General features: G+C 33.2%; 11 protein-coding genes across 11 annotated transcripts; 4 read left to right on the forward strand and 7 right to left on the reverse strand.

Moving 5' to 3' along the window:
* Window positions 1-27,097: 27,097 nt before the first annotated feature.
* Window positions 27,098-28,004, reverse strand: LOTGIDRAFT_154505 (hypothetical protein; the record flags this gene model as incomplete). Its single annotated transcript, XM_009063730.1, has 2 exons — window positions 27,098-27,300; window positions 27,485-28,004. The coding sequence occupies 2 exons, from the start codon at window positions 28,002-28,004 to the stop codon at window positions 27,098-27,100; spliced, it is 723 nt and encodes a 240-aa protein (XP_009061978.1).
* Window positions 28,005-35,152: 7,148 nt separating this feature from the next.
* Window positions 35,153-39,552, forward strand: LOTGIDRAFT_97780 (hypothetical protein; the record flags this gene model as incomplete). Its single annotated transcript, XM_009063731.1, has 2 exons — window positions 35,153-35,476; window positions 39,433-39,552. Coding segments are annotated over 2 exons (444 nt in total), but the record flags the coding sequence as incomplete, so codon positions are not given.
* A 414-nt stretch (window positions 39,553-39,966) lies between these two features.
* LOTGIDRAFT_229230 (hypothetical protein) lies at window positions 39,967-46,292 on the reverse strand. Its single transcript, XM_009063732.1, has 4 exons — window positions 46,147-46,292; window positions 42,346-42,503; window positions 41,551-41,785; window positions 39,967-41,172 (listed from the first exon to the last, which is right to left on the reverse strand). Exons 1-4 carry the CDS (start codon window positions 46,198-46,200, stop codon window positions 41,026-41,028), a joined length of 594 nt encoding a protein of 197 aa, XP_009061980.1. The 5' UTR covers window positions 46,201-46,292; the 3' UTR covers window positions 39,967-41,025.
* Window positions 46,293-55,965: 9,673 nt separating this feature from the next.
* Window positions 55,966-60,787, forward strand: LOTGIDRAFT_210431 (hypothetical protein; the record flags this gene model as incomplete). Its single annotated transcript, XM_009063733.1, has 3 exons — window positions 55,966-56,168; window positions 58,520-58,724; window positions 58,997-60,787. The coding sequence occupies 3 exons, from the start codon at window positions 55,966-55,968 to the stop codon at window positions 59,180-59,182; spliced, it is 594 nt and encodes a 197-aa protein (XP_009061981.1). The 3' UTR covers window positions 59,183-60,787.
* A 487-nt stretch (window positions 60,788-61,274) lies between these two features.
* LOTGIDRAFT_183454 (hypothetical protein) lies at window positions 61,275-69,314 on the reverse strand. The gene is made up of 13 exons (XM_009063734.1): window positions 69,135-69,314; window positions 67,630-67,693; window positions 67,027-67,313; window positions 66,655-66,786; window positions 66,320-66,434; window positions 65,893-66,051; window positions 65,446-65,601; window positions 64,869-65,152; window positions 64,447-64,632; window positions 63,476-63,656; window positions 62,925-63,119; window positions 62,513-62,677; window positions 61,275-62,294 (listed from the first exon to the last, which is right to left on the reverse strand). Exons 1-13 carry the CDS (start codon window positions 69,276-69,278, stop codon window positions 62,095-62,097), a joined length of 2,268 nt encoding a protein of 755 aa, XP_009061982.1. The 5' UTR covers window positions 69,279-69,314; the 3' UTR covers window positions 61,275-62,094.
* An 8,437-nt stretch (window positions 69,315-77,751) lies between these two features.
* On the reverse strand, window positions 77,752-80,988 carry LOTGIDRAFT_183459 (hypothetical protein). The gene is made up of 3 exons (XM_009063735.1): window positions 78,814-80,988; window positions 78,545-78,648; window positions 77,752-78,412 (listed from the first exon to the last, which is right to left on the reverse strand). The coding sequence occupies exons 1-3, from the start codon at window positions 80,816-80,818 to the stop codon at window positions 77,897-77,899; spliced, it is 2,625 nt and encodes an 874-aa protein (XP_009061983.1). The 5' UTR covers window positions 80,819-80,988; the 3' UTR covers window positions 77,752-77,896.
* Window positions 80,989-96,800: 15,812 nt separating this feature from the next.
* Window positions 96,801-115,141, reverse strand: LOTGIDRAFT_107431 (hypothetical protein; the record flags this gene model as incomplete). Its single annotated transcript, XM_009063736.1, has 14 exons — window positions 96,801-96,969; window positions 97,362-97,537; window positions 97,817-97,903; window positions 98,053-98,120; window positions 98,481-98,596; window positions 99,012-99,100; window positions 99,250-99,379; window positions 101,615-101,755; window positions 101,931-102,085; window positions 102,317-102,384; window positions 103,161-103,212; window positions 103,513-103,578; window positions 108,846-108,957; window positions 114,888-115,141. The coding sequence occupies 14 exons, from the start codon at window positions 115,139-115,141 to the stop codon at window positions 96,801-96,803; spliced, it is 1,683 nt and encodes a 560-aa protein (XP_009061984.1).
* A 9,833-nt stretch (window positions 115,142-124,974) lies between these two features.
* Window positions 124,975-128,843, forward strand: LOTGIDRAFT_229235 (hypothetical protein; the record flags this gene model as incomplete). The annotated part of the gene is made up of 4 exons (XM_009063737.1): window positions 124,975-125,036; window positions 125,871-125,959; window positions 127,871-127,992; window positions 128,242-128,843. 4 exons carry the CDS (start codon window positions 124,975-124,977, stop codon window positions 128,473-128,475), a joined length of 507 nt encoding a protein of 168 aa, XP_009061985.1. The 3' UTR covers window positions 128,476-128,843.
* A 6,220-nt stretch (window positions 128,844-135,063) lies between these two features.
* On the forward strand, window positions 135,064-135,873 carry LOTGIDRAFT_154515 (hypothetical protein; the record flags this gene model as incomplete). Its single annotated transcript, XM_009063738.1, has 1 exon — window positions 135,064-135,873. One exon carries the CDS (start codon window positions 135,064-135,066, stop codon window positions 135,871-135,873), a length of 810 nt encoding a protein of 269 aa, XP_009061986.1.
* A 932-nt stretch (window positions 135,874-136,805) lies between these two features.
* Window positions 136,806-137,741, reverse strand: LOTGIDRAFT_229236 (hypothetical protein). Its single transcript, XM_009063739.1, has one exon. It carries the CDS (start codon window positions 137,724-137,726, stop codon window positions 136,905-136,907), a length of 822 nt encoding a protein of 273 aa, XP_009061987.1. The 5' UTR covers window positions 137,727-137,741; the 3' UTR covers window positions 136,806-136,904.
* A 3,277-nt stretch (window positions 137,742-141,018) lies between these two features.
* Window positions 141,019-142,002, reverse strand: LOTGIDRAFT_229237 (hypothetical protein). Its single transcript, XM_009063740.1, has one exon. The coding sequence runs from the start codon at window positions 141,971-141,973 to the stop codon at window positions 141,116-141,118; it is 858 nt and encodes a 285-aa protein (XP_009061988.1). The 5' UTR covers window positions 141,974-142,002; the 3' UTR covers window positions 141,019-141,115.
* Between the last annotated feature and the right edge of the window lie 2,177 nt (window positions 142,003-144,179).

The following is a 144,179-nucleotide window of genomic DNA, read 5'->3' on the forward strand; positions in this document are numbered from 1 at the left end:
GGCATGAAATGAGAATAGTATAATTCAATCGTTCACAAACCTGATTTTAGTGGTTGATCGACAATTTCTTGGAATCTTAAATTGTTAACGTTGTAAAATATGAAATTTTATTTTATTATATATTTTGACTTGTGAGTGAGTCCATATCCAGCATTCCCTAGCTCGACACCATAAACAACGTTCCTCTATCGACCTGACAGTTTCAATCAGATTGTTTATTCACCGATTTCTCCCAACCCAGTGATTAACTAATTCACTTGATTTAGTCACATTCAATTTTCATCCTTCATTCCACATATTTACTCGGAATAAATCGCTTCAAATTGTTTTCTTGGGGAAATTTAAAACCTTCCAGTCATTTATAACAAGCTGGGAAAATGAGAAAATCGAAATGTCGACGTAATTTATGTTTTAGGAAAATTACAGTTTTTGATAAACCTATAATAAATCGTAGTGGAATTTCTAGTAATAATATTTGATAGAATGTTTGAGTGATATAAAGCTTATTATTTGTGGAAAAATTGTATCATAAAGCCTAAACATCACTTTTCTGATACAATAATAATCAATGCACTTAGATCTGTCAGAATTATCTTTTTATTCTGCGAAACTGTCCATGTATCTAAAATAATCTTCAATCTGTGGGGACACAACAAATGACAATATACAGACTCTTTATATCAATTTGCAAGCTGTAGAATGTGGTAACTGAATATATGTTAATTTGTGACTTCTTGAAAGAAAACGCCATTTTGTTTCCAGTAATAAACGACGGTGTTATACATAGCTTCTGTAACTGGACGGATTTAACAATAAATATGAGAAATGCTTGAGATATTATTCTTAATATCATCTGAGCAATAATCATTCTATCAAAATGAATGGTGATAGAAAACGGAAGTAAAATGGCGCCAACAAGTTTTATTTTCATCACGTACAGTTCTGCTCACTGATTTCATGACAAATAATGGAAGTATTTTGGCGGGATTTCTACTATAACAGACGATATTGATAAGCAGGGATTTTCCGATGAAAATTCTTTGTTAAAATCAGAAATATAAGATTTGTGATAATCTACAAGATTGAAGGTCATGTGATTCATATGATATCTCTAGTTTGGTCTGTTTAGTCATCAAATCGTCTTATTTAACTATCTTATGTATCTATCGCGTGGTTTACACTTGTACATATTTTGGTGATTACGGAATCGTTGGGAATGAAAATGATTGTACTAATTTAGTAGTTTTAACTAGTAAGCATTTGAGGCTACTCTCGTTTCGGAACTTTTCACATATAAGGCTACTGATATCTATAAGCTTCACTTTAAAAAAAAAGCTGATGAAAAATACTTGTGGCATATAGAAAGTTAGGGCATGGTAAAATATAACAATCCACCAACAGGCCGACCACAAGTTCAATATGGCGCATAATATTATGGATTACTAATTTTTATATTATTTAAAGTTTATGAAGTCGGAGACAGTGATGGCTCATCTTTTTACAAAATGGAACTTTGATTTAGTCTTCATGATATTTACAGCATATACCTCAAGCTTCGTTCTGGGTGAATTTTAGTAATCCATAGTAATTGCAATTTACATTTCGCGCGATATTTACCTCCGCTTGCTCGGTTGATTAGGATTTTATACGTTTATAGTCGTGTGGATAGATCTATCGCTCGCTGTCAGGGAAATGTACTTTAACATACAAATTTAAAGATAGGTTTTCCAATTCTGAAGGCTTTTTGATATTGTATTATGTATTATCATGTTATTATTTTCCTTTGACTTTTATCTTTGACAATGTTTTATTATCCAGTTTTATTTCAATACAATGTTTATTTCCTAGTAATCTCATAACGAGAGGTAAATTGAATATAAATTGAATCTTATAATAAAAAGATGGTAATAAAGAAATTATTAAGAGAATATTTAAATTTTCATTTTCTAGTCATGACATTAATTATGTAAAGATTATTACTTCATCTTGAAACACAATAAAAAAAATCCGTGGTGATAAAAAAGACAAGAAATATTGAGTTATTTTAGTGTTGCAACTTTATAGGCGTTACATAAAGTACTTGATGTTTCGGGTCAGAAATTTGCCATTCGATGTTATAATTGCTTTCATAATATATCAAAGGGAAAGATTCGCCATCCGTTTGACCATTATACCTTAGTCTCAGAAATTGGAATTTTTTACCTTAGATATAGTGCAGCCCACTGTCTAAACTTGAACCTTCAAATGCTTGTGTGTCCAGAATTATCTGCGATAATATAGAAAAACACATATAGAAATAGAATGTGAAATTCCTAGTTTGGAGTATTTTTGAAGGAATTTTGCGATTTCTCGTACAGCTGTAGTACTTCTGAAGACTACATAATTATTAGATTCAAGACCCGGAATCTATGCCCGGAAATGGCGATTCTGTCTCTTTAATGAGACAATTGACATATACCTTAAAATACGCAAAATTACTAACAATGGCCCAACTGAACAAGAGGTAACAAGTCGGGGACAATTCGTTGTTTTGACTAGATTACAGTAAGAGAGACAAGAGAATAAAGAAGTGTAATAATAAACAATTGAAAAGAAGTGTAATAAACAATTGAACTAACTATCTAACTATGTTTTATCGTATTCAAGGGAATTGCAATCTAATAAACCTAATACAACTATCAAGGGACTGGTTATCAACGCCTATTGTAATCTGTGACTTGATTATACCAGTTTATTACTTGTCAAATCATTTCGATTGTGATCAAGAAGTTTATCAGTTATTCTGTAAAACTCCAGAAAGAAGTTACAGTTGACCATTGTACTAAATCTACTATTTTTTCCATTTTATTATGATGTGTGACATACGTGTGCATGACTGCATAAAGGCGAATATTGCAATATATACACAACTTGTTCAACACTCTGAAGGTATGTTGGAAGGCAATTAGAACTCTTCGAAACGAAGTACAGCTCTGCAAATTTTGCATTTTGAATTACGCACGTCGTAAATAACGTCTGAATCGGACAAGAACGTTGTGGTTGTGACACCGAACTTTTTTCCAGTACTGTCCTCATTTAATGCTGAAATGATGACTACAGAACTTAATTGAATCTAGATTTTACATCATACTTTTCTGCACCTGATTAGGCTAATGAATTGGAAAACGTACAACAAGGGAAATTTTGTCAAGAGAGGGCATTGACAATCATTGATTTTCAAACAGGAACTTAAACGTACTCCGTCTGAAGCATGGTGGCCCTTGCTTTATTTTCCCATCCGAACGACAAGGTGCTCCTATACATAACTGAGAAGGGGAAAGCGGGTTGAAAAAAAACCCTTAGAGACATGTTTTTTGAAACGATGCTTTTATATAATCACATAAAATCCATGAATTGAAATTGAGTGAATCTTTGAAAAAGAAATTGATTGGACACGATAGCCCGCGGTAAATGGATCTTAAGAATCAAACTGGAAACCAAAATACCATTAATGATTGTGTTGTCTAGACAACATAGTTCTTCATTACAGGTCACATGTCTACTTGCCATGTAAAATGTTGTAATTTAAGATTTGAAACCAGACTATTTCCTTAAGACATGCCTATATAATTACAATTAATAATATCGTCCGTTTCGAGACGTAGCGCATCAATTGAAAGCAAATTGTCAAATACAATTTCAAAAGCGATTATTATTAAAGGGCAATACTATGGTATTTGAAGCTCACGAAGTTTTCAGAGCGAGCCGAAACTACGTTCAAGTCAGTCATTTACAAGAATGGTACAGTTACGCGCAAATATCAGTCTAATTAAAATTAGACCAAACTTTCGTTTCGTTTTATTTCCAGTATAGGCATTTCAGAGTAGGGTCTAACCCTCTTATACATTCGTTTAAATAATAACCTCTTAAACTAAAATCTGATGACATCTACTTCAGCCAATCAAATTCCTTCAATCTCTCACAAAACGCCAATACTGGAGAAAGCGTTAATTTGATTGGCTAAAACAGGTTAGGTCAAAAGGTTTTTTTGACGAATGTTCAAGAGGGTGGTTGTTAGACCCTTGTCTGATGTGGCTACATTAAATATAAAAGCTAATACAAAAAATCGGAACGAAAGTTGGGTCTTTTTTTAAATTAGACTGGAGCATCGTTTTCCTTTCTGAAGAAAACCTGTAAGACAGCAGTTGATGTTGCATAGACAATTAGGTCTGTCTATAAAATATTGCTGGTGAACATTATTACGCAAATATGTTTAACTGTTCAATTCTGATTTGATTGATATGAGAACTTGAGAACGCGAGATCGAGGCCATAATGGAATAATAACATCTAGAGGCTGAAGTCCATACGTCATATTTTCAATAATAACTTTTGATTTAATGAAACACAAATGTTGATTTTCCTTCGGATGTGATTTTCCAGTTCCACATATTGATATTCATAGTCGTACTATTTATTTCCTTTATTTTCTATGCGAGGGTCAAAGCCGAAGCCCACATGCATTTAATAAAGAAACCTCGAATTCTATCAAAACTGATGCTTTCTGAGAATTTTTCACAAATAAATTCAAATCTTGCTAGAATTTCCATATTATTGTAATGATATGAATTCCAATCGAGGTAGAAATACCATTAAATTATAGTAATCTGAACATCGAGGAATTAATAACATCCAATACGGTGACCTTTAGTAACCTTGACTAGATATGGCTTTGGTAGAATGACCTGGATGACCTTGACATCCCGAGATTTATCTCTGAAACATTATTTAGCTCTTAACGACTCCGATTATTACCAACTGCCTATTCATTAAGGAATGATTGTTCGGGAATTAGTCAAATTTATAGTAATTCATTAGTATGTTGAATCTAGGAGACGATTGGCAGTAATATGACTGTAACTGAATTTAAAAGGGTTACCAAGGTGAGTTTGGCCAAGTTTCTTTCATATTTTCCTACCAACCTTTGTCCTGATATATGACTATAACCGCCATAGGGTAACAGTTTATTGCTTAAATAAAAGTACATCCATAAAAAACAACTCTATAGAAAATATGTAAAGTGCCAAATAGCTCCTGATCACTGAAAGCAATCAATTCGCATGGCCGTAAAGGTTTTATTGTTGATTTATAAAGATATGCATTGCTTACACAGGAATGAGACAGAATGCTTCGGACTCATTTGTAGCGTGACGTATGAGATATATCATTAAGTATTTAGACCTATTATTTGTGTTTTTCTTAATTAAGATAAGATACAATCCAGTCATTGATTGGTATTTATAGTTAATAGAAACTTTGATTCAGTCACGAAACACTGCCATATTATCTAGTCAACTGTAATTATGCTTTCAAGGTATTGAACAAACTGTCCATGCTGGATTTGCATTTTGTGGCAATAAGTTGTCAATGATAGGTACAGGACAAGAAAACGTTGTTTTTTGTGCAAATGAAATAAATATCGGCTTTGAACCGGCTTTGTCTTGGTTACCTATTGGCATCAGAAAAAGAGGGCCATTGATCTGTAAAGGTATAACAGGACGAGTGTAACCGCTCTGTAAATGTAAATGTAAGTGATTGTTACGGCTCTGTAAAGCTAACAGGACGAGTGTCACCGCTCTGTAAAAAAAATGGGGTGAGTGTCACTGCCCTGTAAAGTAAACGTTCTGTTAATAAACAGTATGAGTTTTTAGTCTGTAAAATAAATGTAATGTCGAGTGTAACTACTCAGTAAAGTAAACGGGATCGGTCCTACCAATGCTCTGTAAAGTTAACCGGATGAGTGTCACTGCTCTGTAAAGTAAACGAGAGAGGCCCAATTAGTCTTCTTTAAAGAAAACGGAATGGGTGTAAACGAAATAAAAATGAAACATTCAAGGGATAAACATTATTTGTATTCGGTTGATAATATCAAGTATCAATTATCTTGATTAATTATTTATATTTCTATTAATCATCAAACATTTATTTCTACAAATCGAGTTTTCATCTCTCGATAATCAGGTGGTTGAAGGCTGAATTCAAATATCATTCTTTTAAAGGCAATCTTAAGCCTAATTCTGTCATTTTTGTTAACTTTTTAAGATTAGCGCAGATATATCATTAATTGATATGGATTGTTGTTGTGCTTCTAAAAGATATTTTTACAGAACAAAACCATGATTGCTTTTTATTTGATGGTTATAAAGCCACCGATTTTGTGATCTAAAATGTTTTTTGTTTTATGGAAGTTGAGAGCAAGGTTCAATAACGTCTTGTTAAAACATTAAAAAAACCAAATCACTAATGATTGATAAGAAATCTCATAACCAATTAAAATAGAAAAATGTGCCATAATCAATAAAGGCGAAATATAACATTGTTATTCTACATTCATTAGTTTCTAAAAACAAAGATATATTGATATTTATTTTTACCGATTTCTTAAATTATTAATAACATGTCCCCCTTTATTTAGGTTAAGTAAATTTAATTAAAAGTTTCAAAGTATCTAAACAATTGAAAGTGATAAGAACGGTTATATCTTTGAAAAATCAAAAAAATCCTTATCAGCCCTATCGAATATGAGTATAACCGTGCTTTGCTCAGATTAAAGTAACGACATATACGACTTAACTTATTGATTTCATATTTCTACATTTGAGTGAAAAGATTTGTAAGTCAGGGTAAGACGGTTTTAGACATTTACATCAACTATGTTTGGCTTTAACTTAGGAATTATTGCCGCCTTTGGCCTCTGTAATCAGTGTATTTAATTGGGGTAACGCCTAGATTTCAAACATCTAGATAATTTATATACCAAAAAAGTTAAGTTATGACATGATATCACACCCTACTTGTTACTCAACAAATTGTGATCGTCTTAGTCATTTTTCGGCAATTAAGAATGAAAAAAACTGCTGTTGTAAGTCGATCAAATCATAAAAGACATGACAGAAACCCATGATGTTAACATATCACAATGTCACATTATAAATGCTGAATGCCGAAACATATCATTTGACTGGGGAAAGGTCTTTGACAACTCGCTATTCTTATCATGTAATGTAATACAGATTAAAGTTTATTTGTTTATTTTGTATATTAATTTTTATCTATTGTAAACATTCAAGACGTAAATTATCGTGTAAATGACATCCACAAGATTATTATTTCATAATTCAGTATTATTACTATCTTATCTTTGCCGTCTGTTTTCAGTAGAGAATCAAGCTAATTAATACAGAAATTCAACCTGCGAATTATTCAGATCTGGTTTTGGGTGCATGGCAGTTTACCATAAAATAATAAATGATTAAAGATGATATCTGATAGATGTAATTAATACTTTTAGTGACGTTGATATCTGGAAGGTATTATTCTCGTTACATGATTTTATGAAAACGCCAAATGTAAATGTAACTACTAGGAACTACCATTATTTCAGGGTTTGTTTGACGATAGAGGTGTACCGAACTTTGGCTATTATGAATCAATGGACTCAAAAGTCAGTGAAATGTGATGAGTAAGAGTTCATTCCCGACATGGGTAAAGATGAAGCCTTCGAAAATTTTAAAATGGTTTCACAGTGTCGGTGGCACAGGTCTGACACAAAAAAGCGTTGAGTCTTTTGAATGGACCAAGATACCGAGGCCTGTGTTAAGGTGAAATGAACATTGAAGATAAGAAAGCTTGGGTCTAGGTCCGAAACAAGGACTATTTAGGCTGGTTTATATTTGTCGAAGCTTGGAAATCGATTAAGACTGGACTAATTCTGCTGTCCTGAAAAAAGAGTTTTACAACTTACTTTTCTGTACTTGATTTAACTAATTGTCTAAGAGCTAGCCACGGGTGATTTTACCCCAAAAAACCCAGAAGGTTTGATGGTTTCAATGAATTAGGACTATGACAGACATTGAAAAAATGTACGTCAGGTGGTACAGATCCGGTGGGTGTGGCCCCTAGGTTATGTCAAAAAACCCTTGAAAGAGGTTTATTTTAACATTCAAGCTACATAGTTAATACATTGGTTATGTTACTACACATATATTCAAACAATATGAACTGACAAAATATTTTGGGGGGTTTGTGGGGTCAGCTGCCCTAAAAAGTCACCCAACATGGGCCAATTTTACCCCAAAAGCTGCACATGCCAAATTAATACAGTATAAGAAACATTTCATGAGAAGATAAAAAACACAAAAACTGACAAAATATCTTAGTAGAAAAAGGGGTCAGCTGGCCCCAAAATCACTCCATTTTGTGACAAAGGAGTAAAATATTTTTACCCTAAAAGCTACATATTTCAAATATCTGTGATATGAGGCTCAACCAACCTGAATCATAATGGAATAAAAACTGACAAAAAATTCTAGTGGAATGATGGGGTCAGTTGCCCACCAAAATTTGTCCCTTTTTCCCACAAGGGGTAAAAAAAAAAAACTGACCATGACCTACACTGTTTATAATTATAGTGAACATAGATTATGTCAAATGTATTACAGAAAAACAAAAACTGACAATATCTAGTGGTGGGAAGAGGGGGTCAGCTGCCCCCAAAATCTGACCTTCTTTGACTCTTATGGGTAAAAAAAAAACAATTAAATTTGGAGTACAGTCCTGAAATTTTGAGGATAGATAGATGATTTACCATAAATCATGGGAACATAAAAACTGACAATATCTAGTGGTGGGAAGAGGGGATCAGCTGCTCATCTTTGCCCCTTATAATAAAAATATCTTTAGTAGCAATATAGTTGTATTCTGTTAATTCTGTATTTTGAAATGTTCACGAGGTTCCACTGTATATTGGGCACAATAAGAGTATAGCAGGGGAAATTCTGTAAACAGAGTAATATATTTTGGAAATATTTCAAACGCCTCCTTTAACAGCTATCAGAGTTGATCTTGATCACAATTTGATACAAATATAAAATGCAATTTTATTAGTTGACAGTTACTGGAACGGGAAGGTGAAAAATCGCGTGTGTGATATGACATTATGAAAACAGATTGTAGAAAGATTGAAACAGAAATAGAACGGCAGACTGTTTGACTTCACTTCGGCGTTCGTGTTCGCGCTCTATTTGAATGACTGAACTGATGAAAAGTCGCGTTCGCGGTCGCGTTCGCGCCGGTCGCGTTCGCGCTCTGTATAAACCCACCTTCACTGTCTTTGAAAGCTTCACATTTAAAAACAATTCACTTGGACGCAAACAAAAAGTTATCCTTAAAATAGAATTTAAATGCAACTTTGCCAAAATGCTATATTGTAACATCTTCAACTTTAATTCTATCTTACAAATATTAATATAAATGACTTTAATTTTAATATTTGTAAGAACTGAATGGTTGTGAGAGTGCGATGGATGATGAATTGAGATATATCCCATGATTAAAGTACATCATTGTTAAAGCCAGCATTCTCGTCCAGTAATATCATTATTTCCTAGTAAAATGTCATTCGATACTCTTTCTACGTTATACCAAATTATCAGCATAACAACGACGAATGTAAGTTTTTTTTTTATAATACTAGCCAACAGGACTTTTTCTTTTTAAAAATAACTTTTTACAACTGAATAGTTTCTAAACCATTCTTTTGCCTTCTTTAAAAGCACCAGAAAAGCAAATGGATGACATTTAGACCAACTATTTGTCCACAGAAATGTTAAAGAGATACGAATGCGTGCTTCTTTTCAATTCTTTGAATGAATACAAATTCAAGTTCACTATATCTGAAGATTCAAAGAGTCAAAATCAGAGATTTGTAAACGAACTGACTGGAATTGGAGCAAATCGTTAAATCCGTCAGCTTAAAAGCTTCTCGTCTGATTTCCAATGTCGGCAGACAGTTAAAGCCAAACTCAATATTTGGTCTGAAGAGTGGAAGTCGAAAAGTAGAATAACAGGAATAAAGAGGGGTGAAAGAGTAAAACGAGGCCAATATTAAGCTGTAAAATGGGATTATGTTTGTTTGGTTATTTGATGGCGCGGAATCAATGTTACAGCATTAATTTGGTGAAATAATCTGAACATTTTCTCTTGCAATAACCCTAACATCGGTTACGCCTACATGCCTGTGCTGTCACAACCTAAAATTCCTAACATCTCAACTTAGTGACTTGATACTGCAACGCCATTACTTCATTCTAGACTATATAACACATCTGATGTTCTTGTCAGCAGAACATGGTAATCTAACGTCCTAGTTCATCAGACGCGCAATTTTTTACCTTCCCGTTCTAGAAACTGTCAACTGATTAAATTCTGATCAACTCTGATAGCTGTTAAAGGCGGCTTTTGAAATAAAATTTAATAAATACCTATACTCTATAACTATATCCCAATCGCAACTGGAGGTCTTTTCATCAGTCGAATCAAGTGCAGAACTATTACCATGCAGTTTTACTACCTATTTTCTGCGCCTAATTAAGCCTTTACAATATGAAAACTCTGAACGTTCATGACAAAGTCAATGAAAAAGACATGCATGTTATAATATCAATATCTGACTTATACCGAACAGGGTTTGACTTTTTTGTATATTGTATTTTGTATTTTTATCAATGTTAATTTAATTTATTTTGTGTATTCATGTCCTTATACTTGATATTTTTTTTTGACCAGAAATGGTGTAAAATGTCGTAGACAGGGTGTACCGAAGTTTGACTATTATGAATCAATGGCCTCAAAAGTTAGGGAATTGGGATGAGTAAGATAAGATGCTCAAGCCTGGTTCGGAGTTCAATCCCGATATTGGTCAAGATTAAACCTTCCAATATTTCCACCTGGTTTCACCCTGTCAGTGACGCAGGTCGGAGGGTTGAAACGAAAAAAGCATCTAGTCTTTCGAATTAAACATGATACCGAGACTTGTGTGATTCGGCATGTGGATGTCGATATAGGAAATCGATAAAGGTTGGACTGATTGTCCTGATAGACAGTAGTTTTCAAAAATCCATGCGCAGAAAGTAGGACGTTAAAATGAATGGAATAAAACTGTGTGTCTTTTCTGCACCTGATTGGACTAATGAAGACATGCCAAGGCGATTGTGATTGTGATTGTGAAAATGAAAAAACAAAACAATGCAGCGACTGTCGGTTCCTATCATCTGAATTTTTGTATACGAAGTTTATGGGTTTTTTTTGTGTAACCCTGCATTGCTATCAAAAAGTTCCGTACATGATTCAGTACTAAAAAAAATCCCACTGAGATATAAAAAAAACATGTCACCAGTTGTTAATGGATAATTGTCAATGAAATTTAATGCATGTGAACAAATGTCTGTAACAGGCTGTAATTGGCCTCACTATATCATAAAATATCGATTTATCGACTGAACCCTGGGATATTACTGTCCCAGACAAACTGACGCGTATGGCAGTGATTCCGTGAGTAGGGTTATATTCTCGCCTGGAGATCTGGGAATTAAAAATGCTGACATGTTGCTGCAAAAAGTATGTTATTTTTAAAGATGTTTTTTTTTTTTTTTTGGAAATGGCAAAGCTCTTCATTTGATCTTAACACCTTTCAGTATCAATCGTCAACATTGATGGTTAGGTTGATCAAGGATGTGAGGACAGGAAAATGCATTCTTTTCCCAACCATTGGTATATCTAAATAGGAATAAGTACAATGAAATAAGACTATAGGTTGCACCACGATCTGCCTGGGACTTGCAATATATAGCCTATATCGGTTTATTGGCAACTTTTGGGCTGTTCTAACATATTGTACAATCAGCATCATGATTAGTTAATTGTGATGATCAGTTGGGATATGTAGGTACCTATTGGTGTGAATCCATCCACATCGTGAGTGAAACCTCAATTCTATGCCATTGTAACAAGGAATTGGTCACATCGAAACATATTATCTACATGTTCCAGATCGTCACAGTCTCAATGCGCTATATCTCGTGTTAACGAACAAATCATTAATCTGATGATTAATTATATTTATGAATGATAAAATATAAATTTCTTGGCAATTCTAATGATTATATGATCTGACAAGTAAGGGTGTGCTCAGAGATCATTGCTGGATTGAATTTGAATGAAGTAGCGAAAAGGTTTTTTTCCTCACACGTATAAATGAAACTATAAAAATAGTTTTACTTGTTCTACTTTATACAATCACCCCTTAAACATCACCAGCCCCTCCTCTACATCAACTTCGATTAAACCAACATACAAGTTCTACAGACAACATACAACATATCGGATTCCTATTCACCTTACCACATAATAAATATCGAAAATCTATGCTAATTATTCGATTGGTATCTTTTCTAGTTTTCTCCACAACAATAGAACCTTGAACGTCAAGATTCTACTGAAGTAGTCTTGTCACATCGCCATTTTATTTATTAATTTTTTTTCTTCAAATTAATTATTGCATTTTATGATTTTTAACTGTTAGTAATAAGTGACTAGGTATTATTCTGAAGGCGTTTTTTAATTTTTAAAAAGTGTCACCTTTTGAGATTCTGTGTCTTGAAACAGTACATTTCATGTTCGTCTTTTCGAACATGCAACTTCTTAAGGTATGAAATGTTATTAAAACAATTTTATATTTGACAGTATGATGCATTCTTCTATGTTGATTAGATGAGAGATGCAACGCGAACAAATAAAGTGATTGTTTAATTGTGTTATTTTAAGGAGGGTACAACCACTGTGTTACCATTATAACTACTATATTCGAAAACCACAAAAGCGAGTTTACGATGCTAAATACTTTCTACAAAACAAATGTACATAAAATTTTGGTTTGACTCGATACGAAATATCATATGTTAATCCTACAAAAATATTCAGAGACTATTTCAGGAAATCTTGGTCGTTATTTAATTTAAATAGAAAAATACCGGTTTTAAGCACAAGATAGAATATAATATCAGAGTAAGAAATAACTTTTAAAACTCTCCAGACACTCTGATTATAGTTTTTGATTTCTCCATTTTCTTTGCATGAAATATCAAAAAGTACAAAATAACAATTCATATGCTTAAATTCCCTTTCGAAGGTTTGCTTCTTGGATTAACGATGAATCTGGTATGTTCATAAACTGGGAATGCTATGCAAGCTCGGAATGCTTTGATACTTAGTTCCGGTTATTTATTTTTTATGTACAAGGATTGTCATTCACGATATAAACAAACCCTATCTCTAATATTTTTAGTGTAGTGAAACTAAGTCAATCGCAAGACGAAAATCCAGCGAAAAGGACAAAGAATATTATGAACAGAAAACATGATGAAAATAGTACCAATTCGGAAATCGGATGGGGAGGGGTTGGAATAAAGCATCGCAAGTGGATGATACAATATCAATGAAAGACATACTTTGTTTACGTACAAGCGAAAGCCAGGCCCTCTGCAATAATGAGACACAGCATATATAATTGGCCCTTCAGAATACATACTGCTATTTTAAGTGTCTCTGAACTCTCTGAGATGACAACTCAATCTCCAAACCTTGGTCAATTTTAAATCCTCTTGGTATTAATTTTTTCAAAATTATCTGCACCTATTCACATATTAGAATTATAACTTAAATCTAGATCATCATAACTTTCATGCCTTAGAACGATCATTATCTTGTCGTAACCAAGCATCTGACGCCAAACGATAGTAAACACTCGCAGTCCTCCTTGAAGATTTAAAACCCATAGACTGTAATCAGGAAACAAAAGCCGATTGTTTTTTTGTGATACTTATTCACTGGCGTTAAATTCGATTAAATCTGGCTTACATATGTCATTTGATATTACAATATTTAGTCTGTATTCTTTTTATAAAATTTAAAGAGAAAAACGCATGACTCTGAGAATACAATATACAATGTCAAGATTCATTGCATACGTCGGCACGCGATTCTTATTAAAACAAAATATTCTTTTGATATTTTTGAAGACATTTATCATTCTTAAACTACAGATAACATATTGAAACTTATAATTAAAGTACAATTGTATACGTTCAGAGGTTGAACTTGTTATCTGAAGTAGAAAAAGGATTTGGATACAGGATTTCTGGTTTTTTTTAGCATATGTATTTGTAGCGGTGACACATTTATCATCCATTTTCATTGTTCCAATTTCCCGTCAAATATTAATTCAACAAAAGTTTGATCGTTTAGCATGAATGATATATGTAACAGCGTTGTCAAAATTTGGTCAAGTAAATATTTATAAATAAGTTGACGTTGGTTTGTAGATTTGGATAGTGCAAATGTAACTTACAGTGTCATCGATTCACATACATAACATCAATTGAATCATTTTGAAATTAATTTTTTAAATAAACCTATCAACTTGTATTTCATCCTGTTCCTAATATAAAGGTCGCAAATCCTTGATATTAATATAAACCAAATATGCTTTCATTGTCAAGTCACCCTTTTTTGTTTTAAAATGTACCTCCAGTAGCTTTTTAAGAAGAAAATGACAAACATATAACATTAACATAATACTATCAAATCTTGTATACAGGCAGTTTAATACCTGTCTTAAGAATGAGTTTATCTGCAGGCTGAAACTCTGATGTTTGCAGCATGTTCTTCTCATCATACATCTACAACCTGTTGACTGAATAATCTCCTTCATAAAATAAATAAAATACCGTTGAAAATTTTGATAAATAAATATAAATTATACTTTTGATAAAAAGAACATTTTTGTTTCTACAGCTAATAAAATGTAACATTTTGTCTATATATTTTCGGTATTTTTTTTTTATCAAAAATAAAGGTTCAAGGGTCTTAACTCCTATTTTATTTTGTTGGTGGTTTGAAATGTGCGTTTAAAACCACCAACAGTCCAAGAGCATTGGAAACCAGCCACAGGTAGATATTTGAAGCTAATTTTAGAGATGTGTATAAGGACTATGTAAAAACAATTTTTTTGTTATTTGACCTTCAGAGACAAACTGTTAGTCTTATATATATTAGGAGTATAGGAGGTGAAATAGTAAGATTTCAAATAGTATCAAGACAATAAGTTAAACTACATGAATATTATTATACAGATATCATCACTTTAATTCTAATTTACCTAATGATGGCAATGTACATTGTTGAATCGTCGTTTACCATAAAACAAGGGAGTAGAATAGCATGAAATTATTGCGCTCCTTTATTTAATTACAACAGAAATTAGATTCTTGATAATTCAATATAATCATGATAATGTATCTATTGATATTCCATTCATAAGATATGCATTTAGACACCGACTGTGACAGAAGGATGGATCAGTAATTTAATTAATAATTTACACTCAAAATCGTGCGCAACAATATTAATCATTAAAGAATATAATCGCTGTTATAAAGTAGATAATAAAAATTATTGTAAAATTCAAAGCACAATAACCATAATCTTGTAGTCAAATGCCTTGCTATTGACATGGCAAATTCAACGGAGAAAATATGACATACAAAGCCTACTTATTGGTCTACTAATTACACATTGTAATAACATGATCATTATAGAGAATGAAAACGCCTTCAATATGTTCCTCTGTGAACTTAATTGGTTAGTATTGTCTTAAACCGGAACACTTCTTATTGATAATCGAAGCTACCTGATATAACTCATCTGCAATTGAAGTCTTATTAATTGCTCTATTTATATCTTGTCACTTTTCTTGCAAATAATCTCATTTTTCCAAACTACAGAAAGTATTCAACATTCGGAACCTAAACAACGCTGAAACCGCATGTCTATTATATTTCGGCTTGCAAGTTCATTTCATATAATCAGACACTTTCAGAACATTTATTGTGACGAATTGGATGGTAATTTCAAATAAAACACGGTAAAACTGAAAACTCTTACTGTGGAATGAAAACGTTCGATAAGTTATACACTCGTTGCATTCAATTAGACCGAATTATAAGATATTTTACTATATTGTATAATAAATAATCATTGGTATCCCAGTACCTCAATAATAAAAGTACATCAAAACTTTTATCAATGATATTTTGAACTTAAACAACTTCTATAAATCAATATTTATGACAAATATCACCAATTCTAATCTCATGTAAATTAACAAAAAATTTAATAAACAACTCTTACCTGGAATTCACCAAGGAAAAGTTTTAATTTTTCCAAAAAGTTTTTCCACGGAAGTAATCTACCGATTCTGTTAATATAGTGGTTTAAAATCAAACCCCTCTTTGTATGCTTATCTTCGAGTACTTAAAACTTATTTCTTGCAACCACCCGACAAGCGATAAAACCAAAAGATGGTTTAAAACTTCCAAATGCTAGTCACTTAAACAGTAACAAGTGTTTAGGGCATAATGATATCACGTGTTGCAATGTATGTAGAGAATATCTCCAGGAATCGATTCCATCAAGCCTTATAAGGAATAAAGAACGAGAATGGGTGTATATTAGCATACTAAGCCAGGCCTACATCCTGTCAATATGCCCCATGTATATTGATGTTCTTGTGAAAAGCTGTGGTATATCGGACCGGGCAAAATCCAACTGGGGTATATGGAGGTAGTGGAATTGAATAGATTGCTATAACGACAGTATTGGAGATTCTGTGTTGATTAATGTCCCTTCCAAGATAATGTATAGAAATGAAGGTAGTTAAGGAATTTAGTCAATATCTGTGTACAATTCTACTCGATTTATTGGTACTGAATCAAATATCATTTCATCTAAAACCAATATTACTCCCACATATTCAAATGTTTAAATTACTCAAATGAGGCGTGTATATAGTCTCGTCTAAATCTACTACTTCTTTCAACAAAAACACTATTACCTCTGATACAGATATTTGTCAAGTCTACACGTTTGCCACAGCTTGCACGTTTTCGCAAAATTTATTTCTTAATATTTGAAAATGGATGTAAATCTCACAACATTGATCTGATTTGATGGGCGAACATTACTTATAATACGGAAATTTCTTAAACTGTGATAAGTGGAACCAACAGATATGTTGGAATTTGAATCAACGGATCGCATAAAGTATCGCAAGAAAAAGAAACATTTATGCATGTACAAATTAATACCACTTACAGCGACTCAAAATCGAACTTAAGAACGCGGAATATTGATGACTTGGCTTAAATTAGGACGGTAGTACTTGGTCACACTTTATTCATTTTTTAATTTGAATTATCATGTTGAGACGACGATCTGAAAAGGTCAAAATCTCCTGGACCAGTTTTTTAAACAATTTGTTATAAAGTGTTATAAAGTTGCACAGTTGCTGCTACTAGCTTAAAGGTTCTTCCTTCTATAAAAATCTGAAAGTAGACCTTAGAATTAATGCTCGCAGTTGTCTTTATAATCTGTCAGTGTTATAGTCTCGGGCGCTTAATATTGAATCGACCATAGCCTCCTTTATCAAATTCAGTATGGCCACGACCCAATAATACACCAGGGTTTGTATGTCTTTACTTCCACATGAAATCACAGGAAATAAATCGAATCAGTATCAGTGAGCCTATTTATTGTAGTCTGTATTTCATCTTATTGGGATTATGTCCCGTCAGTTATTATAACGATCTATCAAAAACTTTTTATCTGAATAATCGTTACTTTATAAAGTAATTGTCCTCGTACATCACTAGAGGCATTGGATGTGTTTTAGGTGATATGAGAGTCAGGCAGATTTCTAGATTGTAACTACATACGATCGTCCTAAAGAATTATAAAGCTTTACGTTGTTTTCGAAAAGTCACTTTTTAAGTCTGCCAAACAACACTGTAGGGCTTGTTTTATTATTTTATTTTTGTTACATACTCCATGGATTTTATTTAATGAATATAAAATAGTTTTAGGTAAGATTATTCCATTTCTTTCATTTAAGGAATCGCATGGTATCACAAACATATTGTTTTTCTTCAAGGCAACAAAAAGCGTTGAACGTGTTACGTCATCAAGTAATGACGAGTCCAGACGAAAGTCTCTAGAGAACTGCTGTTAGATTAAGAAGTTTGAAAAACGAATAACTAATTACCCTTTAATTCAATCTGATTAATGAATCGCATACAAATATCGACTTTGTCTTCATCCATGAGCGGCATTTTAATTTAGGACATAAAGGCCCAAGGCTTAGTAAGGTTAGTTGACGGTCGTATTTATATATTTAAATGAAATGAAATGAATGGAGTTTTACGTCCTACTTTTCTGCACCATTATATATTTAAAGGACAGAGAGAATTAAAATACTTCTAAAAAATCGAATATTTATCCGAGATTCAGCCTAAAAAACCTCAAAACGTTTGTTCAACATTTGCGTTTTGTTCAATGGCTTAATATTTCAAACCATACATAGTTATCTTAAAAACTTACCTTTAAAAAGATGATAGGGCAGAAACATCAATATCATGACAATATAAATTTCTGAACACAACATAAATCAGTTATCAATGAATATCAAATATCACAGATCACATCATTTGCTTGAGTTTACCAAATCCATCCAGTTAGAATTGCTCCGATCTGATTAAACACATCAGGGATTGAAATCATGAAATATCGAGAAAATGTACTGGGGCGAAGGCGTTTTAGGGCGGCCGGATCCCACTGATGTCCCGATGCCTATTATTTTTTAGGCTGCTGGGTTTTGCACCTCTTATGTTGTTGCCCATACATTTGAAAGATCATTGTGCATCCCAAGTTCTTCAGATTTTCCCCAAAATTACAAAACAGCGTATACATTCCAATGCTACAGATAGAATGAAGAAGCCATATTTGCCAAAAGGATAACAACGACAGTGCCCGGTGATTCTGACTTCCGGCTGATACTTGTGTCATGCCATTTACTATTTCTGGAATATCAGTACCAATTTACGGTTGTTTTTTGTGAAATTAAACAGGTAATCAAGCAAATAACGTCAAGTTTTGTATAAATTAATAGTAGTTATCGGCTACGCTATATATACGCAAACAAAAAACACATTGATATTTTGCTGTATGCTTACATTTTTTAAATCTTTGATACGTCATTCGCTTGTTATATCGTGTGACAGGGCCATAAACATGGTAACTGTCACCGGGGCCAGTGGGATTACATGGGACATTTGCTCCTTTAAAAATGGCACCCCAAATGTAACCCAACATCCTTTCTAACAAATCTCTAAATATGATTTTTATACATGTACGATTTTATCGAAAAGTATATGCCAGAATGCACCACATCAATTATAATTTTCAGAAAGATCCTCAGGCGTGAGTCCATCTCGGCTGTTCCATCCCAAAGAGATGCAGCATTTAAATCTGAACCTCAAAAATTCTTCTCCCTGTATGTACCCACAATCAAAAGTTGAGTCCAGTATCTACTATAGTTCATTTCACGAAATGGCCTAATGATCAGTGTGTAAAATCAATACGAACACTGTAAAATAAACAAGTTCCTTGTTTAGCACACTAATTGATGTGTTTCAGCAATTTACTATCCTAACTTTAAAACTCTTACACAATTTTATTGCCTTAAGCGGCTCAAAGTTAACTAAGGGGCAGATAATTTGGACTGGATAATGGAGTTTTATTGTGAATTAAAAAGACGCCATCTTTGTTAGGTTAACGTGTTGGGTAAAACATCAAATACCAGTCACGCAATCTCAACATTATAGTTTTTAAAACGAGTCGATCAATCACAGTCTTACGACTGTATTTTACCATTTATAGACATAATATACAGTAATGTTAAAGTGGGCTCAGACACATTTTTATAAATTCCATAAATAATTATCAGTTTTTTTGAATTTGCTCTCAATAGTTATCAGAAAACGATAAAACTAGAATCTTGTAAAAAGAAACCAAAAACCCATCTTTTAATACTTGCTTTTATCATTTCTGTCATAATGTACATTGGACATCGGCAAAAAAAAATTCTTGATATCAGGTGATGACCCCACTCACCCTTTCAATTTTTTTTTTTCAAAAGTCAAATCGCCTCAGTAATGCTGTCGCTTTTGATATCTTTTCGACCAAACGCGTGGATTTCAATATATGAGCATTTCAATAAGACGTAAATAATACGTACGAAAAGTCCGACCCTCTTGTAATAGAGGCATCGGTTTGAGGTGAGATGATTTTGACAGGCTTAGTGTGATGTTGTAAATTTCGTTATTTGTTCTTGGACCAGGCTCTTCACTTTAGAGATAGTAATATTGCGACCTAAATAAAACCCCAAACTTTAGTGTTATTTAGGGATAATTCTCTAAATGGCTGCCATTTATTACCGTGATATGTTGCAGAGCGCTATCAAAACATTCTCAGCAAGCAGAGGCCTGTGACTTTCTCCATTCCTAACCTTGTACTAAGAAGTTTTTAGGGTTTTTTTGCTTATATCCCTTTATTGTATTTTTGAATATTATAGAAGCACCATCAAGTGATTCGAAAAGAGTAAGCATGGTTTGCTTCTTCCCCGACACCCAACACCTGACCAATCAAATCAGCAAAAATGAAAGAAGCAGATGTATTGTATTTATCAAGGAGCTCTCCATATCGACCATAAATTTCCTAGTTTGTGTGTCAAGTAACCCTGTTTCAGCAATGTCAAAGTTAATACTCGACATCTAGCTAAAAAGTCTTCATAAATAGAACAAGCTCTAGCATAGCGGATGAGTTGTGAAATAATATACTCTATAACCTGAATATTTTGTATCAAGCGCAATTGATCACATGTTTAACTCGTGTTTAGCCGTGTACTATATTTGCACAGTATTATTATCATTATTACTTCATACTCATTACCAAAGAAGGCTACGTTTACACACGGAATGCAACACAGTCACTCACCATAGTTCAAATATATTCAATCAAACTATTGTAACTTTGATGCCCAATCTACCAACCATAGTAGGACAAGTCTATCAGGAATTCAATCGGGTAGTCGTTTTCTAAGAATATCGACGAATTTACATTAATAAAAATAAATAACAGTGATGATGACTATTTGATTCTGATCGAACACAACTCGTTATCCAATCAACGTCAATCAAACGATTGAAAAGCGGAAGATAAATTCAATTCGAGGCTATAATGGCCGATTGGAATTATCTGTATTATATCTAATGGCCTCATTATGGCATTATTCCATGTAGCTATTGGACTTTCATATCGAATTTTGTCTTCCATCCATGAGAAATAAGATTATTATTATATACGTCTGTATAAGATAGTACAGTTTTTATTTGGACTTGCGTAATTCATTTTGTAGCACAATTGAACTATTCCATTCTGATTGAAATTGCGATAATTTATTTAACGGCTTTATCGAAAAAAAAAGTACAATCTAGTAGAATGTTTCATTTAAATTCCTAATGCTATCTCGTATCAACTCAGATGATTATGTACATCGGAGTTTGCAAAGAAAGAGAGAGAGTGTGGCCAAGACTGAGGCAATCGCCTACCCTTGTTCTACCCACAAAAGAGTGAAAAGTTTGTGTCAGTTATGATGTTATCGGTAAATTGTTCGTTTACATTAAAAGTTATTGTCGATAAACACGTTGCCGTTGTAGTCAAAAACAAGTCGACAAGTTATGTGCAGCATTTCACAATAACCTTAAATGATCCCGATACTTGGTTAGCAGATATTGAAAGATGGGAAATGATATCGAGAAGAGTGGTAAAGGACGGGGTCGTCGGTAAAACCAACTGGTTAAACGAAACCATGAAAACCTTGTACCTTGCGTAGGTTCGTCTACATTAAAAGTAAAACTGCTTTAGTTGTACCAAACAACAAGCCGAAAGGTTGAGTGCACAATTTCCGATGAAGGACTAAAAAGATTTCACTTAAGCTGTCGGTAAAACGCGGAATTGTTTGGTTAAAGACAGTAATTGCCAAAGTCGTTGGTAAAACCGATTGGATAACCTAAAGGGCTAAAACCTGACAACAATGCATCGAGATCATTCAAGTAATTGGAAAATGTTGCTTGGTACAACTGAAACATTTTTACCGACAATTATTTTAAATGAAGACGAACTGTTTACCGGTAACATTACCTACACAAGGTTTTCCCCAGCCAATACCATTTTATGCCAACCGATTCCGCGTTTTACCTACAAGTTTAGCAATTTTAGTAACCATTCCTCCTAACACACCCCACCCCCTCTCCCCTGTCTGTAGTCGAAGTGAATGTCTTATAGATGTGAATTTATCTGCCTTCTGCAGTGAAACTCTCTTTCAGAAAGGAAGAAATGTTATATTTAGTTCATTTCCGGTTGTATCCATTTCCACCAGACTAATTAATTCCCCTGATTCTCATCCTAAAATCGATCAACGCTTGACCTTCAGCATGAATAATCTTCACATCTAAGAAATGGTTAAGCAGAAAGTCCAGATTGAAATTAATGCCAGAAAAGGAGATTGTATAAAGTAATGTAACTTATGGCTTGATATCAATTTGAAAGAAGTACGCATTTGCCCTACTAGAAAAATGGTTTGCATCCCCAATTATACCCCTGCGTTATTTCTGACAAATTTATAAATATGATTTTTATACGTTTTTGCACCAAACTATATGTCAGAAAGCACCAAATAAATTCAATTTTTCAAACATTTTATTGGGAGAACTCTCTCAGACGAGTTACTGCATTTTGAATTCAGCCTCGACAGTTGTCTCCGAAATGAGTTAGTTTGCCCTCAAATAAGGACAAGTTCGGTGTGAGGCCTTACTTTGTCAACAATATCAATTGACATAAAAAATAAAGAATACAGGCATTCAGAAAATAATATCACGTGCATATTATCACTTTGGTACGGTGAAAGAGGGGGAATGTGTCGAAATGGGCATGTAAGAAGATGAGAAAAATGTAAGGGAAGCAACTCTTTATTCGTAGTATAAATATGTGGCACAGACTAAAATGGTCTTCTTTTCTATTTACATCTGTGAAAGTGTTGCAGGTAAGATGGTTAAAAATGGGTTCCCTTATTTTCATTTATGAAAATGAAAATGCTAATACTTATATGAATAGAAAGTAGATGTGTTCTAATGACTTTGAAAAATTCCAGTTTGTCTCACATATCCATAATTAATTCATAATTAGCTAAATTAGAAGAGAATTACCAACGAGTGACCGATCAAGAAAGGTCATAAAGTCTTTTTTGTTTATCCAGACTGTACATACATGGACATTTATGGTTAGAATTCTTAAATAACTGCCATAAGAACATAATGATATGATGACGAATACATGATATGTCATTAGAAATACAAATTAATCAAATAGTTTGCTTAATTTGACACTAATAAATACAGAAACACATCTTTAAGAAAGGAATAAAGTGGAAAATGATCTATTCTATAATCTATTCAAAAACAATCAATTAATAGGGAAGAAGAAAGACAGATTAAAATCAAATAGGTAGGATGTGACTCTTTATATCCACATACAACTTAATATGTATTTTAGAAGGATACTGCCTCTTAGAAAGGAAATACAGTTTAAAGCCTCAAACTTGGTCAATAAGTGTATATATTCATCAGTTGGATTAACCAGGTGCCATTACCTGGCAAAAGAATCTCTGTATTATATACGACACAATATCCATTCAACTAAATAATTATCGATTATGTAAGCAGCTTTAAATGGCCATATAGTCCGTTGGCTTCTAAGGGGTCTCTTGGCAGCCCCTAGACCCCCAGCCATGAGGGTTTTGGCCCTTGCCTCGGAGATACGCCTCTCATCCCCCCCCCCCCCCCCCGCACCTTCATGATACGCCACTGTGTTAGTTATATTTATCCCTGTGTACGTTATAATTTTAAGGCTTATTTTGTTATTTGGTCTTACGTTAACAATGAACAGTTCGTTAAATTAATACACATGTACTTTTAAATATATTCTTCATCCAACCATTCATATACAAAAAGACTGAATATTATTTGACTGAATATAAGTAATTGTGATATCATGATAACAATAAGGTCGACAATTATGAACTGAATGTCACTTTCACCCGTCGGGAAGATATCTCTTTAATGTAAATTGTTTAAGTAACATATTTATAACTATACTGTAACCGGTCAAAGGTATTAAAAAAATGCCACCATCATATAGGACAGACTTCAGATCCGACATGAGAAAGAAGGTCCAAGCAATGAAACCTATAATATTTTGCAATGACAATTTCAATTAACTCATAATGATAACTATAGCCCATTCTTATAAGGTGTATACTTTTTAGTATGCAGTGATAAGTGATAAAAGCAAAGAGAACTTACGTAAAAGTAAAGCATCAATATAGATCCGACCGAAAAATTCTACCAGTGTTGCTATACAAGTAAACTTAAATCTGAAATATGATGTCGAATTCTACTCTTCTCATCTTAGTGTATATCTTGAAAAATCATTGGAGTAAAAGTTAAAAATACAATGTTATTTCGGAGTTATTGGCCTATGAATGAATATAATAAAGACAAAATTCCCCAAAGAGACCCCTTATCATTAGCTGTGTAATATAATAAAACCTTATCTCTTGCGTCTTCTGTGTGGTTTTAGCCTAAGAGATATCTTTCTTGCGGAAAGTGAAAGTCAACACGAAATCGATTGAACTTTGCAACATTTTATATCTTTGCCAAAAAATGTTGTCAGTGATTTTATAAAAACATCATTATAACAGTTAAATATTTTGTTAAATGTTTTCAGCTGTTCTTTGTTCATCTTCAATCTTTATTCCTACTTTTATGTACGCTGATTTATAAACCACGTCACACCGGACTGCGACCATTTCCGATCTTCCGGAGATTACTAGGTCGCTGTCAAACGTGAGGAAACTTAGAGAAAATTATAAACTTAAAAACAGTCGAACCTATTCCGCGATTTTTCAACTATATTACATCCTGACGTTGTTGTAGCGTCATTGCCACGCTTGTACAGCGCTTTTTTACATGGAGAAGCTATAACGCTTGTCTGTTGAACTTCTGGATCTGATAGCGCTTTCCAGAACAGATCGCCGAATCTTGACGCTTGTTTTAACATTTCTCAAATAAACGCCATGCCTTGGCGAATAGTGGTGACAATTATTAATGTCAGGCAAAGCGATTTATCGCCAAACAATCTGCATCATTGACAATGGGAACCGGGCATTTGATTGTTAATGTGTACGTGTACGAATGAAAGATTACCACTAAATATTAGAAATAATGTTCTTTTCTTGTAAAAGTTCAAATAAAGTTTGATAACAACTATTTAGTTGTCTATTACATAGTATTCATTCAACAGAACTAATAACATTCCATACAACCACAAATTTACAGCAAAGGTATACGTACGACCTACGACGTACGATTAAATGAAATGATAAATTAAATATATTCAAGTGAACGAATGAAATGACCACCTTATGACGAATATTATAAAGCTCTAGGCTTACATATCGAAAGAACGAAGCGAAACGAAACGAAAAGAAGTAGGACTCCGTGCACTGAGCCTAAATCTTGTATTATATTATTATGCTTTACTAACTCTGGGCAGACAGCGAAACGAAATCCCGTGCAATGGGTAGCAAGACAATAAATCCACATTATGACATAATATCCACAAAACGAAGAACCGAAATGGCCTCAAATGGGCTTACCTACGAAGCATAAAATATCAACAATGAACGAGTAGGCCTATTATAACAAATATGCATGACAATCACATATAAAGGTTCAAAAATGAATAAATACCAAATTTGTTGTCCACCACGGTTCATAAAACTAAATTCTTGTTATATAACAAGGCGAAATCGAGCGAAGAATTGAAAATAAATATTCAGGAAAGCATGTTAACCATAAAACGGAAGTAAGTTCGTTATGACCAGAAGACAAGTTGGGCAATGTCCGTTTGCGCTCTACAACAATTACACGATATCTGACGTGTCCTACACACTTATATTTTGTGGCGACCACGTTTTGGACCAATTTTTCGTCGCAGTAGCAGCGCAGTGAGAACGCTTTTCTGGTATATTGGCGCCATAATGCCCCTGTCACACCGGAAAGGCGTCCTCTCTGTACTGCTACGGCGACGAAAATACTGCTAAAGTTTTAAGGCGTGGTATGAGCATGTAGGAAACGCCAGAAATGATGTGGTGGTCTCCAATGTCGCCAATGATCGCCCTGTCGCGGTCTTTGCTTTGGAAATGTCCAGTACAAACTCCAAGTTCCGGAGATCTGTTCCTGAACGCGTTGGCATTGCATGAACGCATTATGAACGCAGTACACACTGAGAGGTTAAATGGACCGACTCCGGAAATTCATTTGCCATCTGTTCCTATGTTAAATCTTGAAATGCAACCTTCTATAAAAATCCAATATATCTTGAGCTTGCCAAACTTCGATATTTAACCAACATCTGCTCGACTGTCACTGCACACAAAAGAATTTTAATTGAGATTTATCCTGCGTGTTAATCTCAATCATATTATACAATCGCTTGCATTTATTTAAGTGGAATGGTTCCAGAAAAGTAAATTATTTCATTCCATGTATTTTGGTTACCTCCCTTTCAACACATAATTTTAGTTAATATAGTCGAGCAAAAGTTTCTGTGTTGGCTACACCCAAGCGATTCAAAAGATACACAAGAGCAGTTCTCTATTATTAAGGATAAGAAATAATATAATATATTTTGTAATAATAGTAATATATATGTACAGAATACGGACATATAGCAAAACACATCAATTCAGTAATTAGTACCCAGGTAAAAATAATAGTTCTTAATTTAAAATAAAAAGTGAAATATGTCGTATGTGAGCCACCGTACATAACAGCAGCTAATTTTTTTGCACGCGATAGTAGAATGTCAGTGGTATGCTCATTAATGTCGTTTGTTAGGTATATTTATTGGAACGATAGTTTTGATTAATACTGGTTTTAAATCAATACATTGAGTTTTCTGCTTGTGGGACGTTTAGACTTTAAGTCGCCATTCGTTTCTGTAAAGTTCATAAAGCCTTAAAGGCGTTAACTTTAGTTTAGACCATAACTCCTTTGACCTTAGACGTGATATAACCAACTAAAATGTTGATTAGACCACGGGGACAGGACTACTTTTTTTCAACATTTTATTTACTCACAAACACAAATTAAGAATAATGTTAACATTTCTTCGTTTTGAATTGTCAGCTTCGGGTTCTTCATATTCGACTAATTGGCGTTTAGATATGTAGATGGCATATTCGTCTGAATTACTTTACTAACTATTGCATCTTGTATCGTATCTGCTCGTTTATACTGACGAATGGCGTTACTTCTGTGACCTGTGGTTTTTGCGATCAATTGTTCATCAACACCACATCGAAATAACCGTGTTGCATATGTAGCTCGAAGAGAATGGTTGGTATACAAACCTAAAAATAGAAAATTGCAACAAGAGTATTTATTTATAATTAAGCAGTCCTTTTTTTGTGAGAACGGTAAATTAAAATAAAATTATGTGCATTGATATTGAATCACACACCTGACATCATAGCTATATTAGCCAAAATCTCTCCCATATCAAAGGTTATTCCTACGATCATAGAACGAAATTACCAGTTAAACCTGATGCTTTATACAATCTCTGCACGGTCTTAGCCAATGTTTTCTGTCCAACAGGGACCACCGAGTACCAGGCCGATTCTGTTGGCTTTGTTAATGGTCTTAAATATACAACTGTTGCAGCATTCTCCGGTCTCAGTTGAAGATATCGTTCGTACAGTTTAACGATACATCTTGTTGGGTCTTCATGGACATACGCAGTTACATATTTTGGCACCACTTTAAAATCTTTAAGACCACGTTGATTATTTTTACTGATTTTTTCGCTGTATTTGATATATGACTCCTGCTCATTAACACCTACTGACAATTGGTCTAATGTCAAATCTCTGTGCTCACCACCATATCTCAGTGCAAAGTTAAGTTCAAACAGGTACACACTTGTATCCAACAATGTTTTAGGATTGCAATCGCCTAGAATACCACGCATCCACATACTATTTTCAACTTGATTGGAAATAATGTCTGCCTGTTTAGTAATCATGTCATTACCCTTGCTTGCACTTATCTTCATAGCATTGTCCAACGTGTTTCTCAACTCGGCGAATATGGAATCCGATAAGAAATGCTATTCATGTGCACCTGTATGAGAAGTATAAGCTGTCTCAAAATCTTGGGTGGGTATTCAGAGCCATCTTCACTTCGGGCTTCAACTATGAATCGACTTAAACAATAACAGAGTTCGTCGTCATTCAGAAAGTCTAATTTACGGGTCACAAAACTAAGCTGGTAATCAGTTTTGCCAGCTCGTATTTTAGAGTTTCTACTTTTCCGCCAACACTCTAAACGTCTGCAAGCCCATTTAACACTTTTCTCTGTCGCTGGAGGTACGTGTTTTTTACTTATCTGTTTCTTCATCGTCCAATGGCTCAGAGAAGCGATTACTGTGCTGTTCGTCTGTTTCAACGTCACCAATATAAATATATAAATGCAGACTGATTTCACTTTTCACGAATCCATCCCGCACTGTCTCCAGAACTTTGATTGTCATCAAAATACAATTCAAAATTTGATCCATCATTTTCTTCGTAAGCAGGGTTACAAACACTTTGAGAAGATAAAGGCAAGTCGTCATCATTATCCATACTTGATATAATCTATGAATCCAAAAGGAAAGAAACGATAATCGTCGTCCGAAGCACAGTAACTACAACAAACTTTTGGCGAACGTCCGTGCAAAATTGAACTGATTTGTACCACGTGACTAAGTAAATGCATGCACTGTCCACACTAGAAAATGAGACAACAACGTCAACATGTGTAGAATATTAGGCTGCGTTTCCACCAAGTTTCACGTGACACGTGACATGTCATGTGTCACGTGACAAGAAATAGAAACATATGATGTTGGTAGGAACCGTTTCCATCAATGTCACTTTTCACGTTTCAAGTGTCACGCGTGAAATGGAACGTTTTTGAAGAATCAACATGTTCATTCTTTTTACCCGTGTCATGTTTCAAGTCTGACCGATCTGGGGTTTTCCTTGGGTTTTCCCCTGCTTTTACTTTCCCTTTTGTTAACTCCGAGTGTTCGTATCGAATTCAAAAAGAGCTTGTGTTTTGATCGTCTAAAATTAGTTATTTACGCTTGTCCTAAACATGAATGACTATAAGCACAATCTGATATGCCTTGTGCAGAAGACCCCACTTCTGTGGGACCCCAGAAATAAAGATTATAAAAACCAAGACGGAAGAAGACACCTGCACCATATTGAGCGCCTGCTGCAGTTTCTCTTCCTAGCTCGCCGGTACAACAGACATAGAGCAAGAATTTCCTCGTCAGACGAGTCGGACCGTCACCCATGGCGAACACAGGACGAATGCCATGACATGTGACATGTTCGATGTGAAATCCAGTGGAAACCCCTATTGTCACGTATCACGTGTCATGCATGACACATGACACGTGATACGTGTCACGTGAAACTTGGTGGAAACGCAGCCTAAATCACCGAAATACTTATCTGGTGAGTGAATAAAATGTTAAAAAGTAGTCCCGTCCCCGTGGAAACTTGGTGGAAACGCAGCCTAAATCACCGAAATACTTATCTGGTGTGAACATAACTATTTACATTAATGTCCACGTGACGTGAGTACAATTAGCACGTGTAATACTATTGTTGCAATTTTCTATTTTTAGGTTTGTATACCAACCATTCTCTTCGAGCTACATATGCAACACGGTTATTTCGATGTGGTGTTGATGAACAATTGATCGCAAAAGTGAGTGAGTGAATAAAATGTTAAAAAGTAGTCCCGTCCCCGTGAAACTTGGTGGAAACGCAGCCTAAATCACCGAAATACTTATCTGGTGTGAACATAACTATTTACATTAATGTCCACGTGACGTGAGTACAATTAGCACGTGTAATACTATTGTTGCAATTTTCTATTTTTAGGTTTGTATACCAACCATTCTCTTCGAGCTACATATGCAACACGGTAATTTCGATGTGGTGTTGATGAACAATTGATCGCAAAAACCACAGGTCACAGAAGTAACGCCATTCGTCAGTATAAACGAACAGATACGATACAAGATGCAATAGTTAGTAAAGTAATTCAGATGAATATGCCATCTGCATCTAAACGCCAATTAGTCGAATGTGAAGAACCCGAAGCTGACAATTCAAAACGAAGAAATGTTAACATTACTCTTAATTTTTTTATATGTAAAAAAAATTATTGTTATGTGTTTGTTGTGAGTGAATAAAATGTTAAAAAGTAGTCCCGTCCCCGTGGTCTTATCAACATTTTGGTTGGTTATACCACGTCTAAGGTCTAAAGCTTTATAAACCTTACAGAAACGAAGGGTGACTAAACGTCCCACAAGAAAACTCAATGTATTGATTTAAATCAGTATTAATCAAATCTATCGTTCCAATAAATATACAAACAAAAAATTAGCTGCTGTTATGTACGGTGGCTCACATACGACATATTTCACTTTTTATTTCAAATTAAGAACTATTATTTTTACCTGGGTACTAATTACTGAATTGGTGTGTTTTGCTATATGTCCGTATTCTGTACATGTATATTGCTATTATAATACATATATATAATATATTATATTATTTCTTATCCTTAATAATAGAATAATAATAATAATAATAATTTATATTAATCAGTGTCACCATCTTAACAAAAAAAAGTTTCATTAGGTCGAAAAAAATTCATGTCAGACAGCTTCGGTGTTTTTGATGAATGTCATCGCTGAAAAGGCCGCTTCGCCTCTTTAAAACAAGTACGATGGTGTAACCTATATTCGTGCATATAAGGTTTCAACAACGAATTTCGTCAAAATTAAAAAATGCAATTTTTTCATATCTTAGAAGTTATATATAAGATATTCTACAAAATAATCAATATTGGTTTGTTTCGATTTTCTTTATGAATCCCTCACTTTGACCCATTTTTCATGAGTAACCCAACTCGATGATGGCTGCAAAATGCGTCACCTAATGTACAATGTTTGATCTGTAAATAAGTCGCGAAAAACAGGTTGTATGGATACCCAGTGGTATAATTAACTTCTCTCAGTTTTTTTTTTATCAATTCATTATAACTAGTGACAATTCTTTCAAAGAATTGATTTAAAAAAAAAATAGCGACTGACAAAATAAGATACCCAACGTGATTTATTGCTATAAGTCATTGAAACAACATAAGAATATGGCCCATATTGTCTTCCATAGAATTTTTCTGCTGACACGAAATCCGCTAGTTGATCACGTGACTTCATTCGTTGGACAACATTCTAGCAGACGACATTTGAATTTCCACAGCTTGGGATTTTAAGGAAATTCGGCCGATAAAAAATGACGTTTGGTAATAACTGAAATCCGCCATTTTGTATTTGTCAAAGTATACATTAATACATTTTACCTTGCTTGAAACTACTGGATTCATTCTACTCGCTGAATTTGTAGAGTAACCCATGTTTATCAAAATAAGCTAATGCGAAGGTCACGCAAGGTCGGACATGTAAATTATTAATCATTCCCTGAGATGCATAAATAGGTTAGCACGAAATTAGGTTACTTGACTGTACTTGTGTGTTGTATTCATCATTTGAACTTCCAACCAATTTGGTGGGGTTTACCGAGATCGGCGGCTAGTTTCTAATGGGGCTTCAAAGATTTCGCTGCCGTACTTACCCAGCCAATTGAGTCAATTTAGAATCTAGATTCAATCCGTACTTTTTTACAAGAAAAGACGGGTTAATTGCTATGTGGTGGGTCAACGTCGCTTGATGAATGTACCCGACTAAACACTGATCATTCGAGTTCATCACATTCGACAAATCATACAGGAGTTTTCACAAAATGCGTCTGAATGACCTTTCTGTGTGTTTAAAAGAAACATTTCTACGTCAAAGAGGTGAATACACCTTTAATAAGATTAAACTTTCTACCTACAGTTAGCCTACTGCAAAGATCTATGAAAATCCATTCGTCGACTGTAGTCAAGCATTCGTTTCGGTCAGTTCACGACCGCCTGAAGGTATACCGAATTTAACTTAGACTATTTAACGAAGTTTCATTGTTGATAAAATTGTATTGTTAAAATATTTAATATAATAGGCATTAAGAAATTTAAACAATACAATTTATGGTTAAAAAGATGATATGAAATGTTTTCGACCTGTACTCCGGGGATTTTTTTTTAAAGACATGGATATTTAGTTATAATGGAATCTGTTGATACTTATCATCAGACCGATAATGGGTAGGCCTATATATTATATATATTATTTTTAAGGTGCTTATTGAATTTTAAAAATCTTATCAGATCAATTAAATTGGTTTCTCCTCTTATGTTATATTTTCAAAACACCAATGACACGTGTTCTTTCTAGAAAAGCGTGAGTGTTTGTCTGAAACGTTTAAAAGATGAGCACAGAATTTCACAAAGCTCTCTGTCGTAAGGAGTACAAGAAGGAAGATGGGCCTATTTTACCTACAAGTTTTCTCTGTCATAATCACCACATTAAGGATTGAATTGGTTTGGGGGATTTCAACTAAGTATGTCCAAACTAAAATATTTATTGAAAGCAGTTATTGTATTGAGGACGAGTTTAATAAAATGTTGGAAGAATCACCTGTGCAGAGTAAGGTACAATGTGGAGTTAAATGTACACTGAATGAAGATTGTCGAAGGTTTATGTTTGATAATAATTCCGGAATGTGTTCTTTGTACCAATCTGGTGAAAACTGCATCACCATAGACCAGAAAGCGGATCATAGCATGTGTTACATGCAGGTAAGTAGTCAAGATTTTACATTTTAAGCTAACACCAGATAGTAATAGATAGTAATCTAAGGCCCGGATTATTTGAACAAGAAGAGCTGGATTGGATTGAGACTTATAAACCCCATGTACCAAGTTGATAAAATTCAAATTGTATAAACACTTAAAACCGATTTGTAACTATAAACAGCTACAATACTGTCATTTTGGGGGGATTTTATTCTCGAAAGAGACTTTTAAATATATGAATGCCTGTGTATGATTGTTAGAGACATACCGACAACTGTCAAAATAGCTTTGGCATATGTTTCGGTCTATCTATAGGGGAAGACCATTTGAAGCCATTTCCCGTAAATTATTTTTTGCTTATTGTTATCAAATGCTTTTCTATAATTTTTACAGAAGAAACTTTGTAACGAGGTCAAATGTATACGATGTCCTATGGGTTATTATGGTGATGACTGTCAACATGTTATTCGGGGTAAGGAATGAGCGTGTCAATATCATTATGTTATATGTTTTTTTATTTTATATACTAATAATTACTGGTTTCATGTAAAAGTAAAATGTAAATAGCTGCTAAACTATCTGATATAACTCTTTTAGAGTTACTGGTCATAAGTGAAGTTTTGTGGTTCAAATAAAGTATCTGATAATATTCATTATATGATTTCAATAAAAATCAAGCTAGTTTCAATGTAGTGACCTCCAGTTCATATTCATTGAAGCTTTTACGTTCGCTTAGCGGTTCCGTCCTTCGAAACGGCGTCACGTTAATTTTGGTCCCAACCAAAATTTATGTAACCAGCTGAAAAAAATTAAAATTATAATTACAATATACAATGGATAATTGATACATTGTTATAATAAGGTTCCCTTATTTTCATTTATGAAAATGAAAATTCTAATACTTATATGAAGAGAAAGCAGAGGTGTTGTAAGGGTTGAAAAAAAAAACAGTTTGACTCACATATCCATAATTAATTCATAATTAGCTAAATTAGAAGAGAATTACCTGTAGAATTCCAATGAGTGACCGATCAAGAAAGGTCAAAAAGTCTTTTTAGTTTATCCAGACTGTACATACATGGACATTTATGATTGGTTAAAACTCTTTAATAATATGCAATAAGAACATAATGATTTGATTAAGAGTACATGATAATTCATTAGTTTTAATCAAATAGTTTGCTTAATTTGATATTTAAAAAATAAGGAAATCCATCTTTAACGCGTTTATATTCAAATAAATGGTTGCCAAAAGGCTCAGATTTTGACTGAAAATCTTCAAAAGGGCATATATTGAAATGTAAAAACAATATGAATTTACATAGCCATCTCTATAGTGTACTTTTAATTGTAAGATGGTCTCTGACAAGTACTCCGGTTACAGTAACCTTTTACGTTTCTGCTCTTTCTAATATGGATTATAACGATTCTTCATTATTTCAATAACAAATCAAATATCAACTGCACTTGCACTAACTTATTTACCTTTCGTTCTGTCTCAATTATGTTGTAAATATGAATAAAGTCTCATTGACCGAAAATGAGGAATCTATGTTATTGATTCAAAGGGAATTCATCAAACCCGTCAAAATTCGTTTGTGAACACAATAGAGACTTATAGTTTTCATCTGATTTAAATGAAACTTGGTATGATCATTTATAATGATGAGATCTTGGACATGTTCAAATTTGACGATCTTTCGATAAATGATATTTGAGTAATTGACCTTGACTTATGAAAAATGTGTTAAAATTTCTTTGTGAACACAATAGAGATTACAGTTTTCATCCGATTGTAATGAAACTTGGTGTGATCATTTATAATGATGAGATCTTGGACATGTTCAAATTTGACGATCTTTCGATAAATGATATTTGAGTAATTGATCTTGACTTATGAAAAATGTGTTAAAATTTCTTTGTGAACACAATAGAGATTACAGTTTTCATCCGATTGTAATGAAACTTGGTGTGATCATTTATAATGATGATCTTTGGTGTTTGAGTTATTACACTTGAAAAACGTGTTAAAATTTGTTTTTGAACGTGATAGAGGTGACAGTTTTTGTCAGAAGTTTATGAAATTATGTGTGTTTGACAAATGTTTTACAAATTAGATTTTTGGTACGATTTGACACAGATTGGCGACCGCCTTTGATATACTGAAAATGTATTAGGAAAGTGGGCGTATCTTGCTAGGCAACCAAATTCAATTCTGCGACGAAAAATTGTTAAGTCTCAAACTTCATTTGTATGAATTTGTACTTGGTGTACTTGGTATTTTTAGTGAATTTATGTAATTTAACTTAATTCGTTAAATTCAATTTATTTTCAGATTGTTCAGATGGAGTTCGAAGAAAGGTTGTACCTAACATACGAACTGTTTCCTATATAGACTTTAATGGTTTGATGGAAATTAAATGTGATTTTACTTCGCCTGGCTTTACCATGATACTTCATCGTACTACAAGATGTTTGTCTACGGATTTTAACAGAACCAAACATATTTATTCTTCTGGATTTGGTCAAAGATTTGGCAACTATTGGCTTGGTCTCCAAAATATTTTCGAATTGATACAAATTGAAGAACATGAGTATCACATTAGGGCAGTAAAAACAACTGAGGAAATTGAAGAATGCACATATTCAACTTTTAAAATAGAGAACGCTTCAGCTAATTATGTAATTGATCTAGGAACCTACAAACGACCTCCAGGCGGATTAGTCGACTGTCTAACAAGTTCTTTTTATAATATCAATGGTAGGCCGTTTTCTACCATAGATAATGACTTTAGCAACGGCTGTCCAGCTGCACTAAAGCATGGTGGTTGGTTTCTTTCCACAAATGATAGACCTTGTCCCGGAGTAGAAGTTAATATAGATCATGCTAAATGGTATGATAACAACTTTCGTATCACTTCATTCATGGAACTTCAGTTTAGGCTTAATCCGAAATCTTAAAAGAAACCACGGCAAAAGTATCCGAAAAATTTGGCTATTCAGACAATTTCAGGTGAATGAAAAGAGATTTCTACTGATGCATTTTTGTATACTGCTTTATCTGTAAATTGCTATTTAAGTATGGCCGCATGTGTATATACAATAAAATACGTTACTTTAAAACTTTATTTTTACTTTAAAAGGGAAAATATTCAGAGCATCTAAACACAGAAGAAAACAAATGTAGATGTAAATGTAATTCAGAAAGTGCCAGTATCGCACTCTAAAAAGTACAATTAGTTTACTCACGGTACGTGTTTGCTATCGAACCCGTCCATTTACTTTGTATACAACCAACTTTTTATGGAAGCCAACTGTGGCCATATTTACTCTCGAATTCTTGCCCACGAAAGAGCGAGGAAACTCGACTTCTTACCCACGAGAAAGCGAAGAAAAAGGCCTTAGTATTATATATTTTTCTCTTTTAAGGGGACGTCACACCATAGCCTATGCTAAAACCTCTGAGTTGCTTGTAAAATATATATTGTATAGGTAACAAACGGAATCGACATCAACAGGTTTTTTTATAACATGTCAACTGGTGCACTCAAATCATAGCGATCACGACTTGCGTGTGGTAGGAAATTCTAGGTTTTATAGTCTTAAGAAAGCAACAAACACGCAGAGGTTATGAAATCTTGAACATGTTAAATATAGTCTGCGAATGCCTGATCAACCTAAATGCGACAGGGACGCTAAGCACGCATCACGATCGAGACAGGTAAGCAACCTATGTGAGCGCAACACAAACATAACTAACACACAAATCAATACTTGAGAAAATACTGAATCGGCTACACTTTTTAGCCTGCTAAAGCCTACTCTGCGTGTGTCTGATCAGCTGCGTGCTTGTTGCACACTACAAACCTATTTAACATATGCTGCATATGAACTGCAATCGGCTAGCACACAACCATACGCTACTGGTGTGAGGGAAATTTTAAGCAACTTGTGTCTGCGATCAACTGCGTACTTGTGAAATTGAATTGGAGTTGTCAATATTATTCTATTTATAGCTCTGTGTACTTTGACACATCGCGCGCTACCTGGTGTAAGATGTCGGCATAACTTCCACGAAACGGCGTAAATTTACGAGTTGGTATTAATTCGCGCCACCTGGTGTAAGTTGCTGACTTAACTAGATTTTCCAAGAAACGACGTAAATTTGCGAGGTATTAATTCTTGATTTGGTTTTAGTTTCGTCGAATTTAGATAAGAATCTTTCAACTGTTTGACAAATTCGCAAACAAATTCAAAATCTGTGAAATGACTTTTTGCATTAATGGCGTTCCATATAAAACTCCATTCATTTCATTTTCATTTATAGTTTAAGTTAATGTCTTCAGATCAGACAATTGAATATTTCATGAATAAAATACTTGAATATTATTTCTATACTGGAATCATTTTAAAAAAAATACATGTAAATCCTTAACTTTAAAACCTGAGGGGTAAGGTCTGAACACAGATTTCAATATCAGTGAATATTGTTCACTCATAGCCTATTTTCTTTCCAAGATTGTGAAAAGGTATTTATTGAAAGTATTTTTGACTTCAAAAATATTATTGATAAGTTGGATACACTGTGTAACACACTTATCTGTTTCGACGGTCTTGGTATGGAATTTCTTCAAAAATGCTATAGTTAATACGACTTAAATTTTTATTTAACCTAATTTTAAAGACTAATTTGGCCTTTCAACATAATGGCTGCAAATGGATTTTCAAGATTGTTTGTTGGATTATAAATTTTTAAATCTTTTCTTATAATTTTCTTGCCTTAAACTTAAATATTTTTCTATTCAAATATGTTTATCGATTATTTTAAGTGATTTTCTATCAACTTACTATATCTTTGCCATTAGCTATTTTTTATAAATCTAAATTATAAAGTTTTTAAAAATTTCAAAACGATATAATATTTGCTGAAATTCAATAAGGTGTCCATTATGTTCTTAAAACTCATGCATTTGTAAACACATATCAGTTTTGCTTGCTTTCATTGCTTGATTTATATCATTGTCATAAAAATAATGTATCCAGAAACTTTATTAACGCTTTCTATTATGTTGATGATTTCCAACAATATTGTTTGTGGAATATCTAATTCAAAGTATATCAAAACTCGGACTTATAGGGAAAAAGAAGAGTGTTTAGATGTGAGTTTTAATAGAATGTTAGTTAAAATAACAACGAAAACCACTTTACATTGTTCAATGAAATGTTCTGAGCATATTGAATGTAGAAGATTTATGTTTAATACAGTGGAGAAAACCTGTCTGTTATATAAAGCGGGGGAAAATTGTCCTGTCATCGGAAAAGTCGCCCATGAAGTCTGCTATAGACAGGTAGGTGATATAAGAGTACATATATGTTAGACTACTTTGTTGATGTTGTTTATACGCCAGTCAGACTAATCAGCCAATAGACAAAACTAGCTGTGGGCACTTTCTCAATCTTTGATTATTTTTTAGTCTTCCTAAAAATAAGGTCTATGTATGTATGATTACCAACTAATGGATAGCCTTTGAAACGGGACAAGGTCACACCATTGGACCGCCTGATATTATTCTGCGCCTTGTTTTTTCAATACTATTTTGTTTTATAGTCGTATTAATTGAGCTATCCGGTGCTATATTCACCAAAATTCACTTCGTCAAGCCAGACTGCTGTGTCGATAGTCTTAATTTGGGGCAGTACTTTTTTCGGTTATGAAAAATTGACTTTCACTGAACTCTAAGCCAATGACAATGCCCTTTTGTTGAATAGTACCTTGTTACTTTCGATCAACCTAATCTCTATTAACGGATAAAGCAAATAACAGACGATGTGCTTTTAATTTTTCAGAAACATGTATGTGATAAAATTAGGTGTACAAGATGTCCAATAGGTTACTATGGTGACACGTGTCAAAATATCATAAAAGGTAATTGGTTTTGCTTAGAATACAAATGACGTAGTGAACAAAATAATGGTCACGCTTAGCGACATTATAAAATCAAGAGCACAATACTTTACACACACAAGCTCCGTGAGATTAGAGTGTCAAGGAAGCCAACCTAACAACAAGTTGCTATAATTTCACAAGGAATATTGTCAGTATCATAGTTTGCGATATCAGCATCCGCTGGAAGCGAACGTTAACTTGTCATCTACCTACCTACCTGTCAGTATCACTATCACTTGGTCTGACCGTAAGACCAAAAGTTTACACTGTATAGTTAACCTCATAACACACAACATCGTCTGAAATAGTCGCCTTATATGTTTCTTGCCCTTTTTCAGATTGCTCCGACGGTAAGTCTAGAGGTGTGGTTCCACCAATTAAGAGTTTAGCTTACCTGAAGCCTTATGGCGATATATTTGAAGTCTTGTGTAATTTTAAAGGCAGTGAAGGATACACAGTTATACAGTATAGAAGCTCTCGATGTAGGAATTTAAGTTTCCAAAGGACGTGGAATGAATATGCATCTGGTTTTGGTAATGCGTTTGGTAGTTACTGGTTAGGTTTAAATCACGTGCACAATATCATACGTCACAGTTCCATCTCCTTTGAGTTGCACGTCAAAGCTTGCACAATGACCACATGTACACAATGTTTTTACTTGTTGTTTGATGTAGCAAACCAGCATAACAATTTCACAATAACGGTAGGTTCCTATGTGAAAGACTTGACCAAGCCACTTGGTGATTCAATGAGTCTGTCTAATTATAACATTAATGGTAAGCCATTCTCTACTTATGATCGCGACTTCAGCGGGGGTTGTCCAGCTGATCGTAAAGGTGGTGGATGGTGGTATTTAGACGCACCAACATGTCTGTTAGGTAACCCAACAGGGTCGCTTGATGAGTTGCAGTGGTTAAATATCAACGGAGATCAAACAGACCTAATATGGCTTAAATTACGATTGAAAGGTTAATGGCATCATATAATGCTTAATCCCCCCCCCCCCCCCCCCCCCCCCCAAAAAAAAAAATTAGACTTTCAAATAAGACAGTAGAGGGATCTTTAATCTGCACTCGGCGCCTCGCTTTATCGTCTCAATAATACGACAAGACATGACATGGGAAACCTGGCTCAAAATCCGAAGGCATTACTTCAATCTATGTCTTTATTGAACATAGGATTCCGGGGATAGATAGTAATGGTCACTTTTACTATGCATCCCGCTTCCCAGTGTATTCCTGACGTGTTTAAACAGAACAAATAGCAATTACTGTAAATGAAATATTTAATTGAATGTAATTTTCCACAGAAAGATTAATACATTGAAAGTATAACAACAAGAATGTTCAAGCATGAAATTATAAAACAAAAGATTATAAACTAAAAGCTCTACAAAATACTTAACTTTTTAAATTATATTTTGAATTATTTTCATCCATATTTACATAATAATTGGAGTTGAGAAAAGGGATCTGTGTTTTAATTAATTAAGTAAACAATTATCCAAAAGTGACATATAGTAATTATATATCAATTAATAAAACAGAATTTTATCGGTGACTATTAGTTGGATAAAGATAAATGAAAATTTTGATAAGGATGTTTTCGCATATTTCAAGTTTCAGTTAAGGTACACGTTATCTATCTAAATATAATTTGAAAATTGTTACAGTATACGACCTATTACAGCTAAAATGCCATTTATTGTAGAAAAAAGGCATTAAACATTGGCATTATTGGATCAACTTGGTTGTTTCACAATGTTTGATAGGTCAAGCACTAGACTCATAGAGGGTTTAGTAACATATTATACCTGAACAACACAAGAAACACAGTGACACGATATCAAGATGACTTGAATGTATTTACATAAATAGGTATATGGTGATCAGATAGATGTCACAGACACCCAAAAGCAGCCTTTATTAAACGTCTAACATTGTCTCCATCCTGATAGATTGTCTTCGAAGAGCACATCTGCAGCGTGCTCAACGACGTTGTTAACAGTATAACTGTATCAGCGGACTGTACCCTTCTCTGATAATAGACGATATTACATTGCTGTAAATAATTCTATATCATCAACTTTGTGTGTGAAATAAATAATGAATTTACAGTGCCTTGTCTCTTATGTGGTTCAGTTTATTTTATGTTATGTTATGATTATCATGCTTCTACGAATGTCAGAATCTGTAACACAATCAAAATATAGTGTGCGGGAAATGAGATCGCATGACATGAGTTTTATAATGAAATCAGATAGGCAGTGTTTATCTTATAATTTCAGTTTCCACACGACTTGCCACCTGTGAAAGACTCCATAAGTTTACTCTGTTGGAGCACCGTACAACAATCCCTTGTAGGTACAACCTTGGCTCTCGACCCTCTCTTTCTGTTTTCTCTTTTCAGCATTTGGATCTACAAATTTCTTTGGCCACTGGCGAGTTCCAGAAAAGTTTGGTCTTGCTTCAATCTAAAATTTATGATAAAGCAGTTTGCTTTTTATACAATCGGATACTACAACTAAAGATATCTGTTACAGAGAAATTTAGAGTTCTATATTTTATATACAGCATGAATCGATTTCAGTTTCCTGAAAACATTAACAATGAAACAGAACGTCTTTGAAGTGGTCTTCTGTATATCAGTCATACTCATCGATAATAGATAAAGTTGAAAGAATACTTATACTTTATTCATTGGCATCAAAATCTTTATCACCAAGTAAGGGAAGAGGTAATAACTACTATCGATATTGCTAAAGACGGTTGAGAACGATAGTAGTACTCGGATTTGAAATAAATCTTTTGCATTTCTAGTCAAAAGGGATGGAGTTTACTAATACATTTACCTCACTTCCCAACGCCTGAATACCAGCACAAACAGCACCTAAATGGGTACATTCATATAGATTATCAATTTGAAACAAGGCACCACGGTTAATTCCCAGCTCTACACATTTCTTTAAGAACAGATCCAACCTTTCTCTTTCGCGGTTTGCTTCAAAATTCAAATTCGATGACTTCTTAAAAGTTATTGAATTGAAATTTAATTTTTTATCATCATCAAGATATTTATTTACAATTCTGAAAACAGAAAACAATTTAGAATTAACTTGAGTACAACAAACGAATGCGATAGTGACGTTCAGAATCTTTAAAGCCAACAGCTTGTCGCAATAAATCTATCCTCCAATTTAATACTGTTTTTTCATTGAATTCAAGTATACTTGACATTAGATATTGTAATGTCGCTAGAGAAGCAGTTATGTTCGCTCTTTCAAACCGGATAACCCCCATGCAACTGGGCTTGTAATCTCTATAAGGAGACCTCAACACTTAAATTGATCCATGTGTATGTATACATTTTTCAGCCAACGTTTCTACTCTATTGGAAGGTAAAATATGATTAATAGGCTTATGTTACGTCTCAACAACTGGTTGAGGTCCTTTCACCTTTTCAAGAATGTAAGCAAATCTCTGGGTTTAGCTGAAGGGGCTCACGCCACCTGAAAAATAGTCATTAAAAGTAAAAGATTGCAGATATCGGGGTTTCGGATTATCGGCAACCGGTCAAACAACAGTCTTCTGTACTCCTCTAATTATGGAAATATATATTGTCTATGTTTATTAAATATCTGACCTACTTGCAGAGTATCATACCATCTTTTAATATTTCATAAAAATTATCAATAACTTTTAATTTTTCTTCAGTATTTTCTTCAATTTCAAAATTTTCTCCAGATTCTTGTTTTATCCATTCTAAACATCTGACAGCATCAGACGGACTGAATTGACCATCTATCTGAAAATAAGACAAGTCATTTTTAAAAAAAACTATCTTGATTAAGCTTATGATTCTTTCTATTGCTTTTTTTCTTTCTGCTTTGTTTTTTATTCTCATTTTATAATTATATGAAGTAGCAATTGTAGTTTCTGGGCAGGTAAGTGCATACATTTTGATGATCATCATGCTTTTAAAAGGCGCTTCGCTGGTTCGGTGAGATAGGTTCTTTTCTACCACGTCCAATCTTACTTCGTCAATGATCTTGAATTACAATATACTAATTCTATTTTTGATGAATATTTCGTAATGTCACGCTGGTTTTGTCATTAACAGGACTTGCCAATTATTTTCAAAGCCGTTATCTTGTAATATTTACCGTATGTATTTTTAACATAGTGAGACATACATAAGTCATGGTTTACAATAGGAAGTGTTTGGATGGAATAATTAATGTCAAGTTCACTATGTAGAAATATCACTCACTTTTCCTACGACCACAAAATGGTGGTGACCATTGCACACGGCCTATATTATGACATTTTCAACATATGTTTCTTTTAAATTACCCACTTTGTCTAAGCACTAATTACTACTATAGATACATCTTTGCTTTGCCATAGTGGACAATATAAAGCTAAAATCGTGTTTTTTGAAAATGCATGATCCTGTAAGCTGACGAAACCTAGGTATCATATTCTCTGTGTCCACTACTCAGAATAAACTTGGTGCACTGTGTAATACATCTAACATATAACCTATCGTATCTTGTTTATATATAGATAAAGTACTTTTTTTATAAAACTTTTCTATTTTTGGCACCATTTACCGTCTGTTAAGAGTTTTGCTGAAATTGCATTATAATTATCTCAGAGTATATATTTTGGTTTCTGTTTGCCGCTGTTTGTTCTTGTTAAATCGTAACAAAGTATTAAATAACGCTTTACAAATAACTGCTATAGCATATTTATTTATTTATAACTTGCAGCACATATGTTAATGAACTTCTGATGCAAAATTAGACTATCTAAAATTATCTATAAACTTTTATCTTTATTCGGTCATACTGCATGGCAATAGATAACGAAAAGGCAAGCTACTTAATACACTTCTGGAGACTCGTAAAAGTACAGACAAGTTTTAGCCAATAGATCCGGAAATATTTTCTTGTATTATGTATGTTATATTGTATCCAAACCCATTACGTCTACCTAGGTAACATGGAAGTGTTTTGAATAAGAAAGAAAAAAAACTGGCCTTAACTTTAATAACTGTCATAGTGTACTGGGTTCCTGTATGTGATTATATTGATGGTTTATGTACAGGTATTAACTCTAAAGAAATCATACTGGATGCAAACAGTAAGTCATGATTATATAGATAGCATGGTCTTGTTGAATAGCGATATGTAAGAATATAAGATTCTATGGTATTTATTCTACTCAAATTCTATCAATATGACAAAATGTTGACCTATACACTAGTAGAATGTGGTTCACCTTGAATAATATAGGCGTAACACTATATTTCTTTTAATGTGGGCATAGTACAAGTATTGAATGTTGAAGGGCAAAAACAATCCGGGTGTACAAGTATGCCAATAAATACCGTTACACATGCATGCCTGGTGTTCACAATTAGTGCAGTAAGTTGATTTGGTATTTGGACACTGATTACTTCTTGTAAGCAATGGAATATCACAAGATGATTCATAACATTTGTTAAGAATAAGCTGATTTATACAGACAATTTATCGAAATACAAAAATGTTAACCCACAATTTTTTTACCTCAGAGGTTTTCTTATAAACCAAAACATCACACTGATCTTTAGAACTGTTATCTTGGGCTAGCTTGTATCGAGCACATGACAAGTTAAATGCCGAAAATTTAAAATCTAAGGAATGATGAAATGATAAGGATGAAACAAAGGGACAGAAAGCAATGTACATTTGTGAAATGGATTTAGGTTCTGTTGCCGATAGGCCTTTACACCGACAAATTTTATCATTAATTAAGATAATTGATATATATTGGGAGTTGTGAACAACAACAGGTGATGCAGGTATATGAAGATAATAAAATATCTGCTGTCCTAATGAATTAAGATACAAAGGTAGAGTGATTTATGTTGCTGGCTGGTAAACAACATAAATTCTCTTATTGAGCATCAGAGGAAATCATTAAAATTTACAGTGCAGTCGAACAGTGTAAGGATTGTACAGTACAGTAAGGCCGGAAGACTCTGAAGACTGAACAGGTTAACGATCTATACCAAAAAACTAAACAAACTCAGCTGAAAAGATTTTACGCTATAGTCACTTTCTCTGTTTTTTATTCTCATAGAATAGAATGCCTTTGTTGAAAATAAAATATTGTATCGTAGTTTATTTACCACTAAACTTTGTGTACTAATGATTAATGTAATAATGTGGTAAAAGAAACTGAAGGTATCTAAATTATCTGAAAGAATGTGTTCAAAGTACTGTTTTATTATGCAATTTCACAACGACAATTTGTACGCAACCTTGCCGATAATCATGGCATTTTTTAAAAGATTATTTGTAATTTTTGTTTGCTCAAACAAAGTTTTTATATGTAAAGTTTCTCCCCGTTCCTGTTGCTGAAGCCACATCGATTTTGAAGGAGGTGTTAAAGTGACAATTCACTCTTTGCTGTGTATCGGTTGTGACTTTCAGAAACAGGATAACCAGGGATAACTGGTATTGGCTAGTGTTAATTCTTTTCCATTTATTTACATAGCAGTTCTTTCGTGTGAGCATTTTTTTGCCAAACAAAAATAAATGTTAAACCTTGCAGAAAAATTCAAATGGATAATGGCATCATTTGAATTTTTATTTACATTTGATCATTAAGAGAGATACGATCCAGAAAGTTCAATGTGTAAAAATCTTTAGAAATATATTTTTCCGTTGAATAATAATAACACTAAACAATTTTAAAACTTTAGTGCGAGATATCACTTGTAGGTCATATTTCTTACAATTAGTGTGACAATAAAGCCATGCACTGGTGCTAGGTGTATAAATCCATTGTCATTACTGCGTTCTACATCTCTATAAGGTTTTACATAAAACTAACTTATTGATTATAATATTGCAAATGCATTTTGCTGGAAGGGTCAAATTGAATTGGTGTCCCACGAGAGGTACATATAAACATTCAGCAAATAATTTTTAAAATACGATATCTTCGGAGAAGTTCATGATCATACGATGGAAACATGTTATATAGCTTTATACATGTATGTGAAACAGGTGAAGCCAGTGTGTAAAAGATGCTCTGTTGCCATCTCTGATGTCTGTGTTGATTCAAATTGATTGCGAGGTTAATATAGCGTCATGTTGTTGAAAAAAGGTACCTTTTCAAATTAATTTCCAGCGTTTGATGTATGAAATAATATAAGCGCATTGAATTAACTTCCAAAAAATTCCTTGACTTGAATACGTATAAGCAATTCAATTACATCCCAAACAGATATTTTAATGTTGTATTAAACAACGAACGGCAAGAAATAGCACCCTAACAACAAACAAGTGATTTGCCAAATAAGCATAATTCCTGCTAGTCGCGTGCATATATGTTAATGTAATAATATTCAAACGTTCGCCGAAATTTTAGAATATAAAATTTAAAGCGCATACCTTATTCTGTGTATCCCGTCCAAGTCCAAATGGAACAGCACGAAAGTGTGACATTATGGAATTCTATATCTGTTGGGATGTCTTGAAACGAAAATATTTCTACAAGAACTGTAGTCACTTTCACACAATGTACCGATCAGATTTCTCTATTACCCATAGTCACGTGATTTATTCAGTATCACGTGGTATAAATTGAAAATATTTATTGGATACTGCAATGATTCCATGATGCTCGTGAGATCAGACTTCTTCATACCTGGTATAACCAAGTTTGGCTGGAATTTACTCACTCAATTTCAATATCAAAATCTTCTTCTTTAATACAAAACATTTTTGTTCTTTATTTCGATTTCAATTTGTAACTGATGAATAAAATATAAAAAACCAGTATATTGAAAACCTCTATACGTTTGTTGTAATCTACCTAGAGTTTAAAGCTAAAGGGCAAACATCTGCTGTCGAAACTGAATAAACCCATCCTTCCACAAGTTTCAGAAAACTGATCTCGGCTGTTAGAACAAGAAATTTCGTCTCTAAACTTGAACCTAGAGTGTTATTTATATGATTGCAGACTTCATATTACACTATTCACCACAGTGGAAAATAAATTAGATAAGCATGGAAAGTTTTATTATTGCCATACCATCTTTCCCCTCTATGAATTTTGTTACTGTGCCAAAAAAGAGTAAAAAATAGTATTGTTGAGTTCTATGCAATTATGATTTAATACTGCTGCTTGATAAAAAATCGCGGTTACATTGAATTGAAACGAATAAGGCCGTTAATGCAGAAAAATAGTCATAATTTATTCATAGGCGGTTTCGAACCGTCAGAAGTTTGTTCAATTTCTCTCTCTCTCGCCAAATTCAAAATGTACCAGTCAAATCATTGATAAATACATTACTATAGTTTATCACTTTATCACTTTATAGGAAAACAATTGCTTGGATTTGATCATTAATCAGATACTATCATCAGATGCATTTACAGCTTTTTGAAAACGGTTATGACAAATTAGAACTATAGCGTTTTCATATTTGGACTTTAATCAAGAGTCAGAACCATTAAGAATATTGTTAAAGGAAATGGGAATTTTCTTCTTTTAAATCTATTACGAAGGATAATGTAGTATTTCATTCAAGCAAACCGTTCTACAGACAAATAAAAAAAACATTTTTATAAAAAAAACTTCATGACCCTCACCTGGTTTTCATGTAAAATATTTTAATTATCTTACATCTAGTGCAGCTAATTTTAGAATTTAGAGAGAAGCCGTGAGACTGGATGGGTAAACATCTCAAATTTCTAAAACGATAAAATGTTCTACATGTGGGCCACCAGGGATATGATCAATGCAATGCAGTACTATGCAGTGATTGCAATAAGGTAAAAACAAACCATCTTTATCATTTATGCTTTTTTACCTCCCGGTTCTTTTCTACCCTAAAATAAAAAAGCTCCGTGATAAAACTAAAAGTTTGAAAACTAGGTAAAATAATCCCACTTACGTTAGCTGATGAGTAATAAACTATTTCTTATATTCAAAGGAGGCAAACAAAATCGATACCCTATCGTCTACTTCTAAACCATCAGTTTTTAACTGGCTCTTTTTTACGCTTTTTACGCTCATAATGTTCATCATAACACATCAACCTCTAATTCAATTGATAGACCCTATCCAGAAGCCTATCCACTTCCATATTTTATCCAAATCGGAGGAAAAGTACCGTTCATAGAAACATCTTCAGCATATAATCCAACTAAATACATTTAGTTCCTTTTAATCCATTTGTCAATCTACATTCAAATTTACAAGAACAAACCAAGTTATTCCAAATCAGAAGAAATCCTCAGAATTTAATAGTTGTTTTGTGAGCAATCTCAGACAAACGGATATTGGTAGAATGTAGTGGACTACTTTCTATTTGAATAGCTCAAAATGTTCATGGTCACGATATACTATTGAATCTTTGTTCTGAAACTAAGTATTGGCCAGTCTTTCATGCAACATATTTTCTTGAAAAAGTTATATAAGGTTGAACTTTGTTATTTAACATAGAAAGATATGGAAAATGAATTGGCGGAGTCGGTCCATGCACTAGTATATAGATTAGTCTCCCTTGAATATATGAAATAAGATTAAACAGATTAAAATTTTTTTGTTATAATCCAGAAATAAAATGGTCAATTTCAAAGCCGGCTAGTCTATAATAATATTTATCTGCGTATCATAGGAAGTATGGAGCGTCTTCGTTAATCTTGCGGTGCCATTTTTGCCTTCTACATGACTTAATTATTAAAGTGTTAAAATAGTAAAACCACCGTTCGAAATGTCATCGATACAGATATGCATAACTTCTGTTCGAATTGTGAAATCAAAGTGTTTAGTTATGCAAAAGGTAACTTCATGTTCATTTCATGTCAATTTCTACAATTTTTCACCTATAATGACCTGATAGCGTCATAAAAATATTGCCATAATTATTAATTTTGTTAAGACAACCTAAAATATATAGGTTCATCTACATGAACACCTTTAAACACTTTATGACTAATATTTTTAAATATACCTAGATCCATTCATTATTTGAAAAAAGGTATTTATCAATATTAAATGTTCTTGTACTACAGGTACAGGTATAGGTGTTTCTTCTAAAGCTTCAAAAGTTGTAGGCCTATATAGTGATTGAGAATACTAGTAAAGTATAAGCTAAACAGCTTGTACCTATGATTAGCTGTATACTCATGGAAGGGTTTGTAAGTTACAGGACTGCATTGAAAAATTGTCATAATTCTTGCAAAAAAATAATGAAAACAGGAATCATGATTTAGGTAACACTATAAAAATAATCAACATAATGTCGATTTCTTTTTCAAATACACATTTTACTTGCTGTATTCATGAAGTTTTCTACAGGACGAGGAATCATATTGAAGGGTTGAAGAAGTCCGCTAATCACCTTGGATGTTAGCGACAAGGTTGGAGATAAGTAAGTAATTATTTACGTTCCATTAGTTTACTATACAGATAATAACATTTGGTTTTGATGGTAAATATAAATAAATATACGATAAATACTGGCTTCTACCTGGTCTGTTTACTATCATTTCTATATGATTCATCAATCTAGGGCGTTCACAATCTCACCTATATCCAAAACACGTGTCTTGATCCGAAGGTGTATCACCTTCCAGGATGATTAGATTTACTTTTTGCCTTAAATGCACTTTTTGATACAGTATAATATATTGAAATACTAGAATATATTAATGTTCAAATATCATCGATGGTACTACTCTTTTAGACAAATGACAATGGTGATTGTTTTGTTTTTTTAGTTTTCGATTATTTACTATTAAACTTGCAATTAATTGGTAAATTATGCTGAATATCTAAAATATAAGTGTAGGCCTACTGAGTTCCAAATACCTATCTACTACAGATAAGATCGCTATCTTCTATTGAACTAATAATATCGCGGTAAAAACGATCAGATTTCAACTTTCTTGGCCAAATCGTGTTTTTCTTGGTTTATTTTCTGCCTTACCTACGCCTTCACAATCTTTAAAAACCATGGGATAATACGTTAATAGACATATATTGGAATAGTTCACTTTCCATTTCTAGGGAGATTAGATTGGTTCCAATAATTGTTAACGCATTAATGTTACATTAAAGTCATTTAATTTTGAAATTCTAGTCTTCTAAAGATCTGCAACACTAAGACCAGTGTTTTATGTTTGTAGAGGTGCCAAACTATCTCGTGAATTCGAGACGAGCCCAACCTTTCACTACCTCCATTCATGAAATTTAACCAGGGTGTGTATATTTTGACCAAATGGTTGTTTTGATCAACAAACGGAGGTATCACAGTAGAAAGATCGTGGAATCAGTTTAACTTGGTATTGAGGAGACAACAACTGGACTATCATCATGCCACCCAAGGTAACTATATATTGTTTAACATTTGCAAATCTGGTGACTTTTTAAGTCTTATTTATGTATAAAATACATTTGCATTTTGAAATAGTTTTATAGTACTGATATCAAGGCATTTGAAATGATCATAGCATCAAACTTAGTAAAGTTCGTTTTGGATTTTAAGTAAATAATATATTGTTTTTCTGATAATTTATTGTGTTTTGTCTAAATCCATTTGATATCGACTATGTAAACAGTCCTTTACAACTTCTGAATTTTGAAAGTCGAATATTAGACTGAACTACCAAATTTGAGTAATTTTAAATTTAGAAAGTTCTAGACGAAGCCTGATTCTCAGTCTTATCAACTAGCAACGTCTGTATCAAAACTTCTAAGGAATCTATCTACAGTAAAGTTAACCAGACGAATAAATAAAATTCCTTCATTATGTCAGTAATCGAATAAACAAGTTGCATATATTTCTTACTTAAATGTTGCAAAGCTTTGGGCATGTCCTTTTAACTTAAAGTGAAAAAGATTTCAATATATCACTGATTTCGGGCAACAATATTATATAGCCTAACAGTGTTGATGATAGTGTAAAGACCTTAGTAATTAATCAATCGAGTTACCTGGTCAGCTCATAGGTTGGTAATTCCGTGGTTGGTTAGTTGGAATGATTTGTGAAGTGATGAGTCTGGGATTAATCTTGAGTAGGCGTACTTGGAATGAAGTAATTGTCTAAGTTTTATTTAATTATAGAACTTTTCTATTGGGACCTTCGTGATTAAAACAATTTTAAATTCTTATTGGCAAGTTTTATGATTATGTGTTGATGGACCACAAGGAAATAAGCCAATGTATAAAATTAATAATTCAAATGGCTTAGTACTGCCAAAATATCTATTATGATCTATCTGAAGCTGAGAGTAATAATTGGAACTGACAGGCTGAAGGCCTTTTACTCTTGGCACCAAAACATATTGCTCATTGCGTTTCAATAACAATTACAACAACCGGCATTAGTGTTAATGGTGCTTGTTAAATCATTCTGTAATGTAAACTATTATAGATTGAGAAAATTCCAGATTTAACGAAGGTCTGAGTGTGTATTTTGTCTGGCAATATTATGGTCTTGCTGGCTGTTGGTCTGATGTTATAAATCATACCCCACGTATAATGTCTCAAAGTAGTACTTGATTCAAATTAAAGCCTGATTTGAAAGCATCCTATTGCTAAAAATTTTAAATTATTATTATGTGGTGAGTTTGGTTTCCATAAATTTGCCTTCAATAAACTGTTGGATGACGTTAAGTGACTGATTTATGGTGTGATACTGATGATTATTTGACAGTAAATCACCATATTGTTTTAATTCTATAGTTTTTTTATTCCACTGGTAAATGCCAAAAGCTCTTTGTTCTGTTCAAAAAGCGCTTGATGACATTAGTTTCTTAAATCTCAAACTGCAAAGATCATTATACTAACTGAGGCTTAAAAGATCACCATTTGGATGAGGGAAATCCAAATCTCATATTACATAGATATTTTAGTTAATTATGAATCTTGAAAGGTTTAAATCAGATAGATTTGTGATGCAAACTAATTCATGACATATTTGTTGTGGTTAAGTCATCAGTTAAACACATTGACACTGACCATGTGATCATGTATGTGGTTCAAAATTAAACCAAACACAAATAACGCCATTCAGGAGCAGTCCTGGTAGATATATCTATATTGAATACAATATACATATATTCTGCTGGGTGCAACTCTTCCAGAAAATTTTACGCAAAACTTGTTTTACTCATAAATGAATTAAGATTTAAGATATATGGCAGTATTATACAGTAGTTTCACCTCGATAGATTGATAGTACACATCTGTTAAGGTGTTACGTTTCTCAACAGGAATCAGGTTCCAACTATCATTCCACACCTTATTTATTAACATTAGAGCGTTAAAAAGAATTTTTTGAATTATTTTCCTAATCAAGACAGATGTGAAACACCCTACACTCCTTCCAATGTATATATACGAGTAAGTACAGAACTATTTCTTCAGATCGAAATTGAACGTTTTTCATAATTTTTTTTTTTATACAAATTATATATATATATTCTTATATTTATATAAATATTAAATTGACTAAAATAGTGTTCAGAAAATATATCCGGTTCAGCCAATACTCTCTTCATTAAGACTAGGCTTGGTATCAATCATCTTATTACTACATATAAAACCTTCAAGGTCAATATTGCTCATTTTAAATCAAATCCAATACCTCGGTCTTTAAACTGGTTCTACCAATCTCTGATGCTATCTATATGAAAAAATATATAAAACAGTTATCGCCTCATCAGATAGTTCAACCTGTGATGTTGGTAAACAAAATAACATGTGTATTTTATCTTTTTATCCATTTATCTTAACCTTTAACATTTATTTTATGGAATTTGTGATTTTCCTGTTTTTATCTACTGTTAATGAATTCTTGCAATGTACTGTTAAAGTTGTTCAGGTTACGGTGTAAGCGTTCTACGAATCATTAGCAGCTGATATCTTGATGCCATATCATAATCAGGAGCTATCTTGACTGATTCGGGTTGTATTTTCCCCTTTCTTCAGAATCTCGACTATCTCGTTGTGTAACATTATGAATGACCCAAGATAGCTGGATTTTTTGTGTGATACGCGAAATGTATGCCTGATAGTAACGTCTGGAAATAATAGTTGTGCGGTCTCATCTAATTTTTTGCACAAATATATTAGTAAATGTTTGGCCTGTAAAATGTTTTCTTCATATCGTGCAGTAATAACTACAGGCCTACACATCCAGAAACACGATACATTCCCTCCTCAGATCACAAAATTATGTTTCGATGAGAGTAAACATAATTATGTCAAATATATAAAATACATGTTTCAAATGTTAAAAACAACATAAAGTAATTTTATTTATTTTCTGTTTATCTTTCACTTGGTGTTATCTATTTTAGTTTTGTGTAGAAATTAAACAAACTCGATAGCTTTATCTCGTCCTAGTCAGTTAGTTTATCTCTTGTATTCATCAAAATATTGTGCAATCTTAAACATTTTCATCCTTGGTTTTTGTTTATTTTGGCGACTTTTCAATTCTTGAACACAAATAGTTCATTGTGTTGTTGAGGTCTGATATATTTCGAAACGACAACAATTCTTTAAGAAAATATTCTGCTGCAACAATAACAGCAAGTTTATAACCAAACTTCGAAGTTTAATACCGAATAACGATAAAATTGGGACCATTTTATCTATATATCTACCTATAAATTTATTTATATTTATGTACAATTTCTGTTTTGTACATCATTCCTTAATTGCACAAAATCAGTAACGTCTATATAACGTATTTATTTTGTGAGTCGGGGAAAGACCTGTACACTCTTGAAGCTGTCTGAGTAAAATGATCAATGGTTTGGATCGGTTAATGATTTCTATTTTGACATTTCTAACGTTACAAGTCTAAACCTTTTATCGGTATTTTATTACCTGGATACACATGGCTTACCATTTTCACTTGAACTGTCTATCCAGATTATCTGGACCTGATCACAAATACATTAAGTTCTGCAACTTTAGTAGTACCCTGTAGGTGCTTGTAGAAAGTCTTTTTGTACACCACAGGATTCATTAGCAGCCGACAAATTAATTGAATATAACAACTGCGATCAATTGTAAGGTTAGGTCGGCCGTGTACAACCTTAATGAATGCATCTTTTGACTACTGGGACTTTGCAATCCTCAGCTCGACTAAATCAGGTCTTTTCAGATTTTGCCAGTACCAACTTCCGTCTGAACTCACTAAACATTGTCGTTATGATATCCAACAACATACATTAAGAACAGTGAACTTATATACTCAGAAATTGGTTTATAATGCCTTATCAAATATGTAAACCAAAACCTTGACGTGTCGTACACATTTACAAGATATTTCTTCTTCATATCGTTTTCAGTATTATTATTCTACACGTTGTGCACAATTTACAGTAATTACTAAAACAATTATTCAGTCATAAAATATACATTGTTATCATAGTTTATCATAACATCACAGTTATCATTTTTACTGTAGAAACTACTGAAATGTGTACTGTAGAGAAATATCGGAACAGTCAACAAGTTTTAATGACCAACCACTGCGTCGCATTGATATAGAAGGTATTCTAGCTTTAAACGCAACTGTCTGCAAATGCCTTTTTTTCATTTGATTAGCTCATTGCAAACTAGAGTTCATAGTAATTAAGTCAAGTTATGCTATCTTGGTTAATCGATACCTAGGTTTCCATCCATGAATTTGGCTCCCTCAATGATTTTTTTTTTATTTATTGGGATTAAAAGAGTTGTGGTTTTCTTGCTTTCACTTGAAATATTTCTTGTCAATGAAAGGAAATATCATTAATCCCACCTTTATAGCACATAGGCCTAGTAACAGGTAAAAAACGCTTCAAGATATTGGAACATTTAAAAGGTGAATATCTAGGCGTTATTGATACAAAGAACAGCTGTTATAACTTTGCCTATTATTGTTAACATTTTCACCCTTTTAACTGTAAAATGTCTGCAGACTAACATATTATAAATAGGACAGATGTATCAACTATTTAACAGTTGAACCACAAGATAAGAAACTGATAATCACTTGAGAATGCGAACGCTTTAGTTTAGAGCTGTGAATACCTTGTCAGATATGTTATTCTGGTAAACTTCATCATACTAACTTCAAATATCATGTAGGAAATTTTATGGTCGTTATTGGAGAACTCCTTGATAAATGCAATAAATCTGCTTTGTGCATTTTCGCTGAATTGTTTTGTCAGGCATGAATTGATCTGGTTGTATCTAATGATTTTACTATGATAGTAGTGGCGGTTGTTGCAGACCATGCTTACTTTTTTCGAAATACCAGATCCTACTTCTCATTGGAGTGGTTTCGTTTCGTTCACTCCCATTTTTGCCATTCTTTTGAAGAGCTTTTTGATTGACAGAACTGTCTTGCTTGTGTGGATTATTATCAACCATCTTACGTTGGTCATCTGGGAATTTCTCTGAGTAACCGAAATATCACACGTTAATGAAACTTTTTATTAGGTTTTTGCAAACTTGCAGGATATGCAGACGTGTGTATAGGCCTACTAAACCTCTATAGAATATTTTTAAAGGAAACTACTGTGTTCTTATTGAAACTATCAAATGATTCAGATGAGGTTTAGAATTACAATTGACTTTGGTTAGAGAGTAAAACTGACCTTTACAGTTATTCCAGATCAGTTGAATTCCTTGGATACTCTCCAAACCAATAACCTTCTAATACTGTTTACTACATGTTACCAAGGTAATGAAGCAATACGTCACATTTTTACCAGCCGTGTTGAGTATGTAACCAGATGTAATTTAAACAAGTGGTTGTAATATTTACATCAGTAGGCCTAAACAGCTTTGAGAATTGCAATTATGCAACTGATGTATTGTGGTAAACATTTGAAATAGTCATATGAAAATATCGTTTAATGTTTTTTATTACTTCAAAATTGAGAAAAAGAGGAGGCTATCACTGAACTACCTTTTTACGTCATTAAATAGTTATTAAAATATGAAATCTGTCCGTAATATGCACCATACAGTTTAGTTAGAAAACTTATGGTTTGAAATATTTGCATAATGTTTGACACCTATGTTAAATTCATCTCAAGTCGTGCACTAATTAAACAACCGAATGAGATTGACAGGAGAGACCCTTGGGTTCGCATAAAAGGACCCCAAAAGCACAACATATGCTAAAGAACTCTTAAGCTTGGTAGAAGATGTCCGGATCTCACTTGCACGGTAATTTTTTGCATAGGCTATTGCAAATGATAAAAAGCCCTTTGAAGGAAACGAAGAATAGAATTCTGCCATTTAGTTATGATATTAAATTAAAAATATCGGTTTTTTTACAGAGGGATCCTGAGTTGGAGAAACAGGCTTTGGACTGGATGGAAGAAGTAATGGGAGAGAAAATTGACAGAAGCAAGCCATTTGAAGATGTTTTAAAAGATGGCATTATTTTATGCAAGTAAGTAAAGAATTTACATGATATTTGCTTGCCCCTCTGGTTGGTAGGTGATGGAGATATTAATGAAAGTATGTTTTGGAGTACATACAATGTTTTATTGTTTTTTCTGCTTCAGATGGCCCTTCCAAACACTTTGGGGAATTTTTTTTATCTACCAAATTCAAAATGGGCTCCATCCTCGATATTCCGAATACTATTGCTTCTAGAGCATCAATAGACATAATTTTGGTATCAAAAAATATGATTTCAGGGTCACGGAATTCATTTATGATGGTTTCTTTCCCTGTGGGCTGGGTGTTGGTAAAGTTTGTCATAATAGGTGTCCAACATCATGTCTTACAACACCCCCTACCACCATTCGAACAACATCTACTACCAATCCTACACAATCCCTTACTACAGTCCAACAGTATCTCTTACTATGAGTCCAACATTTCCTACTACCCGTCCTACAACAGAATATCCTACTACCAGTTTACCAGCATCTCCTACTACCAGTCCAACTAGCTCAATTACTATTCCTACAACATCCATCCAATAACACCCAGGACTACTACAGTCCTACAACATCACCTACTACCAGTTCATCAACATCACCTGGCAAGTCCAACAATTTCTGCTACGCAGTTCAACAACCTTCCCTAATACTAGTCCAACAACATCCTACTACCAGTTCAACAACATCCTACTACCAGTCTTACTACAACCCTTTCTACCAGTCCAACAATCTTCACTAATACTAGTCCAACAATATCCCACTACCAGTCCAACAACATCTCCACTACCTGTCTTACTACAACCATTTCTACGCAGTCCAACAACCGTCCCTAACACTAGTCCAACAACATCCTACTACCATTTTAACAACATCTCCACTTGCCTTTTTGGCACTGTTGCAGTTTCGACCCCTTTTCCTTCCCGTTGAGCTATCGATTTGAAACTTGGCAGGGGGGTACTTATATATGTCCTGAATATTCACAGCAAATTTCAGACAGTTCCAACGTTTCCTTCCATCTTAAATTAATTTTCAAAGTGATGTACTGACTGAAATTTTTCCCGATTATGGTGAAATGGCAGGGGGCGTAACTCTTTTGTTTAGTCGTACTTGCTTTGCCAAATCATTCAGTCTCGAGTCATTTCGACCAAATTGTCATTATTTCACAGCGGCGTAACGGCTGTAACCGCAATCATTTTCGTTATGCTCTCTTTGCCGTGTGACGCTAACGTATTTATTTGAAGATTTACAATGCGATAACAGAGTAATGCATTCTGATTACTCACAACAATTTTCAGACCGATCCAATGTTAAATCAATCTCTTAAGTCATGCCACTATGCTCATATTGCTGCATCGCACCCCGATCATTTTCGATCGCGATATCGACACGAAACGTGACAATGTGACTTAGTAATGTGTCTTGATTACTCACAGAAATTTTCAGAACGATCAGACACCCCATACTATGTTAAATCAATCGCTAAAGTCATAGCACAGTTCCCCCTTGGGCACTACAACCCTTTCTACCAGTCCAACAATCTTTCCTAATACTAGTCCATGATGATGTAGGCCTGGTAGTTGATGATGTTGCTGGGCTAGCAGAAAGGGAGGCTGATAGTAGGCGATGTTGTTGGACTAGTAAAGGATTGATGGACTGGTAGTTGGCTATATTATTGTACTGGTAGATGGATATATTGTCGGATTAGTGGTAGGGGCTGTTGTAGGACTGGTTGTGAGTCATTTTTTTTATGAGGAGAAATGGTTAGACCGGTAGTAGTGGACTCGTGGTAAGAGATGTTGTACGATAAGATGTTGTATTATAAGATGATGTTTAAGGAATTGTAAGAGGGGAATTGTTGAACTTAATAGTAGAGGATGTTCGATTGGTAGTGATGTTGTTGGACAGTTAGATGGGGATGGTGTCGGACTGGTAGTCAAAACATTTTTTTGATAAACTTTATGGCGGTTTTTTACTGAGTATTGAGTAGTTTATTTTGATTTAAAAGGACAGATGTGCCATTTTTTGACCAATCATACATTAGTCACAGAAAAATGATTTCTTTAGCTAAACCGACCATTAATAGTGTTCACAGATCACCGTCGAAATTTGAGTTTTCTATTCCGTGTGTGTCCAAAATCCTCAAAATATTTATGATTATTCGACACCCATTTTAAACCCTCCGGTACTGCATGAGCACCACAACAAACTGGTCAAATTAGTTCTTTGATGTATGAACACCTGTTGCTCTTAGAGTAGCTGAAGCTGTATTTTTCTAGTTCATTTTCTCCATACACTATTTTCTCTGTATGCTGTAATCTTTGGTCGAATTTTAATTAACTATTTTGTTTTTTAGTTTTATGAATAAGATGATGCCTGGTTGTATTAAGAAAATTGATAAAAAGGGGGGAGGATTCGCTCTGATGCAGAACATTGAAAGATTCAGTGCTGCAGCCAGACAATATGGTGTGCCGCCAAACGAATTATTTCAAACTGTTGATTTATGGGAAAGAAAAAATATACCACAAGTTACCTTATGCATCCATGCATTGGGTAGAATTGTAAGTTTTTTGTATTTTGTTTTATGGTGGGACATTATTCTTCTGATTTACATTTATTTAAATCTTATGTTGTTATTAGCACTGTATTTCGTTGCATCATTCAGTGGAGAGGCAAAGTAGGATTCATATAATTGTTAAGGGAGCTCACATCTGGAAACTTTAACGCAGGATGACATTTTGTAAGAAATGGAAACCGTCCATCGTAGATTTTAGTTAGTCGTGAAGTTAGTGTGATTATTATTCGACGACAATTTGATTTATCTATTTTTTAGGCCCAAACTAAACCAGAATGGAATGGACCAATTTTAGGACCTAAAATGGCTGAAGCACACAAACGTGAATTTACACAGGAACAATTAGAAGCGGGAAAATATATCCATTCTTTACAAATGGGTTCAAATGAGGGAGCCAGTCAGGCTGGTTTAAACATGGGAAAACAGAGAATGATTAATGATTAGATTCGTATGAATTTGCATAAACAGGCATATTAATTATGTAAATAAATTATAATACTATTAGGTACTAAATTATTAGGCATATTAATAGATACTTTATTTAGTAATCTTAGTTTAGTATTTATCTGAATGATGCCGGCGTTAAGTAAATAGTGTGTCATTTTTGCCTGTTTTACCACCGTTGTTAATAGATTTTGTGGACACTTATGCAAAAGAGAAAAAGATCTTTTTCCGTATTTATGTAAACGTCTATTTCAGATACCTGTTGTGCCACATTTACTGATTCTTCATTATGAAACACCACGTCAAAAATTTCCTAGGACTTCCATATTATTAAACTATTTATTTTTAACGTATCCATTTTTAGTTTTGATACTTATTTTTATTTTGTGTGGGTTTTGTTTGTCTGTTGTTTTTTGTTTGTAATTAATAAATATGTAGATAAACAATTAATACTTGTGACTTTAACATTAATGCCAATAACCAGTTGACAGATCTAGTTTTAAAACCAATATGTTTTAAATCCCGAGACATTATCTTAAGTTACCTGACTAGTGCTGATATGTGTATGAGAACACATTCTTGATAATCTATACATCAACGATTAGGATTCTTCAAATTATCCCAATTGAGACTCCTTTTGATGCATGCCATTGAATAGTATATATGGCAGATCTGGGCAATTATATTGTCAAGAGTATTGGCAAACAATACTCATTAAATCCAGTTAGAGAATCTTGAGCAAGTTACTTGCAAAACGATTGTTTTGGAAACTAAAGTTTTATTGACAATATCGATAATGAATATTCACAAATAAATAAATAAAGAATGAATGAGAGTGCAGTTTACAATAAATATAGGCTCCATAAAATACTTAGTATTTATACATAGTTGAATATTCACTGGATAATCTGGATTTCAGTCCGTGACCAAAATAATCTGGGTCAAATTGCATGATCTTATGGTGTAGCTCTTCACCAACTTTTCAAGCCTTTCCTTACATTGTTGAAATAAAAATAAGATTTTTACTTTTATTTGTACAAACCCCATGATCATGAAATTTCACTCAGAGTTTAAAGTAACTGTGCTTATTCTAAATTATGTTTCCTTTTCATTTAATTCATCTTTTTGATCACAAAATTCTCTTTCAAAGTTCTATTTTTTACTTGCATATTATCATTCCATATTATCAAAATACTTCACAAATCAGTTCACAAATACAGTTAATACAGCCCTCAATTCATAGTTTATAATGTTAGTCATATCTCCTGGTTCCTGACAAAGAAACAGAAAAAGTCTTTTTTGGTTTGAATTGGAATAATTGTACTTCATTAACCACATAGAACTGAGAATAAAATTGACTTTCATACCATTTACAAAAAGCTTTACATGTAAGCAAACATTTACAAGTCCATATTGTATTATATATAATAAAACAATTTACAACGAATATATAGATCAATCACAAGAAGGTAAGGAATGGAGGGAAGGCGTGAATGAATAAATAAAAACACAGGAATAAATGTCAACAAATGTATAGTGTTAAAGCTCCCTCCAATTTAATTATTCCAAAAATCACAACATAAAAACAGTGTACAATTATCGTTGATATTGTACACTAATACAACACAGTTTTATAGTACATTTTAAGTCCTGGGATTTGTTTTTCTACCCTGTAAATACAATTTCAAAAGTAAAACAATTTCTTATTCTTTTTTCTAATTTCTAACATTTATTACATCAAAAATTTTTCTTTCAAACTGTTTCCATATTTTGTAAATTCCATTGTAATGGTTTAAACCTGTCACCTTACTTTCAGTAATAAATACAAAATACCAACCATCTAATAAGAAAATGAAGTTTCAACTTCAAAAACAGTAAAATATGAAAGTAATCACTCCATGTACAAATTCATTGCAAATTTAAAGCTTAAATTATTAATACTATAAAATAACAGTTGAATAGTTAAAAATATTATGCACTAAATAAAAACAAAAACTTAAATTAACTAAATAAAAAACAATGTAAAAATGAACTTTAATGAAACAATTTTTCAATTATGATAGATCTTTTTAATCCACTACAAGAGTTTTCCTATCCTCAAAATGTGGAAGAAAATACATTTTCCCCTTGTGAACATAGTCACCAATATATTGTAATCTTCTCTTATAGAGATACAAGAATATGCTGTAAAAAGGCACAGAAAATTACCATGTGTCGAAATTCAGTGTCATAGAATGGATTACATTAAAAGCATGTAGAAAAATTAAAATTTTATGAATAAAGTTATGTGGAGATTATTTCCCTTGTAAAATATTTTTATAAATGGTTGTTTTAAAGTCATAGTTTGTGAGCCAATAGCCAAATTTCTTAAGCTTTTTTCTTCTCTTCAAAAATGGAATGTTTTTAAAAACCAGTATATCAGATTTGGTTTTTAGATTTGGAATGCTAAAATTCAATGAATGTTACATTTGATTCAATGAACAGCACTTATAAGTATACACTTTTCACTTGATGGTAACTGACTAGAATTTATCTACACTACAAAAAATGCTTTACAAATAAAAGTTTTAAATGTTAATATAAATTTATCACAAGCAAGCATATTTTTATTTTTGCAAAGCCTAATTCATAATATATTTTTTTATAATTTTTGAATTTTTTTATCTGAATAAAAAATTAAGCACTATATTATTACATAACCTAGTTGTTTCCATTCCTCTTTTGATTTATCAGTTTTGACTTTATTTTGATCACTGATGTTTTGCAGATAAAGATTAAAAACTTTGAGGATAATTTGTTCAATCACTGATTATTATCATTGAGAACAACACATTCTTATTATGAAATGGTGACAAAGGTCTTGATTTTTCAATTATCACAAAATTTATCAAAAGATTACAAAGTTATACTACTTAATTTTCTACAAAAACTATGCCTTTACTCTGTAGAACTCCTTTAAATTCACATTTGACATGGTGATGTTTACCATCTATAATAGAGATAGTGGAATCAAATGGCATCATGAAGAAATCTCCAAAAATTCCACCAGATACCACAGTTCTTGTTGAATGACTGGGTGTTAGTGACACATCTCCTCCAATCTTGTGTGTTCCTAAAGAAAAAAGTTCAATATACAAGCAAATATATACAAAATTTCTGAAATTTTATTTTCCATGGGAAAACCTTTAGCAATTGCAATAGAAATTTAATTTTGTCGATGTTAGATATATAACTTATTCCCATTACAATTGTAGGGTTGAACATGTTGGTAGAGTAAGTGTTACAGCACGAAAACACAACATGTAAGAACTACATAACAAATATACATACCCTTGATTTTCTGTACTTTTCCATTGTTCAAACTGAGAATTATGATATCCTCCGTATCAGCTGATGACATAATGAAATCATAACCTTTACGACTAGCAGACGGGAAAAACTCAACATCACTAATTACGGTACTGACAATAACTTCAAATCCCATCTCCATTACACCTAATGAAAATATATATCTTAAAATAAATATCATGTCAGGATTGTCGAAAAAATAGTGTACAATGCTTGGACCTACTCATATGCTTATTCCCTATTGACAAAATATTAATATATCATATATTGGTCAATTATCAAATCTGATGTTAAATTTAGTTTTATTAGGAAGATATCAGTTTGTTTTTTTAACCCGGATTGTATATAAGTTAGGTTTCTGAGAACAATGTCCTAGCATAAAAAAAGCATGTACCATCTTGTGATATAGTTGAAACAGCAACCTTTCCAGAGAAATAATCCACTGTAACAAGATGTCTGGAATCAGGACTAACGAAGGGTCGACCAGGGAGTGAGATATGGGATATTATAGCATCAGTAATGTAGTCTAGAACAATCTGTAAGGTCTTCTCTGATGATGGTATTACACATTCTACTACAACATGTCCACCTGTAATACAATATTATGTTTATTATCTACAATTCTCTGGGTTTGTAAAAAAAAAATATTTCAGCACATTCAGGAACTATTCATGACAATCACAAAAAGTGTGCATTATTTACAGTGATAGAGATATTTCCAGATTCATTCGATGGTATAAAAGGTTGCGTATAATACACATTTGAGCACTTTATTCTCAATTATAATAAGATATCTAGATTCTATATTACCTTTATTTTGTATATTAACATTGCTTTGTCCCTTTTATTTTTATTTTTTAGTCTGGACATTAATTGTGTATACATTCGTACATTCTCAATCAAAAACCAGCTTCAACACAGCTTATATATACAAGTCATACTAACCAATAGGAACAAAGGCAAGTGATTTTGGTATGCAGTCAAACTGGGAGAAATCAATAACATTCACATATTTCATCTCAATCAAATCTAGTTTAAATAATCCACGTTGTTCAGAATGTACAATATAACCAAAATTAAAATGATGTTTCAGGTTATTCTGGGGTGGTATGAAGATATCTTTAACCTACAATGAAAAATATCACAGTTATCTACCTTTATTCAGTAAACAGTGAGTTCACCAGTAAGACTATTGACCACCTTCAAGCCAATGAAAGTAAAAGCAAGTCTAGTTGGTAGTGAATCAAAAGTTGGCAGACGCAGTGGACACACTGGGCGAATGACTGCTTTAAAAACTCGTTGAAAATTAAATTACACATGCGCACGGCACCAAGTCACATGATAAAAATACGTTGGTGTCAAGAAAGAAGCGAAGAGCGGCAGGTGCTTATATCATATAAGTTGGGCTTTGACTTCCATAACATGATCAATTCTTCTTTCTTTTCTGCACTCCGCATTACATTCAGGGAAGGTCACCATTTTATTTGTCATGTGACACTTGGGGGGTCTGTGATTGGTTCAGTTACAGGAAGGTTCGCGATAGACATGCTGAACAAGTCGATGGTGATGAATATTCAGGCGAATAATATTTAACGCGCTTGATGTTGGCAAATGGCTTCGGCCAAATGTCGTAGCACTGGACACGCTAGACTTGCTATCTACTCGCTTGAACCATATGCCCTGAAAATTTGCCCAGTCTCTCAGCAGCTTATGCTCCACATTTTGTTTGAAGAAAACATATATGCTGTCAGAGAGCCTGGCCTGGAAAGGCCTAGCTTACAAAGGACTCATATTAGCAGTATATTGCTTTGAATTAAAGGTAATGTGTCTCAGTTTGTCTACTTGTCTAAATTTTCTATTTCATGATAAGTTGCTGACTCTCATTCTTTACCTATCTAGAATAATATTTAACTCACTAAATCAAATCTGTTACCAACAGGTTGTGTATGAACAGCATGATGTTGTATATCCTGACTAGCATCACGAATTACAACTACTGTCTTCATACTTCCATCATCCTTACCATTCCAACATAGAACCCATACTTGATCTAGATGTGGTATATAGTATAATCCTATTGGTTCACGATCTGTATCAATTACCTAGAGTGATAATAAAAAATGTAATCTTTAATCAAAGGATGTTGATGTAGCTTTATTTGCCAATTGGTCCAAAATAAATCTGATTGTGAATTTAAAGGACAGGAATAACCTTCAACACAAGTTAAAAGAGATAGTCATAAAACAGTGGGAAATAGAAATAATTATGCCCATATTTTGCACTAAACTTGATAAAAAACCTCAGACAAATAGTCATTCAAAAATACTGAGTTGCATACCTGTACTGGATTCCATTTGTCTGTGGTTTCTATGACAACAATACGATTTTGTGATGGTTGACTGACATAAACAAACTCGTCTTTAACATTAACAGACGTGCCCCAATTACACTTATTGTTATGACATAATGACATTGGTTCATCCAGATTATCAGGAATAAACTTAAAGTTCCCAAACTTTCCTCTGACCTCTCTTCTCATGAGACAACTCTCTGGTCTGTAGGCTGTGTAACCGTGGGTGTGGAAAACCATAAAGGTTCCATCAGACTTCTGTGATGAAGAATCTATAAGAATATTTGTCATATTGCATCACTTAATTATTTATGTTCATTTCTACCCATGTAAATATACCAAACTCAAATAGACAAACAATGACAATCTTTATGTCTAAACCTGGAAGCTGATAAAACCAATCAATGGTAGATGGTACAAGATGGTAAAAATGATTAAGTCAGGTGCTTAAGTTAGCATTATGTCCTGTGCAATCACATTAGCTATGAGGTTCTCCACAGGATCAGCTGGTTATTAGACAGGATCCTCCATATTTTTTTTTGACTTGAAACATTGATAAGATTACAGAACTGAGAGAACTTACAGGAACTGGAATGATCATCTTGTATAAATATAGAAGCCACATCTTCTGCTGTACCAGCCTGGTTTTTGGCTACACATTTATATGCCCCAGTATCACGGTGATAATCAGCATTGTGTATTGTCAATGTCTCATTATTATCTGAAATTATTTAAGGTAAGAGTTTATTGTCTCTTAATTTAATTCAAGCTCTATAACTTGAATTTCAAAGCAAGCTCTATAACTTGAATTTCAAAGATAATGATGCAGAGTTCATTCATCTTGTTGATCATGCACAACAATAGATATCCTTTCATTAACCAGAAGGAATACAGTATCTTACAAGACTTTATCCAGCAAATGCTTCTGTGAAGATAAAATAACTTCAACCAATTGAGAGATTCACAAATATTCCACTAGAATATTCAACCTGACATTGAGAATCATACTTACCAGATTCCTGGAAATGTCGAGGATCATTAGGTAATGACATTTCATTTATTTCCCATGATACACTGGGAGTTGGAATTCCCTCTGTATGACATTTAACAGTGATGTCAGTATTAGATAATCTGAGTTGACTGACAGGTGATACACGAACCAATGGTGACACTGAAATAAGGCAGGTAATATTAGTTTTATAAACATATGACATTCAAAGTAAATATTTTCCCTTATACCCAATCATAAAAACATATAGCATTTGATATAGCTACTCTGCACCCACATCAGCAAGAGGACAAAATTTATTCTTGAAGAATGTCAAAGTAAGAGCAGTAAAGTAAGAGCAAAGTGACCATGCAGGCTTTCAAGCAGAGTAAAGTAGGCTACTTCACTCTGGTTTATTTTTCTAATATTGATAATATAACAATTAACTTACTTTGTACTTTTAGAACATGAACTTGTTTAATGTTAGTATTTTTATGTGAACAAGAATAATTTCCAATATGGTGGACACCAACTTGATTGAAGAATAATGATCCATCATCAAATACCTGAAATACATAAAATATTTAAGAAAATAAGCTATCAAGTTATTTACTTCAAGTTCATTGCATAGATTTTGGATAGGTTTTTACGGATTTTGTATCTACAATGGTATTTCCTGGTTTTTTTTGCTTTTTTATAACAAAATGTTCTATAGAATTAGCCTAGGTAGTCTAGGTAATCTCCCATCTCAACCCTGAAATATTTCAACATTGAGAAGAAACTTACAGTAAGACCATCAGTAGAGTGTATAATCTCTGTATCAAATCTCTTCCAAATAACATCATCACCATTACCTTGACCTGGTATAGCACACTTCAACTCTAGACCATTACCCACAGTAGCTAGGGTTGGTATTACCTGTAGATCTATCTCTTGACTTTCTTTATGATCAGACTTATCTAGAGAGAGTAAAATTGGATTGGAATAAATAATATTCACTAGATGAATGCATGGTCAGCATGAGCTATAAATAGATCTACTACTAACTTATAGACAAATAAAATTTTTGAAAGTGTTTGATGCCAGCAAACCACATATCAAACAATATTTCTATTGAGATATCATCAAATATTCTGTTCAAACTTCCATTATTTTTACCACAATTGTATTTGCTTTTCTATGATCATACATACCAAAGGCTTTCAAGAATTCTGTAACAGATAATTTTGCATCTTTAGGTTCAGAATCATCATAGACTAGAATATCCAGCAATGTGCAAACTGTGTCAAGAATAACCAGTTGTTCTTTTTTCTGCATGATTTCCAGATCTTTTTTCTCCAGATAGTAGTCAATATCACGATCATAGTAACTAAAAATCAACGTAGCTAGATATTCACGATCTGAAATAAGATTCCAATGGTTAAGTTTAGAAATGAGTAAAACATCTACAAATTTAAATTATCATGCAAAAAGAAAAGTAATTAAATTGTTGAAAACAATAGTCACAATCTGGAACAGGCTTACTATTAAGTTATAAACAGATTGTTTTATAAACCTCTTTTAGGGGTGAAAATATTATCATTATCATACCAAATAATTGTCATGTCTTTCTCTAACAGCATGGTTTTGTAAGTTCCAAAATACTTAATTACTGTTTAACATCATGTATAAATCATAATACTCAACATAAAATTTTTTACTTTTACTTACCTTTTAAAGTCTGCACCTCCTTCTTACAATCAGGTTCAGCAAATCTATTACAATGATGAAGCAGAAGTTTCTCTTTAAATTGTTGATAATCTTTGTAGTCACATTTAGTTTCAGGCTTGACTTCAACTTGTAGACCATATTTCTTGCCCAAATCCTTTGTTTTCTTACTTGGTTTCTTGTGATCTTCTTTGTATTTTCCAACATAAATTTCTTTCGAGTCAATAACTGCATCAGCTGGTACCTTAGGATCTACTGGAGCATCAACAGAGCTGTGACTAGTTTTAACTTTCTTTACTTTCTGAGCAGGAGTATCTGTAATATAAAAGGAGATATATTATATATCACTTATCACTTATCAGCTACAGTAAAATAGCCTATATATTACATGAGACTTTTAGCCAACTTATATTCAATATTGAAATTTTTTTCTTTTAAATGTTCACATAACAAAGATCATAATCCGAAGTGAAGTGAATGATAAAATAGTCTTGAACATTAGGACACCGTTGTGTTTTGTTCACTTTATTGCCAATTGTATGCCCTATTGATTCAAAAGCTATTTCTTTGGTATTTGATGCAAATTTGTAGAATATCTTGCTAATGTTTTGTAAAGAATATGAATGGCATTTATGCTATAAAATAAAAATATCTCAGAGACTATCCAGTTAGGAAAGAGAACAACATCAAAGTGAAATTTTGAACAATGGTTCTTGTCAAAATTGCTTTTTTGTGCAGAAGAATTTGAGGGATTGAGGCCGAGACAGAAAGTAATTCCTTGTAGAAAAAAGACAAAAACTGTGAGATATTGGAAGCCAGCTATCTTCTGTCTATTATGTAATGGAATAACTGTGTTCTTTTCATGCTGAACAGAAAAACAAGAGAAGAATCAATATGTAACAGAGCTACACGCTATTTTTTGTCATGTTGAAATGATTGAGTAAGATATAGAGGAAAATGAATCACAAGGAGAAATATGAAACATAATAATAACATCATTCAAAATGACCAAACCATAAACTGATATACCAAAACGTAGCTTGGAAATCTCAAAAGAAAGAATGAATGCATATTGAATGAAGTACTTTTTATTTGATAAAGGATATATATATAGTGAAGAAAAGATGATCTTATTGAGTACAAAAATGAAATGAATGTAGTTTTATGTCCTTCTCTTCTGCACCCTACTGGGATTTAGAAGATGGGCACGCCATGCAGTGTTTAACTAACCTACTCTAGTTCAAATTTGATTATCAATGACTGTAGGTTAGTAAACTATCGTATAATTCACTAAGCAGCTCCCTCATTAAATAGAATTGATATTTATAAACCGGACATATAAAAGCACATTTGATGCATATTGCTGTTCCACTAAATAAGAAATAAATAAAAGAAAGAATAAAAGAATGAATGAATGCACAAGATAACCTTCAATTGTTATTTTAAAGTGTGTTATGTTTATGTGAATAGTCTCTGAATTGATGTGAATAGAATGAATAGAAAAATCAATAAATTCTCCTACCTTCGCTATGTTTGAGACATTTGTGACTTCGATCAACTTTAATGTGTATTCTATGTATACAGGCTGTACGGTGAAGTTCACAATGACTTGGATACCATAAACCATCAGTTCCACACACAGGATGGCTGTGTTTTAAACATGCATCATCAGGAAGACACACACATACACCATCATGACACATACGACCTGACTTACAATCACGATCTACTTTACAGAAAGCTGAAAAAATACAAAATTATAAGTATATATAAATATATTAAAATAGGTCATTATCATTATATCAGTTTTCGCCAATTGTTATTAGCATTCCACTGGGTCTCCAAGTTATGATGTACTTCTGAAAATAGTGAATGAGGTTCTGAGGTACAGAATATGCAGTTTCAGATCTTAAAAAAACATGCTTGCATTAGAAGATTAAACACCAAAAGGCTGTTTTAATATCATTATATAGAATCAGAAAGATTTTGAATGATTGAAGACTATTATATATATTAGTATGGTATTCTATCCTCTACCTATAAACAATAGTTTGCATGTTATATTCTGTCGGTAGTATTGTTACTATAGTAAATAAAGACTTGACAAGATAATTTCAACCTGTCAGAGTGAAACCTTTCTCAATTTAAATCATGTTGATTTCATCTCGTCTTGCTATTAGCACATAGATCATTGTAATGTCTTAAAAAGCACCATACACTATCATGCATCACAACCAACACGTTAAGCACGACAGCCATTACACTTATCACAAATTACATCGGGAAATTATTCTGGTTCTTAACATCCGCATAAAAATCTCTTTTATTCTAGATTACAGTATTCAGATTGTTAATTCTAGAGAGAGTACATACAAAAATAGAAATATTTCATGTATATTAAATAAAGAATAATCTGTTATTAATTTCTTATCCTTATATACTAAGAAGATATTTACAATCAAAAACACAAAAAGTCAAATTCTTTACTTTTGCAAGATGCCAAGAATATTCGGTCTATAAAAATCTGTAAAAGTATATGACAGTTCGGTAAATATAAATCTAAACAGGTTAAGCTTTTGGTTTCCAAGTGAACATTTTTTTGGTCTTAAAAGTCCAGTGTGATTCCAATGAGGAAATTGATAACCTACCTGCAGGTTTAGATTCAATATAAGATGTAATATGAATCTTCTTGATACCAGTATCCACTTTCTTATCTTTCATGATTTTAACAGCTGGTGTTACCATTGGAGGTTTCACATCTCCTAATCCTGGTGGTGGGGGGTTCGGGCTAGTTTTAGGTTCTGGTTTAGTATTTGCAAATTCTTTTAGATAACTGGGATAAGCCAAATCTTTCTTGACAGACTCATGTTTATTGTTATAAACTGGGTATCCCTCTTTAATAGATTCTTCTGTATCTCCAGTTTCCTCCACTGGCACTTTCTCAGGAACAATGGAATCAAAACTGTTGAAACCTGATGGTATTTTATCCTTTTCATCTTCTTTCTGGCCACCTTCAGCTGTATGTAAAAACATACCATTAGCTGATTCTGGTTTTCCTTTCTCTTGATTCTTTGATTCAATTTCATTTTCTTTATCATCCTTAGAATTAAACTCAAAAGATTTATCAAATTCTGTATGCCAGTCTTTCTCACCCTTTTCCTCCTTCTTCAAATATGTTTTTTTACTATCTTGATCCAGAAATGAATCCACATTATCTTTCAATGCTAGTGACTTATCAAAGGAAAAGTCTGAATGTTTTTTTAAATCTGATTTGTCCTTATTATATTTAGTTTTAGGCACTGTTTGTTTGTGTTTGTTTTTTGCACCTTCCTCATCTGGAAACCATTCTCCCCAGTTCTCCCAGATATCATTGTCATCCTGAAAATAGATCAAATATACTGATGAGTTCACAGTTAAAATACAGGCTGTTACTAGAATACTAGTTAAATCTTAAATACATTGATATCTAATCAGTATCTGAAACAGTGTTTAACCTCTAAATTTTTCAAGTTTAAGACTTTTATTTGTTAATTGTCAGATCTTTTCATTCATATCTGAGCACATATTATTGATGAGATAAAACTACAGGGTGTCTCTGGTAGGCAAGACTTCACCTAAAACATCTATCATTGATTATTTTCATTGTATAGCTCTTTGTATGTGTACTGGTGACATTTTGCTTGTATTCTAATGTCTTTTCTGAAATCTGCAGTTCTAGTCATATGGAAACAAATGATTGATTGTGGCACCACTATTTCTTGTAATATTTCATTCAAATATTTGCTGTAAAATGATGTCATAATCTGCTCAAGTTTGATGGAAAATACCAGATAAGATATGTTTTGATTTGAGGTGGCTTGATGGTTAGATAGATAGGTATTAATCCTTACATAATTCTGGCTTTTGTTCAAGTATTGTTCTGTTTTTATTATGCATGTTTTTGTTTGGATTGAGATAGAAAATCAATAAGACTGATTGATTACATTATCTTGTTTTTGTTGCAGATTCAACCTAAACCATCCAATCGCAATTTGATATTTTCCGTGGAGAAAATGTCAAGCCATTAAGTTGAACGGTTAAATTGAATAAAGACATTTTAAAAAACGTTGAAAGGTGGAAAGTGGTCTGAGAACTTCACTGAATAATTTCATCACAATAAAGTTTGAGTACATAAAGGTGTCTAGAATTATTTCACAATCTAAATAGGAGTGAGGTTTCCTTCAAGAGAATTTTCATAAAGTAGATTGAAATCATATCTATCATTTTTTAACATTTTAGGTGACACCAATTTCATATTTGACCATATTTAACTGTCAAGTCATATATATAATGTACCTGACCATACTTAAGATTGTTATATTAAAATGTGGCCCTTTTTAAAAAAAAAATTCACGTGTTCACAATGAAATTGTGAAAACCTAATTGTTCAGTTATTGAAATTGTAGAGCAACAGCACTCTGGAATTCATTACCTCAAGTACTTAAACAATCCAACAGTGTAGAATGTTTTAAAACAGGACTGAAAAGGGAACTACGATAATAAGAGAGACTAGAATTATTTTACAAATATCCTATTATCTTTAATGTTGTAAAGATTACTTTTATTTCATTTCCTTTTTACATATATTTAAATCACCTTAATGTGACCCTTAATTTTCATCATTCATTTTCTATTTTATTCTATTTTCCATTTTTATTACCTTATCATTTTGTAAATATGTTATTGTAGTTGTATGTAGAAAGGTCCCAGGGAAGGTTGCCTTATACAACTGGGTTTCTTATGAAGTTATTATTATTATTAAACTCTCCACTTGATGAAGTGTTCATAATTTATGATATAATAGAAGAGTCCTTTGCCAAAAGTTTGGATACATATTAAGACTTAAGAACTTTTAACTGATCTCGGACAGATAAAAGAGGGTAGAAAAATTGAATGGTGTCAGCCCTGTCGTTAGGGTGGGATCCGTGGTGGATGGGCTCCAGCAAGTGAGAATTAAGCTCCAGCAAAACCTTCTTCACTTCAGCAGAGATTGATTCACTTACAGTGTCTTTATACAAAATCAAAAAGATATTGATTTTGAAACGTTTTGACACCTCAAAATAGTGAGAAACAGGTTCTCTTTAATTCTTCAAATCTACAAGACTAAAAAAAACTGAAAACCAGCACGAATTCATTCCTGACGACGGGGCTGAACGGTGTATTATATTCTGGAACCCAATTATTAGCCTGAGACTACGTGTCTACTCATTTACACATAATAATATCCTTTTATGGAGATTATATCCGTGGCACTTGATCAATTCTTTTTCCAGATCAATAAATTTATCAATAACCTCGGTAATGACAACGAGACGTATTATTACATTATTGACCTCATTACGCCCTATCTTTACTATAATATATTAATGTCACACCTTTAGAAAATAGTTCCTGATACTAGTAGAGTTTGATATATAATTTATCTATAGAAACTTATGATCTATGATATGTTACAGAACAGTATTTTATTCAATGAAGAAACACGAGATTTTGTACCAGAATGTTTTTTATTCATGATTATAGTTAAGATTCTACAAAAATCTTTTATCTCATCATCAGACTAATGGACGGACAGCTAAACAACACTTATTCAAGAGTATCTTAATGCCAAGAAAAATATTCTTTAAAAACATGAAGACATATAGAGACGTGTATGTAATTCATGTATCTTCATATTAAATGTGGCTGGCAGTATATATATCTAGTAAAGTTATAGAGATATCAAGATTATGATGTTTAACATTGAAATGAAATAGAGTCTAATTTCTAACTACTGTTTGAGTATGGCCCAATTTGTCAGGAAATTAGTCATCCTGTCAGTCTGGACAGGAAATTATCATCTCTAATTTTGACTTCATTAACTCATTCCTTCCAAGTTTATCCCAAGGCAGCATTTAAAATTAATATCAATTTCAACTGATGATGAGAGTAAATTCTGGCTGAAAGATATATGTGCAATTTGTCGAGCTAATGGAGATATACTGAATATCAAATAAAAAAAGATCTTTCAAATTTGCACATTTGTACACAGGATCCAAATAAAATTCAGTATGTTAAAAAATAATTTTTTATTTCAAAGCAAAATGAAAATGTCTGATTTTCTTTAGAGTCAGCCCCAATTCTAATCAAGATAATTGTGTAGAACTCCTACATCAATGGACCAGTTGTTCCAGATAATGATATAAGAAAACATTGCTGACCCAATCAACTTCAGCTTTCCTTTGTGACAGTCTGATTTCCCAGAAGATTTTATCATCACTAACGGAAATCTAGATTTATTACATAGTCAGTATAGATCGTGTAGGCTATGAATTATGTAAAATCTAAGAAACATGGAGAGTTACCACTGATTCAATTATAGAGAATGAAGAAAATACCCAATCACTTGAAGGAAACCTGCAAATTTGAAGTACAGAACATGGCTGAGTGAAGATTTTTATCTGGGTAGAATTTTAAACATGAACAGTTGAGGTCTAAAAGAAATTTATCTGAATGTATACTAAACATAGGGAACAGCTGTCATCATAAAGATAAAGTTAATTATGTGCTTGTTTTGGACAAGGCATTATCAAAAAGTTATACCTAGTGCCCCACCTAGTGCACTCCTATAATGAGACAGCTATCCATCTCTACAGCTGTCACAATACATGATTATATTTTCAGAAAATACATGGTAAAAGATTACCTTTGGGAGATCCCTGTCACATTACTAACATATAGGCTTATATTTCATGACTTTACTGACATGCAATTGTTCATGAGTTTATCTGATCTCAATATCAGGTCAACTGTTTGATTTTCTGTCAATTTGTGATTCAATAAATCCCAAGCTTAACTATTTGATACATTTTATCTTGTGGCCTACATTAAGCTTGTCTTTCTCGTCAAACTTTCAGACAATTTATTGAGGTTAAGCTCTTCAATAATAGAGGATAAAAGACTATCTGAATATAGATTCCCTGTCGTCTCAAGACTGGGTTAAAATCGTGTTGCTAAATTGAAATGTCTGTCAGTCTTCTGGGTGGCATTTTTCTCAATGTCTGATCTTTTATAAAGAATATATTGAATTAATGGATATGTTAAGTCTAATTCTATGAATCTGCTCAAATTTGCTTCCAGCTTTTTAGGCAGACTAAGATATCTAAATAACTTCATTTTGGCTTTTTGAAGTACATCTGTATTCAATAGTATAGTTAGTAAATTAATTTTAAGCTAAAATTCCCTTAAATAACACTTCATATTTATATCTTTGTTCCTGTTATTTTACAGATCACACTTATTAATAGTTAAACATACCTGAAACAACAAGAAATATCTTGAAAACCAGTGGTTGAACATATTCAGGAACCAGGAAGAAAAACAACTAGAAAACAATTTCAAACTATTCATAATCAATTGATATACCTTATTTAATTAAGAACAAAAAATAAAAGCTAAACCAGGTACTTCATTTCTTTCTGCTTGGTTTTCTGCAAATTAAGTCAGTTTTTCAACAGGAAAGTCAAGTGCATTAATAAGACTAGCCTATTACTCATCTAAAACATTAGGATAAAGTCAACTATAAAATATGAATGATGTTATCGCATGTTCAACAGTAATATTGAGGGTTTGTGCCATTAATCCTAGTGTCTAACTAGTTATTATTACTGTTGAAGTACAGAACAACCTCATCTTTTATACATCTTGTAGACAAAGTATTAGAAAGCTTGTTATATTTGGCTTGAAAATAATTACTTGTTGAAAATCTATTTACACTCATCAAAACTACATCAGAAGTCCTTATTTTCATGCTTGGTACCTCCACATTATGCAACACAATCTACCAGTCAGACTAGTGGTATTCATCATTTACTTATAAAGTTATAATTCTTACAAATCACAGTTTGAAAACGTTTTGTGTTGTATGATCTTCTGATTTGAAAGCTACATAATCATTGTAAATTAACCTCAGGGACAGTCTTGTCTATTGACCTCATTGGTGTTAAATATCATTGAAATAAAGGATTAGCTGTATGAACTTCTAGAGAGAAACTTTTGAGAAGGCTAATAAGAAAGATATTGAGCTTCAGTTCGGTGACAATGTAAATAGAATTATCTCCTATGGGATGTACTTGAAATGTTATAAAGCAATTTAAAGGCTATGAATTCAGTAGAAAGTAAATATGTGGTGTTTCAATGATATGATATACATTGTTTTGATCCCATTCCTTCAGTTTCCTCCATCAAAATTGGTAATAGTCTGTTGAACAAGAAATCAATCCACTGAATGACTGGAAGAAGGTCATGGGTCAATATATGTCCAATGAACAGGAGGAAACATGATCGTAGATAGACAAATATTGAACACGTTTCTCCCTGTATTTAAACAAGTTGTCAATGAATTCTCCCTACTATAGCTATGTCAACAAGACAATATGGAGTCTATGTTGTCACGGATATAAATTAAATGATGAGTAATCACATTAACCACAGAAACCAAACACTGTCTTTTTATTCTATTTCAATAGCAGGTGTGAGCTGGTAGGTGTAGATCATTATGTGATATACATGTTTATACTTACAGATCATTTGAGGAAATATTAAATATCATATTAACAATACCATCTGCTATAACTGCAACCACTGACATCCTCCTCAATATATTATTTCAATCATCATTTTGTTTTATGACCAGCATATAATCAACTACTGTAAGTTTCAGTTTATTGCCTAAGGTCATCCAAACGACAATAGAAGCTATTTTGCTGAATATCGCTGACATACAAAAAGCGTCTAGTCATTTGAATGGGCCAATGAACTAGGCCTCATGAGCTACAGGATCCCTCAACAGTTGGAATAAAGGCCAATGCCTCGGTCCTGGCAAAATTTCCCTCATAGCACACTGCATGGTGTTGACGGTCTAAATTGGCCCACTAGGTGCAGACAGGTATGATGTAAAACTCCATTCGCTTCATTTCATTTCAGAAGACAAACTTGACTACCTACAGTATTCCTTGTTATCTGCTGATTGATGGCCACAATAGACTCTGCCAGATTGTGATGAAGTTATCAGTAAGATTTTCTCCCAAACTAATAACATTAAGTAAAGTGATCTGATGACATGGACACTATCTCATCAACTGGTCACTTCTATCGATCTATAAACATGGCGTCCCTCATTTGTTTGAATATGTCTGTGGTCTATCAAACAAATTTTCAACAGCTTAAATCCTTCTTCATCAAGTCCTTAAATTTCATGACGATGTTTATAACAGATGGCAATAGAGATTGTCAAGGAACACAATGATTTCCCCTTTAATGACTGGTGAAAAAGTCCCGAACCTTTCAGAACTTCATTTTTCTACCTCTCATTTTCTTTCGTGTGAGCCATGCAATGTGTGCTCTATGCAAAGCAAAGCATCTTACTTTAATGCATCTAATTGGACCAATGAAGAAACACTTTGCAATGTAATCTTGATCATACAATGGGAACTAAAAAAAGACTGGATAATAACGGCAATCATGGGAGATGACCAGTCAATTAGTTTAGAGTTACCTTAATGACATTGTTTAGCTTCTGTTAGTAACAAACCAGAGAATTCACTCGGGATGAATTTCAATATAGTCGATATCTCTGGGGGAATAATTGTATTCAATATTCCAGCATTTATACCCAACAATGGCTGCCATATTGAATTTCACATTACCTTCTTGAGTAGGTAGACAATTTTATGCTTAAAAGACTACAAAATAAGTCACTTAATAAAATTCCAGTGCTGTTAAAGAATTTCATTTAATAGATTTCTTTAAAGAGTGACAGGAAATTGAAGATTCACTTAATACCGATGCTTCTTTGAGGTAAAAGCTATCATGTCTTCTAGAGATTGATGTAGATTTGCAACTTGTCAATCTATGAGAAAAGACTTGGGGACTACAGTTTACTTTACTTTATCAAACTTGATGTTTCTATTTCGTAGACTAAGTTAATAGAATTTGCTTTTGATATTCAAATCTTTTGCTGATTTATTTTCAGTCAGAGTCGTCAGATATTTTGAGAATTTTTCATATTTCATGAAATATCATTGGAATGAAAAAAGTACTGATAATATCAGAATGACATTGCTATGAAGAAAATATAAACAAATAATCATTTAGAATCTGGTTTCTACAAATATATCTATCAAAAATAAATTTAATAGACAACAAGTCATTCTAATGCAATACATATCTATTCCATTCACTTATTAAGGTAGGTTGTTTGGAATATGGAACGGGAAGGCCTATATATATTTGACAATTTCCATCAATATATATCCATCAAGGATTTGACAGATAATGATTTCTGAAAAGTAGCCAGATCAACAGAATCCCATGATTTATATGTCAATTGTAGCAATGAGTCTTTCATTATAAAGCCATTATCTGAAAAACGACCAGATATTCCACGGGAATCGATCCATACAAATGGTGCAATATTATCAGTAGACAATGTCAATAAAAACTCGGTAGATGATACCATTGCTACATCAACAATCTTGATGTTAGACTTGGGTATTCTACCCTGAATGTCTGTAAAATAGGCTAAAGGTAACCATGATGTACTGGTTGGATTCACTTTAGAATTAAGAGAAAAATAAAAGAAGCAATCTCTCTTATCCTTGCAACCTGCATCAGATAAAATGTTATCTAAATTATTCTGGAAAATACACCCAGATGTCTCATTTAAATTAAACTGTTTTTCCCATGATTTTATTGGTGTCATGTTCTTCCATGTGTACAAGTCCATATACAGTGTCCCTTCTGACGCTAATATGCTCTTCTTTAATTGTTGGTGCATATCATTAGTATCATATTTGCTGGTTATCATCTGTCGTAGATGTTTCATCGGACGGAATACAATTTTCTGATTATCGGAAAGCTCATCTTTATAAATTGGAATTTCATCCAAGACTAAGAATACTTTCAATGTATCTTCATCAACATAAGGTGAAATCAGGTTAGGATCAAAGAATTTTCTGGCATAATAATGTAGCATTTTCCATTTTATATCATAATCTGAAGAATAAAAGAGGAATAACTTAAATTAGTCACAATAACAATTATAAATCAATAGATCTAAGAAGAAAGTTTTTTTGAGAAAAAAAAACAGAAACATTATTCAGAATTTCTTCAATAGGTGATTTGCTTGAAGATCTAGTCTAAAAATTTACAGCAACATACCAATTGAAGACCATGATGGTCCCTGCCAGATGTCATTTAACTGCCAATAAAGAGCACCCATAGTGTGTCCTCGCCCATCAGACTGCAGTTGATTTGTCCATCTTCTATAGTGTTCAATTTCAGTTCTCATTGCCACAGCATGATGTATCTGTATCACATATATCAAATCTTCAAACTGCTGCTTTGGATTGGTAGAGTTAGGTAGTTGTATATGTATCTTAGTGAGATTTAACATTATCTCATTTCCACCAACATTATGTTGTCTGTGGAGAGACATAGGGGAATTATACGATAGATCAGCTTCACTTAAAACCTTTTCTATGGTTTCAAAATTACACCAAGATTCAGTTCCAAACTCTGATGCGAATCGAGGGATGTCAAGTACACTAATATCCCATAAATCAGCACTATCATTGTAAAAATGTACATCACCAAAGAAGTCAGACTGAGGATTCTTTGCAATCCAACCCTCCTTTTCTGTTTCTGGCCCATTTGAAGGACTAGATGATACAAAGGGTCTTGATGGATCCAGTAGAGTAACGACTGGTTTAATTGTATCGATATATAAGGTCAAATAGTCTTTTTTATACTGATCACCTTGATACTCATTGAGGATTTCATTATTTTCATTATTACCAGACCATAATATAATGCTTGGGTGAGTTTTTAGTCTTCTAACCTGATGATTGATCTCATTTTGTACAGAAGCCAGAAATTCTTTTGTGGAGGGATATAACGCATCACTAAACATCAGATCATGCCATAACATAATCCCAAGTTCATCACACAGTCCGTAGAACTCTTCACTTTCATACACGCCACCTCCCCACACTCTCATTGAATTGATATGGACTTCTACTGCTGATCTTAGTAGTCTCTCCAATCTTGTCTTGGTAACTCTTTCCAGGAAACTGTCAGCTGGTACCCAGTTAGTTCCTTTAAAAAATATTGGTACATTGTTGATTTTGAAGTAGAATGTCACACCATGAGAAGAATTATCAGAGACTGGTTCTTGTACCAATTCCAGAGATCGAAAGCCAATCCTTGTACTTGTCTGAGCCATAATCTGTTTTTTGTCAAATGTAACAAACTTCACTGTAAGATTATATAGTGCTTGTTCGCCATAGCCATTTGGCCACCAGAGATCTATGTGTGTTCCTTTGGGAACATTGAAGTTAAAATAGATGTCACTATACACAGGAGAAGACAGGAGATGCACATGGGAAAGATTGATCTTATCCAGGGTCGTTTCAACTAAACCAGAAATATTTTGGCTGCTGATATCTAAGTGCAGTGTAATATGAATCACCCAGTTTTGATCTGCATCTAAAATTGGTACAGCAGATAATCCTCTGACAACAGCTTCATCAAAATATTGAATAGATATATTTCTCCATATACCTTGAGTAGGGAATGATGGTGCCCAATTCCAACTAAATGAACACTGTTCTTTACGAATAAAGTTAATAAAGCATTCTCCATTTTGAACTATATTAGGACAGCTGGGTGGTATTGTATAAGCTGATTGGTTGTTTAATTGAGAAGCTATATTTACTGCAGATTTGAAATCAATTGTAATATTGTTCAATCCTGATTTTAGAGCTTTTTTCACATCAAACACATATCTGAGAAACATATTCTCAGACTCACCAATTTTCACACCATTGACAGTAATAAGAGAGAAAGTATCTAGTCCTTCTGCCACCAAAACAACTGCCTGCTTAGACATGACCTCATCAGAAATCTCAAACAATCTGGTATATGTCCAATCATCTCTGCCAATCCACCTATATTGTACATCATTATCCCTGAAGTAAGGATCACCAATAGTTTTATTACCTATGAGAGCTGTATATACAGACCCTGGTACCTCACCACTGATTCTATAGCCTTTATTCACATTGATAATATCCCATCTACCATTTAGATCTAATGTTTTCTGGTTTATACCTGTAACTGATGAAAAAAGTGAAAACAGAACACAAACACACCAACACTTAGACATTTTGGCTGACCTAGTGAAACGGTTTATCTGTTGACTATTACCAAATGATAACTAATATTGATAAAGTTAAACATACATTAAATCTTGCTTTGAACTTTGGATGGCTGTTTATAATATTTGACTATATATAAGGACTTAGATTCTGAATAGCACACTACATGGCCGTTTTCATTATCTCACATGGTGAAGAAAAGTAGGACGTAAACACTTTATTCATTCATTCATTTATTAGATTCTGAATAGAAAAAGAATTGAGGTTGTTGGTTACTATATATAATGTCTAAGTCACATCCAGCTGACTATGTAAAATAGGCCTGACTTAAATAGCAGACAACATTTTTGAAAAGGACAAATCCCTGACTTTGTTTCTAAATTCAAACGTGAATGATTCTGATATACGTATTTTGAGGGCAAAATGATAGTAGTAAAAATACATTTTGAGCTTGAAGAATGACTGAAGATTTGTCTAATATATGGAGGGGGATCGTTGCCAGAAGTATTTACAAAGTCAAACTTGAAAACAAGGCCTCGACTTTACAAAGTCATATTTCAACATTACACAATTACAAAATAAACCTTCCTAAAATCAAAAAGTCAATGTACTAATTCTTTGTATTCTTGACTTTGCATTCGTGAAAGATGTAAGTTCGACCACTGTATTCTTGAGAGTTGTAAAGTCAACTTCTGCATTCTTGAACGTTTATAAGGTAACGTGACCTACTTCATTTACATAATCCGGAAATTCACAGAAACTAACGGAAATATAAATCAATAATTGCTCCTTGCCAAAGGGATTTAATTCTCTTTTATAAACTTAATGAAATTAAATATTTCTGTATCAGTTTAATTAATAAGATATTATATGATCAGTATGGTCAATATTGGAGAAATATGGTTGTTATTCGTTTGATTACTTCACATTCATTTTAGCAGTCATGTATTGAGAGTGAATTTGTATTTTAAATCAATCCAACTTGAAACTGAAACATTATATGATGTAAACAGAGAAACATTATAAAACACTTACTGTAATGTTTCCATTCCAGCAATTTTCAAAAAGATGATGTCCAATTCTATTTATATAAATGGAACTGTACACATATGGGGGTTGGCTGAAAAGTTCAAATCCTAAATGGGACTTCTCAATCAGATTGAAAGAAACTTTTACAACAAACTAGTACAATCATTTAATGAATCAAAGACAAGAACTGCAACTGCAGTGTTATCTTTGTCTAGTGAAATTGACATGGTCCTTTTCGACTGTAGAAGTGGGTTGTGGAATTCAAGCATGGCAGTGAGAACCTTGATGTTGATCCCAGAAGGCAACCAATCAAGAAAACATTACCCACGGACATGACTTCAACGATTGACCACTTAACATACTATCAGTGATGTGGACATCTCTCATGAGAGGATTGAGCATATTATCACTTAAGAGTTAAGAATAACAAAAGATTCTGAAAGACCGGATCTGAAATGTGCCAAATTTCTGACGTTGACAATTTATGCTTGATTTGTAACCATGTAGTTACACTATGAATACTTTTTGAGGGTGGATGAAGAAAATGTCTTCTTGATCAACATCCAGGTCTTACAGCATTTCTGACAAAAATATGTAAAGGGGACTATGTATTTATACCACTAAGCAAAAATTTGATCACAAACTTATAACTGAGGTATATGAATGAATATCTAATCAATAAACTTGTACTTAATCATCATTGTTCAGTTTTATAGATAAATGTTCTGTTCAACTGTTGATAATATATGTTAGACACTTTAGAATAGATTATCATCTACATATTCATCTATTGTCTGGGAGGTTATAATTTATTTGTTTCCACGTCATCGAAAAACTACAAAATATTATATGATTGCACTCTACTACTTATTTGATCACATGTCTAAAATAGTCTATCAAATGGTAAAAAATTGCTGCTTTGTCAGAGTATGAAACCTAATGAGCTCATGAGTACAAAAACAATCAATTGGTAACTTGTTCTACAGGCAATCAGTATTTTCAACTTAGAGCTGTTATATTCAGAACAAGGCTATTTGTGGCCAATATGGAAAATTACATAAACTGCTTCTTTAATAGTATGACTCCTACCTTACTGTTTAAAATGTTAACAAGTGTTATTAAAATTGTCTATTGAAGACAAGGCTAGTTTGTTTTGGATTATTGTTCTAACAAAGTCAAAGATCTCCCGAAGTCGAAAATGATCTAAACAAAATGATAATATTCAAGTTGTTATTAGATAAGAATTAGAGAATATGAAAAGAAGAATTATGCAAGAAGTTTATTGATCAATGCTAATACAGAACAACAAGCTTTCTGGCAAGGCACAAGACACTTCTTCCATGAATTATCATGTCAATAAGGTCGGGGTTATTCTAACCAGCCAGAAAATGCAATAATAACAGAATCATCCCCAGCATATTAACATCATTAAAACTGCCAATACTGACAAGGCTCACTATGGATAGAAAATTTGAGAGACAACAGTGTGCAGCATTTTTTTTCTGAAAAGGGATTTTAATTTGATTTGAAGCACTCAACTTTCTACAAAAGTAACCTAGTGTAAAGATAATTTTGCATTAAAATGGATGTGTTATACAAATTGCATAAGCAATTTGGTTGATAAAGTAATTCTATTTTGCAAGTTACAATAAACCTTATGAGAATGTTATTCATTGGGCATGTAATACACCACAAACTTTATGATTTAAGTAATATCTAAATGGTACCAACACTTTAATGCCCTGATTTCTTTTGAATAAATGACACACATTTTAAATACCTTCAAGCCTTTTACTTCATAACTCGCGATGTTTCTAGATCTTCTTAAAAAAAACTAATCTTACATTATTGATTGTGAGCATGAGATGTTGGAAACAGACCACCAACTTGTAGTGCTATATAAACCACAAAACCCATCAGAAATCAAGAAAACTGATTGAGTTAGAGATAACGATGACCTAGCGTAAGGATTAAAGACATGTCTGACCTCTTTACATCACTTATAGGAAATAATACACCAGTTTTAGCTCAGTTAACCAAACGGCTTTGCTTGAATTGGCAAAATATGTTTTTAATTTGAAGAGAAAAGAAAAAGCATCAATAAAACAGTGTTGTGATTTTCATCATTTTAGATCAGAGAGGCCCAAACTAGACAGTAAACTATGAATTGAAGAAAAGTTTCACAGTTCCTTTGAACTTCTCATGATCAAAACTGAAATGGAAAAAATATTATTCTGCATCCTACATGTTCTGTAGTGAGAAAAGCCTTTGTAAGACAGCTGCACCATGTTTGTTTCAAATTCTGATCAATATATCAGATTTTGACTGCTCTCTACTATTATAAACCAATTCAATGGTATAGAACATTGGAGTAAAGAGTATTCATGCGTAACTGTACACAGACCACAACTGAAATATAATTAAATTTATTACCATAGCCATATTTTAATTTATTAGTATATGAGTATTGTCTGTTGCTCTTGTCTACCTATCTATTAAAACCATTATTATATTATTAGTTATACCATAGTTTATACAAAAGTTGATAAATAACAAACAATATAGACATTATTACTCTTACTCTCTAGAGAGATGGTAATGATTGAATATATAAATAAAACATAACAAGACAATCAATAAACCCAATATAAATAACTTACATTTCTAAATGGCGTTAACTTCAGAACCATTATGTCACAATGACATGTCCAAATAAAAACCGAACTCCAATACGTCTAAAATTCTTTGATCAAGATTATATGAATGACCAGGGTGTTTGTTGCAACCCTGAGGGTCGAAAGTTATATTCTGCTATAAGTTAAACTAAGAACTTCAGATTATCAAACATTTTTTGTCCCCCTTGAGAGATAAAGCCTTACGAAACTACTTCACAGTCCTGTCAAGTGCACAAATGTAGGATGACAATCTGCATTTCATTTCTGACAGTTAAATAGTTCTCTGGACTATAAAATATGGAAACCTTTTTGAAGGAAATCGGAAATGGCCGATTTCCAGGAATCCATAACATATTTATAGCCTGGGCTTATTTCTACTAGCAATATAATATAAGCTATCCAGAACAGTGAAATGGTCATGTTCAGGTCAAACTGACTATACAATCTTTAATTAATGGGTTTGTAAAATCATTCTTTAATTTACGAGGCCATCACCATTAAATAATTATTTTGGGATTGTTCCATCCTGCCATATATAGTCATTATTTCTGCTTGGTAATTGGCATGGCAACCAGCAAGGGACCAGACCAGACAAGAAATCAGGAATAATTAACTTTCCATTATTCTTAAATGATTGCTCTATTCCAAAGTAATTAAGGACAAATCAGATACAGCTTGCCTTTTCTGGTAATTTCTAACTGCTTGAAGTTTAGCAGACAGTTTAACCCAAAGCAAGACATATATGATAAACATTAGCCTTTGGGTTAAAATTTCAACACAGATTGCGGGGTAGTTTGTGGCTTGAAGTTAAGAACTTTAAGCAGTCAGAATTAATCAGTGAAGACTCTAAATCTTAAGATGTTAATAACTGATTAACTTCTTCTTCTAATCCTAGTTACTGAATTCTATAAATCACATCTGCAGGTGTCTTTTATCCTCATATCACAAATTATTTCTTTGTTTCAAAACAAAATCAGAAGATTGAAAATTGAACTTCTTTTATCATCAGAAATAGAAAAAATATCTTAAAATATAATGTTGATTAAAGTTCTTATTCAGAACTCAAAGTGCAGACAAGAAAACAAGTACAACTTGTCAAACTTCAGTAAGGAAACAACCTGAAATAAGTCAGTTGTCTGAAGATCACACAGCGTGAAACTCAGTTCAGGTTCTGCTTTAATATTCCTATATATTTTATATATTGCAGACTACATATGATATGCTACCTAAAAGATTATACTATTTTAATATGATTATACACACAAAAATGGGAAAGAGCACAGTAAAATAATGAACTGTCTATTATTGAAAGAAAAACATTGATTTTTGTGTTGAGTTTTGATATTACTATGAAATATGTCTTGAGGACATAAAACCAGTTGACATTATAACAACACTGGCATCAATTCATGTATGTTTCAAAGTAAAAAAACTATAGGTCTGCAGAAAAATCAATAACTGTGACAATCAACTGTAATTACTAAGTTTCTCAGTTTTCAATATACTGACACATTTCTGTTGATAAATAATTAAAGATAACTTGTAGAAAAGGCTATATAACCACATACCTACAGATTTTGTGACAGCTTAAACTACATAATAGGTTAATCAACTTTTCCAAACTATTTTTCAGAAAATCAATGTTGAAATCATAGGATGGACATAAACTTCCATGTCCAATCAAAACTGTAACCTTTATCACATACATGGACTACTTGGTCTAAGTCAAGGGCAATAACTAAAAAAAATGTCCATCTGCAAATAAACTCATACACTAATATATATATGCATAAAGTGTTTCATCAATATCAGAATAAAACTGTAGCTTTATTAGATTTGTAAGCCAATTTTGATCTATTTTTTCTAAGGGCAGGACAATTACTCAAAATTCTGCATCTTCAAGTATTCAGGCATATTTTTTTATTGATATTTCTGGAATGTCAAGATTTGAAATGATGGGAAATATGATGAGGGAACTGACAACAATAGAGGGAAAAGAAAAGTGAGAAATAAATAATGTGGATGTTGTTCTGTCTATCATGATAGTTAGATAGTATAAATATTAAATAACCCAGACATGATGATTATTGATATTTTATCTTGTTGTTTATACAACTTCAGCATTGGTTAGATAAAATCTCAGAAAGTGCTTCAAACATAGGCGTAACATTTTGACTTCCATGGCACATGAAAATACTATGATTGAACCAAGGGCAAAATGCTTGTGATACCTGAAAATTTGACCTGCTCTGCATTGTTTAATAAATAATAGAACCAACCCCAGCCTTAAACCCCTGTTACATTACAAAAAATATCCATTCTGAGAACATTCCTAGTGTAAACGGTCAAGATGTCCAATTTCCAATTCCAGTTTTAGACTACCGAGGCGAAGTGGTCTCGAAATAGTTCTCAGAACAGAACAATTTGGTAGTGTAAACGGTCGAGCGTTCCGAAAACAGTTCCTGCACATGCATCTTGACCCCCTGACATTTTCTGCAGTCTCTGTGTCCAGACAAATTTGCCTTCATCCAGGTTATTAGAATTAACACTTTCGTGAAGAGTTCCATTAAAATGTGTTTGAGAACCACAGATCATATACACTATTGTTATTGAACTGTTCTCAGTATGCTCGAAATTGTAATAGTGTAAACGGTAGATATTTGGTAATTTTATCGTCTCCCGGTCTAGACCAAGAACGCAACACTTCGTAGCGTCCTAATGTGAACAGGCTTTAGTGAAAATGCAATAAGTTATGCATGATGCAAGATGGGGAGGGTGAAATTATTATCAAATTGATAACACACTTACAGCAAACATTCAGGTCAACATAGATATCAAAAGCCTCACTGAAGTTAAAAACAACATTGTAATTCAATCTGTGAACTGTCCTTTAAAAATTACCATTATTCTATAAATTTTCATATGAATAAACTCAATACCATTATTTCCGACAATGACTTTATTCAATGAAATTTTACTCCTTAACCTGACGTCAGGGAATATTAAGTTGCAATTGAAAATGAAGAATTGAAGTAGAATCAATAATTCTGGTTGATTTATTAGGGGATTAGAGAATTACACTGGATGAGTAACAGTTTTACATGCTTAAAGATGTCATAGACCTAGAAACATTGCTTATAATGACATTAGGAGCTTCATGATACATGATTTTATTTGATAGTGCTACATGTATGACTAATATCTATACATGTACAATGACTCAGACAAATTGAACCTAGGAAATGGTAGCTCCACTGTGAATCTAATTAAGGTCTTAGTTACTGCTGGTTGACACTTAAACTGCTAATGTTACCTACTATAAGGAAGAATGTGCATGAGGGGAATTACATTTCAAAACAATGTAATTGCAACTGTGATGCAGTTCTGCAGTCAATATGTCATCCTGCAGTAAATGTCACCGCGAAAAAACAAGAGAGTGTAGAAGTAAAAGTCATTGATCTTCTCTACTCATAGAAACCTTTCATTACTAAATGCTTACAGCTATAATCTTCACAATTACCTTCCGCTATAAGATTTTCACAAGTCTGGTCATTCCAAGATAACGTTAAGACAGGGTCGTTGAGCCTTTAATTAAATGTACAATCACATTCTCTTTTGTAAAGTCAATAGGATAAATTTAGAGCTCTAATGTCATTAGTTACAAATAATATTGTGATATTAACTTGATCGTAAGAATATGACATTCTAAACATAATTCTTTTAAAGTAAATGGAAATTTATCCTTTTCTCTTTCAAGAATATTCCATTTAAAGTAAAAGTTTTCAAATATTCATAACCTAATCAATTGAAGGCATTAAAATTTAAACCAGACCGATCCAGATGTTTTTGAAGTAATTTATTTATTGCATGTTTCTGACTTTTTAATGATGGGATTATTTCCATCTGATGCCTTACAACTGAAAGAGTATATAAGCTTTACGAAAAAAAACATGTCAAGTTTGCACATCATACAATGTCAATATTTTGTCCAGAAGGGCAAAAAATAAATTTCTAAACTAGCATCATTATATTTCTAAGAACTTACCTCTTTTTGAATTTTTCTGATTTTAGACTTATGAGTGGAGTCAATATGCAATCATTATAACCTACTTTTATGACGACAAATGCTACCTCGTTACCTACCTTACAATAGATATCTTTTCAATCCAATTAAACTAAAGCCTAACGCAGACAAGGAACATTTCTGTCGACGAACAAAAACATCGAACAAATATATTTGTTTTCCGTTATCCACAGACAACAAACATAATTCCGCAGACGACGAACATTTAGCTCGAGCAATACGCCAGTGCCACGGATAATCACATGACCTCAAAATGGCGACGTCCAGAAGAAAATGTCAAATTGCGTAAGCTATTTAATTAATTTGAAAAAGACGCTAACGTAGACGGCAAAATAGGAGCATTTGGGTCCATACCTGGATTCGACGCCGTAAAGAGCAAGGTGTGTTCGGCAACCTTGTACAGGAGCTGTCGACTGATGACCCAGAAATGTATCGGCGGTATTTTTAGGTTGACAAAGATGGGTTCAACACAATATTGAGGTTGATTGCGCCCAATATTGAGAAAAGACACACCAGAATGCGAAAATCGATATGTTCAGCAGAGAGACTTGGTGTTACTCTAAGAGATTTAGCTACAGGTTAGTAATTGTGTTGGTGGATTCAGTGGACGTCGCCATTTTGAGTGTCATGTGGTCTGGCTTCGATCGCTGATTGGTCTTTCGTCTATGAATGTTCGGCGTTAACGCAGACGGCGAACAAAGAATTGTTTGGGAGGCGAACAATTTTAAAAAATCAAACATGTTTGATTTCACGAATATTTTTGTTCATGTTTCAGGTAATCCGCAGACGGTGAAAAAAATGATCGAAACAAAATTTTTACGATTGTACCCCATTTATTTTCAAAAATTTGTGTACGTTTTTTACCCCAAAATGTACATCAAAATGAACAAAGTCAATTTAATTCATTGAATATATTTTTAGAAGAACCCTCTCTGACGCTCTATGATAGGCTTGCAACTATGACACTGCAACAGAGTCAGTCTGCCACCTATTTGTACCCCAAGTATCTAGAGGCTTGCGATGCCACTGTTGAGAACATCATGACCTGTTTAAAGAAACCTCAGTATAATATTCATTTTAACAATAATAGATAGTGACAGACTAATCACATAAAGAAATTAACAGATGAGCAGCAAAGCAAGAAAAATACTTAAAAAATATTTCACAAATCAATTTTCTCAACTCTCAAGACAACAGAATAATATCTTTATTCATTTCAATAACTGTAAAATTACACTTTCTCTTAGGACTGGTTTGACATTTGAATTTCTACCTTGGCACAACCGGACTTTCAGAGCTAAGTACAAGATAACCTTCAGGATTCCATTTTCAGTATGCAATATTGTTTGGCAATTTAAAACGTAGGATGGCTTGACCTTACAATCAAATATAGCATGGCCTTTACTATGTTGGATTACTGATCTTATTTTTAATTGATTTGACCTTCAAAGTAAAGAATTCTAATGGAAACAAATACTGTAATTCAGATAAAATGGCAGTTTTAATTCTTTCCGTAAAAGGATAATTACACACTGTAAGAAAAATATACAGAGAAACCATCAAAATATTGGTGAACCCTGTTGTTTCATTTCCTAGTCAGATATTTCGACCTTAACCACAGGGTCAGAAACACTATAGGAGTGTCTGAAGAGGGAACTTTCATACGAAGTTGTGTTTTGTTTTAAATTATATTTTCAATCTCCTGACATTTACATCAGTTATAATATTCAGTTAGAAAATCATTGTTAAACTATGTTAAACAGCAAGTGGATAATCACATAAAACCATACTCATTTTTGTTCTCCCTGCACTAGCTCTTAACAGACAGAACATCTATCAGAGGATGGGGTAAGCAGATTTTGGACTTAAATATATGTTACACATACATCTATTTTTGATGTATGTAGTAAAAGTATTGTGTACAATATTTTATATTGAGTATAGACATCAAACATAGAACTATCACATCAAATATTCATCATTTACCTTCCTTTTACACATTCAACAGTTTTATCGTTTGTATATTTTCCTTTTTTGTCAACATTACATTGCATATATGTCATAACATAAGTTCATAAAGATATCTAGGCGTTTTTTGGAATTTGTTTTTTAAAACCTTCCAGTTCTCAGTTGGGGTTCAGACAGCAAAACAGATTCCTGTTATAAAGATAACTTTTGTCTGTAGTTTTTAAACCATCTAATTGCTTGTCTCATCAGATGTTTGAAAACTAGAATTATCTACATATAGTATGAGTCAGTATGAGAGACATACATAATTAAATATTTCTACCATATTTTAAAAATCAATATCAGTACCACAAGTACTGTAGATATTTAATCAACTAAAGTTATTTAGAACTATATATTATACAGTAGTTGTTTTGTGAATTGCATCAGTCTAATATAACACTTGTATAAAACATTTGGATCTTTCAGATTTCAATAACCAAGATTTGTATATCAATAAGCAATCTCACAAAATAAGTTTATATTTTGAAATAAAACATATATATGGCTCAGCTCCATTCCCATCTATTCAATATAACCATAAAATATTTAGTATACTATTCAGTATATTTGATATGCATTAAATCATATATTACTTAACATTATTATAATATCCTTTAGATGTTATATTATATGGATTTCATTGTTATATTCTAGTGTATTTTATAATACCGGTGTATATATAACCAAGGTGGTCTAGTTTTATCATGTTTGAATAATGATTTATTGCACACATATTTCCTGTTTAATTGAGACACATCAAACTACAAAATAATCTATTTCTTCCTCACATTATCAAAAGAATAATCTAACTTTTCAAATTGACAATATACAATTCATGAGTCTTCAATTAATTTCAATTTCATTTTTAAGGGTTATAGATATTTCAGACCTATATAACATATTATTAGGTTATATTACACACTTATGATGAGATCATTTTTATATATTAATGCTCATGAGCTGACATGTTGGTTTAAATTTCAGTCAATGTTTGTGCACTCTTGATAGATATAATTATGTTTCACTATCTTTATATTGTTTTATCCTTTCAACCCAGTTTCGCCCCTGTCAGTGATGCAGGTATGGGGACTGACTATGAAAAGTCAAAGTTGTTCGGGTGGGACAATAAACTAAGGCCCTGTGTACCACAGCCTGTGCACGTTAAAGATCCCTCAACAGTTGGAAATTGAAAAGATAAGGCTAATACTGCTGTTCTGTCAAAATTTCCCTCAGTGTACCCTGCATGGCTTTGCCCATCTTCATCCGCCCACATAGTACAGAAAAGTAAGAAAAGTAGGACGTAAAACTCTATTCATTTCATTTTACATTGCTTAATGTCTTTAAAATAGCTGACAGGCATTTGCTACATTGATTTCTTAAGAAAAAACAATGGCTGCTATCTTACCTTTTCTCTATGCTTTGTTGATGGTTTAGCCTCTGCTACAGAATATACAGCTAAACTCAAAGCAAATACCCACAAAAATATTTCCACCTTCATATTTATAACGTTATCTATCCATATACTACACTTTTACACTACAATATACAACATAACCCAGAAATTACAAATATAGTCCTTTAATGGAAGTAAATGAAATGGTTGTCATGCAAACGGAATACGCTTCCAGCACGATGTCTCTGTAGACTCGCAGACATTATTCCCGATTGTCCTGGAGAGCTAAGCAGACAGTATATTACACATATAATATCAATGTTTTCAATAACGTTCTGTGAATTTAAAAATATCTTGTATATTGGGATGAACGATGGTCAAAATTGATATATATTTAGTATAAGCGTCAATATCTTACCTAGCACATACCGTATTTAACATGGAACCATTGTCTCTACAGTCTACAACAAAACTCTGCCGATAGAGGGCGATATTGATTTTTGATAAATAATATACAGGCCGGTGCAGACTATTTGCTATCTCGAATGTCAGCAGGTTGTTTCGACAATGTAAAAGGACAGAACACTGATAATCTTTAATAAATAAGTTATGACATAATATCTACTGACACAAGCACCGGAATCAGTTTTGAAATATTACTTTGAAATCTGGTTTATATTACGCTATATATAAGATTTAAATGACAATGTATAAAATTTACAAATTATTTCCGCAAATCCTTCTTGCAAAAAAATAGAGTTATTATGTTAAACCTTGCAATTGTCTTTCCATAAAAGGTTTCAATAAAGCAGAAGTAGTTTAATTACTTAATTAATCTTAAAGGGACAGATGCACCATTTTTTTCATTAACCAATCGTACTTTAGGCTCATAACCGGGACTTTTTTTTAGCTAAGCCAATCAGCAATATTGTTCACAGCTCACCGTCGAAATTTGAGACTTCAAATGCATGTGTGCATCAGCGTTTCAAAGTTAAAATGACGACTCGTCAATTTAAGATACTCTGTATTATATAGAAAACACATATATAGAAATAGTGAGTACAATTCCCAGTTTGAAGTTTTCATTAAGGAATTACGCGATTTTCTTTTCAGAGTAATCTCTGCATACTCAATCCATATCGAGTACAATGATAGTAGCGATAGTGTCGATGATGTAATGGGGGCGGGGGAGGGCTGGACCCGTTTGGTTTGACCGACTTCAAAGAAATCATGTTGGATCATACGACTTCAGACGGTACTTAGGTTACAGATTACATTCAATATCAGCTAGGTGACATGTTGTTGGCTGCCTTGCAGAGAAAAATCAAGATACATATTAGCTTAGTCTTGGTTTCCTTTTTCTGAATCTGGAGCCGTGGTGGCTCAGTGAGTTAGACGCTTGCTCACTAACCTGAAGGTCCACTGTTCGATCCCGGCATAGGTCGAGATAATACCTTCGGATTTTTCAACCCGGTTTCCCCCTGTCAGTGATGCAGGTAAGAGGGGCTGACATGGAAAAAGCGTCTACTCGTTCGGATGGGACAATAAACCGAGGCCCCGTGTGCTACAGGCTGTTTCCCTCATTGCACCCTGCATGGCGTTGCCCGTCTTCATTAGCCCACATGGTGCAGAAAAGTATGACGTAAAACTCCATTCATTTCATTTCATTTGTTCTGAATCTGAAAATCAAATTTCCAATCACCTTACCACAACACAGAAGCACGAGTTTTATTGCTGAAGTAGCTTGTGAAAACAATATTTGTATCTAAAAAAAATCTTATTTTTTAAAAAAGTAGCCAACCGACAACATGTCATTCTACAACATGTTTAGTGATTCAGAACATACATTTTTCTGATTAATAACTGGCTTCAATAGCCCTGAGTTTATCTCAACCATAGAAGCACTATAGAACAAAAAGCGGTATAGAAGCACACAATGTATTAACTAACACATTTTCAGGACAGCCGCGTAATTAATATGTTTCTATGTGCTGCTAATTTCTATATTCATTTAAATATCAATTATTGACCTCCATTATTAAGCCTTATTTAATTACTAAAATGGACCTAATTCTCTAATTATGGTTAAAGGGATAGTGCTGGTGTTGAAATAATTTTAACTCTTACAAAATAATGATATGTCGCTTTATTTCTACCTTTGCTTTCTTCTTTAAAACTAGTACTTATATAAGATACGAAAGATACGAATTTCAAATTTTTAGGTTTTTTGTACAATAATGTAATTACGTGCAAAGCTTAATATGCACGAGATTGTTGCTTTATATTTCCAAATGAACATTGACTCCAAACAATCGAACGATCAGTACTCAAAAAACGAAGGACACCACTCATTATAGTGGTATGAGCGTCGGTCTTGATTTGTGATTCGGTCAACATCAGTACATGTCATTCGATTGTGGCTGTCTGTTTTCATTGTCATTTATTTAGAAATTTATAAAAGTCTCATGTTCATTAAGCTTTGCACATTATTAGAAAATTTGCACACTAACAACATAATAATTTGGAATTGGTAGCCTATATCTGAGGGTATGTTTGCATAATTTATAAAAGAAGCACTCAAAGAAAATAATCTATAAATTTACATAACACTAAGTTTTGTTTTCAGCAGCAATGGCGGTGTGGTTCTTGTTGGGGTATGCTTAGTCTTCTGATTACCTGATGCCACATTATGGAATACTTCCTCATGGATGCAAAAAGTTGTTGTTTTATTTTGTTTTGTGCAGTGTCAGTCGAGATGGTTTTGATAAATTGTAGTAGTCTACTTTCGTTTTGTTTAACTCAAGATTTTCATGGTCATGATAATTTCATGATTTAATATGGCAAGATATGACAATTGAATTAGTGGTCCGAGTCTTATCTAACATTTGATCGTTCCCCTTGAACTATGGAATTAGGCTACTTCATTAGTTGCAACAAGCCTACTGTTCCGTCCCAAATGTCGTGTGTATTTCAGTCTTCGTTTTGCAGTTAGAGTCGTTAGTACTTGTTTTTTTTAATATTAGTATATATTTTTACCTACATAAATAGGCTATACCCTTTTTTGAACATAAAATTAACAAAATAATTGAAACCAAAACACGAAATACTCTTATTCTATTTCTGTATTATTATCATGTTTATAGTTTAAAACTTTATCTACAACCCGCACTATACTGAGAATTAACCAAACATCATGCACAGTTGTTTTGTGTGAAATAAACTCCATAACCACACCCTTAATCATGATTGCAGAATCCGGAATTAACCAGCGATAGATTTTTACACATATGAACGATGTCTAAGCATAAATCATGTTTGAAAACACATGTCATGTCATGATAAACTTGCACTTATTCTGATCCCGAATATTTTGCTAAATAGAGGAACAGATACCCATAACTCCATCATATACTGAAGATCTTGGAATGTAAGGGTTCCGATCGGGTACCTCGAAATATCCCGAATTTCGTGTATATGTTGAATTTTGTCCTCGTACATTAACGCTATATTCATGACTTATATGCCTTGCATTCCTTAAAAAACGCCATATATACGGTAGAAATAAATCATGTAAGACAGACACCTTCAGATTCATATAACCCCAACTATGTCTATCTGAAATCATGTATATTGTATAGTATCTATTCATTAGTTTTATTATAACAATTAAATTATAATACAAAAAACAGAAAAATAAAATGTTATTTTGACAATATGAAAATTAATCTATACCATGTTAATTAACTCTAAGATAGCTTGCATACATCAGCATTAGGTTATAGGATCCAACCTCGAGCAAGATAACAAGCTATGTCACCCTTAATCATGTCTTAATTCAAATCGAACCTTAAGAGATCAACATGAAATGGCATTGGCCCTAATAGTATTAACTATGCATGAATTGCATGAACATGTAAAATATGAACTATCCACACGAGACAATGAGAACTATCGACCTATCACATGCGAGTGGATTCATATGGTGGAGGGTCCTTTGAATTTTGTACTCCGTTTGTTTCAGGCTTTTCTTGCACTCCTATAGTATCATCCTTCTTGTATAAGTCACCTTTATTTCCCAAAGTATCGCACATAATCGGTTTTGACGGATCCAAATATTCTTTCTGAAACAAAGAAATAATATCATTTTAACTCAATCCATTTCATTTAAGTACAGGCAGAAAACAATCAATGATGAAACAGGGCGACTGTCAATTCTCATTTCAGCAATTATTGCATTGCCAGGACAGTGGCTTTAGCTTGAGACCTAATGTATGTACATATAGTCCCGGATGATTAGACTGTTTTATTTCAACCCATCCCCCAACAGGAGGAAATCTAGATAGGAATGTTGGCACGGTCACTTGAAAAATATCGGGATGCAAGCTATGAACATCAGTTTTCAAGAAATTAACCGATTTAAATAGTAATACTCACCTCATCATGGCGGACACCAAACCATAATTTACGGCGGATTGATTTAGGTAAAAAACAAAATGGTGGTAATATATCGAAGATAGGGCAAATAAGTCTGGGGTCAAGTGACTTTGGATCCTGCTTGCCTGAAAAGACGGTTAATCTACGGTCAGAGAAGGGTTTGCTCTTTTGAAACATAATAAATGGCAGTAGAACAATGTAAACTATACAGTTTTTTTAACATAAAAACGTGAACATAAATGACTGAGTTCATTCTTTAATTTTCACAAATACAGTTCATGTTTATCTGCTTTAATATAGTAAATTTGGTCCCATATCGGACGACTCGTCATGACGATATTTTCCATATCCAAAAAACATGGCTTTCAAACAGAATTAAGATTGGTAAAAGTTAAAACTATATGGGTGACTACATGATAGGTAGGAAACGTACCTGTTATCAAACTTACCACCATACCAACAATACATGTTGTAGCAACAGCAGTAGCACTGTACCATAGATAAGAAACTGTGTATAGATAATAATCAGCTGATCTGAAAATATTCCCAAAAATTTTAATCGATTCATTAGAACAGAATCTTTATTGTAAATGGGTTGCCAAAATAAAGTTATTAAAAAAACATAAAGTTAATATTAGTATTATTTCTAGACATAACTAAATGTCCAGAAGTACTTTTGTTATCGGAGCCCAAAAGGCAGTCTGACATCTCCCCGTTCATTCCTACAGCAAACTTTTTTACCCCTATTTATCGTTTCCATTTCCAATATTTTATATATATATATTTTAGTTGGAAATCAAGCACATAAAATGACGCCTAGAGTCTGAACTAGCGGGAATGTAAAAACTTAAAATAAAATGAAGGTCCCGAAAACGAATTAAGGATATAATATATCGTAATACAATTAGACTTAAATTAACACTTACGGTTCGGGACCAAGAGTGGGAGATTCCGGGACTATAGTGGTAGTGGTGGGAACGAGAGTCCAGTTACAACCATGAATATAGAGTGGTGGTCTAGGATTTGGCGGTTTATAAACCTGAGCACCAACACCAATCCAAAACATAAATACTAGACCAGTAAATAACCCACTAAACGCTCCCTGGAAAAAAAAACAACAAATGTAAATATGTACTTAATGAGAAGTTCAGAATCAAGGTACATGATAAAATAAAGAAGGCAAATAAACACTCGTTTTCGCTTCTAGCACTACAGCAAAGAAGAAAATTAATATGGTAATGGAAACCTTTATAAATTATATTGTTCATGCATTATTGCCTGTATTTTTATATCTAACACGTCCTTAATGATCGAATATCATTTGCGCCCCCTGATTTTTAGTTAAATCATGACCACTACCTGTAAATCGCCAAACACTTACCCATTTATTGGCCCAAGGGAAGAGCATTCCAAGAGTGAATGTACCCAATAAAGGTCCTCCAATCATACCAAACAGAGACAGAGCTGCCTACAATACCAAATATAGGTTTTTGTTATTGTAAAAAAAACATTTGCATAGGCATATGCTGGTAGGGTGGGTATACACAATTCCCATTATAATCATTCGAATACATCGATTTGGTCTTAAACACGTGAAGAAATATTAATTGCGCTTACCTGTAAAACACTTCCTAATAAGGAAGCAACATATGTTAATCCTAAACATATAATACCAAATATTACAGCTGAAAACAGAAAAGTTGAAAATTAATTGTGAATGCTACAGAAAATTACTTCTGATGGAATACGAAAGGACGGATTAACTTGCCGCAAATAAATATTTTGACAACTTTGCTACATTTATATTCTTAACAAATTAGGTAAAGAACCAAATTAATGTGAAAGTGCAAGTCTTAAAACTGTTGTAGCGCTAGCGATGTACTTTATGCTCATAGCACTGGACGATCTATTGGATTCGTCAACTTAGCACTACATACAGAGAGCTATATACCGCAAAACAGATCTTGGTATTTTATATAGGTAATTCACTTCCCATTGAAGTAATAAACTGAATCTGTATTCTAAAACACCGAGGAATATCTTACCCAAAACTTTTGAGATTAACGTAGCACGTTCTTGTCTTAAATCCTTAAATATATAGGCTTTAATAACATCTTCTAAAAATACGGCAGCTAGTGAGTTTAATCCTGATGATATAGTACTGAAACAGAAGTTAGATTATGAAGCACTTATGATATAGGCTGCGAACAGTAGCACTTTTAATTTACTTAAAACATTCTGATTGCTGTTATAATATGTTATATTTGATATCTTACACTTTGATTAAAATGTGAAATATCCGGATCTCAGAGCAGCGGAAGTTTTAATTGACATCTGCCAAAATCTTGTCAATGGGTGGATTTAGTTGACCTAAACGCACCTAAACCTGGGAAAAATGGATTTTGTCGACCTGAATGATCGCAGTTGTTCATGAACTCGTAGTTAGTCAATTTCTTTACATTAGGAAACTGCGTTGATGACATGTATTGAATCTCCAGTCGCTATGATCCCAGCAACCCTCCCAGTAAGAGGAATGTGTTTTACTGTATTCCAACAAAATTGAAAATACTACTCACCTTAAAGCACCACTGAATAAACAGGCAACAAACACACCAGGTAATCCAGGATAGTCACCCAATGTATCCATTACAAATAAGGGAAGTAACTGAAATGATACAAATACAATGTTCTGAATATATATTCGCTTTATTCCGAAGAACAATCCCAATAAATATAGAACAATAGGCTAAGGATTTACAAAAACACTTTTTGATTTGACAATAAAAAAAATGGTTATCATAGTCTGAACTTTACCTGATCGGCTGCACCTACAAGACCATACTGTAATGGATCACACGTAGAATAAAAAGCATACATGACAATACCAATTAAACATGATAAATATAATATAGCACATAAACCCGGAAAATTCAACCACATGGCACTGAAATAAAAAAAATAAGTAGTAATGGATATGGAAAATTAACTGTAATGTTCAGCTCATTGAAAGCCGTTGCCATGATGGTGGAAATGACTTTTTCAAATGATAAAAACACGTCAAACTTTAGCAAATAAAAACGGTCTAAAAGGAATTTTTAAATAGATCAATTTCGTAAAAACCTTATTTGTTTTTAAATTCCTTCATCATTTTTGACATTTGACTTAGACCCGTCTTTGTTGTAGCTTTGTCTAGGTTTTGTGAAATAGGATGCACGGTGGGTAATAGTGGATACAATTTGTCAATCTTTTCATCTACTTTGCCAGGCAAGATAATATACGCCCGCTACCAGCTGTCAGACATGATAACAAAGTCTTCAGTGGCTTAATAATGAATTTTCAAATGCAAAACTTCTCAGTAACAATAAAATCTTTCATCCGATTATTACCAATTTCGACTAGTTGAAAAAAAAAGTGACTGCCATGCAAATAAATCAATGTGCTATTCAGTTATTAACTATATAATTTAATGTACATGACATATATTTCCAGAAAGCTATGTTTGACAAAATAGAGTAATTAAAGTAGTGCACGCCATGTTTTTTTAAATTGTTAAATACTACAACATCTACCAGTAGTTACAAATAATTCAGAAATATTATGCAGTGTTTTGTCTCTCATAAGGTATCCAAGAGGAATAAATTGTCAACCACGACTGATGAATAATATACGACTGACGATTCAACTAATTGTGACGACTTCGGGGTCTAATATACATGCATACCAAGTTTCACCTTTAATGGCTGATTCTATCAACAAATCTCTGGCACTGTTATTTCGATAAAAAAAAGTTTTGGAATCCTTTACCAAATATACCTGATATTAATTTTCGATTCTCGATGATATTTGGGCTATATCCATATATCTATATATCCTTGTTCTCTGAAGCTTGTACTAACTTGCTGACTCTTAATAATAATCAACATCCTACAATCAAGTTCACCATGAATATTACTGAAAAATGTGTTTCCTTCCTAGATATCAATGTGTTTATAAAAGATGACGATTAAGAAACTGCTTTATTTTTTAAATCCACAGACATCCATCACTACTTACCACCCACCAGATGTCATCCTTAACATATTTTCTATTACATACAATATAAAGGTATCAAGAGAATTTGCAGTAAACTGTGGGTAGACTATAGACAATTCAGAATGTTGAATTCAAAATGTGGGACAAACTGTAACTTCATTTAGTGTAAAACTTATATACTAAAGAAAGATGGTAAAACAACTTGGGTGGCTCCGCATTTTAATATGCCAGGTCATTCTTTAACTTTGCCTATTCTCCAGAAAATAAACTTGACAACAAAAGCAAATTGGATTCGGCAGAATCTTTCTAGACTCAATACTGACGTCTTTGAAGCCTACTTTCCCAGTCCGGTTAACTCCAAACTAATCATATACTAATCATTAAATTTGGAATTGATTAAGCTATTTAATGATACTATCAAATACCTTAACATATTTCCGCGAAAGGACAGTTTTAAGCCAACTTTCTTGCTGTCGAGCTTTTCTGACTATTCTATTGTATTAGAGGTGATCACCATTATCTTCTTCATGATTGGTTTGGATTTTCAACCATTATCATTAATTTGATTGTTAAAAAATGCACATCCTACCATATTAAAGGGATTGTAAAAAGGTTTTCTAGACTTTCTTATGTGCATCAGGGACAACTTTGACCTCTTTGAACTTTTGAACTTTAGGACATCTCAATTCTCGTCCGATGAATGTGGTTTCTAGTTTCTACTATTTCAGAAAGAGTTAACCGGAAATGACGCAGCAAGAGAATTCGTAACCAACCGGAATTTCGAACTATGTAAATATTTTCATGTATACTAAGCTTTATCAAGATCGGATAAAACTGTAGCCTTTATCATGCCTTCATTCCAAACATATTTTTACTAAGTCGAGGACAATAACTCCGAAATCTTGATCCGATTATTACCGAATTCGAACTTGACTGAGATCCCATCAATGTCTACAAGCATACGAAGTTTCATCAATATCAGATGAAAACTGAAGCCTCTATCGTGCGCACAAGAAATGTGGACAGACGGACGGACATGGGCTACGGCATCATACGGGCGAAGTCTTTATTGTTTACTGGTCTATGAATTTTATGGTTCTTATCAATTTTTGTGATTGAATATTGAAACAAGTAATGTATTACTTACATCTGAGCTTTACGTAATGTGGGACACGTACACGTTCTCTGTACCTGAGCTTGGTTTGTTCCATAAATAGCAACCCATGTGAAAAATCCACCAATAGCGAGGGACCAAACACTGTGTCGTACGGATGGATCGGGACTAAAACTGAAAAACGAGAATATATTAAATTGAAAGGTTATTACATTATTTTTGTAGATGAACCAGTGGCGAAGACAGGATTTCATTGACGGAGGTAGTTCTTTCAAAAACAATATATTACAAGGCCTTTATCGTCTACGTAGAGAATATCCATGAATTTCTGAAACGCTTTTATACTTACTCGAAGAATTCTACTCTTGAAGAATTAGCAGCAATTTCCCATGCTTTACCAAATCCTCCGACGAGCATGCTTCCTCGAATTAATACAGCTATTAAACCAGTTAACATCATAAAAACTTGGAAGGTATCTGTCCACAGTACAGCTTTCATACCACCCTGAAATAAATAGTTAAGTTCACAGAATGATTAAAATTGTCGAACAATTCGTACTGAATTTATCTTTTTTGTCTTTTTTCAATTTGTAACTTAAACCGTTGATGTAACAAGAAGTGCCAATGTGAGAATACATCCATAATGCCAACTTCTTGTTTCATGGTCTAATAGGATTTCGAGGATTAAAAGACCTAAATTAATTTTGGAACATTAGAATAATAAAAAGGTACTTACAAAAGCTGTATAAATAGTGCATACAACACCAACTGATATAACTGACCCCCATAATGTAAAACCAGTTACTGAAATTAAATAGCGAACGTACATTTAATCAGTGCAGGTTTTGCTAGGTTATTAGAGCTTAAAATCTACATGGTTTTATCCTTATTGCATGTAATACTCTTAAGGACACTTCGAGTCATCCCAACAACCCCAATGTCATACCAGAGGCGGATTAACCTATAAGCAACTAGACAGCTGCCCATGACAAATTCCAAACAAACAGTAAAAAGTATCAAACAAGTTAATAAATTTCCGCAGGCCCATCGAAAATTGTCCTACCAGGAGCATGATGTGTGAGAATCGACTAAATTGTTTGAGCCTTATGGTGATGAATGCCGATATCGTGCATACGATTAATGCTAATGAGCTAATTGATCTGTTCCTGAAAAATGCCCCCTCCCTAAAATGAGAAATTAGGCCCTCTATCGTTCGTTTGCCTACAGTCCAACAAGTCCAAAATCCGCCACTGTGCCATACCCTCAAGGACACTTCGAGTCATGCCGACAACCCCAGGATAATGCTCTTAAAGACACTTCAAGTCATCCCCTTAACCCCAGGACATGCCCTCATCGAGTCATGCCGACATCCCAAGGACCATACCCTCAAGAATAATGTGGAGTCAACCCCAAGGCAATTTTTTGAGTTTAGACAAATTTTCTAGTTGCTTTAGAATTCCACCATTCAAGGAATGTTAAAATGTCAGTCGTGGACCTTGAACCCAGTTTTTCACGAATACTTCATTCGCCATGCCATCGTGCGCCTCTCTTAAACTATATAACATATACAAAATATTCACCTGCGTTCAAAGCTAATGATGGAGCATATAGTACAATGGCCATATACAACACCTAAAATACGAAAACACCAAAATTAGCTGAGAAGAAAAAAATTGGAAAAAAGTAAAATCAGTCAAAACCGTATTGGTCGGTCCACGGCAGCAAAAACTTCCCACCCTTTTGTTGGTAAGTCCTCAAAGTATGACTAATGCAAAAATCGATTCAGAAATTTTCAAATGTACGTTATTTGTGTTGCTGAAAACTGAGTTACCTATCTGAAGTAGACCATTATTTGGTATTAACTGCTCAAAAGTATTAAACCTTCTGAATAAAATATATTATATAGATGGACTATTAGCGTCTGAAACTTACCATTTGAGTTGCAAAGGTCATAGATCCAGCAGTTCTTACACCTTTACTAAATCGTTTCTCAAGATACTGAAATATACAAACAGTTATATATAAAGTATACAACCTTACACCTTTACACTCGGTATAGAAACATTAATTTTATACGCTCGGTATACACGTTTATCTTTATTTTTTTATAATAAGTTTATTTATTTGACCATAAGGCGAGATGCCTATAGTTCACTTATATAATATACAGTGCATAATTTACAATATATATACAAAATATAGTATGTTATTAAATCATACGCAATACGCATACGTTTATACAGGCAGTTATACATTTCAATAATTCACAATACTATATTTGGCTATATACAAAACGACTATTTTTATCACAGACACAAGACAGATTATTATGGAATGCAAATAAATACAAATAAATCTGACCTCTAGCCTTCTTATCTCCATAGCCTTTTTCATATAAATAGCTAGATTTTGTATAATTAATTGGTTTTCTGAGCGAAATAACTGGTGTAAATTAGTATCAGATGGATAGTCACAGTAATATGAGGGAATACAATTACGTCTTAGGTCCGATAAAATTGGAAATATTAAAATAAAATGCAATTCATTTTCAATAGTTTTATAATTACATAATTTCCATAACCTATTCTGTCTTGGTATACCATGCCGACGACCATTTTCAATCTCAAGAATATGTGTTGAACATCTGAGATTTTCTAAATTGAAACGTAACGAATGATACATAGAGCTATACAAATTATTTCTTATCAGTATATACCTGTTTTTATTTCACAATAAAATCCACATTTTGAGGATTTTGACATGTAATTTTGCCAATCTTGCATAGAAATATCTTTAAGACGTTGTTTCAAATAAACAAAAATATAGGTATATCGCTCACTCCTTGGTTTAACCATACATGACCAAAACCTACACTGTTTTAATTGATGTACACCAGTTATATCTACCATCTAAATTCTGTCTATATAACACTTGATACGATAGGTTGGGCAGCCTGTGGTTTTCCATACATTGCAATTTAAGAAAATATTTGATGGGATTGCACATATAATTGCAGGGCGTTCTGCTCTAGCAATAGCGTTCGTAGTTTTATTACCCGTACATAGGATCCACTACAAAATTTGTTATGTACAACCTCTGTATCATTACGTAACTCAAGTACCCCATATTTCCGAACCATAATATAGTATTGGATCAACCATAGAGTCGAAAAATTTAAAGGCAATTTTTACATTTCATTTACGTTTAAGTTTACATAGACAATGTTTGATAACACTTAAAGCTTTAGTAGCTTGTTGCGATAATGTTTTACAACATAATGACCAGTTTAATCTACTAGTGAATATAATACCAAGATAATTATAACTGTATTACTGTATCAATAATACACCCACAACAGTACCACTTTTCTTTCTTAAATAGAACTTCCCCCTTTTTTAAAAACTACCATTTTGAATTTTTCTAGATTACCTGACATGTTCCATTTATAACAATATACCTCAAGGACATTTAAACGTTTTTGGAGATCACCAATTGTATCTGCAGTAAGGGTAAGGTCATCAGCAAATAGTAGTAAGAATATGTCGTCAATGGACTGGTCGATAAATATACCACTTCCACCATCTTCTTTCAACATAATTGCTAATTCATCGATATACATACCAAATAGCCAAGGGCTCAATATACAACCCTGTCTAACGCCAGATTTACATATTTGTCATGCCAAAGTTTGATCTAACTGTAGCCTTAACACAAGCATATATGCTTGTGAGCAGCTTAAATATTGGACCATGCAAACCTTTCTGAATCAATATATACAATAATTTATGCCTATTTACAAAATCAAAAGCTTTAGAAAAATCGACGAATGCGCAGTAAAGAAATTCCCCCTTTTGACTTAGAAATATATTTCTGCACCATGGAGTTTAAAATAAACATATTGTCTGTTGCCGAATAACCCCTCCTGATACACGTTTATATACATACATAATTAAATAAACATACAAGTATATACATAATTATACAAACATACAAATATATTCATTAAGTATACACCATTTACGTATATCCATAAAGTGTACAACGTTCACATATATACATAAAGTGTAAAAAAAATTGTATTATGTATTCCTATTAGATTATATAAGATATATAATATGATGTATAACTTGGGATCTACTTTCTACAGTTCCGAAATTGCATTCCGGTGCAGAATATATCAGGTTGGGTTTGTTTTTTTTATAAAGTAAAGAATTAGCAGTATTCAATCTTCAAGTTTCTCGGACTATAATACTGAGATAAAAAGTGTATGTAATCTAGTGTTTAGTTACAATATTCGGTATGTTGATTATAAATAGGAGCTTTAATACTTAAAATCCACAGGTAACAAAGAGTGTCCTGTTCACTGACCCACTCAAAATTAATCATGTATCAAATATATTTGCATATATCATAGCCAAAATGCCATTAAAGAAAAAAACAAACACGTCTTCTTTTTTTCATTTCATCGGCCGATAGAAATAAATTTCACCTATCCGAGTCACATATCACTGATAGGGCCTATTTCCAAATTGTTTAACCTACATAATCTCTATATGAGGATGTATATTTAGGCAAATACATCAGTATGTCTTTCCCTCCGTCCATTTGTTTACATTTCCTTATAAACGCTTTTAGGAATATACATACACCGAAAATAAAACAATGTACGCTTTGAATATTTACACAGACTTTAATCCCCGTATTCAATAGACTATGGTATGGAATTTACAATTTTTAACCGAAAATAATAACATTTTGTATGTGTAAATGTTACAGTAAATAAGTGAAATTAGGAATTACCTGTAATTACTAGTCAGTTTAGTAAATACGTGTTTTTACTGATTGTTTCAGTTATTACTCGTATCATTCAGCTGTTTACTGACTTGAAATTGAATTTTTTAATTTCATAATTCAAGAAACCAAATAAGAACGAAAAAGGGTATTGATTGTAGAGTGATTTTTTTTTTTGGCGATGAAAACATTTACATGCATTGGTATATGTTACACTGTCATACCAGCTACATTCGATGAAGCATATTCCTATCTTATTAGCGGTTAACACCCTATAAGCTAATAGATTAGTTAGCCGACACTGCTGTCAAATTCACCGCCTTTCTATTATATTATTATTCTATATTTATGTTATTCAACCTCAAGGACAAACAGTAAACAACTAAAAAAACAAGATCTTGGTGCATTTTATGAATACTATTTGTTATGTGTAACTTCAGTTTCTATACACTGTTTCATTCAAGCCTGTCTTATTGTAAAGCTCAAAAGACTGAGGTGGTTATTTTGTGAACTGAAGCATTGATGTCATCAATGCATAAAGATCATATTGCACATGATCTAAAAGAAGGCCTAATAGGATGACATGTTTATTCACGACAAACACATCTTGTTAACATTCAAATGTAAAATAATCATTTTGTTATTGAACTTCAAACAAAAAATATCACCAAAATATGAATATTGAATGGGCAATTAAAGACTTTTTATATATAATTTAAACTGTGTATCGAACACCATGTTAAGCAATTTTTCACTTGACTAGGGAGATGTTAAAATGCAGAAAATGCTCGGTACATGATCAAGGATTTCAAAAATAGAATAGATTAAAAACGCTAGTGCAAGTGCTGTTAGTGTTGCCGTTAAAGTGACAAGCTTAACATATTAAGGTACAGGCTATTTTTACAGTTATGTTTGCTGGCCAAGATACAAATGACATACACTAGTGCGAATATTTAGTTTGTAATTTCAAAATACCTGTCAAATAATGTCAAATACACTTAAGACTTTAGTCTTAATTACTTCTACACGTATCGATGCAGTACATACCCACACTTAATACCTATGTAACGTGCAGCATAGATCAAACTGAAAAATTAAAAGTCCCACTCCTACGATCTGAACAGTCTTTTACCATTTACAAATTATGAACACAAAAGATTGCCCTTCGAATAACAGTAGAATTCTGGAGGCGATAGTTTACAGCTGGAAAAACTACTTTCTGAAAGCATGTTATATGGATTTCAGTTATGTATTGCAGCATTGGTAGATTTTTCGAGGAAAGGACAGCATTTCGCAATGTATATTTTTCGTCAAATTTGAATCGCATCCAAATTTTATGTTCAATATGTGCAGCCAAATTCAATGATGGTAAAGATTTAATAATTCGATAAATTTCCATACCCGTCATTTTATTAGGCTTAAAGGTACAACGTGTTTTAACCAATACAATGACAATCATACAAGTTGAAGAAAGGTGGATCTATAATCACATAACTCTTTTGGTCAACCCTAGAATCAACAAGGCTAGAGTGAAACATACAGAACATTAATGGTCTGCTTAAGCAAAATTGAGCTTATGGTCTGCTGCAAGACAAAGGCAGTCAGCTTGCTTGATCACTGGGAACTGAAGCATGTCTAGACCTTTCAACACTTGAACTCTCTTTTAAATGAGATATGTAGAAAAAAACCAATGTTATCCATGACAAGAGTATTGGGAAGGGCTTGATCTGGTTCGATCCAGTCCATCCCTAACAGTAAGAGGCAGTCACTCTCTTTCTCGGTGTTCTTATACCTTTATTGGCCCTGCATGGTAAAAAACAAAGATAATTGTTTGATTATATTAAAGACGTTTTTTGTATACTATAAAGCAATAAAATGCGGTGTCAAGTTGTAAGTTATGAAAAGAATACTGTGATTGATTATATTGTAAAATCTATATCTGAATTGGGTCAAATACATTTATGCATCTGGTGCCTTCTTAATGTTGTTATAAGCCAATAATGTCACGAAATCAAAAGCTATGTAAAATGACGAGGTTACTTTGACCTAGTACTCATATTTAATAGAAATGTATTAAATTTACGAAACACGGTAAGATTTTAGGGGAGAGGGTGAAAACATGACAGTTAAAGAAATATATGTTGTAACATGACATGGTGAGGCAAGTATAACGTATGAGTGTCCATCAGTCAGTTACATGCCAATTTATTACTGAATTTAAACAATGTCTTGTATTTGATTTGATATACACTTCAGTAAATAATTAATTGTCTGGTAACGTAACGCATTTCATTTAGTTTACGTCAGAAGTGGACATTAATTAGGTTGAGGAACAAACTCGGATACATCTTTGTCCACCATCAGAGTCATCGACTCAGGGTTGACAAAACCAGGTGTTCTGGTCGTGCCGATATGAATGTTTAAGCCTTTTCAACAATTGTGCTAAATAAAAGATATTGCATTGTTTCACTTACCTCATAAGCACTGGTAACTTGTAAATTATAGAATATAGGAATAAATATATGTGCTGCTCCAGCAACAACAAACAGGTATGATAAACCAATCCAAAAATATATAGTGGTAAATCTGAAAAATAGGAATGGACAAAATACAGAATGGACAGTTTGATTTTGAATATATAATTGTACTAAATATTGTTGTGTTTAAAAGGATACTACATGTTAAAATGGACATAATATTTAAAACCTCAAAATATATGTTAACCAACTTTCAAAATTTAATTTTTTGGGGGGTTATCCTAAGAGGTAGTATACCTTTAAACAGCTAAATAAAAAAAAAAGGGCATTGTCTGTGAATTTAATGGAAGCCACACAGATAAGTTATAATAGGCCTAGGTTTTCTGGAAGAACAAGGTAACGGTGATATTCGGTTGTTTCATTTGATAGTTCACTTTACAATGGAAAACTTAAACTCCATGCAGATGGATCTACTAGTTCAAAGTTCAATAGTAGATATTAAGTTCACATCAATAATCTTTCAACAGGTAATACAGAAAATAATTTCAAAGTTTCCAGGAAAAACCTATTTTAACACTAAAAACAAACATAAATCATTCTAAATATATATTATATAGTTTATCTTTATTTTAATCTTTTTTCTATCTTGGGGTACATAAATACGTTTTTATTTTTAAATTCCAAGGTTCATCGTTCGATTTCATTTCAAACAGCACTGTAATGGTGTCGTGTGCAATGGGTTTCTTTATCTCTCCTTATGTCCAGTATCGAGAAATACAGCATCAGAGAGCCAGGATGAACAATTCTAAAATTGGTTTTTGTTTTAGGGTTTTTTTTCAAGGTAAAAAGAACGCAAGATATTTCGCAACTTTACGTTCAAAGTAAGACGAAGGTTTAGTCAAACCCACTGATTTATACCCTTTAAAATAAAGTGAACTGGTTTTTCTATGTGTTGAGGGACCCGACTGTGCATATATTTATATTTATCTTTGCTCTATTATAATTCGGGTGATACAAAAACTTTTCAATTGTAGTACTTCCTGGTCGAAAAAGTGAAAGATATGAAGATATCTTAATGCTTTACAAACCAATAACGTCTTTATTTTTTTTTAACTGACAATAAAATGCCTTTACGCTTACAGACAAGCACCATACCCAAATGCGTAAGATTCGGGTTTTATTTGATCCTGTAACTCGGGCACGACATTTATCAAACAATTAAAATGTGTAGTCATCGCAAAATCGATAATTTAATGTGATTTACAACATTCCGATTCCCCTACCGACGTTTGTGGTCACTGGGTCTTTTAAGCATGAATGGTTTTGTAATAAATCTGGACAAGTATTATGTGAAGCTTCAATATGCACAAGAAAGAGACAATAATTCTATATCATTAGCTAAACAGTGTATCTGCGAGTCGAGAGATAGAAGTCTATTACTTGTTTACTTCATCAAAATATATCAGGCATGCCGATTTTTATTCAGTGTGTGAAAATGATAAGAGAAATTTAAAAATCATCTCAATGTTTTCGATAGCAAACTAACGAGGGAAAGCTTATATATTTTCACTTTATTTCGCTATCACAAACATTTATAAGGTAAACGAGGTTTCTTTCACACCAATCTAGGTGCACGAAAGTCAGTGGACGAGTCAGAGAGAACATTTCCCCCCAGAAATAAAGTTCGTACCCCCATTTGTCTCCACACTTTACTTTCAAAGTTTGATTTGCTCCAAAGAATATGTTGAACACAAAACGAAACGCAAAATTACGAAATTAAGATAAAGTTACGAATATCAATAGAAATGGTGAAAATTCAAATAAAAGTTTATGATAATCAAATATTGATTCTAGTCATTTGCTAAACACTGTTCCAGAATACAATGGTAGCGGCAGCCATAGGTCTACCGAACGTCACATGATATCAGATTCAAGTTCCTTTGGTTAAAGAAATATCGGACACACGAGCGAAACTTCTGAGCGATTTAAAATTTGCCGCGATCGGCCGATAAAATACTCTTTGTTTGTGATCGCTAAGTAGACTTGTTTACTTTTCAGAAAGATTACTACTCATATGTACATAATATGAAGTTATTAAAATTAATTTAATGATGTTAACACAGCCTAAATAAATTTGAGAGTAGCGTCTATTTTAACAGTAAACATTTAAGTCCATTAACAAGTGTACGTATTAGGGTTCAGTGACCTTTAATGACAAATATCCGTATACTTTAAACTTATGACCTATAAAATAGTTCCTGTATTCATTTTCTGAATATTTAACAATATGGTCGAGTATATAGTTGAGCATTCATCATGAAAGAGAGCAAAGCATACTGGCTTTATCGGACATTGACATCTTGACTTGGATTGACTTTTTTTTATGTCTACTCTATACATTGCATATTTATGTGAAATTTGAAACAAGTAATATGTTAAAATGTATGCCCAGATTCATTTCGTGTTTCTTGATGATTCTATAAAGAGTGGCCAGTGTGTAATTTCTCGCGTTTGTTGACATGAGCGGCCTGAGTTTGATCGTCAAATTTTTGGGTAAAACATTAAAGAGTTTCGATGAAACACTAAACATCTATAGTTTCCGAACCCATCTGTAACGCATCAAATCTATGGGCATTATTTTATCATTCACATGCCATTGTCAAAATTGGCTATATTCTATGCTATTGTCTACCTTATTTTAGAAATTCGGATAATTTAACACTAGCAATTGAGCTTAATGTATTCACGAGGAAAATCATCTGACACTGAGGTTAAGGCTATAGTATTCGGATTATCATTTTGACTATGTCTGTTTACTTTAGAGTTTAGTATCATAGCTCACCTACTTAGTAAGTCTAGCTCGACAGACAGGTTTTAGAAAATAGTTTCACACAACAAGGACATCAGATTCGTTTGTCCTTGGATTACTCACTATGGGCCTTCTGAACAACAAATTTGATGTAAAATGTCACTGAATGTCACTCGATATTATTTATTTGAATTTATTAAATGAGCATTAATAACAACTCTTTTAGCTTTAAACAAATGCAGACAATAGGCAGAACAAAGAAAGAAAGAAACAAAACGTACGTTCATGATTCTCGTCTTCATTAGATTGCAAACATTAAATAATCGGGTATTTCTATATAATCCTGGTAATCAAAAAGTACAGTTAAACTTAGAGTATCAAACAAACTTTTTAATTTTTGACTCCAGCTATCACCCCGTCTATAAACACTGCTTGATATTCTTAATGATTTATAAACATAATCTAATTGATTATCATTGAAGAGTATGTTCATCCAGAATTTAAAATAAAGACTTTTAAGTTCTCTGATTGTTTGTGTAGTCCCGCTTCTGATTGTGACAATAAGGTGGTATCATCTGCATACATCCATAGGATAATCATATTGTTAATTATCACAGGATCAAAACCATTTTCACTTATAAAATTATCAAAGTCATTTAAATATACAATTACAATGGGGGTAAGTAGTCCCCTTGCTTTACCCCAGATAATGAGCTTTGTTCCTTGACCATGATATTTAACACAGAGATCCACGTTACGATACATGGATGATATAGATGTTAACATTTTTGTGCTTATACCATAAGATTCGTTAGTTTTGTAAGTAATAATTTGCGATCAATTTTATCGAAACTTTTGGAGTAATAAACGAAAGCACAAAACTACCTTCTGCTAAATATTCCGACACAATTAATTGAAGAATTAAAATACTATCTATGGTACTTTTATGTTTCTGAAATCCAAACTGCATATTAGAGAGGAATTAATGAAAATCTGCCCAAGGTTGTTAAACATGGGAAAATTATTTAGATTTGATAACAAATCCATCAAAGTGCACAATGATTCGCAAACCGAAAAGTTTGTTAGATCTGATTTAAATTTAATTTCTTTCTTCTTGTAGTTCAGGTGAAATTCCATTCAAAATAGGCTTATTCTTAAATTGGGAGACAGCTACCCATTTAAATCAACCTGGGTATATTACTATGTATGATTTTATGTCGGCCTCACTTAAAGTGATTGTTAATAGGTTTTCTGTATTGTTTCTAAGTATCGAGTCACTGATGGCATCAATTTGCACCAATCCAATTCTGTGGTTCCACAACACAAAGTGTCACTAATCGCAACATAATATGCTTCATCACATTAAGCTCTTCGCGATTAGCGATGCCATCAAATACTAATTTTAGTGGAATTGTGGGAACCAAATACGTCTGATTGAAAATTGGACTGATGCAAATTAATACAAAAATTGATACAAAAACGAAAATAAGAAAGTATAATCATACTTGTCGGGTTATATACTTCATGGGCTGTCGTTATATATATATATGTAAAAAGTTAACAAATTCACTCTTCTATAACGAAATAAAATTATGTTTAAAATTTCGTTTAACTTAGCTGTATGATGACATGCTAACTTCAAATCAATATCTAGTTGTATTTTCAAATTGTTACCACTCGAGATATTGTTATTAATCACAGCTGTTTAAAACTAGTCGTAATGTTTTTTGACATTCTAATCACAGTTAGCAACATTTAATAAGTATTAAATCTCAGATTCAACAAATATTATAACTCAGTTTCTAAGAGTAGGCTAGAGTGTGAAAGATATAAAGTTCTATCTTTTCATTAAAAAAAAATAATAATAATATGAATATTTGATACCAGAAAATCGAAAAATATAGACATTGTCGTTGCTTCAAATCTTCTCTGTTGTTGTTTCCTTTAAATTACATCGGAGCAGCAACAGTTTCTGTTCTGTCGATCCAGCGCCTTTTGAAATATTACACAAAAATCAAAAGGCGAAGAAATCCTTAATCTGTGGTCCATAAGTAAAGTATGAGGTAGAATATTTTAAAGGGATTGTAAAGAGGTTTTCTAAATTTTTCATATGCATATAGGACACTGATAGCATAATTTTTCACCATTCCAATTTGCAATCAGACGTTTGTGGTCCTCGCAAAACTGCTTTTTGCGAATAGTGCAATCATCAAACACTTAGATTTGGTAGAATTGCAGGACCCACAGACGTCTTCTTGAAAATTGACGCAATCAGTTTCCCTCTGCACATCCCATAGAATGGAAAATCTGTATGGAAGGGTATTTTTTCATATAGATAATACGTTATGCATTCGGCAAGAATTACTGAGCTCGTTGTCTCGCGCGATCCAGGCCTCTGTGAACAATACGAGAGTGAAATTACCGGCACAGATTTTGTAAGATTATTTAGGTTCGTGTTAAAATATATTTATAGGTCAAGTTGCTGGTTTTGAACATGACCTTGACTTGATCGAGGCCAGTCAGTCACCTATCCAGATCTAGGTTAATGTGACTTTAATACTTGCTGAGATTGTCAGAATGGTTATCTTAAACTAAACATAATTCTGACAACACCGAACAGCTTAATTTTGTGTTAATGAACTGATCTCTGTTCAGACAACATCCTAGTACCTGGCAATCTACAAAAGCAGAGAGTGAAGTAGGATCAGAAATTGTTGTGCTTTCTGCAATGGCGCAGTCAATTTTACGCCCGAGGGAAGTGGAGGCGAAATATCTGAGATTGCCCACTGGCTTTCTGATTCTACGTGACACATTGCTTTCAGTGTAAGAAGTTGCGGACTACAGATTTTAGCAATCTGGCAGATATGGAGAAGCAAGTGGAAAATAATTTGACAAATTAGAACGAACCTCTTTGATATGTTCTCTACACATTTAAATTCAGAAAAGTCAAAAAAGTTCCTCACATAAATCAGACAAAAAGAATTTACAGTTTGTTTGACAAGTAAATCTGAGGGCAATATTAGTTAGTTGTTGGTATCCAGCAAGATATCTTTGCACTAACACCATTTCAAGGACAAATAGAGGTTCTCATTTTCACATTTTATTTTAGAACGGAACGTCTAAATATTAAAAATTTACACGAATCTTGGAAATGGCAAAATCTTTTCAATATTTAATTAAGAATGCATGTGGAAACTAATTTTTTTAGTAAAATTTTGGTATTTTCTTACCTGTACATCTCAGATGGTGTTCCCAACAAGGTGATAGCTGACATAAAACTGGCTAATAAAGACAGAGCAACTGGAAACGGACTCATATTCCGACCTGCTAGTAGAAACTCCTGGATGTTTTTCTTTTTTCTGTCTTTAAACGCAAAATAAAATCCAATTCCTGCCGAAATGACCAATATTAGAGCAAAAATCACATAATCCCAAGCACTAAATGGTTTAATCGTTCTGGTTTGATAGCTATATCCTTCCGACATCGTGAATTCAATTAAAATCACACGAATTTCAAAAAGTTTACTTTATTTACGAAACATACACAAGCACTAGTTTAGCTTATAAGTTGTTGATTGGATTCCAATTTTCAAAGTTACCAGAAAGTTTTTTTTTAGAATAAGCGGAATGTGTTAATAAAGATAAAAACAAAAATATCACATTTCAATGTTAACCTAAGAAAATGACCTACTTCATTCCAGAAAATCACGTTAATATAGGTCACAGTGGTACGAAATCCTCCTACGGTATCCGTTAGTAACTGACAAGTATCAAATAGTTATAATATTGTGAGAAACACCGTAGTATATCTAACACAAGGTCACTGATAAACCGTGGTATAAAGTATGCTAATAATATTTACAACTCAATATGTTGTTGAGAGTTTACTTCACTGTAAAACTACCCTAACCTCCACCACTAGGTTGTGAATGGAGTAACTAACTCACTCTTTTGTTTTGATCGTGAAGTAAGGTTTGTTGTGTGCACTTAAGCCACACCCCCACGGCCATCAGACACAATTACTACGTAAAGTTGAAATCCGGTTGTTATAGTACAAGTGATAAAAACATAAAAGATGAGTTGGCCTCTTTTAAAATGAACATAAATCAAAGTCTGAAACAAAAAACATGTCTCATTCACATCTCAAGTGGTAGGTGTTAGAAATGGAGATTTACTGCAGAAGACTACCAAATCGCTCTATTTTCGTTTTGAGGTTTTCAAACATGTAAATTGTGGTATTAAAAAGGTTCTACACAGATAAGATTTACTTTCATTTAAAGATCAACAAAATATGTTTTATCTGGACATTACGTAAGGCTTTAATATTTTCTTTGGTTTTGTCGCTTTTTATACACAGGACTTCTGCTCTAAAATTTCTAAATATCAGCAATTTTTTGTAACGATCAGGATTATTATTGTTATTAAAACAGTGTGTTATACCATAATATATTCCCTTGTGTTTTCGGTTGTCGTTCAAATCTTTTTTACCATTGAACTTCCTGATGTCGACGATCGCGACTGTCAACTCAGTGTACTAAAAAAGTTGATCAACTGTTTTATCGGTGATAAGATATTATTTGAAAAGTTAAAGGTTAGATATATCTATGTATCATAAAATCATAATTCCACTCACGACTGGCATGTTTCGTCATATTTTTCTATTTATTTGAAATATGTATTAGCCAAAACTCCAAGCGTCATTGTAAGGTAAAAAACTTTGTTATTACGGATTATAGAAGTTAGATATTTATTTGTTATTATAATGGATTGCCGTTACGAAACTAAAACATTGACTGGTGGTGGTAAAATAACTATCGTATCTCTACTGATAATAATAATTGAAGTTTGCTGTTAAAAGGTTGTAATAGTGATAACACTAGTCATCGTTATTTTAATAGTAATATTGAAATTTATTATGATATGATTCCTATCCTGAAACAGCCGTACTTCTATCTCGAAATTCGTGCTTTGTATACAGTTGGTAGAAACAAAATGACGCCTATTTTCAAGGTTGAGTGAGACCCGAAGCGACGTATTTAATATAGGCCTACTTTATGACTCTATTCATTTGTTAATTTTGCATATTGAGCTATATTTACATTTCTACTATCACTGCCTTCAATAAACCAGTTAGTCAAACCGGTGTTTATTTTCCAATAACTGTAGTTTGTCACGTGACAATAAGGCGTATGAATACATCGAAAACGAAAACAAAGATTGACCCAAATTTTTTTTTACCTAGAGTTGGAAAATGATTTACAATTTATTTAAATTTACAATTGTTGTTAATATTTCAATGGAATAATAAATATTTGATAATTTTATCTCCAAATAAGAACTATATTGTTAGGGGCGGGGCGGTGAACTTGATTGACAGATATCGGTGAATTAAGCAACAACGGTTTCGGATATTGTTTTTACAATTAAAAACAATTAAAAAATAGAACATTCATTCCTTAAATAACATACAGACAAAGACCAAAAGGTCTATTTTTTAAAATTAACAATTAATGTACTAACTCCATTGTTCAGGGGGTAGGTAAAATATGTATTTTGAATTAAGTGGCAATTATTTCTTTTTTGGGTCTTTTTTCGTCACAACTCAATGTGTAGACCGAAACATCTGTCTCTATTCCAGCCTCTTATAGCTATTTGGACAGATGTCGGCTGGTGTAGAGACAGAAAAAAGGCTCTGATCTCATCGTAGTTCAATCATACCGACATTTTCTCCCTACACCATTTATCTCACGTCTCCGGTTCCATCAAAGTTTTTTTTTTAGCGAAACTGATCTCGCATCGGCCATTTATTTTAACTGCGTGCGCGGCCAAAAGTTCAAAGGTCACAGAGTCACGTGATACTAACAAAACGAAAGTTATGGCGATGCCCAACACTAATTTACAGTCATAGGAAAGGTAATTTCATATTATGTTAGAAAAAACACATATTCGGGGATGTGGAAAATCCCCAGGGCCTACACACTAGTAGTTATTATCATCACAACATCCAACATAGGGTGGAATAGAGGCAGATGTTTCGGACTTCAAAATGGGGAGATGTACGCAATTGTTAATAATTGTTTTGAAAAGTAGAAAATATAGAAAACGGGTTAGGTGTAAAACGCAGAGCTCTGAGAAATAATAAACAGGACGTAAGACAATCAAATTAACATACATGAATATAAATTACGCAGATCCCTGACCTAGTTATTCTAATTGCATATGTATATACTTGAAGTTCCGTTAACTTTGATTGCACAACACTTGCGGTTATTTGACGTCAAAATATTATCAAACAAATAAATTTGTTTTTATTGCACTTAAAGAGTTCCTGATATATGACGTAACTATCGTTAGAGATAACACATCTTTAAAAACTGTACTGAAGGATTGTGATAAAAATGAAATTTAATTAACGAACTTCCGTGTTCTAGTCTACATGTGAAGTAAGAGGATAAATACTTTCCACTTCCAGGTCCAATTCAAAATATGTCAATCCACGCTCCTTTCGGGCCAAATAAATAGAAAATGAAATTGTCCTGCTATTTCAATGTTTATTCTTAGGATTGTAACACAAGTGGCGCTAATTTGAAATCAAAAGTACAAAGTATATGAAATTTCCCCAATATACCACTATGTACTATCAACCTTAAATCTAAGTAAGTTTAATAATACTCGAATGTCAAGCTATTACGCACTTCTTACATTTACCTTGATTGCACTAGTCTTCTATTATGGACGTTTTTAAATGAAGCAATTTGATTGGATTGTACGCAGGAGAATACATCCTATCAGAGACTTCGACAGAAAGTCTGTGAACACAAAGCCATATTGTTCACAACCTTTCTGTCTAAGGCGTGATTGGCTGAATTTGCTGACGAACAATCCAATCATATCGCTGCATTCCGTGATACAAGAATATTATGCTATTGCAGTTACGTATAAGTACCCAGTTAATAATAGTTTTATATTGTGAAGATGAGTAGTAATATAGTTTCCTGCAGTACCCTATCAGTTACCTACATTTCTTACACGGATTAATGATATACCTTAATGAAACCATGATTTACATTAGAAAACTACTCAGTACTGCCTTCAATACTTACTTAGCACTTACTGGGCACTATGATTTACTTCCAGTCCAGTACTTACTTGGTTTTATGCTGCTATGATTTACCTTGAGTATTTAGGCCTACTTGTATGTTTATTCTATGATTTAGCACTTACTTAGATGAAACTGTGATTGACATTATATATACTTCGTTTAATACTATCTTGATATTTACCTTCAATACCTATTTGGTTTGCTGGTACTTTGATTAACCTCTGAATACCTAAATGGTTTGGTGATATTATTATTTACGTTCTTCCTTATTCTAGGATACGATGATTTACAATATTACCCACTTTGTTTAATGGTACCATGATTACCCTTCAATACTTACTTAGTCTTATGACACTATGATTTACCCTCAATATTTACTTGGTTTGTTGGTACTATTATTTACTTTTAAAAACCTAGTTGGTTTGCTTATTACGTTTAATACTTACCTAGTTTGACGAAGTCATTGGGTTTTTGCTTGGTTTGTTGGTACTAGGAATTCAATCTTAACGTTAGTTAATTGATACTTTGATTTACCTTACTTGCTTTGATAGCACTATGATTTACCTTACATACTTACTTGCTTTGATAGCACTGTGATTTACCTTACATACATACTTACTTGCTTTGATAGCATTGTGATTTATCTTAAATACTGTCGTGGGTTGTTGGTACTATGATTTACCTTAAATACTTACTTTCTTTGATAGCACTGTGATTTACCTTAAATACTTACTTTCTTTGATAGCACTGTGATTTACCTTAAATACTGTCGTTGGTTGTTGATACTATGATTTACCTTAAATACTTAATTGCTTTGATAGTTCTATGATTTATCTTAAATACTTACGTGGTTTGTTGATACTTTGATTTATCTTTGGTAAATTCAATTTTCATATCGCATTAAACCTTTACTTTTTTTGTATTCATATCTGTACATGATTTTTATATGCAGATTGAATTGAATAAGGCGCATGTGTTGTCTGAATCCATGTATAGATTTGAAATTATGTTTTTATTAACAAGAACGATTCAAACCGGACTGAAATTTGTGTACTGTAACTTTTCCTGAAAGTTGGACATCAGGATTTGCATTGGAAATTGGGTTAAGAAAAAAAGATTTCAGATCAACCCACTTACAAATAAACTGTTATCTAACTTCCGGCTTCGTGAGTAGGCAGTGGAGTTTTCCCCAACATAAATTGTTTAGTTATCAGCTGACGACAATCAACATATGTCAGTTAATTTCCCGCCTTTTACTAGATAGTGTTTTAATAAGTACACATATTTGAGCTATAAAACAGTAATATTCCACGAGACCATGATACTTTTTTAAAAATCAAGTAAAAATAGCTTGTAGTTCGGAATATTTTGAAGGCTATAGACACCTCTAAACAACGTTTAGGTTTATAAGCATCTAAACTCATGATGCATTAGCAAACTACAGATCACAGAAATTTATAGTTGTAAATGTTTATTCTATTATAAATTTATTGTTTTGTAAAGGGATTTCAATTGATGGTTCATTGTTACATTTTTAGCAACGACATAATCCTTCGTCACCGTGGGCTTATAATACCAATTATTATAAATATGGATATGAATTTGAGATAAGTCACCTATTTCCGAATATTTTGTTGTGCTATCAATTCTTTTGTTCCCAAGGAGTATTTCCTGTGGCTATGTCCGTGATGATAATAGAACTGGCATCATCTTAAGGAATTCGTAAACAGAATTCCAGTCAGAGGTCTTTGACTTGATGACGTACTGTTTTGATTCTCAAAGAACCATGACGAAATACCAGCGAGGTTTTCTCGTAACCTGAAGACATAAAAACAGTGATATCTTTCACCGCCTGTAGACCACGAGCTGATAAGAAAGACGGAACGTGCTGGAGAATAAATTACTCGACATTTCTGGCTTCTGTTTGCTTGAAAGTTATTTTAATTATATAGGTCAATATCCATCTTATATTTATCAGATGTTATAATGAACTCACGTTACTTTCAAACCATAATTCAGTTGCTTAAATTCACGACTTCAACAAAAGATTGAAATGTTGCTTTTTAAATTTCGGTAAGCGATTTCTGTAAAAATTTAGTGTTCTGAACTACACTTCCCCTTGCTTTCCCTTTCCTTCAATATAATAGTCTTTTCAATACTCAGTAGCAAAACAATATAAAACAATTCACCAGATATTTTTGTATTGTTTATTAATCTAGAGACATAAACTCTTGTTACTTCAGTCAGCATGAGCAATCAGATGAATGTCTTTTATTTCGTGTTAAAAAGTGGCATGCCAAAATCTATGCTATGGGCGTAAGACACTAAAACATCAGATACATAATATAATGACCATGTGTAAGAATATATCATTTGGATTAACAAATACTGAGTTAATGATATTGAATCGTCTAAAGTTGGAAGATAGGTACCTGGTGTTAGTGGTCATACAAGCTTTTTCAATGAAATTCACAGAGGACATAAGCCTTTCTGGAACACTTCTATTTGCACCATTCAGATTTCCCTTCCGACTGGATTAGATTAAACGTCCTATTTGCGAACAGGAAGTTTCTCTTGTAAATATAGAACATGTATATGTTCAAGTGAATCTAGTTAACAATTTGAAAAGTGAACCGATCGATTATCTTATCTACATCTGCGTTTCAAACAAGACATTATTAGTCAGATTTGAAGGTCTGAAATGCTCAGGGCAACCTGAGGTAAGTCACAAACAAATCAATGTACTAACGTATTAGCTCTGGCGATCAATATAAGACCTGCGTCACAAGATAAGAAATCCAAGTAGTAGAATGGTTGACGAAGTGAAAGCCATAGATAATGGACTTGACCCATAAAAGAATAGTTAACTCAATTCTAGCTTTTCATTTCTTGTTTTGTCTAAAATTCAAATCATGAAGAAATCGGAAAACCTCAGAACATGTTGGTTATCATATTTATCCTGAAAGAGCGAAAATAGGTCAAACAAATCACACTTTTAATTTCTTTGAATAAAATTCAAGTTGATTTCATCAGATGTTGTTCTGAGACTGGCGAGTTCATCCGACAACCCTATTCAGATATTATAGCCATATAGGACTCAGACCACTAAAACATTTTATGTAAATGATATTATATGTATTCAGTGTTATTTTTAGAAACGCTCATTTCCCTTTCCTTTTAGGGTTTTAGACCAATTTTTGGTCTAGATTTGGAATTTGATGTCTGAAATGGCATTTTCTGTCAGATTTTGTGAGAGATGATGAAAGAATTTCATGTGGAAGGATAATTCTAAAAATAGTCGTTTTGTATGCAGTGCGGGTGTTGATAAAATGTAGTGGTCTACTTTCAGTTTGCCTAGCTCAAGATTTTCTTGGTCATTGTATATTGAATTTTTGTCCAGAAATTAGGTATTGGCCAGGCTTCCATGTAATTTAATGGAATGTTTTTAACGAGATGTCTGGGAAAAGTTATAGGAGGTTGAATGTCGTGATTTAACATGGAAACAGATAGAAAATGAATTACCGGTCCGAGTCCATATTAGCTATTAGAGGAAGGGACATTACTCTAGTTTCATTTCACGAAACGACAATGGACTGCTCCCTCCCTTTTGGGGTTTTTGCATGCCTATTTTTGACTCATTTTCGGTCTAGCCCTGGTATTTTATGTCTGAAATTGCATTTTCTTTCAGATTTTATGAGATAATGAGAAATTTATAGGCGGAAGAATATTTCTAGAAATAGTTGTCTTGTGATCAGTCCAAGTCAACTGGGTGTTGATATCCGGTAAAGGTCTACTTTCAATTTGACTAGTTCAAAATTTTCATAGTCATCATATATTGATTTTTTTGAGGAGTATTTGTCAGGCTTTCATTCGACATATTAGAAAGTTTTCAACGAGATTTGTGGAAAAAGTTATAGAAGGTTGATATAACATGGAAACAGATAACAAATGAAATACTGGAGTGTGTCCGCACCAAACTCTGTTTACAACCTATCAAATGATGAAACAGGGGTTCCTATCACAGGCTACTGATGAAGAACAGTTACATGGAAAATCAAATTAACGAATTTTTTGTCAAAGGGAAATGATTAAACTGTTATTTAAGTTAACATATACATAAATCTTACTAAGTAAGCAAAGATTTCCCTGCCCAAATTGTTTTCACTGTGTGGTTGCTTAGTCTTCGGAACGTTAGCTAATGCATGGATCAAATGAAAACAGGTTGGTTTTATAAAGTCATCGTCTTATTCCTTATATTTCAAAACAAACCATTTTGAAAGTTTTATATTATTATCCTGTAAATAAAAGATAAAGCATATTGTAACAAATACGCAAATTCATTTCGAAACACGCAGTGTGAATTTAACATTGGAAATCATTTAACATCATACATTATATGTTATTTTTTATACGCCCACATGAAATGAGGGGCGTATATTGCCGTCCGTTGGTATGAGTGTTCGTAATCACCCAAGGATGAACCCTATCGAAAATCAGAAGAATCGAAAAATATTTAGTATGAGTTATTGCCCTTGTTCTTGAAAACGCGTTCAATTTTTAGCTCGTAAACATTCTAGAAGGGACAATTCTTGATGGATTTTAACGAAACTTGGCATGAGTGTTTGTAATCACCCAAGGATGAACCCTATTGAAAATCAGAAGAATCGAAAAAAATATTTAGTATGAGTTATTGCCCTTGTTCTTGAAAACGCGTTCAATTTTTAGCCCCTAAACACACTAGAAGGCACAATTCTTGACAGATTTTGACAAAACTTTCTTATGAGTGTTCGTACTCACCCAAGAATGAACCCTATTGAAAATCAGAAGAATCGAAAAATATTTAGTACGAGTTATTGCCCTTGTTCTTGAAAACGCTTTCAATTTTTAGCTCGTAAACACTCTAGAAGGAACAATTCTTGATGGATTTTAACGAAACTTGGCATGAGTGTTTGTAATCACCCAAGGATGAACCCTATTGAAAATCAGAAGAATCGAAAAATATTACGTTTGAGTTATTGCCCTTGTTCTTAAAAATGCGTTCAATTTTTAGCTCGTAAACACTCTAGAAGGCACAATTCTTGATGGATTTTAACGAAACTTGGCATGAGTGGTTGTTATCAACCAAGGTTAAACCCTATTGAAAATCAGAAAAATCGAAAAATATTTAGTATGAGTTATTGCCCTTGTTCTTGAAAACGCGTTCAATTTTTAGCTCGTAAATACTCTAGAAGGCACAATTATTGACAGATTTTGACGAAACTTGATGTTAGTGTTCGTAATCACCCAAGGATGAACCCTATTGAAAATCAGAAGAATCGAAAAATATTTATTATGAGTTATTGCCCTTGTTCTCGAAAACGCATTAATAATAAAATCTTTAATGACAAGGGTGATTCAATTCTTAGCTTGTAAACACTCTAGAAAAGACAATTCTTGACGGATTTTGACGAACGTGTTTGTTATCACCCAAGGATAAACCCTATTGAAAATCAGAAAAATCGAAAAATATTTAGTATGAATTATTGCCCTTGCTCTTGAAAATGAGTTCAATTTTTAGCTCGTAATCACTCGGTGTGAATGTCCGTAATCACCCAAGGATGAACCCTATTGAAAATCAGAAGAACTGAAAAATATTTAGTATGAGTTACTGCCCTTGTTCTTGAAAACGCTTTCAAATTTAGCTCTTAAACACTAAAAGTCATGATTGTTACTGGATTTTGACAAAATTTGCTTTTAATATTCAGTTCCGCGCTGAAGATTGAATATTTGCCTTCTAAAGTTTTCATGAGCTAAAAATTGAACACGTTTTCAAGAACAAGGGCAATAACTCATACTCAATATTATTCATTATCATTATCGTTGAATATTTCATACTGGTGATTGTTACTGTACTGCTAAATATATTTATTCAAAATCAAAGCTGCCAGTGGGAGTATATTACCTTGCCTGGCAAGCTATCTTTATTCATATTAGTTGTTAACAATCTCAACAAGATCATCGGTGATATATAGCAATAACTATATAAAGAGATCTTTGGAATAAGCGAATGCCAGACTTCGACTTTCATCTATGTACATGGTTTGAATACAACTATTACAAATGCAATTGCATTACTACAAGCAATAATTTTCTATACAAACACTTCCGCTTTATTAAGGTCTCAACAATCGCTATTACAAAACCTATTTTACTCCAAAGTGGATGCCATGATACAATATGAAAGCTGGCCAAAGTAAAACCGAGTGGAATAGCAAAACCTGTGGTGCACTAAGTTTCAAGTAAGCATGACCTATAATATGGCCGCTTGGAAAGTAATATTAAGTAGCGTCAAGGAAAGGTTAAAGCCAAATGATCCTATACTAATAAATACCATCTAAAAATTAATTCTCCCTACTACAAAATATATCACTCAAGCCATTATATAGAGCGAAGTTAGTAAATGGGAATTTTGCTGAGAGAAACTCAACTAAATTATTCAAGAAATGGAGGCAAAAGAGAAAAATCAATACAGGTTTCGGTGATTTGCTTCCAAGTCTAATAGAACGATAGAACGTTGTGTCGACTGGTTCGATTTTCTACTAACTATCTTATCTACTGTGATGAACCACTTGTTATTTACTTCTTGAACGTTTGTTAGTGGTTGTTTTCTTGTTGAACAATTATAAAATCTTACATTACGCTTTCTGCCGACATAATAGAGAATTTGTTAAAGGAAAAAGAGTATGTTGTAGAGGATGACCTATGATTATAGTGAACTGCAGAATGAATCATCTAAACACGTGGTGGGCTTTTAGCCTTTAGATATTAAAATAGATGTGGTAACGATATAGGTAAGTACATAATAAAAATTGATAATAGGATGTAGCTTTCTGAACAATGTCACACCTAGAAGCACCAATAATATTCCTAGATCAGGTTTTTTTTTGCGTATCCCACTCAATATGTGCTTTCATCCACTCGCTTGTACTTTGTCTATATTCAGAGCACATCTTTTCATTTAAAACAGACAAAAGTGTTGCGTTGCGTGGCGTATGTTACTCTTTTTATTTCTAATATATTTAATGTAGTATGTTAAAGGTACACTTTAGTAAAACATAAACTGTATTTTTCAGTTATGTTAAAAATATCATGAGTTGGTTTGTGAACATTGTGGTGTGTTTAACCTTATTACTTCCGGTGAAATCTGCTGTCACAACCCTAGGTTTGTTTCCTTTTTTCTACACTGACTTTATAACAGGGAATATTGATTTCGAGCTTTCGTGGGACATTACAAAACATATTTATTTTCTGTGACAGAGGAAATGTGGTGAATCTAATTAACATATTGAGATGAGATGTCGACTGTTTTTAAGTTTGTAATTCTTTAGGGACTTTTTTCTAGTTTTCCTCACGTTTAGTACTTTCATGTCGTCGTTAGATCTCAAAGGGTCGCAGTGCGGTCGTCGTTAGATCTCAAAGGGTCGCAGTCCGGTGTGACGGGGCTATTAAGAAGCAGTTCGTTAATTTACAACAATCTTGAAAATTGACATGCTGTAAAGATTGATCTGAGATATTTAACTACAGTAGACTAGTCTGTTTACGTGAACACTTTAGTGAGTTTGAGTTCCCGTTCGTTTAATCATTTTAGCTCTTTTATAAAGAAGTTTCACACTGACTGCGACCAATTGCGATCTTACGGCGAATAAAAATCTATGTGTACTTGATATGCAACCTGCAAACATATTGCGTCTCTGATAAAATCTATGGGCTCGGTGCTCTTCATTTTTATTGCGTTTATTGTGAGATGTTACAACGCCTGTCTTTAGTAATTCTCGATTCCGTGTCGATTTTAACGGCGATTATTGGCGACAATATCGCCAACGCTATGTGACGCTTCCTTCACGCTAATACCACAATTATGGCAACCTTACCATGCTCTGAGCTAATTTTCTGTCGCCGTAGCAGTTTAGTAGGAACGCCTTTCTGGTGTGACGGTTCTTGGATAAATTATGTACAATGGTAACTATATACATTTCTACCAGAAGAACAGACTTTCTATATTGTTATCATGCACGATTTCAAAACCTGAATGTCCATTTTGTGCAGAAAACTCTTGTTAATATTAATTAATTTTATTAAATATATAAGGACTTCGGATTAATATTAAATGAGAAAAGAAATGACGTAAATTCTCAGTTGTACTTATTTTCCTTATTACTTAGTTTGAATGCACGTGACAACATGATAAGGCAAATTTCTCTTCGGATATGCTAGACAATGTAATATAGATGTTATAAGTGAACTTGGTCTGGTCACAGGTGGGGGTTGTATACTATAATATATATTATCATGTATTTAATTGAAACATTCGCTAATTAATCAATAACTCGAATAGACAATAGTCATTTGCCCTGGGAACTAAGAGTATTGCTAATATATTATCTGTATTGGAACATTGAACAACGTTTTAATAGCCTATATATTCGAGTGCATTAGGTTTTACACGATTTGTAGTATATTTATTGAATTGTACAATTCCACTTGATAATGTACTAAATTGATTCAATAAACTATTCAACGTTTGTTTTCAGTTACCATTAGTCTAATGAAAATGTAAACATTTACAATATCTTAAAATGTTAGTGATATTTGTGTCATTAAAGGGTATATAAATCTTTAATTTGAATTTGATTTGTATGTAACGTCAATATATTTTGTTTGGGACCAGGTCTCCGCGTAATTTCTTAAATAAGCTACATTTTCAAGTTCAAAAAAATATTCCGATTTGTATTCCAATGCCTTTTGGCTAAACCAAATCCGATTAATCCAAATAAACGAGTCTTATAAACAATAGCACATACAAATGATCTATTTATTTTTAACATGATTATGCAACAGTCTACTACATTTAAGTTAGAATTGACAGCTTTCATATGACCCAATTATATTTTTTCAAAAAAAAAAACCCTTAACCAATAGATGCCAGAAAAATGCTCAGAATAAGTTTGGTTATATCACACCATAATCGTAAGTCATAACCAAAAAGTTATCTCTTCGCGTCCATAGATAACTAAAATATATTCACGTTTCGATTTCAACACTTTACATTGGTATTTTAAAACAATACTTTCAGACGATGCGGGCAAGAATTTGACGTGTTATTCCTGTTTCACCAGAAATGAACGTGGAGCCTGTGTTACCAATGCCACCACTGCTGATATCATATTATGTTCACCTGAAAACACGTATTGCAGGGTAAGTACTTCTTTATGACCCGTTTTAGGGGCTCCAGTTTTGCTAATTAGTTATGTATCCAAAGGGGAAAATTAATGTTGGCTGTATTCTATCCACACCACTACATGTATATGCAGGCTATAAATGTAGAGAGTTGTTGCGGGATACTTGAGCCTTGACACAGCATGGACAGCTTACTGTGGGGGCAGGTTGTCGCTTTCAATGATTAGTTGGTGTGTTTATTTCTATTCTTTTGGCTTGTCATTTCAGGTTTTCTTGCAGCAGACACAGGGTGTGTTTGTATCATTAGAGCGAGGATGTGCTAGTTCGTGTCGGAAAGGTTGTGGAACGTGGGGTGACGATATAGATCATGATGAATGTTATTCGTGTTGTAGGACTGATTTATGTAATACTGGAAATACGGGATTGAGGACAAGATTATCTTTTTATTCTCTGATAAACTCATTTTTTCTTGTTGCGTCCACAATTTGTGTCCGAATGTAGCAGTACAGAATATACTTATAAAAGCTCAAGATGTTGTGTCCATTTTATTTTCAAAAAGGTCCTGATCATATGTATTTCTTTCAGCTCGCAAAGAAAGCGGTACAGAAACCACAAAAAAACTAAGAAACAATCTAAGGACGAGATAATTTATTTGTCTGCCCCTGCAATGTTTGACAAATTTCGAACACAAAGCATCATTTAAGATGAAGTATTTAAAAGGCAGATAGAAAACGAATTTCTCTGAATTATGTATTTAGTATCTTCTGCCCAATTTAAACTCCGGCATGAAATAGGGAACGCATATCGTACACCAATGGTGAATTTGTTTATTATTACCTTAGGATGAAATTAAAATATATAAAAAGTTACCGCCCTTGTTTTTTTTAAACTAGTTCAATTCTTAGCTGCAAAAGGCCCAATTCTTGGATTTTGTCGAAACTTGATGAAACCGTCATCATCACCTTAGTATGTACTCTTTTGAAAAAAAAGAAAGCCCTTGTTTTTCGACTCGCTCGTGACGTATTTGGACAAAACTTGGTGAAATTATTTATTTTTGCCTAAAGAAGAGTCCTTATAAAAACTTTAAAAAAGGTTCTAGAAGAAATCAATGACTAAAGGTTCCATATCGTTGTTTTGCTGTTATCTGTTTGCCAAATTTTCCTAATCAAACAAATCTTGTAGTAGGTGTATGTTACCATGTCTGGTCTGTATAATGCTGCCTTATGAATGTTGTATTCAGTGTTTTATGTGAAATGACTGTAATGGATTTGTGAGTGAAACCCTTCTATACCATATCGGCCTCAAATTTCCATTCTCTCTAAATGTTTGAATCATTATATAACCTTTATAAGAAAAACCAGTTACTTAAATCATTCACTGATAAATTATCGGTAATCCGTTGACGACTTTCAAGGTAATGATGACACGTGCCGTGACTAATAATTCAAGGCATAATAACTGATTCAATTAAAAAATCGATTTCCATTGTTTGACTGATTGAACATTACTCCATTAACATTTACTAACTCTTATGTGGACTGACTTTTGACTATTCTATCATTTACAAAGTTTAAATTGCGATAAATTAGCTGATCTTCAACAATAATCATCTACATCTCGTAACTTTGGCATCGTATCACGAATACGGGTCTTATCAGCCCGTAATAGATTTAGCCGCATGACTTCGTTTTGTGGGTGTGGAAATAAGATTGGTGCTATTTGAATCTGATCCCAATCAGATCGGTAGAACGGAAATGAGGACATTTAAAGAAAACACAAAATCGCTTTGGCGCCGCCCGTTTGAAGACATAACGACACATTTTTTCCACGTAAGGTTTGACAAATGAAGGTCGTGGGTTTGAACACGATTGGACGATTGTACATCTAATTGTTAAAGTCAGTGGTGAAATTAAGAGCATCGATTAGGAAACTGTGAGTTCTTACCGTGAAAGGAAACACGAAATCATCGCTGGTTATAAACGGAAGGGAATTTCAATTGTGATGGTTTGTTTTATCATGCCTAACCAGATTTGATCCTTGAAGTGCTGATACATAGAAAGAATTAAGATCTCATCAAACAAGAGTCAGAACCTGCACCCTCTATTACTTGGGCTAAGTATGGAATTTTTGTCATTGCCAATGAACCATCGTTTTGTTAAAATATAAGAAGATACAAAAACATATTCATGAAGTCAATGAAGTTCATGAAGGACAATACTGGATATTGACCTGGCCCTCATATGACATATAGGAAAGTTTTCAACGAGATTTCTGGAAAAAAGTTAAAAGGTTGAATTTGGAAGAGATACTACATGAATTAGTAGAGTCCGTAAAAGCCCGGATTGCGACCATTTGCGATCTTACGACGATTTAGTCGACAAACGTGAAGAAAAGGCGAGAAAAAGTTCCTTATAATTACAAATTCTACTAAAGTCGCTATCAACTTGCGACCACATTGCGTTCCAAAGGCGCGTTTCTAATAAAATCTATGGACTTGGTGCACTTCATTTTATTGTTTTATTGAGATTTTTATCTAAAGACATTCTCGGTTCCGTGGCGATCTCAACGTCGATAATCACAATGGCGCTAACCGTACGGTACGATCTTACGCTTCCTTCACGCTTATACCACGATTATTACGACCTAAACCTGCTCTGAGCAAATTTTCTGTCGCTGTAGCAGCTCAGTAAGGATGCTTTTTCGGTGTGATGGCGCTATTAGATGTAAATTTATCATTTATGCTGATTTATAGTCTTATCCTTGTCAGTTTTTGTCAATGCTAGGTCCAATTTCTGCTTTATCATACTTCTTGAACTAAATGAAACTAACCAGATTTCTTTGATTAGATTTTTTTGAAATTATGTATGAGTACATTGAATAACAATGCGTTTGGTCCAAATCATTGTTGTATATATTGTTCAGTGAAAATAAAGATTTTTGCCATTTTCCTACAGTTTTTAGTGTCGAATATGAAATTAATAGTGGTCTGTTATTGTCGTTAAGGGAAGCAATAACGCGTCTGAAGCGAGACCAAGGCTACCGCTTCATTGATTTACATTTAACTCCGACATTTCGGTACCCCTTCAGGGCTTTCAAACACTGTTGTGAATTTCAGTGAATATTACAAAACACATTCCAAAGCAGACGTGTTCCACGCGTACTAACTTGTTTTAAGAATTGTGCCAACATTTGAAAAGCTTTTCTTCTTGTTTTTTTTTTAATGAAAAAGGATATATCAAAAGAATAAATGTTTGTATTGAACCAGATTGTCGATCAATTCTCAAGTTAGTTTACTATCTAGAAAATCTTTTGAAGCCCTTATTAATTTCTTTCTTTTATAATATTCTTTAGCGACACCATATACATTTCAAAATATTGATTTTGTTACCAGTTGAAATTTTAGTATATTTACTGTATTCAGAATTGTGCCTTTCATTAATTGTAAGTCAATGGTTGAAACTTCATATACATGCATTGGAAATCGCTGTAAACTTTTTGTTATCTAGTTGTAAACAGTTGTTCCCTTACTTTATTTAAATATGCAGTAATGCCCTACAGTTAAAGCTGAACATAGACTATATAAACAATATCAAATTGTTCGAAATTCGCTTCTTACGGCAAACTTTAAGGGTATGTAACCTATGTGAACTACGTGAGTTAAATATAAAAGTCTACGATTGGCATCTGGTGGAAAGAAAAGAATAATAATTTAAGTAGATTAAGTACTCCTCAACTTGTGATTGTAAGTCTAGTGCTTGACTGTAATTAATCGTTGATATCATAAAGAATGAAATGAATATGTATGTGTTGTACTGATATTAGGTTTGTCAATTAGATTTGTCACTTAAATCTACAGACAATCTATATAAAAAGATAAATAATATTGTGAATAGACGTCATTGTGATCATATTCATTTATAATTCAGTCTGATGTGCTTTTATGACGTTCCTTCACTGAAAAGTTTACAAAATTCCCTGTACAGTCTGATACAATGCTAAATTAAAGGGTTTAGAATGTTAATATTTTTTTCATAATGCGATATTTTATGATCAGACCTTAATGACAATCATATAGTTTTTAGTGGTTCAAGACATAAACCTGTGCATATATAACTGCTTCACATCGTTGATTTTGTCCTCTTTCGACATTGTCCTTCTTCACTAGTCTAATATTCTACATCAATTTACAATTACCACAGTCTGACAGCTGCCATGTATTTTACTTGATATAAGAAAATTAAGAAACCAATTTAATCGTGGTATGACGCACGAGGAAGAAATATTACTGGTTTCATCAGGTGTTTTTGTCTTACGGTATGACAAAGAGAATGCCATGTTTTTTCTTCATTTGATGGATGGCCATTTAACTATGTTTTCAGCATCGACATCCTGACTTTACTGATAAAGCTTTAAATATTCGAGCTTCATCATCATTTGTTATACCCCATAAAAAATCCCATTTCGATCCCAGATCACATGCCGATCGCTATGATGCTTATTTCTTATTGGAACAACTTTATAATGCGGTAACAAATAGCATATAAGGTATTACATGATATTATTAGCAGAATATTTCTATCCTCGGGTATTAGGTCCAAAGTATGCTTCAAATCACAAGTGATGCATACCTTTCAAACTGTATATCATAAACAAGCCTAAATTTATCAATCGAACTATGTTTATTAGGCCATAATAAAACTTGAATCTACCGCTACGTTTTATTTTAAATTTGTTATGACAGCATGTTTTTATTGACTCCAATGATTGATTGCTAAATTCCGTAGATGGAAAATTTTTCGTAAATTTTTATCTTCCAAGAATTCCCTAAGCTTGACTTTATTTACCGGATACATGTAAAGAATAAGAACATTGGCATTCCAGAGCATCACTGATGAACAAAACAAATCTAAGACAAAAAGCTTTTGCGATAAATTCATTAATTGTCTTGTTTATCAAGACATTTCTTATTGATTTATACTTCAGAAAGGACCAGTTAATCGTAGCTAATAATGGAAATAAATCGATTATCAGCAGACATGCGCGGCAAACATCCTTCTGGCAAATATTAGCAGACGAAGAATAGTGGAAGCAGAAGTAATGATGTCACAGAACGCGATGACCTTTTGGTAGAATGTTAAGAATTGCGGAATATGAAAGAGTAAAATTGAAATGATACTTAACAGTGAAGAATGGAATATCAGTCAGCATGAAAATCGTTTACGACAAATTTTTAATGATTTTCTTGACAATTTTGTACTGGTGTCAAGTCTCAGCAGGTAGGGATAACTTTTAGTATCGCTTAAGTTTATAGATTAATCCATAGCACATGCAACTTTTTAATAACCATTCGACAGCCTTTATTTTCTATCAACGATGAACAATCACTTGGAATAACGGTTCTTTTAATACTCGAATCATGCTATTACCATAGAAATTACCAGTAACGCTTCTGTTAACAAGGGTTTTAAAGAACTAAAAGAGTAATAGAGCAATTTTTCCTCGCTAACCGAAAGATTCGAAATCGACCTAACAAGCGCTTAGTAGTTAAGATGAGATTGTCGAAAATCTGCAGCTCCTCATCAAATTTGGGAATATAGACTAAAACAGATATTCCATAGAGTACAAGTATATCAAGAATATCGAGTAGCAAATTTCATCATGTAGTGTTATGTTTATAAGAATAATATTCAAATTATGTAATGGCGTATGGTTCAAATGCTCAACAATCCAGATGTCACTTAGTTAGAATTGTAGAAGGATTTTGAAACCAGGCTTACTATCTATAGAAATAGAAATTATAATGTACGGAATTTAGCAAACAACAATCAAAAACGTTTGCTACAACTCGTGTTAAAGTATTGAAGGGATTGAACAGAAAAAATAATTTAATCTCGTCTATCCAGTGATATCAGCTACTTTCATTCTTAAATGAATTCGGAAAAGTTCAACATCAGGATGATTGATGAATAACAGCATCTAGTCTGATAGCTTATGCAGTGTATTTCAAATATAGTCTTTTAACTGTGTTATATTTTATATCATTGTAGCACGTGTGTATTTAGGGGATAATGTTTGGGCCTCCACCGCTACTAGTACGCTCTAAAATCCTGAAGGGGAGCCGAGATGCTCGGATGCCCCCACGTCAATGAAATCCTTTGTACGCCACTGAACTTAGGGGACAATATTATTGCAGGCTCAATATTTCAATGTAATATCCCTTTATTTTACTGAACGCGGGCGTCAGAGTGACCATAATATCTGATTATTGTTAAACTATACAACATTGCCATTTCAAAGTTTTCGAAGATGGTCCTAAACATCACTTAGAAGTAACGATTTAACAATAAAGGTTTTCTTAAACTCTAGTATTCGTTTTACAAATGGACCAGGATTTTTACATTTATCATCTACACACAAGAACTTCCCTGTGAAATCTGGTACGAAATTTATCTGTGGAGTAAGGATGAACGACATCTATCCATGATATGAGTTGATATTAGGGCATTCCCATGATAGAGTAAACATTTGAAATTGCACAAAGTCGATATGCCATTATTCCGATTCGCTGTGTAACATATTCAGCTTCAAGAAAACTGCCAAGGGTTTCCGAATGCATCTAGAATGTCACTATTATTTATTTCCCTGAGATTCAAGTGACACATGGCATTAGATGTCATTATCAAACCCATCCCAATTTTTGGTTGATGATAATGATCCTGTAATATTTTCGCACGCAAATATATTTCATCATCACTTCACACCTGCATAATGTAAACCGACAACTATTGAGATACTTCTATCTTGATCATCTTACAATTAATTTTCTAATTTAGATACGAAATTACCGTCAAGTATTTACTCTGAAATAAGATGAAATAAAATTAAAAATGAATTGTGTGTTATTACCACGACATTCTGCAATTATTTATTATAACAGGGTGTTTCTCTACAATTTTAGGCACTATCGAATACAGAAATCATGTTCATGATGACAGAATAATGTTTTTTCGTAGGTATGTGAACTATTATAAGACAGTATAAAAGCTGGATCATTTTGATGGGTTTTAAAACGATCTTACCATTGTAACCATGATGTATTCACTGATATCCGTAGTTTCTGTTCTGTTACTAGGAGTTGTGTCCTGTGATCAGGAGCCTCCAAAGATTCCAGATAATATTACAAGAATAATTTTACATATACTTGAAAGTGATGATTTCAGTCAAGCAGTAACACCAATAGTGGAGGATAACGACGATACAGATAAAACCGACCGAGAAAGGAGATCTATTAGACATGGCTACCATTCACCTTATGTTGTTGGAAACTATCCTTATTCCGACCCATTCTATACGCCGAGTACTAGAACTGGTAACATCAACAATGGTGTTCTAGGAACAGGTGGAGCTATTAATACTGGTTATCTGGGACAAGGTCCTTATGGCGCATACACCAATAACGGAGCTGTGACCAACACACTTGGTGGACCAATCAATAACTATGGTACAGTTAGCGGTCTCAACAACGGACCAGTGACAAATTTTATAAGTAATTTTTATCCAGGAGGATGGTATTCCAGATCAGGGGAGATTACTCGAGATTATTACAGACAAGGCAGTTATGCGAACGCCTTATCTTATTTCAGGGTATTACCTTTACAGCAAGTCAGTCCATTAGTGAATACTGGTTACCCTGGGTATACAGGCCTATATACAACAGGGCGTAACTCTTACTCTGTTAACGTCTGTAGAAATTGTTATGGTGGTACCTCCGGTATTGGAGTACGATCTAATCTGGAACCCTACAACTTCCTGGAGAGACGATTCTTATTTGTTCCAGAATTCAACCCCGGTGTTTACAGAACAACCGGATGTGTCAGAAACTGCAATGTTGGATTATAAAAAGGAAGCTTTTGATCACACGAAATTATTCTAAATAAATATTTTAACAGATTCGTTACAAATGCCTTTTTTTAAATTAAATTGTATACCCCAACAAACAATGAGATCGTATTTCACAAATATCTGTCGATGATGACCTAATTTTTATCATCGAAATTGACAGGTGACTGCTGCAAGTATAGTTTTCGGTCAATTCTGATTAAACTTGGTAAATATCAAAAATCACAGGAAAGATTTTTAAATCCCGAACAGATCATGTTTTGAAGTTTATTCTATTTGTCTATATCTGATGCAATACGCTTTCACTATGATGATTACATTGCATGCCTTGTTATAATAATAAGTACCGGATATTGTTTATTTAAATCATGTATATTCAATGAGAGACAAATGTTCAATAACAGAATCGTTTTATAATTCATCTGTTTCTAATCATCCTCTACTTGTCATTTGCATACTGTCTGAACCAGGATATCTGATGGCTGTTGACCTCCTGTAGACGATCATTTTCCTACTTCTCAGAGAAATATGAAGCTATTGAAGAAGAAAGACATAAATCTACCGATTACCCTACATGTTAGTAAAATAGATAAATTTATGTAGAAAACGATCAATAGAAGTCAATCTCGCAATAATCTTAGATTTAAACGACATAATCGATATTAACTTCCGGTCCTTTCGTATCTAGTTTTCTTTCTGCTTCCGGTTCGTGGTCATTATTTGAGTATCATGACGTTTCACACCATAAATATCGTATAATGTCGGCAACTTTTATTATTTCATGTAATTTAAATGTAGTTTGTGTTAGTCGTACACCCGTTCCCACCCAAATATAGTAAATAATCTGATGCAACCTGATTTTCAGCTAATTTTTGAACGGATAGGTTACCATTGTTAAACTAATTAATACATTATCAAAACCAGGCAGACATAAAGACGTACAATCTTTTATTTCAAATGCATAGTTTATAATTTCAAAATATACAACTATATGTAAAATTGTCGCAGATAAACCAGTTCATTTCAATCTCCTAACAATGACCACCATGGCAGCCATCAGAATACCCTCCACAACTACCACCATAACAACCAGCTCCGACAGCAACAGGTGCAGCTGCTACAGCTACAGGTGCTGCAGCAACAGCTACAGGGGCTGCAGCAACAGCCACGGGTGCAGCTACTCTTACACCATATCCACCATAACCTACTCCATTACCATGGAAATTATTCACATTGATATTATTGACAGATGGTGTAAATACAAACTGTCTGGATAAATAATTATAGGGAGCGTTGTTACATCTAATTCCTATACCCGAATTACCACCATAACAACTTCCACATGCATTAACTGTGTACGTTCTACCATGACCACCAAAAAGTTGTCCACTGTAGCCACCTGACACCGGATGAACACTGACAAGAGGAAGTGCTTTGAAATAATTCATACAATTTCCATATCCCCCAGTTCTATAGTAGTTATGGACGATATGGTTATTCTGATATACAACTCTTCCTGGGGTAAAGCAACTTGAGAAACGCACTCCTACTCCAGGATAGGAACCACAACCTCCACCACCACCAAAGTAACCAGCAGATCTCTTCTTTCTCGGATCTGAATCTCCCTGTTCATCTCCACCTACTGGCACAGTGGTGATGTTGACAAAGCCGTCTTTCTCGAAGACTTTCAGAAGCGTATCCAATGTTTCTTTATCCCAAAACTCGGTTCCCGATACATCTACTGGAGGGTGAGTCGGTGCATCAGTGGGAACTTCAGCATCATTTGGATCAGCATATGGCTGTGCTGAAACGGCTCCAATGATAAGAAGGAATACCAATGTAACAATAGCCATTCTAACAAGAAAGGATCACCGATAGCAATGATACCCAATGTCTCTCATTTTAGTCTTATATACTTTTCAAATTTAAATTATTTCCTACTCGAAATCAAAAATTGTAATTTTGAGGTGTCAGATTAATTTGTTTTGTTTTAAAGTAAATTGAATCAAGATAGGAAACGTTTTGGATTGTTTTCGTTTATTGATTCTTTGTTGTTGACAATGATGAGATGCAAATTTTTCTGAATTCTGTACTTGGGTTGAATGTCCTAATTTACAATCAAGAGATTAATGAATGGAATTGAAAATCGAAATGTTTAAAATCAATAAGCAGGCAATTACTGGTTTTTAAATTAATAGTTTTTAATGTCATGGTGAAACCTTTGTTTGTATTATTACGTGTATCTAGGAGATTTGAGTACACCCGGGTTCAGTATATATAATATGAAATATGTTGTATGTATTTAATCAATTTGTTTTAATTAATATCGCATCGTTTTCAAAACGTAGCATAACCTCTCCATCTCGCATACACCATCATAGTAACACCGGGCTTGTTAACTCATACTGATCCTAAGAAAGGCAAGATTTCTCTAAAATCAGACGTCTTAAGTAACTTTAAACAATTTCCAAACCTCCTGTTCAGATCGTTCTCAACCATTCCCATTCTAGACTTTCTTGATTAGGTGAGATTGTGAGAAAATTGTATTAAAGATTAACAAACCCTATTTGTTTTGTAATTTCTATTTTAGTACACAAGTTTCTTTTAATAACAATGTAATCAATTTCATAAACTAAATTTAGTTAGTCAATGTCAAGTCAAGAGTGAAGGTGCAGACTGTAATTAGCTTTGAGAACATCTAAGTTGTTAGTGCGAGTAAACCCAAACTCTGGTTCAAAACTTGACCCAGGTTGAATTAGGTTTGGCTGGAAAAAGAAGAAAAACTGGTGAGATAGTTGAAGAAACACCTGATGTTTTAAAGAAATTGAGTCTTCTAAATATCTGGTTAGCTATTTGATGCAGCTAGCCGTAGAGCTTCTACTGATGAAAAGTGACTTCAGTCTCGTCTTTGTCACCTCTGATGCCCGTCTTCATTAGCCCACATGTTGAAAATAAGTAGGACGTAAAACTACATTCATTTCAATTTGATTACTTGAAAACAATACAACCCCGCTTAGAATTTGCCACTTGAAAAAAGTCGCCAACATTCACTCTTCTAATGTTAGGAACAGACGAGCGTATTTACGCTAGATCCCGACGATTACAATCGAGAGCAAATTTTACGCCCCATTTTAAGGGACACACCAAGCGAATATTTTAGAGCGTTTATTACTCGGTAAAATTTTGCTGTCGACCACGTGTTTGGTATACGATAGCAGAGGAAGCCATATCACATGATATCAGAATCAAGTCAGATTGATTTCAGAAATATCGATCGCCCGAAAGAAACTGACACAGTACCGAATTCTTTGAGCGATTGAACAGAAATGCAACTCAATTTTATTGTATCAACGGTTGGATACCAACTCTTTGTAAAAGCATACGAGTATCAAAAATTTGACAGCGAAGTATTAGAGAATTGTATCCCTTTGATTTAAATTTGACATCAGGATATTTACCTTGCTATCAAGTCTAATGACTAATTGTTTTATAGGTGTCGTCTTACCTATGTTTCTATAATGGTGGTTAAATATTCAGATACAGTGAACTTGATCATTGTGTAAAATAAGTTTTAAACATTAAAGTGAGGGTTTGAGCCAGCTTTATAAAAACGGGAATTTTGTATTAAAGGATAAAAGTATAGGATAAAACACTTTCCTAGGGGATTTATGATATTTCAAATCACGCGTCGCGAGTGATTTTTCCGGGGTAAAGTTTTTAGATATCATGAAACCTAGAGGGAAAATGTTTTATCTGACTTATAAACCGGCAAGCACTTATTTGCTGATAAAAAAAACAATAAATAATAATGATCTACAAAGTCGGTATAATCTGATATTTCCCCCACAATAGGGAAACAATACGAATAAAATACTTACAGTGCAAATTGTAAGATAACACAAATAGCATGCACATACCAGTTGTTTTAAAAACTAAAATATTCTATTGAAGAGGCGACCAGGGAGTTATACTTTCTATTTCGCTATTTGAAAAGTTAGCCTTCACTTAAGTCAGGGATAATATGGACAATTTCCCTGGGATTTTATAAAAAAAGGTAATATTATATGAAGCGATATAAAAGCCTGCAAGAAAAAAACGAAGATGACACGGTTTATTAGACCAAAAATTGGAAATAGGTGCATTCTCTCCCTTGAATTACAAGACTGAATAATATATTGCATAGAATTCACGTTCAGAATCACCAAAAAAAAGAATAATTAAAGAATTAAAAGCTAGTGTGTCATTTGATACGGCCCGATTTAGATTTAGAATAAAGTCTGTAGTGTTTTGATTTCTAATTTGTAGTGTGGAATTCGGTAACTTATCATATAATACAATGATACTCTTCTACAATAATATTGTTTGCTTTAAAATCAAAACTTGAAAAGGTTCTTACATATAGTTCCTTGTTTTGTTGAAGATTTAATTACTAATTCTATCCTCACGCACAATAATTAATTGATATAATTTTATAACAGTGTAGGCTGCTGGCGCGTGAAGCTTTTACTAAAAGCATTTTTTTCCTCTTCAAATGTGCCGGATAATTTGACGTGTTCTGAACGACATAACCTTCATTATAGTGTAGACGATAAAAAACAGCACAGTACTCATAAAATTATATTTAACTTAAGACTTCTAAGCAAAACGAATATGAATTGAAAGTATGTCATTTTGTGATGACTTCGGATCATGTTGTTTCAGAATCAACTAGGAAGTCTAATGGTTCGTTCTAAGAGCCATTGGGCGTGTGTGCGTGGTTGGTTCTATTTTTTGATTGGTCATGTTCCATAGTGTGATTATACTACCCTTGAGCTCAATGGTTCCTCACTGCTACTGTTTCGCGATCTGCCAATTGACACGATTTTCCTATGCTCTTTTGATATGTGCTTCTATAAGCTTTTAAGGTGGGTTCTGGTGGACTAGAATAGGACATTTCTGATATTAATTCCATTTTTTCTGGATTTCCTTTCATTAATTTTGTGCTTGTATTGGTTGCGGCAAAAGTACTTAAGATATGGGCAAAATTGCTTAGCCAAATTGCTTTGCTTAGTAATGCATTGTACAGATAGCAACTGTTTTTTGAGATGCGCATATTTTTTCTTCTGGTATTGCATTTGGTAGGGCTTTGAATGACTTAATGCTTTTCAACTCTTGCTTATTTATTTCGAATAATATTTGAATTAAAAAAAAAACAGACAAATAACATAAATTATACGTATCAATAGATTTACTTCTCAGATTGTTAACATACTACACCAGCTCCGGGAGTGCATCCAGAGTGGCCAGCATAACCACTACAGTCAGCTCCGTTACAAGAAACTCGTCCAAAGGAACCTTGGGGGTATCCGTAGTTGTAGGCAGGAACGTAGTTGCTTCCATATCTTCCATAACCAGCGGAATATCCGTAACCTCCATTAGAACGATAACCTCCATTACCTCCATAACCCCCTTGACTGTAGCCTCCATCTTCAACACTGACGCCAACTCTGAATATAAACTGTCGGACGAGGTTTCCATTTGGACTTCCCACACCTTGGAAAGAAATTCCAGGATTTCCATTATAGCAGCTTCGACAGGCATCGACATTGTAGGCACGGTTACCAGCCAATGTCAGACGTCCAGAATATCCAGTAGCAGTTGACGCAACATTGGATAAGGGCAAAGAGTTGAAGTAATTTAAGCAGTTACCATAGTTTCCTTGTCTGTAATAATTTCTATATAAGGTGTTACTTGCATAATATCCGTTTCCAGGAGTGAAACATCTAACGAAATTGGTTCCAGTAGCAGGGTAGGCACCACATCCAGCTGCATAGCCTCCGTAACCACCAGCATTACCTCCAGCATAACCACCGCCATAATTACCACCACTATAACCTCCCAATTGTCCTAAGAATCCCCCACTATGAACAGCAGATCTCTTCTTTCTGGCAGCAACAGTTGTCAAATCGACGAATCCGTCATCTTCATAGACTACAACAGCGCTAATGACTTCGGTTTCTGACTTCGGTTGGTCTGTTGTTGGTGGTTGCGATGTTGGTGGTTCTGTTTGAGCAAAAACAGCGACTGTCAAAAGACAGATAGTAAAAATACCAGAAATCATGATGACGAGACAAAGATCACTATCGTCTGCCGAAATTGTGATAACCGAAACTCGTTTCACGTGCTTTTATACTTTATTTTGTGAGGTGTAGTCAGACATACGTCAAATTATGCAAATTTTTTAGAGTAATTCTTGGTCTTTTGCGTTCTTTGGTTTTTTGGGGGAAGGTTTGGTGTTTGTTTCGATAGCTTTAAGATTCGCAGAACATAACCCATGTAATCATTATTGACCTGATCAGGGAGGCAATATGGCAATTAAGAAAGAGAATCGGGGAAATAAGATGTTGAAAGACGACTCAACACGTCTCAATTGTAACCGTCAAGAGCAATTAGTCGTTCATTACCTCCCCCGTGTTCTTATTTTAAGAGAACGTAGATTGAATACGTAATCTGTGGCCTGTGGCGATGAATAAATGTAAACGTTGTCTACACAATTAAATGATATAACATTGCTTTGAATTTCAATCTTTGGTGACAATTTCTATTTTTGTCGTCAAAAATAAAATCAAATATCATAATCAAGGGGTGGGGAGGATAGTACATCTCGGACACTGGCTAATTACGCCTTTATTTTGTTGACTGACTCTGGACATGTTGACAGTTGTACTGTTTACCAAGTTTCTACTAGAAGTTGGGTTGTTGTAATTGATGAAGGTTCTACGAATCCTTCACTCGTAATTCAAACTTGAATTTTCGTCTCGTAAGCTACTGGTATCTAAGACCAACTTTTTCGTTGTGTATATAGAAAGAATTCCTGTAGTGAGGCCAAGAGATTTTTTTAGGAAAGCCTTATTAACTTACTAGGCGTATTGAAAAAGCAACGCGCTTAACTAGACTGGCCGCCGAAGATATAACCAATACAAAACTTAATGGACAGATTAGGGAGATGATTATGACCAAATTAGTCCAAACTACACTAACACGAAGATACAATGCATGATTATAATGTTCTTAGATTTTAATAAGTCAATCATTAAATTGCATTGAAACTTATTCTGGTATTTCTATTTATCCTCTTTAAAACAGTTTTAAATTGTGAATATGTGTCATAATCTGTAATATTATATTACATTGCGTTATAATTAGATAATTCTAATTAAATCTAGGTAACTTCATTAGCCTACACAAACTGTATCATGTTACATTAACATCATATAATTATACAGGATAATTTATTAACGGGATGGATTCGAATAAAAAGATAGCTTGCCAGGCAAGATAATATATGCCCACTAGCAGCTTTGATTTTGAATAGAAATATTTGGCAGTATAGAAACAATCACCAGTATGAAATATTCAACCTTCATATTCTTCTTTTGAACTTTTTGTGGCGATACTGAATAATATTACCAAGTTTTGTCAAAATCCGACAAAAAATGAAATGAATGGAGTTTTACGTCCTACTTTTCTGCACCATGTGGGCTGACAAAAAACGTGCCACTATGTGTTTAAGAGCTCAAAAATGAAAGCGTTTTCAAGAACAAGGTCAATCACTCATATAAAACATTTTCGATTCCTCTGATTTTCAATAGTTTTCATCCAATCGCACCAAGTTTCATCTAAATCTGTCAAGAATTGTGCCTTTTAGAGTGTTTACAAGTTAGAAAATTGAACACGTTTACAAGAACAAGGGCAATAACTAAGAATAAATATTTTTCGATTTTTCCGAGTTTCGATAGGGTTCATCCTAAGGTGGTTACTAACACTCATACCAAGTTTCATACCAAGTTTCATCTATTCCCCAACTTCCCCCCTTTGCAACTCAAAAGACAGGTCTTTCGGGCAAGTCGTAGACGAAAAAAAATTGATCCGCCTAATTTCTCTTATCTAATTTTGCTCGCAATTTTTTTACATCGTTAATAAATTTCCTGTCTTCTGTTTCTAAAAATTCGTAATAATGTCACTGTTTTTTTACATTTAATAATGAAATCGTACCTTTGCCCGAAGATTTACTATACTCCGTACATAAAACTGTTTTGAAATCGTAGCCCTATTGTAATAGTACGAATGCCGGGTCAGGACTTCCAACTTCCGATTTTCAAGTTTTTCTTTCACTTCCGACTTCCGACTTCCAAGTTTTTTTTTTCACTTCCGACTTCCGACTTTTTTTCACTTCGGGAGTTATTGCCCTTTGATCACTATTTCGTAGATAAAGGGAACATTCTCTTCATTATCACAATACTGGTAAAATTGCCAGTAAAACGGCA

The sequence above is a fragment of the Lottia gigantea genome (assembly GCF_000327385.1).
Source record: "Lottia gigantea unplaced genomic scaffold LOTGIsca_6, whole genome shotgun sequence".
Lineage (NCBI taxonomy): Eukaryota > Metazoa > Mollusca > Gastropoda > Lottiidae > Lottia > Lottia gigantea.

Coding starts and splice junctions, on each gene's coding strand:
- LOTGIDRAFT_229230 (XM_009063732.1), bottom strand. CDS start 46,200: ATGTCACACTTTCGTGCTGTTCCATTTGGACTTGGACGGGATACACAG. Junction 42,504..46,146: donor GACGGGATACACAGAATAAG/GTATGCGCTTTA, acceptor TCTTATTTTCAG/ATAGATGGTCAATTCAGTCC. Junction 41,173..41,550: donor TTCAGGCGTTGGGAAGTGAG/GTAAATGTATTA, acceptor CATAAATTTTAG/ATTGAAGCAAGACCAAACTT.
- LOTGIDRAFT_183454 (XM_009063734.1), bottom strand. CDS start 69,278: ATGTGTCATGATGGTGTATGTGTGTGTCTTCCTGATGATGCATGTTTA. Junction 65,602..65,892: donor TCGACATTTCCAGGAATCTG/GTAAGTATGATT, acceptor AAATAATTTCAG/ATAATAATGAGACATTGACA. Junction 63,657..64,446: donor TTGGTAACAGATTTGATTTA/GTGAGTTAAATA, acceptor TTTTCATTGTAG/GTTAAAGATATCTTCATACC.
- LOTGIDRAFT_183459 (XM_009063735.1), bottom strand. CDS start 80,818: ATGTCTAAGTGTTGGTGTGTTTGTGTTCTGTTTTCACTTTTTTCATCA. Junction 78,649..78,813: donor ACCATCATGGTCTTCAATTG/GTATGTTGCTGT, acceptor TTTATTCTTCAG/ATTATGATATAAAATGGAAA. Junction 78,413..78,544: donor ATACATTGAAAGTATTCTTA/GTCTTGGATGAA, acceptor CAACAATTAAAG/AAGAGCATATTAGCGTCAGA.
- LOTGIDRAFT_229236 (XM_009063739.1), bottom strand. CDS start 137,726: ATGGCTATTGTTACATTGGTATTCCTTCTTATCATTGGAGCCGTTTCA.
- LOTGIDRAFT_229237 (XM_009063740.1), bottom strand. CDS start 141,973: ATGATTTCTGGTATTTTTACTATCTGTCTTTTGACAGTCGCTGTTTTT.